Source organism: Amblyomma americanum, chromosome 10, assembly GCF_052857255.1.
Source record: "Amblyomma americanum isolate KBUSLIRL-KWMA chromosome 10, ASM5285725v1, whole genome shotgun sequence".
Taxonomy (NCBI): Eukaryota; Metazoa; Arthropoda; class Arachnida; order Ixodida; family Ixodidae; genus Amblyomma; species Amblyomma americanum.
In genome coordinates, this window is record NC_135506.1 from 83,461,795 (window position 1) to 83,605,973 (window position 144,179).

General features: G+C 45.8%; 2 protein-coding genes and 2 pseudogenes across 2 annotated transcripts; 3 read left to right on the top strand and 1 right to left on the bottom strand.

Annotated features, from left to right (window-relative positions):
• Positions 1-21,567: 21,567 nt before the first annotated feature.
• LOC144108822 (DDB1- and CUL4-associated factor 10-like) lies at positions 21,568-67,277 on the top strand. Its single transcript, XM_077642003.1, has 6 exons — positions 21,568-21,777; positions 38,488-38,601; positions 40,680-40,877; positions 44,813-44,984; positions 52,933-53,145; positions 65,860-67,277. Exons 1-6 carry the CDS (start codon positions 21,590-21,592, stop codon positions 66,592-66,594), a joined length of 1,620 nt encoding a protein of 539 aa, XP_077498129.1. The 5' UTR covers positions 21,568-21,589; the 3' UTR covers positions 66,595-67,277.
• Positions 67,278-81,062: 13,785 nt separating this feature from the next.
• Positions 81,063-82,068, bottom strand: LOC144108477 (synaptobrevin homolog YKT6-like; annotated as a pseudogene).
• A 1,054-nt stretch (positions 82,069-83,122) lies between these two features.
• On the top strand, positions 83,123-90,193 carry LOC144108478 (large ribosomal subunit protein uL24 pseudogene; annotated as a pseudogene).
• A 38,833-nt stretch (positions 90,194-129,026) lies between these two features.
• On the top strand, positions 129,027-139,402 carry LOC144108479 (sodium-dependent dopamine transporter-like). The gene is made up of 4 exons (XM_077641700.1): positions 129,027-131,294; positions 133,764-133,895; positions 136,137-136,315; positions 138,782-139,402. The coding sequence occupies exons 1-4, from the start codon at positions 131,174-131,176 to the stop codon at positions 138,980-138,982; spliced, it is 633 nt and encodes a 210-aa protein (XP_077497826.1). The 5' UTR covers positions 129,027-131,173; the 3' UTR covers positions 138,983-139,402.
• The last annotated feature ends 4,777 nt before the right edge of the window (positions 139,403-144,179 follow it).

Sequence of the window (144,179 nt, forward strand, 5' to 3'; positions counted from 1 at the left end):
TCACGAGCAGTCCGGCATTTTGGGAAGGCAGAAGGGGTGCATGTGCCGATGAACCGGGGTACAAAGCTGGACCTGGCTCCGCGGATCAGGTGTCGACTGCGTGGCAGGTGCTGCCACGAGAGACGCCGGTAGAGCTACATCCGCCAGCGTGGCAGCGGAGGCACTAACTTAGCGTCAGTGCCCAGATCAGCTGCACTCATGCATGGTTCCCTGGAGGCCTCACACGTTGAGAGGACGTCCGGAGCTTCTTCAGAAGGCTAGGATGCACTTCTCTTTAAATAGGACACGTATTTACGTGGATGGCGAAGTTTTTGTGAAGAGCGATGTGCAGGCACTTTAGCAAAGACACACTTCTTCCTTCCGACTTTAAATTTCAGGGTGGTAGAAGTTTCCTGCTCATGAACCATAATAATCCCCCTGCAGACTTTACCGTCGACTTTGGCGTGGCCGATCATCGGGATGGAGCCCTTGAATGACTTAAAGGGGTAGGGTCATCAATTTTTCACGCCATAATAAGATTGTAAGGGCTTCCTCTGTATGTAAGGTCACTTACGGCGAACTATTGGGCGCAACAAGCGCTTGATTTATATTTTAATTGAGCTCCAAAGAGTTCCTAAGTGCTCTTTCTCACAATAAAAGCCCATCGCTAGTGCTATAGGTGGTGACGTAGAGCCCTGGGAACGCTATCACTCAATAGGAGTGGCATCACGACACAGTAACGTTACGTATTATGAACGGCGACGCGCGACATCGGCGAGGCGCGGCTTCGGCGACTCAGCTGTCGGTGTGCTGATCGGCATATATGCTGTTGCTGACGCACCAACCAGCACATTATATCGGCGACTGAGCGATACCTTCACGTAGATGAGACGATGAATCTCTTCTCTGCACCTTATCCGTAATATGACTAAACGAAACGAGCGCCTACATTTCGCTTGTTATTCTGCGGCTCACCTGCAATACGAACAGGGCTAGCGAGTCCGCCGGGTACGTATGTGCAAAGTCGGCGATAGTGGAGAGCGAGTTCACAAGTTTTAGTGGATACATGTAATCATCATGCGTAGTTTTGACAGAAGTGACCTGAAATCCAGGATCGCTTACATCTTAGGACGCAAATACATCAAGCGGGATGCGTCGGTGCTAGGAGGTGTGAGCCCGTCTGTCGGTCAATGCTGCAGACGCCCGCGGCGGCAGGTACAGTTGTCGGCGTCGCTTGAGGGCAACACATTAGGCCATTTTATTTATCATAAATGGGCGCGGAACATACATTTAGACAAACCAATTTAAATTCGAGTACTGTATGGATAGGAAAAAGCAGTTAGCAGTTACAACGAGTCAGAAACATCACCCCTATGCGTTGTCAACAACCTGGCTATAAACATTCTCCAGGCTGACGCTCTCATTCTTCGGCGATTCTTGCAACGTTATCGCACTGCGCAAACAAGTAAACCCGCAACGGGGGCAAAAGAGATGAGCTTGCTTAACCTAACTGAAACGCAGCTTGCTATTCATGCCGATCAAACGAGCAATTGGTGCCTGTATACAGATGCATATATGTAAACAAAAGTAGCGCCGTGATGAGGTCGTCTTCATGTGCGCATTCCTGGAAGAGTTATGTACCACTGCGGTTAACTCTGAACCCTGTACAATTATCTCGAAGCATTCATATAGCGAATACATGGACTGTTTACTAAACCAGCTGCAGATATCGTAATCAGCAGCCACGGCATCCTGAGCAGTCTCGCAGCGTGGGTGCGCTGGCGGCGAAAACTGAAGGCAGAGACGGATATTGGTCAGTAGGAAAAGTGAGGCATCGTGTCGCTGTAATGTGACCAGGGTGAGCTACGGACCACCGACACAGACGCCCGCCAAGCATCGGCGTTGGCGTCGCAAAGCCTAATACAGTAGTAGTAGCAAGTGGTTTTTATTAAAATATTAATTTAAAGGGATTAAAGAATATTTGCTAGCCCCAGCATCTGCCATCGATACTAAAGCGCCTAAGCTGGGCCAGCGAAAATAAAGGATTGCAGGCAGAATAGAGAAATTAAATAAAAGAGGTGAGGGGACAAAAAGTATGCTGGAGCTGCCATAAAAAAAAACGTAAACCAATAAGCTCCTGCCTGTGCCACTACGTATAACAGGCTTAACCCAATGTGAGAGAAATGATGAGGCATTGCTCCTGTTAAGACTTTTGCATTGCAGAATAAAAATAAAAAAAAATAAAAAGTTTACTATCCAGCTCCACCGCTGCCACGGGAACGAGCCAGGTAACCCGCAGGTTTATTTTCCTTTTGTATTATGCATAATGCTTGGTTAACAGAACAGATGATTATGTCGGCAGTTACAATATGATGGAAAGGTTTTGACAAGCTTTCTTCTCGGTCTGATCTAACAGGTGAATTTTGTTATCTAATTGAAGTTCTGATGTAATCTTCTGATCTTGATATTCCTGGTCTTTTGGTCAGGTGTGTCGGGGGGTAGATGGGGTGGAGAATTCGAGGTCCAGTGGGATTCTGAAATGATAATAAAAGGTTTTAGTGGCCCCTCCCCCCCGGTGATTGTGTAGTGGTGAGTTCTTTTCATTATCTTTTGTGTTCTGATTTCGTGAGCTATTAATTCGTTCCCTCAACCTCTCCGCTCCGCTCCCCCCATGTCGCCGGTTCCTAGGAGCCGCCGAAGAGGGAGGATGAGAAGGAGGAAAGAAATAAAGAAGAATAAGAAAAAAAACAAAAACAAAAGAGAGACTGAGAGTGGTGATAATAATCATATTAGGAAGAATAGTATAATAGTGAATGAAGTGTCTAAACGCAAATATACCCGTATACGTTTACTAAGGTAGAGATATATACACGTGCCCATATGCATACTCGACCACGGACGCATGCCAGAAAAAAAAAGAAATAAGGGAAAATAGAGAAAAGGGAAAAGGATTAGTAGAATACCTACACATACACACAAGCACATACGTACACGTATGCATACATATATATATGCACATATATGTATCCACTCACACCGATACATACATGTACACTAGCACACATGTGCCCACAAGAATACATAAAAGAGAGAGTCGGGTTAATCATTGCAGTTGTTTGTGGGTGCTATGGGATGGCAGTATTGGTGAATTTGGGTTCCTTATATCAGTGGGTGGGCGCGTTATGGTGTAACCGGTGGTGTTGGGTTGCGTGTTGTATTTTGACATCTAACTTTTCGTACTGCATTTTAGCGAATAGTTGGGGAGATCTATTAAGCCTATTCATCGGGAATTTTGAAGTCCAACCCTCAGGGCCTGTGATTGGCGGTGTTGAAGTTAATGAGTAGGGGAGGGAATGAACGGAAATTGAATGACGAGGAATTGAATGATGGCGAAATTGGTGGTATGACAGGCAGTGTGAAGAGGGATAGCGAGTGGGTGTTCCATGGCTGTTCCTTGTCCAGAGCGGTTAGTTTGTTAGTTTTTGTGTTTTCCTGCTTTACGCACCTCCCCTCCCCCCACGTCGCCCCGTTCGAGGAGGGGGTGGAGGCGTAGTGGGATGCTGCACTGAAGCCGGCCCCTTACCAAAAGTGTTTAGATCTTGAGCTTTTTACCCATGGTATTTGATGTTCTCGAAGCCCGGGCTGGGTTTGTAGGCCCATAACCCGGGGGTCGCTATGTTGTGCGACTAAATACCACCCTCGACTTATCGGTAGTAGGTGAGGGGACAGGAAGAGAGGATAGTGCGAGAGGTAATAACGCAGAAATACAACGCTGAAATCACATTGGCATACGCGGTATAGCGATTGGGATCGGCCGAAGCGAGCCGCTTCGTTTCAGGATTCAGTGTCATTCCTCGCTCGCTTGGCTTTCTTCAGCATAACGCTGCACTGACCAAGTTTGTGGGCACATGATTTCGAAAGTCGCTGCAACGCACAGCACCTGTAGGAGTGCAGACGACGCAGCAATACGTGCGTCACAGCTTTTGGGGTCCATGTGACTGGGGGTTGCTGTACTTCCCTGATCGTGACATCGCAGCACACCCCGGCGCTGAGAAACCGAAACCAAAATCGCTCAGTGTAAATAATGCAATAAAAACTATTTACCGCACTTATATAAATTGCGCAGCGTGCATCACGCGTCCTGGGGCAGTACGCAACGTTTGAAACAGAAAATGCGCCAGCCAAAAATCTGGTGTCCCCACAACTTTAAAGGCGCTCACACAAGGCAGTAAATGATAATTGGTTTTGGGGGAAAGGAATAGCCACAGTATCTTTCTCACATCTCGGCGTACACCTTAACCGCGCCTTAAAGGAAGGGATAAAGGATGGAGTAAAAGTTGAAAGGGAGAAAATTGGCCGTGGCCTAGCTGGGCTATGCCGGGTATACGTAGCGAAAGCTAAGGCATGGCATGGTTAGCCTTGGATAACCTTGATTGCAAGTCTAGTTTAGTCTGGTTGTCTAGCTATGCTGTTGTCGCATTAAGCCCTTCACCATTTTGTCATATCAACGAATTTCTTAACAGAACTCTTTATTTTTTATTCCTGATTTCTATTTTTATTGCAATAAAAAGCATGCATTCGATCTTTAAAAAATATTTGAAGCAAACATGAAGTCATATTAGCATTTCAAGTTTATTATTTTTCACTATACAGAAAACCAACTTCCTGTCGGCAATGAGCGATTAAAATTAAAGAATGACCACAGCCAACAATTTCTTAAGTCTTTCACTGAGTTGTTGTCACCAACAGTTGATTGCTTCACCGAGGAAACTTTGGGATGGTGTGGTAAATTTCAAAACAAGCAATCACCTATAATGGTTTCGCAGCTCTTGCACCAAAACCGTGTTTCCTTCCTAATTTTCAGGCCCTTGTCTCACCACATCACACCCATATCTCCTCCTCAATCACTAGCACCAATTTTTTGACGCGGGAGTGCTCACACGGACGGCAGCTCTTTAACTTCTCACGAGCATTGCAGTTAGTTTCTTCTACTACCATTGAAATGAACTCATCATCGAGGAAACGCTGAATATAACCAAGCAAATCATCAGGCGAGCTTATAGTGAACGTCTTACCGGAAACTGCGAGAAAAGAAAACCGAAGGGATTGCGTACGGATGTTATTGACGTCGATCTTCATCCGTTGTAGCGCGCTCGCAAAGTTCGCTTCTAAGCTGCCCGAAACGCACCTCGTCCGAAACGCTGAAAGGAAGAACCTATTCCTAGAGGACGAGCTACAGTCGTCCAGAACGGTTTGGGGACGGCTTGGCAAGGACGAGCACAGCTCGTCCAAAGGGTTCAGAGGAAAGACAACACAGCTGTGCTTGCGTCGGACGCGATCTCTCTTTTTCAATCCTCTGACATGTTACCAGGCATGCGACACCGCTTGCGAAGCGAGTGGAGGCGACCGCAACGGTGAGGCACGCGGTGTGACGTCACACCAAACGGCGGCGGTGGTGGCTAGCCACACGTTGTGACGTCATGCCAGATGGCGCGGCGAGCGCGCGAAGCATAACAACCCTTGATATTGAAAGTAGCGCATTTCTGTGAACTTTGCCGCCACGCCGCGAACTCTTGCACATCCGCCTCGCCCGGCTCTCTGCTCAGCGCTTTTCTGAACGATGATTGACCCGACGGTCCGTCGCCCAGGCAACGCGCGGAAAAGGGTCCTTTTCCTGTGTTTTCTTCTTCCGTCGGCGCCATGTGCAGGCCATCTGCCTTTGCTGCGGGTCCCGCGTCGTTGACTTACACGCTGACAATTCGAACTCTACGTTTAATGCCGCGTTATGTCCGATTGCGGTGCATTTCAGTGCACAAGGCGGAGTGAAAATGGCATTGTGCGGTTCACGATTGCTTGAGGAAAAAATGACATCAGCCGAATAACAAAGGGAACTCACGAGAACGCCCTTAGGGACTTTGTTCCGTCAAAGCACACCGTCCTCGGCGAAGTCCTGTGGTACCTACCCTAATGAGCATACTTTTTCAAGATAATCAGGAAGCTGATAATATTGCTTCATTCGCTGCTCATTGTGCGTCGTTTCACATGCTCGTCTTTCCATTTGATGGCATTGCTCTGCGTGTTCGTCGTAACGTGTATGGCAGTCTTCTTCCCTTGTGTCCCAGAGCTCTAGCGTGGTAGCTTTAGCGGCGTTATACCAACGTATATCTGAGGGATGCTGCGATGGCGTAGAGGTAGAGCATCCGCCTCGCGTGAAAGAGGACCGGGGCTCGAATCCTGGTGCCGCACAATTCTGCACCGGGTTTCAAAAAAAAATCCGCGTGTTGATGGAATTGCATAACCAGGCCTGTAGTGCGGCCTGATCTCGCTGACCAGAACCGACAACGCACTCTCTCACCAGAGCAGGATTTGGCCACCCTGGTGTAGTACTTGGCCACAACCTTCTATGATCAAACCAATTAACCAATTAACCATCCAAGGCGGCGGTCAGACCTGTGAAGCAGCGGAGGGTGCTAAGAATTTCTGGCTTCGGACAGACTACCATTGGAATCTGAACCTGGCAACGTTTAACGCTAGAACTTTAGCTAGGGAGGCTAGCCTAGCAGTGCTGTTTGAGGAACTAGCGGGAATTAAATGGGATGTGATAGGGCATAGCGAAGTTAGAAGGACAGGTGAGGCGTGTACAATACTAAAGGAAGGACACATACTGTGCTATCGCAGAATAGAGGATAGACCAGAACTAGGTGTGGGATTCCTCATTAATAAGGATATAGCTGGAAACATAGAGGAGCTCTATAGTATTAAGGAGAGGGTAGCAGCTATAGCAATTAGGCTGAATTGGAGGTACAAGCTGAAAGTGGTGCAGGCCTACGCACCCACATCCAGCCATGATGACAAGACCGTTGAAAGTTTCTATGAGGACGTAGAATCGGCAATGAACAAAGTAAAATCGCAGTACACTGTACTGATGGGCGACTTCAATGCGAAGGTGGGCAAGAAGCAGGCTGACGACCACGCGGTAGGTGACTCTGGGATCGGCTCTAGAAATAGCAGGGGAGAGTTATTGGTCGAATTTGCGGTCGAATTTACGGATCATGAATAGGTCATCCGCAAACGAGAAAACAGGAAGTTGAGAAAACAGGAAGAGCCCCAATACTGAAACTAAAAATGAAATCGACTTCATACTATGCGCTGAACCTTGCATCATTCAGGATGTGGCCGTCCTCGGAAAGGTGCGTTGTAGCGACCACAGAATGGTAAGGTCTAGAATTAGCTTAAACGTGAAGAGGAAACGGAAGAAGGTTGTGAAAAGGAAGACCATTAACGAGTTAGCCGTAAGAGGGAAAGCACGGGAGTTTAGGATAGCGCTGCAAAACAGATATTCGGCTTTAACTGAGGAAGACGATCTTGATGTTCATACAATCCACAATAATCTGACATCAATAATTACGGAGAGCGCAATAGATGTAGCCGGTAGGATCGTCCGACAGGATACCGGAAAGCTATCTCAGGTGACGAAAGATCTGATTAAGAACCGCCAAATCATGAGGACGTCTAACCCTACCGACAGAATAGAACTAACAGAGCTATCAAAGTTAATAAATAAGCGCAAGGTAGCCGACATCAGGAAGTTTAATATGTAGAGAGTCGAGCATGCTCTAAAGAACGTAGGTAGCCTAAAAGCAGTGAAGAGGAAACTAGGCATAGGTAAAAACCAGATGTATGCATTAAGTGACAAGCAGGGCAATATCATAAGCAATATGGATAAGATAGTTAATGTAGCCGAAGAGTTCTACAGAGACCTGCACAGTAGCCAATGCAATCACAGCGTTAATGAGAAAGACAGCAGTGCACAGCAATGCGTCATCCCGCCAGTAACGAAAGATGAAGTAAAGAAAGCTTTAGAAGCAATGAAAAGGGGAAAAACTGATGGGGAAGATCAGGTAACAGCTGATCTGTTGAAGGATGGAGGAGACATCGTGCTAGAAAAACCAGCCACCCTGTATACGCAATGTCTTATGACCTCGACTGTACCAGAAGATTGGAAGAATGCAAACGTTATCTTAATTCATAAGAAGGGAGACGCCAAGGACTTCAAAACATTACAGGCCGATCAGCTTACTATCTATTGCCTACAACGTATTTACTAAGGTAATCTCTGATAGAGTCAAGGCAACATTAGAATTTAATCAACCAAATGATCAGACAGGCTTTCGTAAAGGATATTCCACAATAGATCATATTCACACTATCAATCAGGTGATAGAGAAATGCGCAGAATATAACCAACCTCTATATATAGCTTTCATTGATTACGAGAAAGCATTCGACTCAGTGGAAAGATCAGCAGTCATACAGGCAATGCGTGATCAGGGGGTAGAAGAGCCTTATATCAAAATACTGGAAGATATATATAGCAACTGCACAGCTACTATAGTCCTCCATAAAGTCAGCAATAAAATTCCAATAAGGAAGGGCGTCAGGCAAGGAGACACGATCTCGCCAATGCTGTTCACCGCAAGTTTACAGGAGGCATTCCGAGGCCTGAATTGGGAACAGTTGGGAATAAGAATAAATGAAGAATACCTAAATAATCGGCAATTCGCAGATGACATTGCCTTGCTGAGTCACTCAGGAGGTGATCTGCAAATCATGATCAATGAGATAGACAGGCAGAGCAAAACGATGGGTCTAAAAATTAACATGCAGAAAATCAAGATAGTGTTCAACAGCCTATCAAGGGAACAACAGTTCACAATTGGCAGCGAGAGCATAGAAGTTGTGACGGAACACGTCTACTTAGGGCAGGTAGTGACAGCTGATCCGGATCACGAGAGGGAGATAACTGGGACAAGAATGGGGTGGAGCGCATATGGCAAATTCTCGCAGTACTTGAGTGGCAGTTTACCGATTTCCCTCAAGAGGAAAGTGTACAACAGCTTTATCTTACCGGTACTCACCTATGGGTCAGAAACGTGCAGGCTAACGAAAAGAGTTCAGCTTAAGTTAAGGATAACGCAGCGAGCCATGGAAAAAAAAATGACAGGTGCAAAGTTAAGAGACCGGAAGCGGGCAGAGTGGGTGACGGAACAAACACGGGTTAATGACATAATAACGTCAGATTCTTTAACAATAACAATAACTTCAGATTCTTTAGCTCCGTATTTTATAAGAGTAATAATCGTTTCCATGATACTCACTTAGCCACGGAATCGCTCCCTGGGGACACTTCCCTCTTCTTACATCGATGGTTTGCGTCCACTGACCCGGAAATCTTCAACACGAGGGCTTAAAATGCCAAGCTGCTCTTCGCCCGTATTCACACCATGAAGAACTGACGGGTGGGGGTGGTAGAAACTTTATTGCCCAATACCGAGGGGGGCAAACCCCCTAACATGGCACGAGGCAACCCTTATGGGGCTTCCCTTACAGGGCAAGGGACAGCCATTGGAGGACGGTCCGCTTCAGGGCGTCGGTAATTATTCGGCGCTGGTCAGCAGCAGCGGAGCTGGCCAGGAGAGTCTCCCAGTATGACTCCACCGTGGTGGGAGATGGAGGGTGTGGGAAGGCAGGACATGTGAGGAGGACATGAAGGAAGTTTCCTGGTTTCCCGCAGAGCTTACAAGAAGAACAGAATTGATCGGGGTGGCGGGCATGAAGGAGATTAATGTAGGGAGCAGTTCGGGTCTGGAGTCGGTGCCAGTGGTAGGCCCGGATTAAGGTTAGGGACGAAGCCGGCGGTGCGTAAACGCGGCTGGTATCTCTGTAGTGGGCAAGAATATCTTTGAACGTAAGCAGACGCTCCCGGGATGACGGAGAAGGTCCTACTCCAGCCCGGGAAGTGAAACCTCGGGCAAGGGAGTGGACCTCCTCGTTACCCTGGAGGCCTGCGTGTGCGGGGGTCCAGATAAGGGTTACGGGGTGGGTGGGGTGCCAGAAGCGTAGAAGCCGAGCCGCGGTGCGGGATATCAGGCCTTTGGCCAAACTGGATAGGGCGGATTTTGAGTCGGAGATAATTTTGGTGGCAGAGGTGGAGGCAAGAGCGAGTGTAATGGCCGCTTCTTCTGCAATTTTCGATGAGTCTGTGGTGACGGATCATGATGCGATTAGTCGGGCCTGAGAATTAGTGACCCCGAGAACCATGTGGAAGCCCGACGAGTACACTGCCGCGTCCACGTAGGCTACCTCGGAACTGTTGCCTTAGAGCTTGTGCAGGGCTTTGGCACGGGCTGTCCTGCGTTCTGTGTCGGGCTCGGGGCGCATGTTCTTAGGGATTGGAAGGATGATGACATGGGAGCGTAGGTCTGGAGGTAGGGGAACCCCCTCGATAGGATGGGTGATCGAGGTGATGCCTAGCTGAGAGAGTAGAGTGCGGCCTGCCGCGGTACTCGACAAGCGAGTCAGCGGTGCTGTTAGGGTGGCTCCTGCCAGGCCCTCAAACGTGTTGTGGGTACCGAGGTTGAGGAGCCGGATAGTAGAGGTGCTGGGAGGTAGGCGGACTGCAACCATCGTGCAGCTCCTGAGGAGCGCGTTGATGCGGTCCCGCTCCTTCTGCTTTAGGGGGAGGTAGGGGAATGAGTACGCCGTGCGGCTCATGGTGTAAACTTGGGTGAGGCAGAGTGTGTTGCGCTCTCGCAGAGCTGCGCGATGGTTCGCCACGCGCCAAATGAGACGGGTGGCTTGTAGGGCTTGGCTCTGGAGAGTTTGAATGGCGTTGCCATGCGCGCCGTGGGAGTGAAGGACGAGGCCCAGGATGCGAATCCTGGACACCATTGGAATGGTGTGGTTTCGTAGAGTTAGTGAGATGGGAGGGTTGGCGGGGTCGTGCGGCCTGGGGCGGTAGAAGAGTTCTGATTTAGAAGGGGAGCAGGCTAGGCAGTGCGCGCGCGTGTATGAGTCGATGATGTTGAGGGCCGACTGTAGGTTTTGATCTATGTCGGCATCACTGGCTCGATTAGCCCAGATAGTGATGTCGCCAGCATAGAGGCTGAAATGTATGTCGGGTATTAGGACGAGTTTGTGGGGGAGTTGGAGAAGGGCTATATTAAAGAGGATAGGAGACAGTACAGCACCCTTAGGGGTTCTCCGTGCTTCCAGAGAGACACCGGACAGCCGGTAGTCGCCCATGGTGAGTGTGGCTGTTCGTTCGGATAGGATATCGTGGACGTAATTTTACATACGCGGGTCTACGCCCAGGTGTGGAGGCCCTCTAGTATGGCTGGGTGGGCAACGTTATCGAAAGCTTTTGTTTGGTCGACGCCGAGGATAGCCTTGTTGTCGCCCGCGGGGGTGTCAAGGATGTGGTGCTTGAGCTGTAGGAAGACGTCCTGAGTGGACAAGCCCGGGCGGATACCAAACATGGACGAACGAATAAGGTTGTTCTCCAAATACCGGCGGAGCCGGGTCTGGAGAAAGCGCTCCATGAGCTTGCCCACACACGACGTATGAAAGATAGGACGGATGTTACCGGGGAGAAGTGCTTTGCCGGATTGGGGAATAAAGACTACTTTGGCGTCTTTCGACTGAGGTAAGAGGGCGCTGCGCAGCCAGCATTCGTTGAAGTAGTCCGTTAGGCCTTTTACGGAGGGGGAATCGAGGTTGTGGAGTGCCTTGTTGTGCACTCCGTCGGGGCCAGGTACTGAGGATGCGTTGAGGCGCTGAAGTTCTGCCCTCACTACCGCCTCGGTGATCGGTTGGTCGAGAAGGTCGTTGGGGAGCATTTGTAGTCAGGGTTGTCTGCAGAGGGATATGCCGGGCAGTAGAGATCAGGAAGCTCCTCGAGAAGATTCTGCGGGGGGCCTCGAATGTGTGTATGAGCTTTATGAGGTTTTGTGTCTGGTGTGTCTTGGACTGAGTCGAATCAATGAGATAGCAGAATAGGTTCCAGGTCTGGCGAGGCTCATGTTGCCGTCCAGCATGTTACAGAGAGATTCCCAATTTTGGCGAAACAGAGTTGCATCATGCGTCTCAATCTCCTTGTTGAGCCGGGCCAGTCGGCGTCTGAGTGTTCTATTCCAGCGCAGACGCCGCCACCTCCATTCTTGACTCGCCTTCGCGCCCCATAGGTGCAGGAGATGGAAGTCCATCGCGTCTGCAGGGCAGTCCTCTGGGAGTTGGCGACTCAAGGCGCGGACGTCACGCTGGAGTTGGTCGCACCAAGTGGCTATATCTGAGATGGTGTGTAGAGTGCGGGTTGCTCGGGAGGTGCGGAACGAGTCCCACTTCGTGATGGTAGCATCACGAGAGGCTCCACGTGTTGGGCCTGCTTGTAGGAGGATCTCGATAATGTAGTGATCACTACCCAAATTCTCCTGGGTGTTACACCACGCAGCGTGAGGGAGACGGTGCGTGAAGGTGAGGTCAGGAGTAGTGTCTGCGCAGACGCTTTTCTCGGTGCGAGTAGGGGTGGTGGGGTCTGTGAGAAGAGACAAGCCGGCATGCTGAGCTGCGAGCCATACCCTACGCCCCCTGGGATGTCGGCTGTGTAGCCCCAGGCTGTGTGCGGGGTGTTGAAGTCCCCTACAATCTGAAGAGGGCATTTGTGTGCAGCTCGCTTAGCAAGCGTGAATAGTCGTTCGAAGTCGTGCCGCAGGCACTTCGGGTGGCTGTATACATTGAGGATGAAGAGAGTAGTATTCCGAGCGGACTGCGGCACGTGTTCGATGAGGAGATGACCTATTTCGGGGACGTCTAAGTGGTGGGAGATAGTAGTGAGCGCACGGCTTACTAGAAATGCAATCCGAGGGATGTAGGAGAAAAGGGGACGGTGGGCACGTAGAGGGGTAGGGTGAGGGGATTTGAGGGCTCTTGCAGAGCGAGCGTGTCGGGGCCGTCTGCCCGAGCTAAGAACTGGGGAAGCAGCCCCCGCTTGGAACCAAAGCCTCGACAGTTCCACTGCCAGATGGTTAGGCTGGTGCGTGTTCTCGCCTTCACTGAAGCTTTCGTTTGCAGTGTAGGAGTTGGAGACGGTGTGGAGCCGAGCTTTCTTTTTAGGCAGCACGGCAGCACAGGCTTTTGCGGGGCGAGTCTTTTGCTCCTTAAATCGCTCGTCAATCTGGCGAGAAAATTCGTCTAGACGGGTAGTGAGGTTCGCGAATTGATCTGTGAAGGCCTGGATTGCCGTCTGCACCGCGGCTTGAATTCTCGCCTCTATGAGTTCTTCGAAATTAGAAGGCAAGCCTGGCGCTCCCTAAGTCGGGGTTGGTGTGGTCAGGGAGGTAGTGGGTGTTGCGGCCCGCTTCTTGGCCGGCTGTTCGCGAGTAGAGAGAGGTAGTGGTGGAAGAGTGGGGAAGGAGCGGCCGGGACCGCTGGTGCCGGGGTAGGGGACTGGGCCTGCTGGCGGGCATGCAGCTGTGCCTGTAGGCGGTGGTTGGTGGTTTGGAGGGAGGCGAGCTGCGCGCGGACACGCAGCCGCTCTTCATAGAGGGGGTTGGTGGAGCCCTGGGAAACTACGCCTGGCCAGCTCACCTCTTTGGTGCTGCGGATGGGTGCCTGGTCAGGTGGTCTCGGTGGGACTGGAGGTGGTGGTGGCCTGGTTTCAGTCCAGGAGAGGGACCGGGCCTTGGGCTTGTGAGGGGTGGACGGCTGTTTTGGTGCGGCAGGCTGCAGTACCGGAAAGGACTTCGATGTGAGCTGCGGGGCCTAGGGCTTGCGGGTTGTGGAGGAGCTGGGGTGTTGGGGTGGAGCCTGACTGATGTGAGTCTGGCTGGCGTTTGCCCCGGCGGCTCGCTTCTCATCCCTCTACCTCTTTTTGACGAGGTATGGCTTGCGGAAGCGCCCCTTGTACGTTTTGTATGCCGTCAGGTGTGAGTTTCCGCACACCTTGCACTGCGGCGTGCAGAAGTGGTCCTCCGGGGTTCGAATTGGTCGTAGCCGGAGCAGCTGCGTTGCTTGGGAGCCGGGCAAACATCCACACGGTGGCCGAGTGCACCGCAGTTACGGCAGTGCTCGATCTTCTTTTTGAAGAGGTAGCACCTATAGAGTACAGAGGAGTAGTAGATGTGCTTCGGCACCCAGACTTGCTCGAAGAGGATGATGATGGACTCTGTCGAGCTCATGCGTCTAAAGTCGAGGATGGGAGGGTTCCGCTCGTGACTGAAACGGTCCTTGATGTTTTCATATGAGTGGTCAAGAGAGACCCCGTGGACCACGCCGTGGGCGCAGTCCTCCGGTGCCGCTTGGTAGGAGTATATGTCGTAGGTGGTGTTTTGATCATTATGGACTTGATGTCGAGGTAGCTTAATCTGCGCTGCGGGTCGCGAGTGTTAATGAGGATAGATGGAGGGTGTTGACGATTACGGTGTCGGGCTTGGCCTCTTGAGGTTCGAGGCGGGCTGCTTGCAGAATGGCATCGCGAAGCACAACGCCGTTCACGGTCGGAGGGTTAAGGCCGCCACGGGGATGGAGGATGATCTTGTGGTCGTCGATGGGGAGCTTGGAGTGGCGTAGGGAAGACAGTTGGGGCGGCCGGGGCCGGCGCCCAGCCGGGGCTTGAGGCAGATTCGGAGTAACGGTGTGAGGGGATTTGCGATTAGAGCTTCGCTTGTCGTGCGCTGATTGCCAGCCGTTAGTAGAGGTAAGTTCCGAGGGTGATATGTCTTCTCCCTCTACTACAATGGGCTCCATGCCGCCGTCGAGGCTCCGACGTGCCGGTGGTCCGAGCTGCGTCTCTAGCGGCATTCGGTATCGGCGACTGCTGCGCCGCGAGGCTTAGCCTCAGCGCAGCGGGGTGATGAAAAGATATGGACTTGCCTCTTAATGTGTTGGTCCAAATCGAGAAAAGTTAGTATCAGCAGGTTCCTGACGAGAAGCGGAGTTTGATGACACTAGTTTCACACGGCTGGGATCAGTAAATCCGGTCGTTAAAACAACGTTTGCAGAGCGCATGTGAAGCGCGTCCGCTCGCCTGGCCTCCGAACGCCGTTTCGAAGAAGACACCGAGCTTTTCCTGGAACGTCGTGTTTTCCAAACAGTAACCTGGTTGGCGTCAGTCATCGTTCTACTAAATTGAATTTCCCAACCAGACAGACTTCAGTCAAATGCTTTCTTTTGAATTTTTTTAATGAATTCTTCATTTCTGATCGCGCTTTACAGTGCTGAATATTTATTCACTATTGTTTGTTATCTTATTTAAATAGTGTATATATCATCACTCCCCCTATCCTTTCTTACTGTCCCCTCACCTATTTCATTTCACTTCTTTAACTGCCTGCTATCCCTTATTTCCACTTCCCCAGCTCAGGTGCCGCCACCGCAGTAATGGCAGATGCCGGGGTTAGCAAAAACCTTTTATTTTCCTTTTTTATTCTTGAATTAAACACTAAATACTACTACTACACGGGCGTCGGAAGCATTACTTTCATGCATTCGAGGGATTAGCATATATGAGTCATCAACAGAATACCATATCTATCCGCCACTTAATAAAATCTTCTGTTGGCACCAGCAGTCACCTCAAAATTTTAAGCCAAACCCTTGGCAAGGCTTGCTTCTGCAGTAGTTAATGAAGTTAACAAACAACTATGAAATAAAGTCCTCTTTCAAGCAGCCGTAAAATTTGTAATGAAGGCAGTAAAGCCGCGGCGTGTGCATCACTCCGACGAGCCAAGCTTAAAATTTACGGTGCGACACCTGCTAAAACTTCCTAACGCGCATTAAAGAAAATTTCCCGGCATTTTTGCAGCCACTCACTCACTTGTCAAATGACTTCGCTACCTAAATTACCGAATCTTTACCTCGTTCGATTGCAAACTAACAAAGTCATAAACCGTTTTTCTGCAAAAATGTAGAGCTAGGTTCAATCTACATTTAGCAGAGCGTCAGTGAGCTAAAAATATTGAATAAAAATCTCAGGCCAATAAAACTTCAATATTGAGGAGAACGGAGTGCGGTTTGATAGGACATGTTGCTCACGTTAGGGACTTTTCCTGCCCGAATCGGAAAGTGATAAATGTGGTTCGTGGCAAAGACGCATGTCGCATCAGTTTATGCGCTTGTGTTAAATATTAGAGCGTGAAAAGAAGCGCAAATTTCGGCGCGCTCATGTGTGTCAGTGAACACATCAGGCCGGCGAGCGCGCGATGGCCCGCTAAGCGTGCCGTGCGCAGCGCGCACAGCCAGCGGGCGAGGATAATCGAGGAAGAGAACGCGGGAGTGGAGGAGAGTGTCGCTACTTTAAATGTCAAGAGGCTTTAGCAAAGTGCAGTAACCGTTTCACATATATCCGTGGACACCAGAACCGCGTCGTAAAGGAAGAGAAAAAGAAAGGAGAGAAAGAAGAATGAGAAAATTCAAAATTGAAAGTTGCATTTTGAGAAAAGGCGCGGCGCTGCGCAGCGGCGGAACACCTGTGGCTCGGTGCTATTTCTGGCATATGCGCAGCTGTGATTAGGGAGTGAGAGAGAGAGAGAGAGAAATATTCGGGGCGAGGCGCGCGCTGTGACATCATGTGCCTCCGCGGAGTGCGGCAACGGCGAAATCCCAAGTTCGCGACCAGTAAAGCTTCCGATTTAAAAGAGGCGCCGCAGGCCCTTCAGAATAAATTCGACCACCTGTGAGACAGGCCTCATTTCCTTTCATCAAAACCAAGTTTATTTTTCCTTCCCTTAAGGGCGAAAGTCTGTTCTCCACTGTGAGAAGTGAGACGGACATAATGTCCTTTCTTTTAAACCTATTTTCATTTCATTTTCCTTTCCTTACAGGTGCGGTTCGGGTGCCCATCGAGATATGTGAGACAGACGTCATTTCTCATGGTTTAACCTCTACTTAAATTCAAGGTGAAATTTGAGGCTAAACTCTCTTCTGCCTGCATTCAAGGTGAAACTCGAAAAACTGGCGTAGTGAAGCTTTTCGCTTCAAAAGGCGCTCGTGTACTGTGCGGTGTCAGTGCACTTTAAAAATCCCCATGTGGTCATAATTATTGTGGAGACCTCCAAAACGGCGCCCCTTTTTTCCTTTTTTCTCTTTGTCCCTCCTTTATTCCTTCCCTTACGGCGTGATTCAGGTGTCCACCGAGATTTGAGGAAGATTCTGCGTTATTTCCTTTCCCCCAAAACCAATTTTCCTTTGCTGAAAGACAATTTTCATTTCCCTTCCCTTACGGCGCGGTTCGGAGGAACGCGGCCGCCGCGCGTCTCGACCGGATGTGCCTCATTTGGGCTCCGGCAATTATTGTCCGGATTACCGAAAAGATCAATACGACCGCGGACAATTTGCCTCTGATAGACGGATAAGATCTCGAGGCACCCGAAGATACCGCCATTTACCAGGTGAGCCAATTTTTGGGCCTTCTAGGCCCATTTTTGTCTTCACTCTGCGGGAGCTCCAGCTAGGCCTAAAGCCAAGTAGCTAGTCTTCAGCGTTCATCGCAGATGCCATGGCGGCCTTCGCTCGCTGAGGGTACGATCCCGACACGATGGCATGAACAGAAGTCGCGCAGGCGCCTTGTCTCCGCCTGAAACTCCAACTCCGACGCAGGAGATAGTAGACGAAGGTCTTTTCTCGTCGGTGGCACTTCGTAAACGCCAGCAACGCCTGAACACCTCAGCGGTCAACGGACTCTCCGTGAGTGCCGCTGTACCTGTGCATCCGAATACTGCCAGCTCCAACCTTTAGCTCTCTCAAACAGTGTTATCGAAGAAATGGCGGCCCACCGCTATGCCTCGACTCCGCAAAGAAGATTTCACGATCATCATCAAGCCCAGAGTGACGATCTCCCTGTAGATGGTCCTGCAGATCGGTGAACTTGGTGCCTTACTCACAGCGTATGTAAATGCATCATCTGTGGACATGCTTAGTATCTGGTCCATCTGGGACCAGAATATCATCGTCGCCACCACTCTAAGACATCAAATGTGCGAACGCGCTTGCTCGCGAATTTACCCTTGAAGAGTTGGAGACACCAAATATTTGGTTGGCGTGTTCTTTATTTCAAACGTTGCTTGTTGTCAAAGGACTCGTGATACACGCTGCGTAATTCATATGTGTGCGCTAAATAATTTATTATTGTATTCTTTATACTGAGCAATTTTGGTTTCGGGTTCTGAGCGCCGTGGTGTGCTACGACGTCACTATCATGGAAGAGCACCATGAAGAGCAGCAACCCTCTTCACCTAGGCCCATAAAGCAGTGGCGCACGGATGGCTGCGTTGTCTACTTTCGTACACATGTTGTGCATAGCAGCACCTGTGGAAATCAGGGCCGGTATTACGCATCGCTCTCAAAAACTCTCTCAATTTTGAGATCGTGACGTCAAAATGACGACACCGCGAGATGCCGACCGTGGAATCCGCCAATGAGGAACACGGTTGTGGTGGTTGGTAGCAGGGCTCCGCCCCGGAACCATTTATTCACACGACAGGGGACCGCAGACTAATGTTTTGCTGTTTTTGATGCAAAAACGCCGGGAATAAAACGAGTAATATTTTATTTTGCTAGGAAACTGTATTTCAAACTTAACAACACCAAGCTAAACAAGCAGCGTTTTTCATTTTTGCAATTAATTTGCTGCTCAGTCACTTTTGTTGCCGCGAAGGTGTGCTGTCAGCGGTAAAGCGTGAACAAGTTAGTCTAAAAATAAACAGAAATGCAATGAAGAAAACAAGTTGTGTTTTATTTTTGTAATAAACTGCGTTGTAAATGTAATAACACGAAGTAAAGTTCCAAGCGTTCTCATTTTTTTCCAATAAATTTGCTGTAGGGTAACTTCTTCCGCTATGAGGGCGCTCTGGCAGTGGTATCGCGTGAACATGGCAGCCTGCAAGAAAACAGCTGATTTTATGGCTAGTTCCTGTTTGTTTGCGTGCCGTCAAAAATCAACGTACTTTGCGGATGTATTTGCTAAAACTTGTGAACTCGCTCCACAATCGCGGATATCGCACAGATGGACCCGGCGGACTTGCTAGGCCTATTCCTACCGCTGAGTCGGAAAGTAAACATATGAAATGTAGTCGCTCGTTTCGCTTATTCGTATGACGGAGAAGTTGCAAACGAGAACCACTATGGTCATTAACTCATCGACAGGAAGGTTTCGCTCGGCCGCCGATATGAGGTGCCGGCTGGTGCGTCAGCAACGGCATACTTCCGGTCAGCACATCGACTTCTGAGTCGCCGCCGCAGCGCCTCGCCGATGTCGCGCGTCGCCGTTAATAGTACGTCACATTACTGTGCCGTGATGTCACTACTATTAACTTATATGGTTCCAGAGTTCTGCGACAGCAACTATAGAGCTAGCGATGGGTCTCCATCGTGAGAAAGAGCATTTAGAGACTCATTGGAGCTGAAATAAAATATATTTTTATGCGCTTGTTGCTTGTTCTCTTTTGTTCATCGATAACTGGAACTGTTACCACTGTGCTGGTACGCATAGTTTCTGCGCCGTTTGCGTTCCTGATGGCTGCCAAAGGCGCGCTGTGTATACCTGAGCAGTGGTGGGATGGTAATGTTGCATCCTCTGCTCTCGCTCCGTTCGGCGCCTTTCGAGGGCTGGCGTTCTACGTGGTTTGCTGCTGACGATTGTTCTCGCTGCGAGTGCCTTGTCAGGAAAGCTGGCTCCGCTTGGCTTGTACAGAGCTGATATTCTGTCTGCATCTGTATCTTGTACAACTGCGACAGTATCCGAGCGTCGTATTTTTGCGGTTTGTTTGCGTTTTGTTCGTTGTAGTCATTTTTGTAATGCTTAGTCACGTTCCGTCAGTTTGCATAGAGATACGGAGGATGGATTCGATGCCTCAGTATGGAAATTTGAATAATAATTCTAGACCCGAGTTCTGTGCTCAAGTAAGCCTTTAACAAAGTTATCGCGAATGTGTCTCGGGATCGATATTTCCCTACATTGGCCACAGCTGATTTGCAACTGTTTGACAACGTTTTGCAGCAACCTGTGCGTAAGGACGTGCAACTTGGAGTAACCTGTGTGGAGGGTTTGTCTCCTGGCTGTTTTCATGCGGATCTGTCTTGTATAAACGCGGCAGCGTGCTTGATATTCGTCTCATTGCCTCAAGAGGAACAGCACTTCTATTTGTTTACCTACTGTCAGGCTTGCATCAGTGTATCGCGGCACGGTTTTCGTATGAGACATTGGAAAGTGTTAATACTTCTCTGACGATCCGACGAGAAAAATTAGTTGGCCTTTAAAGCGAAAGCTTTACTGGCCGCGAAACTGCGTTTTCGCCGTGGCGATGCTCCAAGGAGGCACATGACGTCATAATGCGTGACTCGCCGCAAATATTAAAGCGACAGCGCTCCGGGCCCAGTGTCGTAGAAAAGCAGGCGTCGTCGGCGTCAGCAGCGCCGGCCGTGAGCGAAAAATGTCGCAGTATATGTCACAACTCGGTGGACAGGGAAAGGTTTTTCCTTCCCTTAAGGCGCGGTACAGGTGTACTGCGAGAACTGATATACAGGCGTCAATTCCTTTCGTTAAAACCAATTTTCATTTCACTTTCCTTTGCTTACGGCCCGGTTCGGGTGTCTACCTAGATATGTGTGACAGGCGTCCTTTCCTTAAAATGTCCAATGGGCAGCGCGTTGCGCTGAACGGGCGATGGCATTCCGTGGACCCCTTGGCAACGGTGAAACATGCTGTCGCGTCTCACTCTTAAAGACGAAGCTTGAGCGTCCTCCAAATTTTTTCTCTATCTCGCTCCTTAGTCACTACCGCTCATGCGCCACTAGTAGCACCGAGCCACAGGTATCCCGCCGCTGCGCAGCGCCGCGCCTTTCATCAAAATGCAACTTTCAATTTTCAGTTTTATCTTTTTTCTTTTTCTCGAGTTTTCTCTTTCTTCTTTTTCTCGCCCCTTTATCCCTTCGTTTAAGGCGTGGTTCGGGTGTCCACCGATAAATCTGAGACTGTTACGGTGCCATTTCCTTTCCTCAGAAACCAAACAAAACAAGTGCGCTTTCGGCTTGCATACAGTCCATTGGCGTCGACAACGTTGCAAAGGCTGTTCATTTTTACGAAAGGAAAGGCGCACGAACTCCGTGGACCAGTGGAGGCCTCAATCTCGCTTTGATGTACGTGGCGTTGGTGTGCAACTGAAAAAGCCTGCTTTGCTTGCGTTCCGCACACTGGATAGGCAGGGCGCCCTCCCTGCCACCCTTGGAGGTGGCATGCAGTTATTGGTTGATCGCGAAAGATTGATCACCAAATAAACTCTGCGGCCTAGCTATTGCTGAAGTGCCGCAGGTCAGTCACAATGCTATGAGCGCAAATGCATTCAGGCCACTATCTCTCTCTCACCAACCGCCACATGTATCAAAGCAAGAATGAGGCGTCCACGGATCGAGGGAGCTAGTTATGTGCCCTTCCTTTCCTCAAAGCCATCGCTGTCTAGAAGATTGTCAACGCCAACGCCAATGAACACAGTGAACGCCGACACCTTTAGCTTCGTATATCGTGAGATTAGCTGAGCTAATCCGCAATAATTTTTTTATTGTAGCTATTACACTGTTGATGTGTTATAAGCAGGTGCCAAGAAAGAGTATAAAAATATTTTGCAGGGAAGCAGATGAAATGCATAATGTTTGCAAAGGCCATTGTATCCCAGGCAGGGTATCAAGACATGGTTGTACTTTTTATTAGTGTTGCCAACAAATGGCTCACATGTAATATGTGCTGATGTCCTTTTCCAGAGTAAAAAAAAACTGATCAAGTATGGCACCAAAAAAACTGGACTTTTGGGGCAGGAAAGTGGATCATCAGCGTTTAGGACTACGCTCATACATTGGTGCCAATGATAACATGTTCCAGGAGCTGTACAGTGCGTTTCTGCCATCACAGAAACCTGATTTCTACCGTTCCAATCATGGAGGCATTTTCAACTTGTCTTTCGCCCCTGAAGGGTATGTCACTTTTTTTTTTACACCTGCAGCTTTTCCAAACATAGCTGGCAGAGGCTGCCTGTGTTTGTGTGCTTGTAGACACCTGTAATGATTAGAAATGTTTAATTATTACATTTTTGAATCCATTGTTCAAAATCTAGGCTTATCCCGTTGCATGTTTTCGAGATTTGCAAATGGTGACACTAGAAATGTTTTCACCGTTTATTGGTGGTGCCATCCAGCTCTTCATTATTTTGTAAGCAAGCCTGACCAGTCATTGAGCTACCACAATTATACTTCCTGACCTAAAAATTTTGTAGGAAGAGCCTGTCCAAATTTTGAACTAAGAAGCCTGATACGTTTCACCACTGGTATCGGTAATGAGTATATTTGTGGTGACTTAGTACATAGCATTATAACATTGGACATGTTAGAGATGCTTTGTGGCACTAATGGTGTTAGAGTTCAATTTCATAGTGAAACTCTATGACAGTGGACGACACCAATTACAAACCTACACCATGATAACGTACACCCACTTGCATCCAGCACATATGGCGGACACAGTGGAAAATTATTGTAGAACGTTCAGTTGGGCAAGTTGGTACAGATGCATCATTAGTAAAATAGTGCGAAAGTCGTCAGACAAGAACAAAAAGGACACGGGACAGACAGCGCTCGTCCCCTGTCCTTCTGTTTCTTGTCCGATGCTGTTCGCGCTGTTTACAAAAGATGAAAATTATTGTAGAAGAAAAGGTTTAGACGTTTCTTAATTAAAAAGTACGTGAGCTGTCGAAACTTACCATCGATGCTCTTAATGATGCACTAAAGAGGAATCTGAACTCGTATATTTACTGCGGGAACTCGGTCTACATGTCCCGAGCTTTCTTATAAAATTCCAGGTATTGCCTTGTACAGCCGATTTCCGTAGCCTAAATCGGAATAAACGTAACGGCTCCCGCTTTTTTTGAACTCAACGCTGAACGTCGGAGGGGCCATCGAATGCGTGCAGTGGTTTTCAGTTAGTACCATGGCGGCTTCGCTTTCACTTTTATTTTGTTTTTTTCGGTTTCTGTGAATAAATAATTCCAGTCGTTTACAAAATAGCCGCAAATTAGGCCCACGTCAATAAAAATACGCGTGGAATCGGCTTTATGTATCGCTCCGCCGATGGCACAGCGGCAAGCCGCCACAGGACTGACTGAAAGGGACTCCAAGCTTTGGTTGGCTCTTCTTATCTTCAGCGTTGACATAAAAAAGGCGGGAGCAGGGACTGGTGATCCAATTTAAATTAGAGAAATCGGCAACTCAAAACCATAATTTGAAGTTTTTAAGAATGCTAGGAACGTGTAGATTGAGTTCCCGTGTTAAAATGACGCGTTCAGATTCCTCCTGAGTGCACCCTTAAAGAAGTCTGTGGTCTCTTCGGTGTGTTTTAGTGAGCCATCTTTGCACCCACAAACGCCTTGCTGATCAATGTGGGAAGCGTGACACCAGACAGCACATGAAAGATAATGACACAGCTACCATATGCCTTTTTTGTGTCACTGTATGTTGCTTCATGTTATGATTTCTTTGGTACCTATCTTTTTATTGCTACTATGCCTGTTAGGTGTTGCATAAAAAAGCAACATTCGCTTTTCAACAGTTACCAGCTCTGCATGCAATACTATTCTGAACACTGGTCACTGTTTGGCGAACTATAGTTAATGTTGCGGCAGCTTTTGTTTACCAGGTGCTGCAGCATTGCCAGGAGACAAATATTTTTCACGCCCGAGTGTCGTTGTGAAGTTACTGTTTGTTTGGATTTGCGACCATGCGAGCACATACAACACTCATGGTAAAACCGCGCAGAAAACACACAAGGACGGAACAAACACGACGACACGAGCGCTGACTTTCAACTGGTGATTTATTACGCACGCGTGTACATATACTATTCCCGCCAAACACTACACAGAACAAAAATAATCACGAAACACTGCGTCATCAATGAACACATTAAATCTACCTTGCTGCAAATGCATGCTCCAAACAGGTGATTTCGTGGTTAGCCAATGATAATGAGGGCTTGCTAATGCATGCTGCACCCCCTTGTCTATATGATATGCCTCTACTAGTTCCCTTACTATCTGATCTTTATGTTTGAAGATGACGGATGTCTGATGAAGCAATGAGGCGCACGTGTGCTTAGGTTGCCTGCAGTGCAGCGCAAAATTCGAACTGGCTGCCCTGTCCAAAGAATTGTAATGCTCCCTCAGCCGTTCATTAAGACATCGCCCAGTCGGACCAACATACCACGCACCGCATGAAAGAGGGATCTTGTATACTACACCTTCGACGCACTCAACCCTCCTCTCTGCGTGTGCTGTGGTACAACCACCACCAATCGTCCTTCCTAGTAGGGACTCTCGCTTCCACTGCACAGCTCGGCAAACGTTGCTTAATTTTCTGCGAGACGAAAATACAACATCAACTAGAAATGTCCGCCCCACTTTCTTCAGACGGTGTGATAATGCATGGACATAAGGGATGACAGCAATCTTCCAGCGATTCATGACCTCATCTTCCTGAGGAGCACGCTTATGCTCCGATTTGATTTTGGCCATCAGCCTTTCGCATAACCTTCCGATATTTGCCTCAGGAAAACCAGCGTCCTTAAGCCTAGAAATATGGCCTTGCACACATTCCTCAATGATATGGACACACGACTTGTTGAGGGCGGCGCGAACATAAGACAGGGCGATGCCATCCTTTACCAGCTTAGAGTGCCCAGACTGAAAGCTGAGTAGGGGCTTGACGGAACGAGGCGAATACAGCCAGCAAACATGTCCGGGCTCAAGACTCAGCTCCACATCCAAGAATTGTATCCTACCTTGGTTAACAGTCTCCGTGGTGAAAGCAAGCCCTTGACCATTTCTGACGAATGTGTTCACGACATCTTGCGTGCATCCTTCGTTTTAAACAAAAACGAGGTAATCGTCCACGTATCTGTGTACTTTCAGTACACCGCCCGGTAACTCTCCTGCAATTGCTTTGTCAATTCCGCTAAGGAACAAGTCACTTAGCAGCGGAGCCACGCGAGACCCAATGCATATCCCGGAACGCTGTATGAACACACTGTCATCCCATGCAACAATGGTGGAACGGAGGTACATACTCAGCACTTCAAGGAAAGCATCAACAGACACACCGAAAACATTTCGGAAGCGCACTTCGTCATTGTCCTCACTTGTACATTCCCTTACAAAGCGCAGCAAACACTCATGAGGAATTGAATAGTATAAATCCTCGACGTCCACGCTGAACACATGACAGCCACCAGGATTATTGTTCTGAAGGTACTCCAAGACGACGTCAGAGTTTCGCGTTCGGAAAGGGTCTTCAAAAGCAAGGGAAGCAAGCGCCTTCTGTAAGTAGCTGGAAACAACAAGCTGCCAAGTTCCCTTCTCCGAAATTATGGACCGAAACGGATAGCCTATTTTGTGGGTTTTAACCGTAAAAAATATTTCAAGCGTGCTGCGTTCCGATTTCTTTACGGACTCGCGCAAACGGTCGAGATTGGCCTTTTTAAGAAGGGCGACGGCACGTCTCTTAACTTTTGCGGCATTCTCTTGCACTTGTCGAAAATTCGTGGAGATGGCAGCAAGCGCTTTGTCCGAGAACACACTCTCCTTCATAACAACAAAGCACCCCTCCTTGTCTGCTATCAGCGGTCTCAGGTCGTTCGCGGCCAGGTGGTTCACTAATGCGCCAAACCCTTTTTGAGCCTTACGCTTGCCAAGGGAACCTTGAACAGCTTAGAACCACTCGGAGACGCACTGCTGGCGCTGCACTTCAGGTGCCTGCCCAGCGATTGTCCTTGACAGGCCCAACTCTTCAGCTGGTAATAGCCGTGGCTCAAAACAGTATTTTGGTCCCAGCTGCAGTGTCTTGCGATTGCGTTCTTCCACAACCGCGTCATCCAAAACCACTACCCTACCGCGAGCACCGGCAGACATGCGTTCCTTGCTCGCAGACAATGAGCGGCGGACCCTGTTCCACATGAAATTAGTGTGCTGGTAGCTGTCTTGCACCAATCAGCAAAGAGTCGGCGATCACTTCGTTCACGTTCATTGCCACAACAAACATTCAACTTTTCTTTGAAAAAACGAGCTTGTCTCCACCACTCCGAGGCGAAGAAATGGCAGATCTTTCTTGAATGGCCGGGGGAAGGCCATGATGACCAGACCGTTGAAAGTTTCTATGAGGACGTAGAATCGGCAATGAATAAAGTAAAAGCGCAGTACACTGTACTGATGGGCGACCTCAATGCGAAGGTGGGCAAGAAGCAGGCTGACGACCACGCGGTAGGTGACTATGGAATAGGCTCTAGAAATAGCAGGGGAGAGTTATTAGTCGAATTCGCGGATAGAAATAATTTACGGATCATGAATACCTTCTTGCGCAAACGAGAAAACAGGAAGTGGACCTGAATGAGCCCCAATGGTGAGATTAAAAATGAAATCGACTTCATACTATGCGCTAAACCTGGCATCATTCAGGATGTGGCCGTCCTCGGAAAGGTGCGTTGCAGCGACCCTAGAATGGTATGGTCTAGAATTGGCAACGTCATCACTTCTATCATATTCGTGACGTCATCATCAGCCACCCATGACGCAAAAAAGCAATATGGCCGGTGGCCACAACCGACCAATAGGAGCGAGGCTTATTGACTCCTTTGTGACAAGTTTTTGACAATTTTCCTTATTGACAGTTACGTAATCTAGCCCCATATTCAAAAGTCTAAAATCTCAGACATTCTATCTTTTGAAGACATCCCAGTATCTATAACAGCACACAGATCCCTCGACACCATCCGTGGTGTCATCTCGGAAAACGATTTCATACGTGTAACCGAAATGAAATGCTAGAAGGTCTCAGTGACCAAAATGTCACAGATATGTACCTAATTAAAATCCACAAGCAAAACAAAAAAAAATATACACTAAAACCTAGTTCTCACATTCAGCACAAGCACATTACGCGAAACCATCGAAGTCGGATAAATTGAGGTAAATGTCTGTCACTAGATTCCGAACTTACGCAGACGCTTGAATTGTCAGAGATTCAGGCGCGGCTCACCGAGTGGCCGCGGCCGCAAAACTTGTGCGAAATGTGCTTCCAAGGACCATCATTCCGAAGAATGTGATACAGAACTAAGCTGCCCAAACTACAAAGGAGACCACGCTGTGTACTGCAGGGCGTGTCCTTCCTGGATACAAGCAAAAGAGGCAATCACCATAGAGACCAAAGAGAACACTTCTTTAAAAGAAGCGAGGAAGCGTTTCGCCCTTACAAACACATTCTCTTTCACAACAAAGCCTAATGTCGCTTATGTGGTGCGCAAGGGAGTCGCTCCACACAGCACTCCGGGACCTGCCGAGGCCACTTCCACCGAGCCTATGGCAGGGCCTTCTATGCCTCAGGCAGGGTCAGCGAAAGCTGCCTTGCTATTGCCAAAGCAGGCAGTTTCGGTCCATGGGTTTGGCATTCCGCAGGACTTACCCCTTTCGGGGGAAGCCTGAATCTGACACAACCGCGGCAACGCGGTCCTCCAGCACCTCTGGCGAGGTGATGGATATAACTTCCAGTCCGCCTGCTTGGCGGCGGCGGAACAGCCCTCTTGAACGAAAAAGAGCATTCTGACCCCCAAATATTAAACATGGCTTTTTTAGCTGAGTGGAACTCTAGAGGACTGTTGACGAATTGCAGTGGCATAACATCTATACTAAGGTCAGTGTTGCCCGTAGCTTTGTCTTCAGGAAAACAATCTTGGTCCACAACATAGAATATCCTGATACATAATAAAATTTTTAGACGCGATCGCGAGCAGACAGATAGGCTTTTGGGAGGTGTCACTATTTTCATTCAAAGCGGCGTCCCTACTCAACAAATCAACATCAAATCAAAACTTGAAGCCGCTGCGGTCAGCATCGTCAGCTATAAAACAATTACTATCTGTTCTGTATATATCCCACCACATTTTACATTAACAGTCCATGATCTGCAAGAACTCACTGATGAACTTCCAGAACCGTATTTAGTACTGGAGGATTTTAACACTCCTTTTTAAGGAGAAGCGTGCGCTGTGACCTTAACTGCCAAATAAACGAAACTTTTATCCTCACCAATAATGTATGTCGGTTAAATACGAAGAATGCCACATACTGCTCACCTACATCTGGGAAAATGACCTGTTTAAATTTGTGATTTACTTCGCCTTCTGCTTTTAACGATTTTTATGTGATGCCATTGACAACCGATATGGTAGCCATCACCTCCCTGTATTGCTCAGTTTAACATCTCCACCGGAAATAATCCCCACAAAACCGCGACGCTGGAAGCTGCATCTAGCAGACTGGGAACTTTGTAGAGTTAGAGCCTCTTTACAAAATATAGACTAAAAATGCCTCAGACTCGTTCAAATAAATGAAGAGGTCATCAATTGTATCGTAACTGCTGCAGAATAAGCTATTTCGCACTCTTCTGGAGTAGTGCGACCAAATCACAAAGGGTGGTGGACAATATAGTGAAAGGAAATGAAACAACAACAAAATAGAGCTCGAGGTAAATTTCTCAGCTATACGACACATGAAAATCTCGTAAATTTTTAAGAGGTAAGAGCTAAAGCTCGTTACGTCCACCTCTGCCGAGAGAGCGTCATGGCAGAGTTACGTTTCATCCATAAACAGTGAAATCACATGTAAAAATTGTGGGACCAGGTTCCAAAATTAAACGGCAACTTCTCATCGTTCACAATTCTTCTGCTGACATCACTTGGCACAGAAAAAAGCATAAGGAAGTAGACAGACATCTTGGGGGAACATTTCTCTGCAGTTTCTATTTCATCGCAATATACGCAGTTATTGATAAAACACAAAAATATAACCGAAAAACGAAAACCACCAATAAATGAGGGTAGAAAAGAACAATACAACAACTTAATCACTCTCAAAATACTGTCTACCGGAAATAAACTGCTTTAGGACTCAACCAATTACCCTATGAAATGCTTGCCCATCTTTCTGAGCCTGCCGTAGAAGCACTTTTAAGATTCTTTAACATAATTTAGATATCAAGGAATGTACCGGAAGCCTAGAAAAAGTTATTATTGTACCATTTCTTAAACCTAATAAACCCCCAATCTCTCCTTGCAGTCATAGACTCATAGCCGTTACGAGTTGCCTCGCCTGATCCTTTGCAAATGTACTGACTATAAGAATATATTTTGTCCTTCAATCCTGGAAACTTCTTGATATACATATATGTGTTTTTAAAAGCAATGCTCCTAAGAGATCACCTAGTCCGTCTAGAAAATACCGTCAGAGAAGCTGTTATCTACAAAAAAAAACACTGTCTTGCAGTCTTTTTTGATTTAGAAAAGCATATGATACAACCTGGTGGTTCGGTACTCTTCAGTACTTAACTGAGCTCGGCATCCGTGGCAGAATGCTTAATTCCATTAATGACTTTTTGTCTAACGATTCATTTAATATCCGCCTGGGCTCAACCCTTTCGAAGAATTTTATTGAAGAAAATGGAGTACCTCAAGGGTGTATTTTAAGCACAACTCTCTTTATGGTAAAAATAAATTCTCTTACCAAAGTAATACTGACGTCTGTTATGTATTCACTTTATGTAGTCGGCCTCCAGATAGCTTGCACATCCTCCAACATACCGAGATGCGAAAGACAAGCAAAATTAACGATAAACAAACAAAATGTCCTCATCGGCAGACAGAAATAGCTTCCGGTTTTCTACACAGCTACATTTTATTATCTTGTGTGAAACTGGAAAAACTAAGAAAAAAGTACTTTACTTAATTTTATAATTAATGCATTCAATTTCACCTAGCACTGCTCTTAGATGATAATGCCATTGTGAATATACCTTCTATTTTTACCATTTTAAAATCAGCAGGTATATTTCAGCAACTGTAAATTTTGAACCACTACCTCGCTTTATTTCAAGATACCTCTAAGCCAATTTCTCATTCCTAAAAAGAAAGCTGAGGTTTTTAGTTGATTGGTTAGGACCCTCATGAACTTTTCTCAGGCAAGGATAGCTGCTGAGGCTACCTGACCTTTTTTAAGTCTTCTACAATTATACATTTCTAAATTTCTTCTCTGTTATTACTAGACAGTAAAATCTTAGGCCATATACACCATTGATAATATTTCACATTTGTAAATATCCTACAGAAAACTTGTTCTATACCTTGAGTTTGCCGTATGATGGCCTTAGCTGCCTATGTGCCACAAATCCCAATACAACACGTTTGTAACGGATTCTCCGGGGCACTTGACTTGCAAAGATGTTGATAGAGCCTGGCGTGCTCAGTGTGTCGAATTGCGGCAGCTAAGGCGACAGTGTCAGCGCAAGATCGAAGAGCAAGATAACAGGACTATGCAGTGCGAGTGGCCAAAGTGGAAGTGAAGTGGCGGAAACGCGAAAATATGTCAACGTGAGCAGCCAAATGGAAGCAATGCGTAGAAGATGTGGAGCAGAGGCGAGCAGTTCACATCCCGCTGGTGAAAATTTGTTGCAGTACATTGTACAATCAGCAACCCCATAGAACATTCAGGCCCCATCATGACTGGTCGTTGGTGTATTGGCCTATATGTCAATGTTTGTACCTTTTTTAATTTGATTGTAATGACTTCCATCCCCTTATCAATTCGTACAAGCTGGCCAATATTCCTTGCAGCAGTAGATTATGAGGGATACGGTTCTCACGAGGTCACAAAAAATCTTCGTATTGTCTGAAATTTGTATAATGCAAAATGATAAAAATCCTTGTGCAGAAGCATGAGAGGTGCGTGCACACAGGGTTGTTTATGGCTAACAAGATATAGTCGCCGCCGTGTGCCCTTGCACACTGCTCGCGGTGTGTATGCGACAGGTGATCGCGCGTTGGAAATGTGTGGGTGGCGCTTAGTGCTTGAAGGCGCGGTTTCGGCTCGCACGTTCGTATCATCCGCAGGGGTTTCGGAGGTTGTCCGGGGCACGCGAGGTCCTACGCATTATACAGGGATGTGATCCGTCTATTGAATTTTATCATTTCATATCATCCTAAAACATTTACCAAATGTGATCATTCCAGTGAGATTTTACTGTTTTTCTTCATGAATCAAGTATTATACTGCATATTTTGAGAGATCATGCCCAGGTACCAGAATGTGTGTTTAACCGTTAACACTGTACGCCACCAGGCACCAAAAACACTTGAGATAAACCATTCAAAGAAGCAATTTTCAACCGCAAAAATTATTTGACTTGCCACTAAGCAGTGGTAATTTTCTTTGTATCTTCTTGCTGAAGTGCTCCTTATTTTGATCATTACATCCACTAACTTGCTTAGGAGTTTTTCATTTTAAACATTTTGCTCTTAACGGATGCTCCCACTGTTTGCTGCATTTCCATATGTCACTGTATATAACAATGGCTCAAGACTCTAAAATCCTCAGGTGGTAGAAATTTCCAGAGCCCTTCCCTACGGCCTTGCTCACAGCATGAGTCGCTTTGGGATGTTAAATCCCCTTAAACCACAAACCAATCACCAGTGGCTCAGAGCTGTACTTCAAGGTTGCACACGTCAGTCATATTCCATCATCATTAGTATTAGTGCTCTTTAATAATAAAATAACAAAGCAAGGAAAAGGCGTTGCTAGCGGCGGCATCTGCCATTAAAACCTGAAGCACCTGATTTGTGGCTAACGTGATAGAAATGACAGGGAGAGGAAACGAAAATTAGGAACGATAGTAGAGGCGATCATCCTTCCCTTCTTCAAAATCCGTTGCTTATTTCATAACAGGCCGCGGTTGTTAGCCTTTTTTTCAATGCTTTGTGCTTTGACTTCACAGTATGTGTTCTTGTGGATGTGTTTGTGATTCTTTCTCATTATCTTGGTCACTCGTCCTTAACTGATAGCCAAATGTGTCGCATCCTGCCGTGTATACTGGTGAAAATGCCTTGCAACTCCGAATTCACTGGCATGCTCCCTTATTAAGCAAATTAGTGCAGTTGTGAGTGGCGCACTGCCCATCTGTCATCGTACTGTCATACATCGGGATGGCATAGAGGATTTGTTTTCTTTTCTGCACTCTCTATCTTGCTCTTTTTTCGAAATTACTACTCTGTAAGGCTATTGTTATTACGCTGCAATGCCCACAAACCAACGTGCGAAGGCACTACACCAGCTTTTCTATGTTGCCGAATGTATCAATGCCTATCTCGCAGCTATTCTTGCTTTCTTTTGTTTTTTTCGTCATTCGTCCTACTTTCTTGGCTTTCTGCACCCAGTTTTGCTGGTCTTCATTAAGAGTAGTCTCATTTTGATTTCTTTGAACCCTTGTGCTTTGCTTAGCCCTTGCCTTCGTGCTCACTAACCGTCTTTTTCAGCTATGCTTGTTTTCGTTGCTTTTTCATCTTTCTTCCTACTTCCTTTCCTTTCTGTATCCAGTTTTGTTTGTCTTTATGCGGAGCAATGTAACTTTGTTTTTTTGCCCCCTTGTCTTCGTTTACTTCTTTTCTTTCTGAGCACTGCCTATCTCTTCCAGCTATTCTTGCTTTCGTTTCTTTTTTCGTCTTTCTTACTACTTCGTTTGCTTTCTGCGCCCAGTTTTGTTTGTCTTTATGCAGAGTAACCTTATTTTGTGTGCTTTTCCACCTTGTTCTTCGTTTATTTATTGCCTTTCTGCTCACTGCCTAACTCTTTCAGCTATTCTTGCTTTCGTTCCTTTTTTTCGTCTTTCTTCCTACTTCCTTTGCATTCTGCACGCAGTTTTGTTTGTCTTCAAGCAGAGGAATCTGATTTTGTTTTCTTTGCCCCCTTTCCCTTCGTCTTGTCTTTACCTTCCTGCTCACTGCTTATCTCTTACAGCTCTTCGTGCATTCGTTGCTTTTTTCGTCTTTCTTCCTACTTCCTTTGCTTTCTACAACAAGTTTTGTTTGTCTTTATGCAGAGTAATGTCATTGTGTTTTCTTTGCCCCCTTGTCTTTCGTTTTCTCCTTGCCTTCCTGCTCACTGCCTAACTCCTTCAGCTGCTCTTGCTTTCGTTCCTTTTTTCGTCTTTCTTCCATTTTCCTTGGCTTTCTGCACTCAGTTTTGTTTGTCTTTATGCAGAGGAATCTCATTTTGTTTTCTTTGCCCTTTGTCCTTCGTGTGCTGCTTGCCTTCCTCCTCACTGCCTATCTCTTTCAGCTATTTTTGCTTTCGTTTCGTTTTTTCGTCTTTCTGGCGGCTGAATTTTTTGAACGAAAAACGCTAATGCGCCCGTGTGCTGTGCAATCTCAGTGCACGTTAAGGATCCCCAGGTGGTCGAAATTATTCCGGATTCCTCAACTGCGGCACCTCTTCTACCTTCTTTTAATCCCTCCTTTATCCCTTCCCTCACGCCGCGGTTCAGGTTTTCAAAAATATTTGAAACAGATACTACGCCATTTCCTTCCCCCCCCCCAAAAAAAACCAATTATTATTATTCCTACTTCTTTTGCTGGCTGCACCCAGCTTGGTTTGTCTTTATTAAGAATAATCTCATTTTGTTTTCTTTGCCCTTGTCTTTCGTTCACTCCTTGCCTTCCTGCTCACTGGCCATCTCTTTCAGCTATTCTTGCATTCATGTCTTTTCTCGACATTCTTCCTACTTCCATTGCTTTTCGCACCCAGTTTTTGGTCTTTATGCAAAGTAATATTCTCTCTTTTTTGCTACATGTCCTTCGTTTACTCCTTGCCCCCTTGTTCTTCGTTCACCCCTTGCATTCCTCCTCACTGCCTATTGCTTTCAGCTGTTCTTGCATTCGTTCTTGATTCATATTGCAGCGAAGAAGCACACACACACAGAGAAGGAACACGCAAAAAACACGGACGAACGCTGCACTCACAACTGGTTTACTGCGAAAAGAATTCAAGCTTAAAATAGCTCACGCATCTGCGCACTACAGAAAGAAAACCAAAACAAACACGTGCCACGGAATAACATCTTATCGTATTGCCGCGAAAAGGTTGAATTCCGAAGCGTACAAAAAAACGGATGCATCACTAATGCAGCAATCTGCTTTTTCCTTTATGTGAAAGGCCTCCAGGAGTTCACGTGCCGTTTTATACTTGCTTCTGCCTAGGATTCGAACACTATCGAAACGTGGCGAACATGTCACGCATGACTGGCAGTGCGTGAGCTATTTTAAGCTTGAATTCTTTTCGCAGTAAACCAGTTGTGAGTGCAGCGTTCGTCCGTGTTTTTTGCGTGTTCCTTCTCTGTGTGTGTGTGCTTCTTCGCTGCAATATGAATCAAGAATGTTACCAACTTGCCCAAAAACGTGTTTTACTCTTGCATTCGTTCTGTTGCGTCTTTCTTACTATTTCTTTTGCTTTGTACAGCCAGTTTTGTTTATCTTTATGCAAAGTAATCTCAGTTTGTTTTCTTTTCTCCCTTTTCCTTCGTTTGCTCCTTGCCTTCTTCCTTTAATTGCTGCTCTCATTTTTGTTTGTTTTTGCACAATAATCTCATTTTGTGTCCTTTGCCCTCTTGTTCTTCTCTCGCTCTTTGCCTTCCTGCGCACTGTCTATCTCTTTCAGCTATTTTTGCTTTCGTTTTTTTCGTCTTTCTTCATAATTCCTTTGCTTGTTGCACTCAGTTTTGTTTGCCTTTATCCTGAGTAATCTCATTCTCTTTCATTTGCCCCCTTGTCTTTCGTTTACTCCTTGCCTTTCTGCTCACTGCCTATTTCATCCAGCTATTCATACTTTCGTTTGTTTTTCGTCATTCGTCCTACTTCCTGGGCTTTTTGCACCCAGTTTTGTTTGTCTTTATGAAGAGTAATCTCATTTTGTTTTCTTTTGCCGCTTGTCCACCGCTTAGTCCTTGCCTTTCTGCTCACTGCCTATCTCTTTCATCTGTTTTTGCTATCGTTTCTTTTTTCAACTTTCTTCCCACTTCCTTTGCTTTCCGCACCCATTTTTGTTTCTTTATGCAGTGTAATCATAGTTCGTGTTCTTTGCCCCCTTGTCCTTTGTTTATTCAGTGCGTTTTGCTCACTGCCTATTTCTTTCAGCTATTTTTGCTTTCGTCTTCGTAATTCTTTTGCTTGCTGCACTCAGCTTTGTTTGGTCATTATGCAGAGTAATCTCATTTTGTTTTATTCGCCCTCTTGTCCTTCATTTACTCTTTGCGTTTCTTCTCACTGGCTTTTTTCTTTCAGCTAATATTGCTTTCGTTTCGTTTTTCATCTTTCTTCGTACTTTCTTTGCTTTATGCACCCAGTATTGTTTGCCTTTATGCAGAGTAATCTTATTTTGTTTTTTTTGTTCTTGTACTTCGTTTACTCTTTGCCTTCTTGCTCACTGCTAACCCTTTAAGCTATTTTTGCTTTCGTTTCTTTTTTTCGTCTTTCTTCATAATTCCCTTGCATGCTGCAATCATTATTTTTGTCTTTATGCAGAGTAATCTTAGTGTTCTTTGCCCTCTTGTCCTTCCTTTATTAATCGCGTTTTGCTCACTGCCTATTTCTTTCAGCTATTTTTGCTTAAGTTTCTCTTTTCGTCTTAATAATTCCATGCCTTTCTGCACTCAGTTTTCTTTGTCTTTATGCAGAGTAATCTCATTTTGTTTTGTTTGCCCCTTTTACGTCGTTTACTCCTTGCCTTCCTGCTCACTGTCTATCTCTTTAGGCTATTTTTTCTTTCATTTCTTTTTTTCGTCTTTCTTCATAATTCCTTTGCTTGCTGCAACCAGTTTTGTTTGTCTTTATTCAGAGTAATGTCATTTTGTTTTCTTTGCCACCTTGTCTTTCTTTTACTCCTTGCGTTTCTGCTCACTGCCTATATATTTCAGCTATCCTGGCTTTCCTTTCTTTTTTTCGCCTTTCTTCCTACTTCTTTTGCTTTGCGCACCAAGTTTTGTTTCTCTTTATGCAGGGTAATCTCAGTTTCTCTTTTTTTCGGCCTAGTCCTTCCTTTACTGCTTGCCTTCCTGCTCACTGCCCATCTCCTTCAGTTATTCTTGCTTTCATTTTTTTCGTTTTTCTTCCTACATCGTTTGCTTTCTGCATACAGTTTTCTTTGTCTTTATGCAGAGTAATCTCATATGTTTCCTTTTCCTTCTTGTCCATCGTTTCCTCCTTGCCTTTCTGCTTACTGCTTACCTTATTCAGCTGTTCTGTTGTTGTTGTTGTTGACCTCACACAATGGCACATACCCACAAGGGGGATTGGCCATAACCAGGCGGTGACTATTTAAATGATCAGTTGCATGTGGCAAGCATGGGATGACCTACCAAAATTTGGATCAAACAGTTTCCGTAGCCGAGGTGGTTGCAGGAGGTTGGGGGGGTCATACAAACTAAAATTTAGGCAAAGAAGGGGTAGGGATTACTATAAATGGTTGTAAAAACCGAAATACAGAAGCTGATAATGGAATGGGCAGGACGAAAGTTCATGATGGTAGACGTTTCGATTCTAGGAGATAATTTTGAACGGCAGAGCAAACATTTCCATTGGTATGGCCAAGCACAGAAGCGCCAAGAGACAGAACAACCGCAGAAGACAGGCGGAAACTGAGATTCTGTATTGGAACTTCTAATAGTCGCCTCCTAATTGATGAGTAGCTACGGCAAAAAAGAAGAAAGTGCTCTATTGTTTCCGGCTCCGCACAATACGGACACATTGGGGAGATCGCGAGACCAGGCCTGTATAGGTAAAAATTTAATTGCGGCACCCGGCAACGAAGCCTCATAAAGGAAACTTCAAGATTGCGCGATCGCCAGACTGAGCTTCTCCATGGGAACAGTAGGTGCTGGAAGTCGTCCAAAGAAGTAAGCGCTGATGCGCCCAATTTGTTCATTACAGTGTACCGTCGAAAGCGTGCCGCCGTGATGTAAGCAGCTGTTGGAAGCGGGTCAACAATCGGTCCACTCAGGGCTGCCTTCGCTAAAGCATCAGCTGATTCATTTAATAGAAGACCCCTGTGCCCAGGAACCCAAAGAAATCGAATTTATGTTATGTGTGGAGGGATCAGGAATTTTAGTATCCGAAAGAGCTGCGATTCAGTGGACGCCGAGAGGGAAGTGCATAAAGATAACGAGTCCGTAATTATTATTACTGCTGATAAAGAAATTGGTACCTTGCGCAGAGCGAGAACCACTGGTAGAAACTCAACCAGATAGATAGGAGTGAAATCTTGGAGACGGAGAAAAAAATGCCAGTCAAGGGACTGGGAGTAAATACCTACACCTGCCTTTTCTGCACACACCGAGCCATCAGTCGCAATTGCAATATGTGAGCTGAAGGCCGACAAATAATCCTGCAACATACCATTTAACCATGAGAAAGGCAGTGATTTTTCATTACGTGGATAAATGTCATCGTAGATGATAGACACATTTGCAGGGATGGACCGCACCGGAACAATTTCAGGTATTCGCACGTTGAGTGGGCCCAGCAAAGATGCTGGTTTTCATTACATTTTTTTCGTCTTTCTTCCTACTTCCTTTGCTTTCTGTACTCAGTTTTTTGTTTTTATGCAAAGTAATCAGTTTTTAATTTCTTTTCTTCTTGTCCTTTCGTTATTCCTTGCCTTTCTGCTCACTGCCTATTTATTTCAGCTAGTATTGCTTTCGTTTCTTTTTTCCGTCATTCTTCCTACTTCGCTTGCTTTCTGTACCCAGTTTTTTCACATGGTTTCTTGGTGATGTAGCATTTTGACAGCATAATCATTCTTTTTCTTTTCTTTAAAGGTTTCTGGCACATAATGGTACTACTTTAATAATATTGTACCTGTAGCTTGGTTTTCATCTTTTCTGGCACCAGTCAACGTCTTGTGTGTGCCCTTCAGCCCTTGGTTTTTCATTCCACTACAGGTGTACCGTGCCAATTTTTCTTTTCTAAATGAAGTTTGATTTTAAATTACCTTTCCTGCATTTCTTCAGCACTGTTCTTTGATTTTTATTAGTCTAGGCCTGTGGTATTTCTGTAGTTGCAGGCATTTCTTCACATTTTTTTCTCTTTTGGCTATTTTGTTTTTCAGACTCAAAATGAAGTTTATAGTGCAGATGTGTGTCTGTTGCATCCATACAGTCACATCCTCATTTTAAACACGTAGACGAGTGCTGGGAAATAATTCAGAATATTCAAGCAGTCCAAAAAAGCGAACTCGTATTTTAACTCTGTGGGGTTCACAGCCGGTTCTATAAACCTGTCTGTACGGTTAAGTTGTCTGAACTTTTGGAGCCTGAAAATTTAGTTTTTGATTTTACCTGAATTAGAATATTGCGGCATTTTCAGAACATTTGGATCAAATAAAACAAATATTCTTTTCTATTTGACTTAATGATATTCTTGCTTTGGTAGTGCCAACCTTTTGGCCCTCTGTATGGGCCCTCTTAGTTTTGCTATTCAACTAGGTGACCATTGAAAACGTCTCGTCGAGTACTACTACATTGAGAAGTTTAGCAAAGCGTGCCACAATAAAGGGAAAAAATGTCCTCGTGGCATCTCACCCTTTTTACTTGACGTTGTGCATTAGGGTTTTGCACATGCCTTCTTATTATATCTGTTTTGTCGCCGTTTGCCTAACGCTGCTAGAATATCTGTTTGCATGTTTCCTTTTGTGCAGTTTAATTCGGTATGAGCCTCTGTACTGGCTGTGCACCGAAAATTCCGCATTTGTCACAGTGCTTTATTTCTGCTTTCAGTTCGATATTGGTTGCAGCTACAGAAGGCAAAAGCATCCTAATATTTGACCCGCTCAACCACAAGCTCATTAGGGAAGTCAGGCATGCACACAGTGACTGTGTCAACTATACCAGGTAGGTGTCACTCAGGGACGTGGGGTCTGAGGACCCCCCCCCCCCAGCAGTGTTCTTGTTAGACATGGGCCCTAACCACCCCCCCCGAGCGACTGCCTCGGGCCCTTCCCGGAAAAATATTTCTGGCTATGTGCCTGGTGTCACTTATATATTTGAACCCAGTTATATAATAAAATCTCATAGTAATGAAGTTTTCAGTATGTTAAGATTTTATTCACTCGGCGGATGTTTATAAAAGCTATTTCATTTTGCGTCTACGCAGTAAAGCATCTTCACTGCTCCATGCAATAATAATGTGGCACTCCGAAATAGTAATTTGCAAGTTGTCTTGAGACGTTGGCATGATAAATAACTAAAGTGACTCGAAAAATGTTTATTTTCTGATAAGTTGCAAATAGATGGGTTGCATGCGACGTCATGGGTGCTATGGTCGTGTCTGTAGCATAGCTTCAACTGTGCAGGCTAAAGCAGGTGGCGGTAAGCTGATTAGAAAAATGCGCAGGCTTTCGCCGCGCTTTGGATCTAAAACATTGCAGCCACTTTGACATCGATGCAACATATGTACACACTTGAACCCAGTTTTGACACAATCCTATGATGACCGCGGCAGTCGAATTTCGATGGAAGCAAAATTCTAGAGGCCCCTATTCTGTGCGATGTCAGTGCACGTTAATAAACCCGAGGTGGTCGAAGTTTCCGGAGGCATTCACTACGGCGTCTCTCATAGTCTGAGTCGCTTTGGGATGTTAAACTCCCATAAACCAAACCAAACGAAGCAATCTCATGAGGAATATATTCTCTGGATAAAATGCTTTTGTTACATCAGGTGGCCTTTATATGGTTCATTTAATTTCATCTCTGAATAGTAGAGAGGGTTTGCCATGCCATGCAGCTCTAATGCTTAAGATAACAGAAAGTTGGGCTTGTTGTTATCTCATATACTAAGTCATCACCATCAGCAGCAGCGGCATCAGCAGAAGGTTGACTACGCCCGCAGCACTAAAAAGGCGTCTCCCCTATCTCACCAATAAACCCCGTCCTGTGCCCGCTGCGGCCACCCTATCACCGCAAACTCCTTATTCTCATCCGCCCACCTTATTTTCGTCCACCTCCTGCTACGCTTCTCTTCTCTTGGAATCCAGTCTTACCCTTAAGGACAATCATTTATCTTACCTTTGCATTAGATTCTATGCCCAAGCCTATTTCTTCCTCTTGATATTGACTAGCATGGCTTTAACCTGTATTTGATCCCTGGTCCACACTGCCCTCTTCCTGTCGCTTAACGTTACACCTGTCAATTTTTCCATAGCTCATTGGCTCTTCTTAACTTAAGTTGCACCCTTTTCTTTAGCCTCCACGTTTCTGCCCATAGTTGAGTACCGGCAAGATACAGCTGCTCTTTACTTTTCTCTTGAGGGATATTGGTAAACTGCCTTAGAATATCTGAGAGAACCTGCCGTCATCCTTGTCTTGCGCTACTTGCAGAGGCAATAATGCCGCTTTCCGATATAGTAGCCCGCAAGGTCTCTATGTCTGAGCATATTAAAAACCTAAAAATCCCCTAAATGAGTCTAAATCGTCATAGATGCATACATAATCCTAGAATTATGGCAGTACCTTAGTGCATTATGTATTTTAAAGAGGTGCTAGTAGCGGTAATGACTGAGCTGCTATGTTTGGCGGAAAAAATAATTTTTACAACAGAACGCAATCAAAGATGATATAATTTGTTAGACTAGATAGGTGATTGCCGGCATAGTTGTGCAAGTACCGACTGCTGCAAGAGTAGTGTTCTGCATGCGACATGTCGAGACAGCTACGTTGATCGTTTTCTGTAAATTGAAATTGATCTCTATGGTCTCTCCTACCTGCGATCAATGCCTTGCCACACTTCTTCAAACTTCCTGTACTCGCAGGTGTTTTGGCGAGCACGCTTTTGCAACATGTGGTGCTCCTGTCAGTGGCATTTAGTGCTGCATTTTAACAATAATAAAAAGTCGTGCTGCCTGTGTGACTTTCCTTTTGCGAGTTTCCAATGTAATGGAGAGGCAAATGTCTCAAAGTGAAACATTTCTCAGGTTTATTGACTCCAGGACATTTGCCACATGCTCGGATGACAAGACAGTGGCATTGTGGGATGTGCGAAACTTGAAGCAGAAGATACGTTCTCTCGTTGGCCACTACGGCTCGGTCACAAACATTGAATATGCATCGGAAGAGGGGTTGCTAGTAACCTCTGGATTTGATGGAAGCATACATACCTGGGACATCAATAAGTGAGTCTGTTATGCTCTCTGCTTGCAATTTACAATGGTACTTCATTGTGATTATATTTATTCATGTAAGTTAAGGACAACCTAATGTTAAGCTTTCTTATTGTCTCGTGCAGGTGCGGTTGTGGAATTTTTATTTAGCACTTTTGTATAACAAACAGAATAGATACTACCAGTAGGTATGGAAAGAAGGCCAGGATTGCAGTTTTTTTAGACAGGCAACACTTATATCGGTACAGTAGTCTTCTTTTTACTAGAGCTGCTTAGGATGACTGTGGTTATACTTGGTAAGCACCGGGCTAAGTTGAGGTATCTGTGAGGAAGTAGTCTAGTGGTTTCATTTATGTGTCGAATAAGATAGATATCATTACTTGGGTAACAGCCACAAAAGCGGGCTTTGTGACTGACACTATGTGACTGGCCGTGTAAATTGGTACTTCAAGAGTGGCTATTGCATGTATGGCATTTTAAGGACACAGGGTAGGCTACAACAAAAAAATCATCTTTCGGCTTACCAAGAATATTCATTCACTATGACATGTTCGTATGCCCTTTAGTAGAGCCAGAACAGCTGGTGCATTGAAGCCAAGTGATGATCAGGCAAGGCTGATTTCCTCGGAGCGTGCACTTGCTCACAATTTTGGAGATAAGAAATTGTAAAAAAAGTGGGAATTTTCCTAAGGCCGGCTGTATCTTTAATAGGTGTCTGGTAAAGCACGAAAGGTGCATTGTTCGTTTCATTGAACTCTGGAACGTTTTTCTCCGCTCTTTTGTTACCTCATGCGAGACGCCCCGTTTATTTACTATTGCATGGTTAGTTTGAAAGTTTACTTTTGATTTCAGTTAGGTTGTTTTCGACCATGTATTTCTACATACTATCAGTAGCGACACCTGTCACATGTTCTGTTTGAAAGACAGTGACTCTGAATGTGCAGACCAGAGCCAAATGAGGGACAAGCATTTTTACACGATACTAGCCCGAATCAACTCTTGACACCATAATGTCCGTTTTGCAGCAGCCAACACAGAGAGGGCTTCTAAGAAAGTGTCTCCTTATGCAACTGAAAATTCCAACAAGCCGCTTAGCCATTAACCCTAGGGTGGGGGAGCACCACTGAATGCCTTCCTTGGAATGCAGATCTTAGAATTTCTTTTCGAGATGCTGTGCTCACAATCGGTGATGCAGTGCGGCTGTAGTTAACATTCTGTGATATTCGAGGTGACATCACAAGACAATTAAGATATCACTAGGGTGTTACATTATGACATGGTTGTGTGAGGGGGACCTTTATCAAAAGTGCTTCACTCATAGAGCTGCCAAACAGACAACAAAGAAGGCTAGAGAAGCAAGCTAACTAGCTAAGATGCATAAGATTACCAATGGTACAGAGTACATGGCGAGTAGCTATTAAGGCGAGCACTTTTATTGGATGATACTCGCGCGTCCGGTGTAACGCTGTCTTCCACGTATATCACGGCAACTAATCAGGATAGCATAAATCGTATAGTAGAATCAAATAGAGGGGCAAATTTGTAACCCACACGGCAAATTCTATGTCAGTAGATTTATTGGTAAATAATTAGAGCCATGTATAGCGAAAGAAACAAAGAAAACAACTAAATGCGTCGATATAGCGCGGACGTTTATACTACGACGGGAGAGGGTCACGGAACACCCGAGATCGTCCTAGAAAAATATACACTACGTAGATGCGAGCCGTTTTATTTCAGTAGGTTTGCATCTATCATTATATAGATAAAGCTGGAAAAAATTTAAGCCTGCTATCTTTCTCATTGTTTTAGAAATGAGTCAACTGTAGGGGGACCGTTATAAAAGTGCTTCACTCGGAGAGCTGTCAAACAGATCACAGACGAGGTTAGAGAAGCAAGCTGACTAGCAACGCAGACTAATATTGCCAATGGTACTGAGTACACGGCGAGTCGCTATTAAGGCGAAAGCCTTTAGTGCCTCACACTCGTGCGTCCGATGTAACGCTGTCTTTCATGAATTACGCGGCTGCTGATCAAGATAGCAGAAACGAATGGTAGCATCAGATAGAAGGCACAAAATGTAACACCCATGCCAAGCTAAATGACTGTAGATTTTTTTAGTTTAATAAATATAGTCATTTATGGCGAAACGAAAACAAAGAAATCAACCAAATGCATTGATTGAGCATGTGGATTCCAAGATGTGCATTCCAAGAAAGACATTCTTTGGTGCGTACCCCATCGGAGGCTAAATGGTTAAGTGGCTTGTTTCGAATTTTGATATTGCATATGGAGACTGTTTCTGAGAAACCATCTCTGTGCTGGCTGCTGTAGAACAGACAATATGACGGTCAAAAGATGATTCGGGCAAGTATCATGCACCATTAACAGAGAAGCTAGAGAAGAAGAGGAGAAGAAGAAGGAGAAGGCCATGGCGCCTACAACGTCGTCTAGATCGAAAGTGTGCCGCAGAATCGCAGTCGGCAAGGCTTAAGGCTTTCGCTTTGCCGCACTTTAGATTGCCAAAGTGCTCGCAAAATTTTTGTATAGATGTTGGAGTGCACATTGTTTCAGCCAAAAAATTCAAGTAAATATGATTTTGTTTTCGACCTTGAATATCTCAAAATATTATTTTTGGCAACATTTGACTCATTGCTAGAACAATGAGAAAAGATAGCATGTTTAACTTTTTTCCAGCTTTATCTATATACAGAGAGAAGCAAACCTACTGAACTAAAGCGGTACGCATCTACGTGGTGTATCTTTTTCTAGAACAGTTTTAGAAAAAACTTATGCTTTGAGAAAAATTCACAGAAAGAAATATTTCTTAGAGAATAATAGCTATAGTTCGGTTAAATCAAAAGGAAGTAGAGAATAGGCTAAAAAACAGAGTTGCTGATGAAACAGGCCCTAAATATGTCTCAAGATAAACAAGAAGCATACGGCTTACCCTGCTTCCTTAAAGAGACATTGAGGACAACTCTATCCATTTATCGGTATTATCAAAAATGTAATGCCTGGCTCGTTCTGGCTGTCTTGACATTCTGGGCAACGTATTATTCTTTTTTTCTCTGCCCACAATTATATATACCTTGAAATTTGTTCGACTGCAAAAGGCATATTTATTGTTCACAAAATTGGAGTTAAATATCTTTCCATATGTTGATTCAAACCGGTATCCTCCGTAATGAGCATGACAGGTTTCCACCGTTTTGATGTGAATAGTGATGTAGTGTAGTCTCTGGTATCTGCGCTAAAAAATCGGTGTCAATGCATGCATTTTACTTGTGAAATCGGCCTATGATGATGGCACCTCGATTTTGTTTTCAGGTCATTATTAAGCTTTTAAAAACTTTGCGAGAGTGGTCTCTTTGTGATTAGAACCCTATCAATACAGGCCAGCTCCTATTTATTCTCAGTGTGCCTTTAACCACCCCATTCCATGTTTTGCATCATATATTGAGTGTGCCGGCATAACCACATATTTTTTTTTGTTTTCTATGAGTTTTAGAGTAGGTATTAAGGAGGAAGTAGGTAGTGCATATATGGTAGGAAAGGAGCTAAGCATTAATATTTTGGGCAGTTGTCCAGTGACCTCACAGCACACTTCAAGGCCATGGCCCTAGCACAGTCTTTCAAGTTTTGTTGCTTAGGTTTCTTCGATTGCATGATACAAACTTGAAAATTTCCGTGTTTAGCGGAAACACCAATTAAATGCAACTCTGTCCCTCTGGCACTTTGAAAAATGACTGCTGTGGAGTGGGCTTATAGATTAAACTTTGGGGGCTACCAAGCAGCTCAATCTCTGATATCCCTGATCTCTATCAAGTTTGTTAATGGCTTTGCTGTCTTGTTACCTTGCCTGTTTTGGCGTTTAATTGATTTCTGGGTACTTACATCAAGCAGTAATACCTCAGTATGCATTTTTAATAGTTTTCATGGTTCAGATTTTCAGAAAATGGGGCTGAGTTCCAAAGAATCCTCTGCACAAATGAAGTGATGAAGATGCGACTATCTCCAGACAACCAGAAAATGGTGATCTCCACTAAAGTGGGCTACATGGTCGTAATTCATGACCTGGACTTGCATGCGCTGGCACATGATCTACGTGAATTTAAGGTATGTGCCCTTGAGTGAACTCTGTTTTGCTAGCACTGAATATGAGGCTCTGATTTGGTGTTTTTTTGCTACTCCTGAAAGAAACCAGGTAATGTTTTCGATTGCTTTGAATATATTCCTGAAGAAACTCAACCATAATTGAAATTTTAGAATAGCATAGCTGATATACAACACAGCCAATAGTTACCTCTTATTTGTTTGCATGGGAAGATTTTTTCTCCCACAACCACGTTTATTACTGTAACAAAATTTTGAGGTGCCCAAACATTTTGTCAATGAGTACCTTGACATAAATGGTTGGGAGTGCACTTTCTGGTCACAAAACACATAGCCTCATTTTTACTGCAGAACAATGACAATTTATCGCTTCCACTTTGTGCAGTGCATGTTCTTTGCTGCTCCATGCAAGCAGAATGCTTGTGGGTAGATTGCCAGAGGAGTCATGCTCAGCCTGAGCCAGGTACAGGTGACAAGTGCACCTAGGCAGCAGAATAAATGAAAGGGTAGGAAAAGTGAAGATATTGATTGAACAAATAAGGACCCTAACTAATGAAAAGATGTCAAATCAGACAGTTTCGGTAGCTGGCGGAGTCGGGATGTATTGTGTCTTGGGGGGGGAGGGATAATTGTGAAAAGTGATGGATAATCAAGTGTACATCACTTCGGACATCTGTATTGCATGCAACCTTTATTTTCACCTCACTTAAGTTTCGGTTGCGCCAGTGGTGGTATGATTGCTATAACATTGTAAGTGCAATTGTATTTCAGCTGCTTTCTTTGAAGATATTGGTGATGTGTGTGCTTTTGGGAAGGGGGTATATTGGTTATTGTTCAGGTATTTTCTGGGCAGGTCACATTTTCAAAGGGGTTGGCAGGAACATTGTTTCGTTTACTGAAATGTAGTAGAACCACAGTGTATTGGGGAAGTTGCGAGCACTGCAAGCAAATTTCACTATATCAGTAAACTCACCATATCAGTTGGCAGCTTCTTTTGCTTTCATGTTAATGGAATTATTTTGAATTGTGTATGTTTTGTTTTGATTAGAACAAGCCACCCACACAAGTGGTATTCACCTTCTCTGACAGTCCTGTACTATTTGTGAAAGTAATGACATTGAGAGCCAAGGCAGGCTCTGCATTTTTCGACTTCAGTCACTTTGTCAGCGTTAATTTGGTCCTTCAGCACTGGTGCCTTTTCGATCCAGGATATCCTTTCATACTTTAATATCCCTGAGCATGCCTAACCATCGCGACCTGGTCACCACATTCTACTCATTCTTCAAAACTGCATAGGTACTCAAGCTTTCACAAATCACCTTCGGCTCCTGTACCTAACTAAAATTGCTGACGCCAGTGTCGCTGGCAGGTGGGCTCTCGCTAGTGCGTCATTCTACGCAAAATGATGCGCACCAATTTCTTCATATTTTAGATTTGACTGAAAATTTTCATATTAGTTAAAACATGTCTAATAAGAAGTATAGAGGCCTTCGTTTGAGGAAGAAAAAATATTTTCTCCCAATAATATTCTCCAAAGTGCCAGAAATTGCCTTAATATTGGAAATTTAGGCAATTACTGTTCAGGAACTGTTCCTTGCTGCAAAAATTTGTCTCGGCATGTAGGCAGCTATTGAGGTGCCCTGTCATGGCCCAAAAGGTATGCTGTGCTTGTCGCAATTTTGGTTCAAAATAAAAGCGCTGAACACGAAAAACATTTTAATGTTTCCGCATTTTTATGTAAATTTTGAGTCTAAGGTTTGGCAAAGTACTTTTTCTGTAGTGTTTTCTAAAACATTATCAATAGTTTTGTTTGCATTAAAGACTTCCCTAGCGGTTTGCTTTTTTATTGCAGGGATCTCTATTTTTGCGAAAATAGCCGTATCGATGGTCAAGAAATGTCATGTGGACAACAGTTTTGACAAAAGAAAAAAGCTAATTGGTCAAACGAGTCAATTATTTTTACATATCAGAAACTTGAAAAAGTAGTTTTTGTTGATTGTGAGAAACTCTTTTTTAAAATGAGTTGCATTGGTGTGGAGACAGGGCACCTACCCTAGTGGCAACGCGGGGCGGCGTCTGCTGTGGCCGAGTGCAAGTCTTTTGATGGCATTTGGTTAGCAGACGATGCATACGAGTATACTGGTATTCGAAGAGGGCATCGTCTTCCACTTGAGTTTGAAAAGGCAGGTGCTGCTTTAGCAGCCTGGGATATCTAATTATTCCTGCAGTAAGAAGAATAACTCTCCTAAGCAGTTGGAATTTAAATGTTTCATTAATTTTCATAGCTTTTCTGGTCATAAATTAAACAATGTCTGGTGGAACGTTGTATTATGTCTTTTGGATTATATATTCAAGTAAGGAAAAATGACATTACCGTACAGGCATTTTTCCCTCTCTTTATTATGTTTGATATGTCTACAGAACGACATGCAAATACAGGGCATTCCATTTATTTAAATACAAACATATTTATTAACCATTGTGTTCACAATGCATCACAGCTTTGGAAGTTAATTCATCTGGTCAAGCGGATTCATTTGTGAAGCCTAATGTAAATCAAAAATTCTTATTTGTCTAACAGGCATGGACTGCCTTTTTAAATCCTCCGTTTTGGTCAAAACTATAGTGAATTGCAGGATGTGCCCAGTAGACCGCAAGCATTCCACCCTACCGTATTCGTTAAGATTTATTGAAATGGTGAAACCGCTTTATTGGGTTGTCTTTTCACATAATGTTCAACGCTGATGACAGCTAATAATGCAATGAGTGAGACCAGAAATAGAAGCGATGTTTTACCTGCCTGTAGCAGATGCTGGCACCACATTGATGTGAATCCGTTTAGAAATGATTTATCGGCAACAGCAAAAGTACTTTTTCAATTTTTTTATATGTGAAACTAATTACGGCATTTTCGCGATTGTATGTTGACTCGAGTGTAAGTCGACCATCCGTCCCCCATTTCATTTCTGAAAAAAGGTTGAAAAAGAATACAATGCGATAGCTCTATCCTGCGGCCTCCGCTTATCGCAAGCCGCTATCGGCTGTATAGCGAGGTAGCACCCGTGGGCACAATCCAAAGCGAAAATGTATTCCTCACCAGACCCACCGCGTTGGATCAGGGGTTACTGCGCTCGGCTACTAATCCGGAGTTCCCTGGCTCGAATCTGATTGTGGCGGCTGCGTTTTTATGGAGGCAAAACGCTAAGGCGCCCGTGTACTGTGCGATGTCAGTGCACGTTAAAGATCCTCAGGTGGTCAAACTTATTTCCGAACCCTCTACTACGGGCACCTCTTTTTTCCTTTGTTCTTTCACAACCTTCATTATCCCCTCCCTTACGGCGCGGTTCAGGTGTCCAACGATATATGAGACAAATACTCCGCCAGTTCTTTGCTCCAAAATTCAATTACAATTATTAATATTAGTCACTGGTCTACTCGTCCACACTTGCACCATCGTCCTCACTAGCGCTGCCGTCCTGATCACTGCAGCGGTTCCACAGCTGATAATTGTAACATTGTGGGGCAGTTAAATACCGCACTTCGCAAACAGCCATATAGCATCATCGCGTGGAAAGGCTGAAAATTTAGCCTCGCTGCAGCTGGCACACTAGTCTCACCCATTGCAAACAACGAAATTGCGGCCCGGCACGCAGTTGTTCGCTTCTTCGGCGTAAAGAATGACAGCCATCTTGAATGTAGCCGTGAACGAGCGTTGGTCACTTACCGTACCCAGAGCACAAATGACGAATGATTAAGTTCTACATTAAAAACTTGTGAAACGCGGCTGGTAGTAGTCGAATGCGCCAGAGCCAAAGAGAAACCGCGTGAGCGACGTCGACTTTTCTGTTCGCTACAGAGACTCCCCGGCTCCGGTTCCGGAAGGGGGGGTGCCGCCGCAATTGGAACAGCGGCCCTTCCATCAACTATCGATGCTCCGTTGAGCACCGAGTGCGCGGTTAAAATTGAACAAAAAAAACTTGTGCGACAGCTAATAAGAGTAGAGCGTGAATGCGCTATCGGGCCGTCGCCGCTTATCAGCAGACCCAATCTGCGGCCACGTGTGCGGGGGAGGAGGGACCTTGATGGAACAGGAGAGGTCTGTCTGGTTTTCGGCCAGGCATGCTACTCCAGGAAGGGGTGAAAGAAGAGAAGATTAGAGAGGATGCTGCTGAAAAAAGAGAATAGAAAAAAAGTGTGAATGGTGATATCAAGCACATACACACACGCGCACACACAGGCACGCACACACACATCAAATAATATCCACCAAACTCGTGTCTTTTGATAACGCGAAAAATGCTCTTGTCCCACTCACACCTGAAGCCGCGTCCCTCCAGGGTCCAAGGATATTCTCCAGGTGCATGGGGCTAATGTGTGGGGAGTGGGCTGGTGCCGGTTTTCTGCTTATTGACAGGCACCATCGGCCGCCTCGCGCTGTGTGGGCATGCCAGTTCTGCCCGTTGACATAGCAGCTGCTCAAGGCCAGCACCGAGAGCGATGCGACGGTGCCGCGCAGCAAAAATGCAACCACGCTGTATGTAGCATGCCTGATATCTCGTTTGTCTCGCCTTTATTTATGGTGCTATGCTTTCATTTCAATTTTACGTCCACCCCAACTTCGGATTTCAAATTTTGAAAAATAGGTCAACTACAATCATGTAGATAGGGCAGATGAGTAGAACATTTTGCTATACTTGTTTTGCTGCGCGCCATTGTGCACGTGCCGTTTCTTAGCCCTCAATGTGGCTAACTGAAATCGAGAAATTTGCACTTACCGTATCTACACGATTGTGAGGCGACATATTTTTTTTAATTTGAAAGTCCGAAATGGGGCTGACTTACAATCGAAACCAAAGCATGCCACCATAAATAAAGGACAGCCAAACGAGATATCGGGAATGCCAAAGCGTGGTTGCATTTTTGCTGCGCGGCTCCGTCGCATCTCTCTTGCTGCTGGCCTTGAACAGCTGCTATGCCAATGTGCGGAAACGGCACTCGTTCCCAAACTCCGCAAATGATGGTGGCTGCTGATAAGCAGCAAACTGGCACCTCCTCCACCTCACTTCCCCACATGTGGCTGCAGATTGCGGCTGCTGATATGCGGGAGGGGGGGAGGACTGATAACACAATCGCTTTTTACTCCTAAAGGAGAAGCTTATGTGTGGTACAGTTTTTTTTCTTTCAACTGTACACTGGGTGCACAAGGGAGTGTCAATAGTTTATAGAAGGGCCACTGTTCCAATTGCGGCGGCACCGCCACTTGGAACGGCGTCGGTGCCGGTGAGTGTCAGTAGCTGACGGTAGCGCTGACGCCGCTCATACTTAGTTTCTCTTTGGCTCTGAAGCATTTGACAGCGGGCCGCGTTGTACAAGTTTTTAATGTAGTGCTTCGCCAGTCTTCATTTGTGCTCAGAGTCCGGTAAGCACCTGGCGCTTGTTCACGGCTACTTTCCAGAAGGCTGTCATTCTTTATGACGAAGAAACGAACAGCGCGGCGGGGATCAAGTCCGACGTTCGCAACGGGTGTTGCAGCCGCAGGGAAGCAAACTTTTCAGCTTTTCCACGTTATATCGTAGTGCAGCTGTTTGAGACATGCGGGATTTTGCTGCACGACGATGGTAGAACAACGTGCTGTGGGAGTGCAGCAGCGATCACAACGGCAGCGCTAGTGAGGACGATGACCCATGTGTAGATGAGTAATACAGTGACTAATACATTTTCTATTTTGTAACGCGCTCAGGGGCAGCTCCACATTTGGCAGCTGATAACAGCTGACAATAAGCGGCGGTGGCCGTATGAGGTAGTCGCGCTCTACTGTTAAACGCCAAAGTTAAACGACCTCCAAGCTTTTTTTTCTGGCATGCGATATGTGGGCGTCCACTTACAATCGTGTTAATACTTTAATTTAAACTACAATGCGAGGGCAATTTTTATATTTAAAACAAACAATGCTGTTACAAAGTTTAGAAAAACACCGCAAAAAATTTGTGTCCCAAAATTTAGACTCAACCTTTTTTGCAAAAATTGCAAAATTCTAATTTTTTTAAATGCCATCATCAGCGGTTTATCTTTCTGCGCAGGACAGGGCATCCCAATACCTGTCTCTGTGTGGAGACAAGATTTTAAGGCGAAAACCTTACTTGCGCCATTGGGCGAAAACATGTCTGTGTGTATGTGTCACAGCACTCAATGGTGCCTCTAAAAGATTGCCTCTTTATGCAGGCGGTAAGCGCAACCAAATGCGATTTGATGTAGAAGCTGGTGAGGAAGGGAGGCACAAGCCCCGGTAGGGTACAACAATAACTGATGGGCACGTTGGTCTGACATGATTGCCAGTGAAACAGCGCAACGGCACAAGGCCAGAGGACAAGAAAGGACGATACACAGCGCTGACTAACAACAGAATGTTTATTCAGTGAGCCATGCTTATAAAGGCGCCAGGGACACATCTTGCAGAAAGAACATGAATTTTTGCACACGTGTTAGCCTTGTGTTATCAAATTCGTGCCTGGTTGGAGGGATATCTGTCACGGTTTTGTTTGTGTTTTTTCTGTTTTTTCAGTCTCCCTGGCGCCTTTATGAGCATGGCTCACTGAATAAACATTCCGTTGTTAGTCAGCGCTGTGTATCGTCCTTTCTTGTCCTCTGGCCTTGTGCCGTTCCGCTGTTTCACTGGAAAACCCGGTAGGGTGGTGACTGCGTTCATGAAGTTTGCATGGCGTCTCGGAAATGGCTACATAGATACAGGTAGTATTGTAAGCTGTGTGTATAGGTTTACATCACGCCGCATTGCGTAGAGTAGAACGTGTACAGCAGTGCTGCAGCAGCTACTTCGAACAGCCATGTAGAGGTAGAGCGTTGCCGCCTACGTGGCAATGCGATACCCTCTGCCCATCACGCCGCAACGCACGGCGACTGTGCTCACGAAGTGAGTGAGTGGGCTTTTACCTTCTCACACGTAAGCAGCCTTAAGTGCCTCTGCCGACTTTTGCGGCAAGGAACGGTTCCTCAACAATTTTATTCTAAAGATGCCCAGATTAAGGCATTTTCTGACACTTTGGAACACGACATTTCGAGGAAAAAATATTTTTCCTTCAAAAGAAGGCTTCTGCGCTCCTATTTGGACTTTTCAACCGAATCTAACATGTCATGAAATTGGCGCGTCTGCATGGAATGACTGTAGTGAGAAATTGCTTTTGGACAGTACAAAGGCATTTGTTAGATGAAAAACAGCTTTCAGAATGTGGCTGTATCATGAATGGCTTTCTAAAGGTTGACTAGGTTCTATTCGCGTTGTAATCTGAGTGTAGTGAATTATAGATTTTTTTCTAAGCTTTATTTAATTTTGAGAAAGATTAGAAACTATGGACATGGACGGGAAGCGACAGGAGGTAAAGAAAACAAATGCGAATCTACAGGTTCAGTGGGGCCGCATTTTTTGACTTCCTGTCCTCGTCCATTTCCGCAATTTCTTGCCTTTTTTGAAAAGAAACCAACTAGCCCAGAAGAACGTTCTACTAAAGTATATTTGTTTCTACACTACATCCATCTTCACTTTAATGGGAAAAATATATGCATGTCTGTGGGAATTTCATCAGGACCGTGTTATTTCTTAACTTAAATCATAACCTCACTTCTTGGCGGTTTACTATATCATGGCTCTATCGTATATGCCCTTTATGTTTACTTATGTTTATCTTATTTCTACAGAAGGGAAAAAGAAATTGCCCAAAGAAGGAATTGTAGTGTGTTGGTTCTATCTTAAAATTTTCATTTTGCTGGCAGGTTGATTTGGTTGAATGCTAGTTTTACGTAGTCTCCCAAATATAGCAAACCTTGAGAAATTGTTGAGAGCAGTAACATTGTTGCGAAGTTGCACTTGAGTGCTTAATGTGACTGTTTCATGGCACATCGTTTATCGTGGTCCTATTAATTTTCTTTTGATGTGCAGCTCCCACAGATGTACCGTTGGCGGGCCTCTGAGAAAGCAGCCTACCACATAGGAGACTGCAGTGCACATAACTTCACTTCACACCGCAACAGGGTTGAGCTCATCTTTGACTTCCCGAATGATAATGATCGGGAGATCACCTCATCCTTTGAGGTGCATCCACACGGCTGGTGTGTACTGTCTCGTAACATAAGCAAGAACGAAAACTCAGAGGTGGGTGCATTTGGGCAACCATGTGTTCGTTGCGGAGACTTGCAAGGAAAAAATCTCTGCCTTCATTTGCAGCCAGTTTACTTTAGGTGCAAAGTGTCATGTAGAGGTGATAGCTCCGACGAGTGGCTGTATTTGCAGCTAGATTCTAGCTAACAGGAAAATCTTTGTGCAGGACAACTAGCATATGGTATGTGGTGTTTAACGTCCCAAAGTACCACGTGGGTTATGAAAGGTGCCGTAACTGGGAGTTCAAGATGAATTTTGCACACCTGGAGTTCTTTAACGTGCTCTAAAATGGCAAACTGCAGGGCAAGGTACCTTCTGCATTTCCTTCACATAGAGATGTTGCCACTGCAGCCAGGATTCAATCCCACATTCTTCCACTCAGCAGCCAAACACCACACCCACTAAGCTACTGTGGTAGGCTTGCAGGGCAGTACTCTTGAATTTACAGCATGCACGGCCTCTGCAAGTAGCTTACCGTATTTACACAACTGCAAGTCGACCTATTTTCCAAAATTTGAAAATCCGAAGAGGGGGGGGGGGGGGGCTGACTTGGAATCGAAACCAACGCATCGCACCATAAATAAAGGCGAGACAAATAAGCTATCAGGCATGCTACATACAGCGTGGTTGGATTTTTGCTGCGCGGCTCTGTCGCATCGCTCTTGGTGCTGCCCTTGACAGCGGTTATGTCAATGGCCAGAACTGGCATCCCTACCCCACCCAATGTGGTCGATGGTGGCTGTCGTTAAGCAGCAAAACGGCACCAGCCCACTCCCCACACGAGGCCGCAGATTGTGTCTGCTGATAAGTGGCGGCGGCCCGATAACCCATTCGCGTTCTACTCTTAATAGGCGTCATCCAAGTTTTTTGTTTTTTCAATCGCGCACTCGGCGCTAACAGAAGAGTCGATATTTGATGGAATGGCCGCTATTTCAGCGGTGTTTCGCTTCTTTTTTGTTGTTTTTTTCAATTGTTGGAGCCTTTTTTTGATAACAAAGACCAAGAGGTGCCCCGCAAATGCTGTAACGACAGCAGCTATGAACACGACAAAGATGATCGTTGATCTGCGGTAGCATCGCCGGCGAAACGTGAATGCTTTTGACAGCGCGCATCGCTGTCCATCGTCGCGCTGCCATCGCTTTCTCCAGATTGAGCGGAACTTTGCAGTATTTGAATAGTCCTTTCCGAAAAAAGTCTGAATGTAAATACCACTTACCCTAGCATTCAGCTTGTTTGACTTCAAGCTTCGATTTTTTTTAAATGTTGGTACACCTAGCGCCATCTGTCCGATCGCATGTTCACTACTCACTCAGCGGTCATTGAAATTTGCCATGTGGCAGCGATGCATCTGGATGGCCCTCAAAATTTTTGATGGTCATTGACTCAATAGCCATTGAGATTGCTCTTGTTACAGGAGCATTAATGAGCTTTCGATCAGGATAAAAAGAAATAAATCATGTATTGATGAGCAATGTTGCAGTACACATGTCGGTTGCACCTCATACCCCTCCTACTCTCCTTTCCCTAGACTAGTCGACAGATATTTTGCGCGAAATACAAGCGTGATTTCACACGCTGCTCTTCAAAATAGATGTGAATGTGCACAGTTGGCTGCATACACCTTCTGAATGCATTGTTAGCCGTCCACGCTGCTGCCCTTCTAGTCCAAATTTTCAGCATTGTGCAGATATTTCTGAACAGTATTTCCCCGTAGCATGACACATGTTGAGTAATTTCTGCCTTCTTGGCTGTTAAATGGACCAACAACTCAAATGAAGATCACAGTTTTTTTTCACTGCAACAAAACACTAACTGCCCAAGGTGCTAGATATCGTAACCTTTCTGCATAGGAGCATTAAAAGATTTTTACCGAGAATTTTTTGATCAGTGTGTGTGTCCATGCTGGAAACCATGATCAGTGATCGCAACAGTGATTGCACGGTGGGATAAGATGATGAACTGCAAGCTAATATTGTCCCAGGAGCAAAAAAAATTGAACAGTTTTACCCTAGAATAGTGCCTAATTGAGTTTTCGCATCCAAAGTTGATATTTAACGGAGTTTTACTAGACTGTGGTTACCAGTTAAACTAAAATTCAAAACACCCTGGCACCATCTGCCATCAACAGTTCAAAGTACGTAATGGGCAATTCGATGAGAGCGCTGTTTCTTCTTGAAGAGTGCACTGGAGGTAGTGAAAAATATAATTAAATATAAAGAACACCGCTTAAACACAAAAAAAGTCCTCATGCACTCATAGGTAGTATTTTACCGAAATGTGGTCACGTGGTGAAATACACCGATAATAGAAAAGTTTAACCACAAGATGGCACTCCAGTTTGCTTTATGTTATTTTCTCTGCCAAATTGAAGTCATAAAACCTTTTTTCTTTGATAATATTGCTCGATTCTGAAACTATTGGTAAGATTAATTTCCACCATATCCTCATGCCACGCTTCAGTCACTTCTTAGCCCCTTAAATTTTTATGAAATGATGAAAATGAAGGGTGTTGAATTCAAATTACAGTTTGGAATGCACACTTTTCGAAGAGCACATCAGTTCTTGACGCAGTTCTCACCAGTAGCAATTTACTTCCATTTTCTGGGCATTAGTCTCTGCATGTTACTTGTAAATATGCTATGTGTTATGTACGAGGCTGTTTTGTCTCATCGATTTTATAATCCATGGCTCAGTCCATCAGAATTTAAGCTGTTTTGTAAGATGAAGGAATATTTGAAGGCTGCATTTTTTGCATGGGACCAAGCGATCAGCAGAGGAATGCCCCATTGGTGTAATCCGCAGCTCTTCCTGTTTTTTTGCAACGGCATGCAAATAGTGCACACCTGGTGCATATACAACATTACTGATGGGGAGTATGTTAAAAAGTGATGTACTTTTCGGAAAGCAGACGTTCTAAAGTTTCATCGCTTTACAGAAGGGTTATAGCGTAGGACGCATGACTAATTTCTATAGTATAAGGAGGGAAAACAGTCCTTGCAGGTATGTTATTTTACATGATTCTTTGAAGTTGCATTTGATGTCTTATAGAAAAGTGTACTTATTGTCACATACCAGCAATATTGAGTTTGTTCATAATTTTGCAAGATCCAGAAAGAATTAGTAACACATGCTTGCCTTGGCAAAATTTCTTGCCACTTGTGTGCACACGTAAAAAAATGTCATTTGGGTGCACCAAGACAAGTACTTTAGCAATACGGGCCTTCATTCACTTTTGTGATGTTAGAAAGTGTGCCGTGTCTTTTTAGTCTTTTTTCATCTGCCTCCAATTATCATCATGAGCCCCATCGTGGCCCTCTTTTTTCTCCTCTTCTCCTTTCTCAGTGCAGAGTAGCTGGCCAGATATTCATTTTTCCAACCAAACTCACTGCCTTTCCCGTCAATAAACTCTCTCTCTCTTGGCACTTGTTCTACCAACAAAATCAAAGCCAGAGTGCTGTTTAGGCTTAATAATGCAGAACTAATTCACTTGAACGTTAATTCTAAAGCCGTCTCTTTTTAGTAAACTCACATGAGTTGATACAATGCTGTAGAGCGTTTTAGTTTCCAAACACATTAATTAGCTCTCCAGCAGTGCTGATTTGAAATACTTCCGTTTACTTCAATCTGTGAACTCTTGCGCAGCCCTAGGACCTGATTTTTTTTGTGTAGAAAATTGAGAACCAGAACCTTTGCCTTTTTGTTGCAGTTTAACTAAATTTTTAATATACCCTCGGATAACTAATACTTAAGTCACGTTTGCCTTGTGCCATATTGCTCTGGAATGCTCTTTCCAGTAATAAAACAAATATCAGTGAATTTAAGGAGGCGGTGAGAAACAGAAGTCAGTTGTTCAGCAATTTTTTTTTATTTTCTTATATTCTGCTCCTGATTTGCATTGCTCTTTATTCTTTTACTTATGTGCATTATCAGCTGTTTATGTATTTGTTCAATGGGTACGCTGGCCATAAAGAGGGCACAGCTGCAGATTAGTCTGTCTGTGCATTGGACTGTCTAAAGAGAGGCAGTGCTGTGGACATGGCAGCAGAATAAGAAATAAAGAAGAGAGCATAACTGATCTAGTTTTTGTGTGCAGATACTAATTTAGCCTTCATGTGACATGCAGTTAGGCACATTGTGTTCCTTAAACTTGGTGACCACTTGTTTGGAGGCATCAAACAATGTGCACATGTCCTCCTAGTTGACTTATCATAGTTGTCTAGAACAACAGCCCTAAAATCTGTAATTCAATTATTGGCTGTAGGCCCCAAGTGCAATTACTGAAAAAAGAACTGGTAAAAATATGTCGTATTATTATGGTGGGAGTGAAGAGATCTGGCCTTACATTTAAAGCATCAGGCATAATATTACGAGTTAAATGCGGAATTGCTCAAACTGGCACACATACCTGATTAAAACTAAAATGATATTCTGCGGTGAAAATTTCGTGGCGGTGCGTCTTCACCACGAAACTACACATGGGTGTACAAATATCAGCTGTTGTTGAACGCATTACGATTACCTTTTAATGCGCAATACTCTACTTAATGTTTGCACTGTTTTCAGTCCAATTTTTTAAGCAGAAAAATTATGTAGCGATGGCTATTGGGCGAGGGGAACAATAGCAACCTCAACTTATTCGTTACCACGTCAGTATGCATCAATATCCGGTGATATGGGTATTCGAAGTGCAATTTCAGTGCTGCCGTGCTCGCCGAAGACTTTTTGGGCTATCTAGTGGGTAGTTTAGTAGCTCTACTTTTGTTTATTGCGCAATTTGTATTTTTCCTTCAAGGCGGCAATTTTTATAACCCTTGAAGTTGAAGTTCCAGCGTAGTTCACCGCGGGGAGGCGCCAGCCGCAGGGACAGTGCATTCTCGGATTCAGCTGCATCTGCAGCAGATGTTTTTGATGCATCAAGCAGCACTGATTCTGACGATGATATTGCAGATGAATAAACTGCAACGTAGGCATTAAACGTGGGGGCCTTTCTACCCGCAGGTTCCGTTCTGAGCTTGTCTGTCTGTTCATTCCTGAAGCCGATTTCAGTATCGCACTGATGAAAAGATCGAGATTTCCGGTTTTTGTAGTATCTCAACATCATATGGCCAAGAAATACTTCCATTGGTCCAAAAAATTGACTTCAGGCTCACTAGAAATGAAGGCACCGACCTCGGATTAATGCTGTACAATAACCAAAAGCTGCTCACGAAAGCTGGATGTTTCAAAACTGGTACTAAATTGCCTGAAACATACTTCAAAGTAGTTTTAAATAAATCAAGACAATTGTAGAGTATTTTCAGGCAGTTTACCATCAAGCCTATCGGCATGAAAAAAGCACCAGGTTGCGGCTATCTAATCCGCTCTGCTTGTTCGTCCAGGTGACGACATGGGCTCTCTTTATCGCCGCGCCGCTATTGTCATCTACCCGTGATATCAACAGGCTGCCCTGCCACTTGAACGACACGTTTGATTCCGCATGACCGCAAGACAGACTCCTTTTCATCGCCGTCTTTCCATCACATGAAAGATCCGGATCAACAGCGACATCAATGGGGCCTATATGAGGAGCAGGCGGGACCCCGGCGCCATTAGTTGGCGTGACAACAACACCAGGATAGGCTAGCAAGTCCGCTCGGCTTGTTCGTCCAGGTTACGGCAAGGGCTCTCTTCAGCGCCGCGCCACTATCGTCATCTACCCGTGATATCAGTGGACTGCCCTGCCACTTCAACGACCCGTCTGATTCCGCATGGCTGCAAGACAGGCACCTTCTCTTCGTCGTCCCTGCATCACATGAAAGGTCCGGGTCAACAGCGACCTTATATGCTGCCTATAATGAAGAGCTGGCGGGACTCCGGTGTTTTTATTGGGCGTGAGAACAGCATCAGGATGCCTGAGCTTAAAGACAGGCAGTGTCGCGATAACCCTCTATTCTGTAGCATACGTCACATGCAATCGGAGTTCTAGACTCAGAAGAAAAACTATTCAGTTTTTTTTTCATCCAGCTTGTCAGTTCCGTCCTCTGAAATTTTGATCGATAGAGCATACAGGCTCGGTGGGTTCGCATCGGAAAAGGCAGACCAGTTATTGCCAACGTTTCATCTTTCAAAGAAAAGCAGAATATACTGCTTAACAGTTCTAAGCTGAGAGATGAAAAAAATACGTTTATTGAGGATTATATTTCATCACCCGTCACGCTCGAAAAAAACTGACCGAATTTGGCAAATCCCAGCTTTTGACATTCAAGCGTCGCTTCTACAAGCTTTTCATAAAAGATAATTGCTACACCTACAATCACTCTGATCATTCCGTTCATGAATTCCCAAGCGCCTTCCCGTTACCGACCAAAAGTTCTGAGGATTCTATGATTGAACCCACAGTGCCTCCGCGCCACCGACCGAATCTGTTATCAAACAGCACTGCAGAAAGGGCAGCGTAACTAAGTCCCCGGCCAATTGTCCACTGTTTTTCTTGTTCACAAATATTCGTAGCATAGTAGCTTAATACGATATTTTTTTGTTAATGTTTGCGATGCTCACATTGTATGTCTGACTGAAGCCTGGCTATCGGCGAAGCTAAATAGCAGTGCTTACCTGTAAAAAGCGCTATAACATTTATTGGTGTTAAAAAGGGCCCAGCTTTGGCGGAGACGTGCTTGTAGCTGTTACTGATACCGTTATGTCTTTTCCGATCCACTTTGTGAACGCATTACCTTTTCCTGCTCGAAATTCGCACATGCTATAGGAAATTAATATTGGGCGTTTGCTATCGTCTGCCGTCTACCTCCCCCACCTTTAACGAACTTCTTGATGTCATCCATATGGTTTCCGTCCGTTATCAGAGCAGTACCTTTATTTTACTGGCCGATTTTATTTCCCCATCATAAAGCAGTCTAACGCGAGTTCTTATTGTGATCCTTCTTTAAGTGAATACGACATGTTCTTGAATTCGTGCAGTAATTTTAACTTCACCCAGCTTGTAATGCAAGCAACTCGAATTTCACCTACTGCGTCTAATATTCTGGATTTGGTGCTCACCCCATCGCCAGATCTTTCACAGCCCATACCATACTTGCCAGGGTTTTAGTGATCATCTACTGCTTCATTTTCTGGCTTGCGCAATTCCCCATTCAAGAAACCACAGTAAACACAATCATGGTTGCAAAAAGGTTGATTTTGATTATATTATTCGGGAACTGTCTGTTTTCTGGATGGTTACACAGCTTTCATGATCACTGCGTAAATGCTTATTGGAGCCTGTTTAGAGAAAAATTTGCTGCGCTCAATAAAAATTATGTTCCACGCTTAGTCATCACCTCTAATCAACAATCACCATGGTTCACTAAATAGTTAAGACGGCTGTCTAATAAGAAAAAAACGCATGTTCCATTCCGCGAAACATAACCAGTTCCCAAGAACGTTGGACTGCTTATCAGGCTGCGGCCCTTGAATATAAAAGTGCACTCAAGTATGCTAAAGATGTATTTCTCACAGACGCATTACCTTCATTTTTAATAAATAACCCTAGGCAATTTTGGAGCATACTTAACAAAAACGACAATTCATCCATTAGCCTCAAAGACTCCAGTGACGAGCTAATCCAATCAAATTAATGTACAAATGTCCTCAATGGTGTATTCGTTCAAGCTATTTACAAAAATAATAATAATAATTGGTTTTGGGGGAAAGGAAATGACGCAGTATCTGTCTCATATATTGTTAGACACCTGAATCTGTGTGTTGTAACCCCTGCATATACCAGTGCTGAATTTTTACCGATGGATTCTATAATCTTTAACAAAAACTTTTTCATCAAATGCTGTTGATAATATTAGTTCAAAGTTCTTGACTAAAACCAAATTATATAGCGCAATAATAATGTCTCACCTATTGAAGCAATCTCTAGAAACACCTGCATACCAGATGCCTAGAAGGTCGGTAAGGTGATTCCCTTGCACATGTCTGGTGATCAACATTACCCATCTCACTTATGGAGCACGTTATTTACTCTCACCTTGCATCATTCCTTGATTCTAATGACTTTTTTACTGGCATTCAAAAGGAATTTTGGAAGTATTCTTGTAAAACATAGCTTTTGACCTTCACGCATGATTTAAATTCACTCCTTGGGAGGGGTTCTGTTGTCGCATTCATATTCCTCGATTTTTCAAAGGCGTTTCCAAAGTCTCTCATCAACTACTTTTTCTTAAACTAAGTAAACTTAACCTTGACCCTAACGTTCTTAGGAGGCTGCATTCGTTTCTCACTAATCGTTCACAGTTATTTGCCGCTAATAACGCTTCTTCCTTCACTTCTCCCTGTGAATATGGAGCGACAGAAGGGTCTGTACAAGGGCCTCTGCTTTTTCTTATATACATCAATGACTTACCTGACAACCTATGTTAAACAATATATTTTGTTTCAGATGACTGCGTCGTATACTGCATTATTAATAGTGACTCTGAGGTAGTTCTTGTTAAATCGAATGTTAATCATGCTCTTGAATGGACTAGCGGGTGGAACATGGAAAAACTTAAAATGCAAGTATATGCGTGTTTCTCGTCGTAACACCACCTTACCTTCATATCGTCTTAATTATAGTAGCCTTGAGTCTGTCCCTTTTTATAAATATTTAGGTGTATCTATTTCCCATAATCTTTCTTGGAAAGTGCATATAGATCATGCAAGCGGCAGCGATAGCCTCATGGTGGGCCACATATGCCGTGACTTTATTCTTTCTTCTAGCCCCGTAATATTGCTACCCCAAAGTCGTTGGTTCGGACTCAACTGGAATATGCTGCATCCATCTGGCACACCTATCAAGAGACACTAATATACCATCTTGAATCTATACATAACCGTGCGGACACCTTTTCATTCTCTCGAATTATCACCGTAACTCTAGTGCTGCTGTCATGAAATCAAGCTGATCACTGCCACTGCTGTCTCAATGTAGAAATATATTCCACCTTTGTCTATTTCACAAGATTTAGTAGATAACCTCATCCGTCAGAGCAAATTTAAAACACCACCTTGCTATCTTTCAGCTCACATCAATCATCGTAATAAAGTTGGTATTCTTACATGCCAAACAAATCACTTTTACAACTCATTCATCCCGAGCACATTGGCACATTAAAGATACCTTCCCCAATTGGTCGTTGAAATATGTGACCATTCTGTGTTTAAATCTACTTCTGTTGACCTGATGGTAACATAGTACATGGAATTTTTGCGCACTGCCATTTGTTTATTCTTTTTCATCCCATCTGGGGTTATAAACAAACCTTGTTTCTTTTTTTCATTTTCACAAATTCTGTTGTTTACTTGCATCACACTACATTTGAGCAATAGTTATTTCCTGTCCGGTCGAAAAAATTTATCTTTATGCTTTTTTGCGTGCCATACTTGTCTGCTTTTATTCTTTGCTCCTAATTTTGTGCTAATAGCTATTCATTTGTTTCATTGCATTGCTGTAACCTATTCAAATGGGCGAGCCATAATTTTGTTCACATTTTCTATAATAGTGACTGCTGTTCATTTTTTATTATTGTGTCCATTGTACCCGACAGCCTTCTGTAATGCCCCCTGGCCCTGGGGGTACTGAAATGAATGAATGTATAAATGAATAAATAATAAATAAATAGGTAAATTAAACATAGATAGAACAATAACAGAAATGAAAACTTATTGGCTATATTGAATTTATTCCTTGTGCTGAAGGGGTTGTGTATGAAGTGCCGTTCACGTGCGGGAAGACCTACATAGGCCAAACAGGAAGGTGCTTAAATACCCGCCTACGAGACCACAACACTTCTCTGAAAGGAGCTCCGTCCTCAAATCTGGCTTTACATTATAGGAACTGTCCCCGGATAACCAGCCTGATTCTTCTGAAAAATCATGTACACCCATCTTTAATAAAACTAGAATCCTGTACAAACACAAAGATAAACTAACAAGAGAAATCAGTGAAGCGTTTCATATTCATAAAAACATTGACTCATGCGTGAGCACCCCCTCTGTAACAGTTCATGACTGTGAACTAATGTATCTGGATTTAAGTGATTGATTTATCACTGTGGCTTTTGGTGTTGCGCACGCGCCCGTGGTTGTCAAATGAGTATATTTTGCGTGTTTTTTCTAATAAACTTTCAGTTGTTAGTCAGCGCTGGTCCTGTCGTCTTCTTTCTTTTTCCCTCGTCTACGCGCTGTTATTCCCAGCAGTATGTACCAACTCGCTCAACTCTCCGTTTTATTGAAGGTGTATTGAACTGTTAATAAATGCTTTCAACAAGCACATTCATTATTTCTTACTTTACATACCAAACGCGGTTTGAAATAAAGCGCATATATTAAACTGCAGAGTGCCAATCTGTGCACGCTCGGACGGCAAGGAGCAGGCTTTGCCCCATTACATCGGTGACTAGTGGCCGTTAGCAGCACGGTTTACGCGTTATATCACATTAGCCAACAGCGCCACAGATGAAAAAGTGACGAGAACTGCTGGTAGCCAGGCGGTCGGTATCCGTTTTCATCTCTCAAACCTGTAGATAGTGCCCCACAATTAGTGACATGGTGTGTTGATGTATCTTTCCAGCAGCCGTCTTCTGCTCACGTCTTCTGTGCTCACAGAGAGGAAGTGGTGAAAATGGCGGTAGCTTTCGTTCTAGCCTCCCATATTTTATTCGATACCGCTGTAATACAAGGAAGCACTCATTTGGCGTTTGACCTGTCGTCGCCGCTGCTTGCCGTGGTGCTTTGCGAAGAAGCCAACGTAACTGGTGTTTTCTGCTAGGTATTTTTCGGCCTCCGCAATCCTGCAAGCGACTTCAAAACGGTTCTAATGCTTCAGAAAAGGTCTCTTTCATAATCCGCTGTTTTGCCGGTTTAAGTTTTGTTGCTCCAGCAAGGCTTCTTGTCGAAATTGCTATCACACATTTCGGATATATTGAAATTTATTGATTTTTGCCTATTTGCCATAATTAGTTGTTCTTCAGCAGAGCAAGGGACAAAGCACAAGACAAGTGCACAGACACGCCGCTCTGTGTCTGTGCTCTTGTTTTGTCCTTTTCCCCCGTGCGTTGCTGAAAAACAATGTCACGCCAATTTGTCCAAGCTTCTACAGTTTCTGCTATAATGAGATTTCACGGTGTTAACTTTATTTTTATGTTGGTACATCATCTCAAACCATGTGACAGATATATTTTGTGTGTTTCTGCCATTTTTTGCTTCTTTAGAGAGGTTTTTAGCTCAGACTGATAATGTCGTAAAATACATTTATGAAGCCATTATTTGATACATTTCGTTTTACTTTGGAATTTTTTGCTCGGAGTGAAAAATTTATATCAAGGGCACTGAAAGTGCCTTTTTTCACTGTCAGGAAAAAATTTCTACTTTAGAAATATTGTGAGCTATAATTTAAAAAATTTAGTGCCTAGTTCAAAATAAATTTGAAACAATTTGTGCGTTTGTGATTGTTTTATTATTTTTCTTCAAAAAAATAATACCTTGTTAATGCGTTTTTTTTTTATTTTTAACTTTTTGTGTGTTTGCTGATTCTTCTTGCAATATTGACAAGTATTCGTTTTGAAATAAATTTCTTCAAAAAGCACATTCTATTGCCGCCATTTTCATGAATATTGCATTTTTTACACATTGTTTGCAGGAAAAATTTCTGTCTGAGACTTATCAAAAACAATCATTTTTTTCATGGTGACTACAGTTAGTGGCACGGCATTTGTGCTTGCTGTATGCATGCAGGCACTGACTACATGTGCCAGGCGCACTGCTGGACAAGAGATGAAATTTCCTGCTACTGGGGCCACCTCGAGTTTAAGTCTCTCACTCTTGCCAGCATGCATTTACCATTGTGCCAGCTTATTTTTCGAGTACTATGAAATGGTTATGTCCACATTTGAGTAAGGCCCTTTAAAGGACCTTGGGCACCTAATTGTAGTTGCATGTCTTCGTTCAAATGATGCATTAGACATTTGAATCACTGCGTGTTATTCATGTAGTACCGCTAAATAATTAGAATTAAATTGCTTCTTCCGTGCTGTTTCGGTTTCATGAACTGAACGATGATTGTGACTGTGTAGTTTGCCTTTAGGTGACATGAGACACAAAAAAATTTGCACTATACACACTGATGTGTAGTTGTTATTCGCTACAGCACTTATAAACCAGCCTGATTCAAGAGCTGAAATTACAAAAAAACGATGCATCAGCAGTTGTATTACAGATTTCATGCCTGACGTGGCCTAAAGATCAACTACACGTAAGAGCCACAGTCTGGTTGATGAAACCGAAACAGCGTCAAGAAGAAATTGAATTATATATTATTTACCAGTGATCGGTAATTATCACAGGCAAATCATCTATTTACCGTCTATTGCGTCATTTGAAAGATGGCATGCAAGAAAAAAACTTGGTGTCTAGTCCTTTAAATGTTGTCACTGCACTTTTTCTGGAACCATTGGACAATTAAATGGGTCAGATGCGAAGCTTTCTCTCCCCAAATATAAGTCGATGGCTTTACTCATAGTTTCCCTGCGCACCTGCTAAATATGCTTTGTCCCCAACCTGCTTTACTAACAGTGCCTGTGTACTTCAGCATAAAAAAAGTTCGGGACTCTTGTTGAGGTAAACAGGTTTGCACTGTCTTGTTATATTCAACCTCATGTGAGCTTATTTCATTTCTGTTGCGCACAGTGGACCTATGTACATGACATTCAAGAACCACCAATGACCGAGGGCAACACCATTACCAGCCACAGTAATGCTCAGAGTAGCTCGTACGAGGGACAGGTCTGGCCCAGCACGGACTCTGAGCTTGACGATGAGCTGCACATCGAGGGACCACCTGAGCGGGAACCCCAGCAACCAGCGTCTGCGTCCCATTGGACTAACCCCTTGGAGCGCCTGTGGACACCATCGGTCTTCATTCATGAGGAACCCACAGAGCTTTCCGATTCCCGCATTTTCCACCTGGCGCAGGGTGGCCCCTATGGACCAGTACTGACTGAAGGGGCCGTAGAGGATGCTGTGAGGCTGCGTCCTAGTGAACCACCTTTTATGGGCCTCCAGCCATTGGGAAGGTCGGGCACATCCGAGGATGTCCGGTGCAAGGCCGCACAGCCAAGGCTGCTTCATTACACCCAGGAGCCCAATTGTGGGATGGTCTGGATCGAGCAGCTGTGCTTCAGCACCGACGGAAGACTCGTGTGCTCGCCACTACAGCGGGGGGTGCGCCTATTAGCTTTTGACGCAGACTTACGGGAACTCAGTGACTGTGTGCCCACGTTGCCTCCTCGGCCACTGGTCCCCGTGCTGACCAATGTGAGCCACTCCAACTACGTTGTGAGCACCAATTTCTCACCAACCCATTTTCTGCTGGCCTCTGGCTGCCTGAGTGGACAGGTGTGCTTCCACCAGCCTGTGTTGTGAGTTTAATGGACCATGAATGCAAAGATGCACATTTTGCCTTACTGCCCATGGAGTCCCAACAATTCATGGACTATTAGACCCAGTGTTGGAGGTGGTACATCATGAAAAAGCAACCCCAACAACTTGACAAAACGGGCAAGTTGTGTCGTCAGGCTGAAATTTGTTTCATGACCAAATGTGAATGCTAATAGGTTGAGCATTTTGGTTAGCAGAAGGCGAGGGCAAAATTCAAGAAATGGTTTTGTACTGGTGCTGGGGGAGTGAACTTCAAGTACCTTCTATAGTCCATGACATAACTGCCCGCAGTGCCAGCTGTATTTCCTAGTGCTTGATGGCTTGTAATAAGGATGGCGGTGAGTTGAAAAGTGTGCGGTGCCATCCTTGTGTTTTATGTGCTACACTGGCAAAGCAGCAAATTTAAATTGCGTTTTGGAAGTTCATGCTTTCGCATTTTGTTCGGAGGTATCACTGCAGATGCAGACAAAGGTATTTAGTGTAGTGAAACTGAGTAGGGGTCCTAGGAGACAAACATGATGTAAATTGCTTTAGGCTATTTTCATCATTACTGCCACCATTGCGGGCGCCAATTTTGCACAGCTGGAACATGCGCAAAAGTGGCATCAGCATAGTGTGCACTTTAGAGCTGCTGATTGCATGTAACTATTCTTTTTAAAACACTTCAACTGGCCATGAAGCTCTTGTATAACAAAGTTGGCTGGTGGGCTTGGTATGCCACCAACAATAACCACGCCAGTTTTGTGTTCATTTGGCGAATGGTGCACTTTACAAGTTTGGCCTACGTGGGCAAAAAGTGTATTGCACTGTTGACTTGAATTTTTGTAAAAATTTTTAGAAATAAAAACTTCTATCAGAGTGGTCCCTAACATCCAAAGGTCCTACCAAAGGGGCAGCTGGCGGGATGGCTGCCACGAAAATAATACCGGTGCCTCTCATATCTGCTAACCCGCCTTTTTCATATGGCAGCTCTGTGCATGTTTGGCTCTTCTCCTCCAGTTCCACTTGTTGAAAATGAAACCGCGTGCTCCTTCTGTGGATGCGTAGTTCATGTTAGTGGCAGGTGCATGCGACAGACGGCAGCAGCTGTCGAGCATACTCACGTGCCACTTTGCGGGTGCAGCTGGCTCCTTGTGGAGCCAGATCGCGCCTGTGTCGCCCAGGTCCGTTTATTTTCATTAAGTAGCATTCAAACGCTCGCCACTCCCCAGAGGGCGCCGTATGTAGTGAAAATTGCTTTTGAGGGACGGGAATTAACTGTAACTGTCACACTTGATTTTATCTGGCCTGCTTGCACTGACCTGCCTCAAATTTAGCAGCAGTGCACCAGAGATTTTCGAGATCTACTTTGCGCACTCGCACTGCCTCTTTTTTAAAGCTTGGCACTGTTGCAGTTTTATTAGGCTAGACCTGCTAGCACTGAGTCGGGATGGACTTGCTTAGCCCGACACTTAACCCGCTTCCGTCAGGTTTATGTAAAGGAGAATTTTTGTGCTGTACAGAAGCGCATGTACAATAAACACGCATCTATTGTCTGTACAGATTCGGCAATGCACTGGCTATCCCATGTTTAGTGTTTATTTGTCCACTTAGCTACAACAACTATCTTGTAATGGCCTGTCAACACAAGACCAAGTTGCACAATGAGTAGTGCCTGGTGTCCAGCAGGAGACACAACAGACTTGACAAAACTTGTATATATCTACACATACAAATCTACGAGCTTGAGCTTGCCTTCAGAGAATGATGCAGCGCTGATTGGTCTTGCAGGTCTGAAAAATGTACCAGGCACGTGAGCCACTTATGCTATTTAGCATGCACCTGCGCAACAATCAACACACGGTGAATGCCTACAACCTGCTACTGTTTGCACCTCTTGCTCTCCTTCTGGTGTTTGTAAGGAATATTCTTATGGCATCACCAACCTTGTTTGAGCATCATATCATTTTCAGAGAGCGCCCTCCAGACCTTGACAGACATTGGAGACTAGTGCTTGTGCCTTTTCTTACCCAGTCTGAAGTTCTGACGTCTCCACTGTTTTACAGGCAAGTGAATGCAATTTCCCATGTATGGCAACAGCCTGCTGCTTTGAGAAGCAGCAAATTGTCGTGCTTCTCATGAATGCTCCCTCCAAAATGTGTCTGGATACCGTGTTAGTTTGGCTTTCTGTGATATATATTGATTCGTCGTCACACCCCATAGTGTTCCAATGAGGTTCCTCACATTGAATCAAATGAACTTTGTGTGACCCTGTGGAAGCAAGGTCCTGCCTTGCTCCACTTAACATTTACAATTCTATCTATTCAGTGTTAGTGAGGCTTAAAGCAGGAGCGGGTGCTTGAAAGCAGCTAGAGAAGCCAAAGATAGCATAGTGCTGGTCGAAGCCATTGGCAGAGGCAGGTACAGCGTTTCAACAACCATAAAAGGCAGAGTACTAGAAGTGAGGCGTGGTGTAGTGTAGATGGATGCCCCCTACAAAAAGTTTATTACACTAAGTACCCAAAATCACTTTTATTTAGAAAGTCATCCGTTTAATGCCAACTTCTCAAGTGGAGCACAAATCGTGTTTTGCACTAAAAATAAATGTTCTTGAATCCTTTTAAAAGGCAAATTTACACTACACAGAGCAACCGTTTATTGTTCTTCTGTTTAACACTAGTCACTTAGTGCCGCCTGTATGCAATGGCACCACATTTACTGTAGATCGGGGCTAATCTGCAATGTGTTGGTCCTGAAGCATTTCAAGGTATTGGGCTACAGTAGGTTTGGGCTGGATGACAGTAGTGTGCAGCAATACCTTGTCAAGGATAGCACTGCCACAATTAACACGAAATGCATCTATCTCATTGCTTTGTCCAACTGTTCCACTTTGCGCTTCCAATGGACCACACTGTAGCTACTGCTCGCCAAGTATTTTTGCATAGTAACGACATGGCACTGAAGAGGGCTACAATTTGTACTTTGTGTCTGGCTTTTTTTCTTTCAATACCTAGGCAGCCCAGAAAAAGGCGTTGTTGAAGTACAGTACATTTTAGTGGGCACTCTCGGGAAACTCCGAGGCCGGATGGGATGAGGTCTGGGACTTGTTCCAACGAGGCCTCGCTTTGCTAGCAGGGAGCAGGGCGTCGCGCCAAAATGTCTGCACGCGACGTGTTTCCGATTCTGAAAAGAGCTGCCACCCCTATTACAATCACGCCTTTATACTTAGTGCTGCGGGCCGGACACATTTTTCTTATTTCTCTCCTCTAGTCCTAATGTAATCTACGTCATCATCACACATATTGTTGGTGCTAAATGGCGATGCGGACATGACAATGTCTGTTGCTGCTAGTATCGCAGCAACGCTGGTGCCCTCTCTTGTTCAGTAAGGTACCCAGACAGGAGGACACTGCAGGGAAAGGAACCCTAAGGAGTCTGAGCAGGGTGAGTCACCGCAGCACGACTAGCGGAACAGTCAGACTATGAGCCGTGCTGGTAAAATATCACTCGCGAACATCTGTACATATTGCTCTCCAAACAGTTGCCCAAATGCCGATGTGCAAACAGTTTGCGCCAAGCATAAACAATGCTGTTATTGTCAGTTACAACTTAAGAATGTGAGAGAAGCAATAACTTTGCAGAGTTAAAATTGTCATTTGGGCTTGCCATTTATTAAACGGCTTGGAACTGTAGCCACTCATATCAAAAATGCAAACCTAGAGCAACGTTATAATGTGAACGTTGAAGTTGCACAAGACCTAGCTCTCTTATGAATGCAAGTCGTTTGTAATGGAAAGGAAAATATGGCCTTTATAGAATTTCGACACAGAAAAAGCAAAGCAACTCTTTACTTGCAAGAGCCACACACACGCTTTAATTCCTGTACCTAAATGACATAAACCATTTTCAATGCAACAAAATGCTTTTTGCATTAGTATCAAATATTCCTACTGCCATGAGGGCAGCATGCATTCACAGCTCCGCTTCTCACACTTCCCTGTTGCTGCGGGCACACCTTGAATGTGCTTCAACTTTGACTGTGGATTTTGGCATCCACAGGTGCCTTGGCCTCCATTCCAAGGCACCTCGCCAAAACGCACACGTGCGTTCTGGCAAGATGGGAGACCGGAGCCTATTGTGGAAGAAATGTACATGTTTGCTGGCAAAGCACGGGAGAACCAAGAGCGTCGAGAAGGAAGTTTTTGACACCGAACCAAAAACTATGAAGTGTTGCCTGATATGATAACTTTGTACTCTGTGTACTTAGACCATCTAACCATAACCAGTAGTTCCAATGCAATTAAAAACCATGCTAACCACGTAGAATACTAGGAACCAGTTTTCACATTCTTTAATCTCAGTTCATTACAAAACATGGATTATGCACCACCTGCTGCAGGAAACCAGTCCAAGGAAGAAAAAAGAAAGCGAGACTATGAAATGTGTGTCAAATTCAGTGTATCAGTAAGATTGATGTTGAATCAGTAGGATATATATCAATACTTTCTTTCAGCAGGCAAGCCTGGCACTGAGCGTCCTGATGTTGTGAAATACACACCACACCGAGAAGTGCACTGGAAGCTACACAAGACTGCATTCGAGTCCTTATGAAGAGAAAACGCCTTTATCAGGACAGGAAAAAGGAGCTCTGTTGGGCATTCGTTGGCCAGTCTCTTATTGCTTGACCTCAGCATTTAAGGTCTTTCTACAGGATTGCAAAAAAAGCTATGATAGCTTTTACATAAAACATAATTATGGTAAACCTTGCATTACAGCATACACTGCGTACATTTCACTTGCCAGCTATTGATAGACTGAAAATTGTACAGCGGGTAGCCAAGCTAAAACAAGTCGCATCTAAGAAATCTCGTGCATCTTAAATCACACATTACTGGCATCTTGGGCCACAGGGTTTCAGCAAGGCAATGTATGCAGACTTTCAAACAGTTATCTGGGCTCTTATTAGGATGAACAGCCACAAACTTTGTAAGATGGCGGATAACACTGCAGATCAGAACTAATGCAAATATGTAGCTTTCAGATTGTATCAAGCTAATTTATATAGGTAGCAAGGTTCTTTTCATTTTCAGAAAAATGGGCTACAACATTTGCCTAGAATGTGCACACTAATTCCCTTTGAGAGGTGCAGTAGCCAAACAATTTTCCGGACTGCGATAGCTCAGACTGGTGATATATCAGACTTTATTGATGAACTGACATGCATCTCATAGTTAATGTACAGCTGAAAGCTCGATTTTAGCTTTTACCAAACATAGATGCGAGCAAACGATGCAGTCTTAAACAGATGAGTATTAGCCGTCGTCACTGCCATTACAGTAAAGTCGCACGGCCGGGATTACACATTGGGGCGCTTGACACCACCAATGGCGAAGGAAGCGATGGCACCGAAGTAGCCCGCTTTTGAACTTGCTTATATAGGTTTCCTGTTTGTATGCAAGGAGTTGGTAACTTGCGTTGCACTGCATGCCAGCTGCATAAACCGAAGAAATCCTTTCATTTATATATTTTTTTTCAGATACCTTCATATCCCACAAGGCATTGTTGAGGGGAGTGGTACACACAAATAAATAACTGTTACAGGAGACAACGCATACAGTGTAAAAAGTTTTTAAAAATACCGGAAAATATACATATTTCAAAAATTTGAAACATGAAGTGAGTTAAACATGACACAATTAACAAGAAACGCTCAATCACTCAAAAGAAAGCGATACAAATTGGAAAACGCCACCATTAGTACAAATATATTTGCAGGAACACCGGGGGAAAATATACAAGAATTCGCATGATTACGAGGCAAAAGAAATGAAACCACAGCTACAGTAAGCAATATTATGTTGACAACTTCTTAAATTCATTAAACTCATTGGAAAGTGCAATATCCCCTGGTAAGTGGTTCCAGTTCAACGATGCTTTTGGAATGAATGCATTCATGCAGGATTTTTTACGGCAGTGTGGAACGCCAATTTTGCATGGGTGATATAAGCGGGATGAAACATATGTTGGTGGCGTGAGTAATGTATCTTAAGGGTAGAATTCTTGTGGTAAATTTAAAAAAAACAGACTCAGGCGTGATATTTTTCTGTGCGAGGAACGGGGGTTAGTGACAATGTGTTTGTCATTTCTGTGACGCTGGACGAACGATCACAGTTACGGAAGATGAAACGTGCTGCTCTGTTCTGTACGGCTTCTATGGCGTCGATAAGAGAGTTAGTGAAAGGGTCCCATACTCAGTTAGCATATTCTAATTTGGAGCGAACAAGCGATTGGTAAAGAAGATGTTTAGCAGGTGTCGGGGAGAAGGAAAAAATTCGTTTTAGATATTCAAGCATTCTGTTACGGACGCGATGATAGAAGTGATATGTGCTTTCTTTTCATTTCATTCATTTCACTATTTCTCTAAAGGCCCCATGACTGGGGTATTACATAAGGGGTGGGAACTGAATAAAAAAAAAGCATCCATACAATTGTACATAATTTTTTACATTTTCAATGAAGTTGAATGAACAGGTCCTGGTGGCAATGTCGCCTGGAAGGCCGTTCCAGTCAGCAGCTGTGCGGAAAAGGAAGGAATTGGCGGAGGTGGAAGTGCCTGAGAGTGGACGGGCCGCATGAAAATGACTGGTGCGGAGTGAAATGCGTGCTGGGGGAGGGAGAATATAAGGAGTGGTGCGCATAGGGCTATTGAAGATTTTATGAAATAAACAGGCTGTAAGTGCGACGACGGAATGATGAGGGCGGTAAACGGGATACCGTTTTCAAGGCAGAAACGCTTATGTCTTAAGCATAGGATGCGTGAATAAACCTGGCCGCGTGAGTTTGCACGAACTCAAGAGAATTATTGAGATAAGCTTGATGGGGATTCCAGACTGGTGATGCGAATTCCAAGTTTGACCTAAGGAACGATTTATATGCTAGTGACTTCACATGTTGACGAGCGTGATGAAGATGTCGCTTTAAGAATCCTCACGTTCTGGTAGCAGATGATATTGTGTTAGTGGACATGCAAACTCCAGGAAAGATCACTAGAAAGTGATAGCCTAAATACTCGTAGCACTTGTGGGGACCTGCCCTGCAGCCCCCTTAGTTTGCTTTCCCGCGAAGCACCGTGCAGCGGCGGTCTTACCTCGAGGCTGAGCGGATTCTCTTGTGAGTTATATTAACTGGCAAGAGAGGGCGCCAGCATCGCTGCGCGGAGACTGCCAAAGCCAGCGCGCGGGAGAGGGTCTTGGGCTGGGATAATCTCCGCGAGCAAACGCGTCGCTCGCGGCTCCGCTCTTCGCCGGCGGGGCGAAGAAGCGACGGGGAGACAGGCTCCCGTACTCGTCCCGTCCGGCCTGCGGAGTTTATATCCTTTGCCCTAGTGCGGGCGAACATTCGCTCGGAACCTTGCTGGTGAGTCGGACGACCTTGATTCATTAGCGTACCTTTGTTGCTAGCTGGCGTTACTGTTTCTGTAGCAATAAATGCCTGTTTGTGTCAGCCAGTGTGTCGTTCCTTTCTTCCCTGAGTGCAAGGCCCGCCGTGGTCGGCGAGCGCTCGGTAGCGTACGCGATCACGGGGTGGGGTCCGGGAGGCTTTGAACCTTGTCAGCCGCGATTGAGTGGAGAGAACATACTTATCTCCCCAATTCAACCCCTCATCTGGCAGCCCAACGTGGGGCCTGCTCTTGGAACATTGGACGACTGTCGGTTCGGTTCGAGGAACGCTCTTTGTCCGGACTTGACAAGTGCTAGGCCTAGAGTGAATTTTGATCGCTAGGACCTGCGGCATGCTTTCTTGAGTGCGAGGTGTATTGCGCTGCAGCATGTTTGAAATTTCGACATGCTCAGCACATTTTTTCCTGGAGTTTCTTCGTGAGAATCACTTGGTCCGCATCGAGGGAGCGCGAGGCCTAGCGCCCGCAGAGTTGCCGAGCCCGAAGCGAGTGAGTACGGAAACCGCGTGGGTGGTCCGAGTTTCTGTATATATTTTCTCTATCTCTTTTTCGACTCTGGGAGTCGCGGCTCCGGGAGCCGGGTGGCCTGGGGCCACGGGTGCCGCTACGAGCTCGCTAGTATTGCAGCTCGGCACCGGGCGCTCCGACACCGTCCGATACGGTGGGCGCCGAAAGCTCAGAAGCTGCTTTGTGCAGTGAGCGGGGTAGGACCACCCCACAAAGCTGACGTCTCCTCGCGGCTGCGCGCACATAACCCGTTTCGGGTCTTTGTTGTGGTCACGGACGTTGTCGGAGTGGTCGTTAGGCCTGAGGCTTTTCAGAGCTGCCTGCACCACGTTAAAAGAGACGCGACCACCGGACCGTGTCGTTGAGAGGGGGCGCACTTTGCTGCCCGCCCATTTTTTTGTTTGTTTGTAACCTCGCACGAACTGAGCAGTCTCGTTCAACTCAACAAAGGGCTTTGTTCACTCGAACTTTGCGTTTGCACATCCGCCGACACGTTTTGCTAGCGAGTTAGGCATTGTGCCACGAGGCCCTTGCGGATGCCGTTTCCCCTCCCGTGACCTACGTTAAAGGCACGCCGAGAGCGTTTCGGCAATTTTGCAGATCTGGTGGAGCCACCCAGGCTTGCTGTCCGGTGCACATCGTCTCGCTGCTGCCTGCTGCGACGGAGCGGCCTGTATCCTGTTCGCCGCATCCATCCGGGGCAGCTGTGGCGAGACCAGTCATCAGTCACCTCCGGCTGCTGCTGCCCTGGCGACTACTGCAGGATCCTGGCCTGCAGTTTTCCCACCGGCCTTCAATTCGCAGGCCTGCGGACCCGGTAGTCCGCGGGCCATGCGAGTCGTCCCAGCGGAGACCTTCACGCCGCCTTCGGAATACCGCGGAAGTCTGCGTGGACGCTGTCGGCGTGACCTCCGCTGCAAGAAGTGCCTCAAGAATATGAAGACCAGGAGACTCCTCCACAGCATGTACTTTCAGGCGCGTGGGTTTACTTAAGGTTGGGGGGATGTGGGGACCTGCCCTGCAGCCCCCTGAGTTTGCTTTCCCGCGAGGCACCGTGCAGTGGCGGTCTTACCTCGAGTTCAGAAGAGCAAGGTTCCGGGCTAGTTGGTAATGCATTTAAGGGAAGAAACAGCGCAATGAAACACGGACACACGAAGAACGGACACACACGAGCGCTGACTCAGCGCTCGTGTGTGTCCGTTCTTCGTGTGTCCGTGTTTCATTGCGCTGTTTCTTCCCTTAAACTTCCCTTACCTCGAGGCTGAGCTGATTCCCTTGTGAGTTACATTAACTGGCAAGAGAGGTCACCAGCATCGCTGCGCGGAGACTGCCAAAGCCAGCGCGCGGGAGAGGGTCTTCGGCTGGGATAATTGCCGCGAGCGGACGCGTCGCACGAGGCTCAGCTCTTCGCCGGCGGGGCGAAGAAGCGACGGGGAGACAGGCTCCTGTACTCGTCCCGTCCGGCCTGCGGAGTTTATATCTCTTGCCCTAGCGCGGGCGAACATTCGCTCGGAACCTTGCTGGTGAGTCGGACGACCTCGATTCATTAGCGTGCCTTGTTGCTAGCTGGCGTTATTGTTGCTGTAGCAATAAATGCCTGTTTGTGTCATCCAGTGTGTCGTTCCTTTGTTCCCCCACAGCAAGGCCCGCCGTGGTCGGCGAGCGCTCGGTAGCGTACGCGATCACGGGGTGGGGTTCAAGCGGCTTTGAACCGTGTCAGCTGCGATTGAGTGGGGAGAACGTACTTATCTCCCCAATTCAAACCCCACAGACTTAACTGGTTCATGGACACATCAAAGATTACGCAGGAACGAATAAGAGGATTATGAGGGCGGTGGAGAGATAAAGCTTGCACTTATGAGGGTTGAGTTCTATTAGCCATTGGTTACAAAAGTTCTGGACAGCATTAAGATCACTTTGAAGAGATGCCTCGTAAGCAGGTTTAGTAACTGCACGAAAAATTACACAGTCGTCAACACGCGTATATTGGAGGTGACTTGCGATGGAAAATCATTAGCGTATAATAGGAAAAGTAGCGGGCGGAGTACAGATCCCCGAGGAACACCTGACATTACCGGAAGAGAATGAGAGTTCTTATTGTTAACAGAAACAAATTGGGAGCGATTAGATAGGATGGCTTCAAGCCACTTCATTATGTAGGGGTGCAAATTTAACCTGGAAAGTTTTGTCAGTAAGCGTTACTGGGGTACTTTATCAAATATCATTTGTAAAATTTATTAGCTGTGTTTCACAAAAAAAAACACTTTCTAAAACCATGCTGGGCACGAGTGAAAAAGGATTATGACTCAAAAAAGTTCGCTAGGCATGACAAGATGACATGTTCCATTATCTTGCTAAGAATGCAGGTAAGTAATAGTGGCCGATAGGTGAGGGATAGGTGCTTGTCGCCTAATTTATGAAGTGGAACCACCTTAAACAATTCCCAGTCGTCTGGGAGGTCACAACCTTTAAGGAATAGCTCAAATATTTTCGATATTATGATGGAAGATTATGTTTTAGTGTTTTTTTTTAAATTTTAGTGCTGATATTATTGGGACCACATGATGAGGATAACTTTAAACGATCTATGGTACTTATTATTCTTTCAAAGTCAAAACTAACGGGATCCATTGGAAGTTTGATATTGGAAGTATAGTCTGGTAGTGATGCGCTAAAAGGGACAGAAAATGCATTGGGAAATGGGTAAATAAGTACATTAGCACTGTCACTGTTAAGGATGGGATTTGACTGAGAATCCAGCAGAGAGATTGACGGCGTATCTGAACCATTAACAACGTTCCAGAATTTTTTAGTATTAGTTAAAAGAAAAGATGGCAGTGCGACAGTAAATAAATGTTATTTGGCATCTTTTAACATTTTTTATAAGTAATAACCTCGGCTCTTAGCGCTGACCAATGTTCTGATTTTCCCGATGACCTCGCCCTACGTATAACTGCTGTTTTTTGTTTCCAAGGCGTTTTAAGGAACGAGTGAAACATGATACCTACCAGTAGTCGTGGTGATTTTGCGAGGAGCGTGCAATTCAAATAATTCATGCAGTTTTTTTTAAACATGCACCAGTTGTCGTGAACAGACCGTTCGGCACATCCCAGGACGAAATCGTCGAGAAAAAAGTGGAGACCATCATTAATTGAAGAAAAAATTGCTTTAGCATAATTGCAAGTGGTTTTCGTTTTATTTGGCGTTTTATTCAACGGTAAATTCAACGTGATGTGCAGTAAACAAAGATCCCTCAGCCTGGAAAGTATTTTTTCTCGGAAACAAAATCTGGGGCGCTCGTTAGCAAAAGGTCTAATACGTTAGAAATGGTAGCTGTCGTCCTTTTCGGCTGTGTGACTATTTGCGTTAGCGAGAAGTAGGAGCAGAGGGATTTTTTTGCTTTGGTTTCACAACCGGTGGGCATAGAGTGAGTGAGGTGAAAAAATGCGAGTGCTCGCAAACACTTGAATGTCTTGGTGATATGATCTTTATCTGGCTGTCCTGCAATCGAGAACTCCTGAAAGCAGGCCGGTACTGTCGACGCCGCTGGGGTCACACGGAGACCCATGCACTTTGCACTGTCTATTCACCGTGCCACTGCAATGCTGCCGATACATTGCCTAGAATATAATGACTAATGTGCTGAGTGCGGGCGCCGGATTGGTAACGAATGCAATGACTGCCTAAGGAGGCCCCTGCAGGTTGCGTGCTCAGCGCTGAACAGTCACCAGACTGTTCAGCGCTGAACAGTCTGGTGACTGTGCAAATATTTAAGGACTGCTTAGGTATAAAATACAGATAAGTCTCATAAAAACATAATTTTTCAATGCTACACGCACCCGGCTTGAGCAGTCAAGCAGTGGGATCTGCGTCACATGCTGCATTCAAGGCGGTGAGCATATGCACAATGTAGGATGTGTGATTTAGGGCAGTTTGATGTATTCGTTCATTGAGTGATTGATTGATTGGGTTTTTGTGCGCAAAACCAATGTCATGCTTTTTCTTTAGCCAGACTGCAGTGATTAATTCTGGGTCAACTTCTACCGCTGGTTATTTTAATGTAAGGAATGCGGGTCTTTTCATCAACACTCGGGACACTCAATCTGCGAGGATTACGCATAGATTATCAGCTACTGTCGGTTCCAATTTAATATGCTTATGTTTGCTCTGGGTTCCAATGCTTGCATTCTACTTCCTTGTTTTTTCACTTTTTTTCCTGCGATTACAACAAATTTATATTATTTGTGATAACAATACTAATCCTTCCTACCATAATACCCTCATAACGATTGCCTGGGGAAGAGTAAGAGGGGGTAATCTGAATGAACATATTAAGAGAGAGACTACTTGCAGTGGAGTAGCTTTGGCAGTATGCGTCGCTCTCACTCCTCTTTCATCTGTATTTTATGTACTTTGGAAAAGGAAATTTTAACAAATAAATCCTAAAACTATTAATAACAAAGTTCTGTTCTTATACTCAAGGCATGCACTGAAGCTTCGCAAGTGCAGTGTTCAAAACATTTTTGAACGAAGCTAAGCTTCCCCCAAATATCTCATTCCTGTTAAACATGAACTAAAGCCATAACGAATTACCTTCCATGCTTACTAAAAGGGCGTCATTACTGTTAGGTGGCTCGATCTGGCACCACTCATTCATAACTGGGTTAACATTCACTGCCATAATCGGTAGCCAATTAAACACTCCAATTCGCGCATGGTTTGCTTTACAAGGTACCTAAATGTTCTGCCAGGGCAAGTGGGGTTTCTTTTTTTTTTGCTACATAGCCCGAAACATAGTATAGCAGGACCGTCCCTAGTTTTGTGTACCTAACATGTAAACTATTAGAAAAAGCTGTTCAGGTACTGCTCTATACTCGCATCCGTCATCGACGTAAATCGTCTACTGAATCTAGAAAGATTTTTGTCCTGCTTAAGTAGCTTGCACTGAACAAAGCTTGCAATACACATTGTGAACCGTTGTCTCCTTTCGGTGAATTATGTATAATTTTTACTCGTTATGGAATGGTGACACACGGCAGAAGCATGTCTTGATGCAAACGAAATTATTTTGGTATCTTTAACTCGGAACTAATCATGTTAAGAAAAACACCGCTGCAATTAATTTTGACTGCTACTGCTTGCATTTTAGGAGCTGATGATGCTTGAGTAGTGGAGTAGGGTGGTTGGCTCACGCCAAAGATCAATGTAAAACAGCACAGAGAGCAATAATGTGGAGTGATGGGACAAGGAGCAGCCTGTTTGTCTCTTCACTCTGTATCATTCCTGCGCTCCTTTACATTTACCATGTGTGGAACCTTCACCAACATGGCACCGAGTAGGTGCACAAGATGCAAAATGGCAGGCAGGTTGTGGGAAACAGCCACCATGAATGGCAAGCCTGAAGGTGAGAGGCGAGCGATTGCGGTGAATCCGGCGACTGACAATGGATGGACGGCGCCTGCTTAGTCGACATCCGCTAGGGGCTTTGCCGTTGTTTATCCTATTGCTCAAATCTCCTAACATGCAGCACCCTCTGTCGACGGCGCCAGCCTCTCGCACGACAGAGGGCAGGCACTCAGCACACTAATCAGTATACTCCATGCAATATAGTGCTGTGGAATGTGCCGTAGAAGAAGAAATTCAAATATAAATTACTTAGCGGTCTTGAATACCATGAGGTGCCTCCATGTATACCAATTCCTAACGCATCAAAAGAATAAAACATGCAAGCAAACATTTTGTGTTTATAGTGCTTGAAGCACCGCTACATAAGTTCTGATGCTGCAAAGTCACCACCAATTTTATTCAATAGATGGACCCACTCTGCATTCTGAAAGTATTATATACAGTAGGGGGAGGGATAAAACTAAAGTTCATAAACAAGACGAAAAACACAGATTGTGCACAATGTGTAAAAATTCAAAGAATGCTTGTACATCAATTTACACAAATAGTCTAGAGCCGTCAATACAACAAACGCTAGTGAGCATGGATCTTTAACCATGGTAACAAATATGCAGCATATGGCAAGCGGGCCTGTGGCACTGCAGTGAGCGGTAGGTATATGAATTTAATTGATAAATAATAATATGCATGTAAGATGGTGAGGCTCTTGTAATGTAAAAATTGCACTCGCTATCTTGTAAAACGTCTTTGTCTGCATGCTCAGATCCTCAGATTTTGCCACAAGGTCATACTGACCCCTCCGCGGTGGCTCAGTGGTTAGTGCGCTCGGCTACTGATCTGGAGATCCCGGGTTCAAACCCGACCGCGGCGGCTGCGTTTTTATGGAGGCTAAACGCTAATACGCTCGTGTGCTGTGCGATGTCAGTGCACGTTAAAAATTCCCACATGGTCGAAATTATTTCGAAGCCCTCCACTACAAGCCCCTCTTTCTTCCTTAGTTCTTTCACACCCTGTTTTATTCCTTCTTTTACGGCGCGGTTCAGTTGTCCAGCGTTATATGAGACAGATACTGCGCTATTTCCATTCCGCAAGAAACCGAATTTTATATCACAAGGCCGTCCAATTCCTCGCCGCGCTCCAGGACAGCTTCCATGGTATCAGGCTGCATAAATAAATTGTGACGCGCTCACTGTCACTCTACAATAACATGGTGCAGGCACGTACGTAAGAAGATTATTTTAATTTCATTGAAGTCGGCTTGGACTGTGGTCATTTCATATGCTTCTTCGGGCTCCAACGAAAAATAAGAAGGGGGGTGGCAAAAAACAGGCATGTGAGGCATAGTGCTTGCAAGCATAACGAAAAGATGGAGTTCTAAAACTGTAGCACTCTTCACCTGGTACTTAGCCAGATATGCCTCTGGTCCTTGACACTGGCATGCACTAAAGCAGAAGCACACCCTATTAGACAGGAGAACGAAAACTTCGCAAATGGCTTTACCTCTCAACTAGTGAAGACCATGCATGCGACGGAACTTTCGAGGCAAAGTCCTCCAGCACCTGGAATGGGAACAAACAAACCGAAAGCGTGATTTGCGCTGGGGCACTAGAAAAGCTGGCAATTACCTTGTCGTTCAAAGTGTGCGCGATTCGGCCTGGGTACTAATGGTCAGAGACAACACCGGCTAAACAGTCGCTGCGAACGTAGGCGTAGCACATGCATTCTGCACAAGAGACGGAATACCGATAAAACCATCCTCTAGCGATGGACTGTCAGGCCTACCATTTTCCCACACCGAAGACCGAGTCGCTGCTGAGCTTCACGACACCAATATCTGACTGAAAAAGTTGAGGATTTCCGCAACACTGCAACAGATGAAGGTAAACTGTTAGCTCTAGCCAGCGAATGCAAAAAAAAAACATTAATTAAGATCCATAACACCGAGAAACATCTGCGCCCTATTCGGACACATCTGTCTTTATCAGCCCGACGCATACCCACCTCGATTGCTGAAAGTAACTAAACAACGACACTTCGTGCGTGCTTTTTAATACGACGCTTTTTGCTGGATGCTTGCGGAGGACGGCTATGTCAAATAACTTCACCATTCTCGCTTTTCTCTCGAGTTCTTTTCTCTAGAAAAAGAAGAGACACCATTTTGAGCTTGTGAAAAGGAAACTCGGGAAGCTTCCACTTCACGTTTTACTGCTGCTACTGATAACATCTGCCATTGATAACGTTTCATACCTATTTATAAAGAAGGCTAAGCAATAGGCGACCTAGCCTAGTCGTTCACGGACACAACATACATTGTACACGCAAGGCTATTCACCTATTGCCGCAGCAGCCTACTCACAGCAAAGAAGTTCCGAGACCAATGGACGTGGTATGCCACAAAGCCGAAGTGGCTTATGCCGCAGAACCCATTTTCCTCGCTAATAATGGCATAAACAAAAATTATGTTTATTTGAAAATATAATATTCTTTTGCTGCTTTTAAAACTTCACTTAATCAACAATATTGCAATGAACAACTTTTTTTATGCCACAATCATATGATGTTCTCACCCTTCGAACGTGAGTACGTTAGTGCCTCTCTTTCCATTTGGTGAAAGGCATAAGTGAGCACTGTTGTGCTGTGACTCCTTAAAATCTTGATGAATCCTTAAAATGTCTTGGAAGTTTTCTGGTTTTAACGTTGTCTGCGTATTTTGTAGTCCTTTCTTGACATCTGCTCTGTGATTTATTGAAGTTACTTTTCAAAATCAATTTTCGTTGCTTATTTGAGGCCGGCCCTGTTTTGCGGTGTGTACCACGGCCGGGTTCTGATGTTCTTCTCTGATCTCTCAGCGTTTCTTTTCCTAACAGTGCCTTTTGCGTGTACAGTGCAATTTTATAAACTGCGCTGTGCATACGTTTGTGGCATGTTTTCTGCCCGTTATTACTTTCGTTAATATGTCGTCGCTTCTCACTATATGGTCACCATGGCCTCTGGCACGAAGCGCCCCTGTGTTGTAGAATATTTGAAGATTTTTTAACAAAAGGGTATTGCATTTTTTTACTATTTTTAGAGGTCTTGAAAGATCACTTGTCTAAGCTCCATCGTTTGGTGTCCACTTCTGGGAGAAGGAACAGGAAAAGGCACTTCAGTGCTCCATCGCACATTTGACGGAAGATCATGAGCTCACCGTTGTCGAAGGAGCTTCGGCAGAAGTATGACGTCCGCAGCATGCCCATCAGAAAAGACGACGAAGTTCAGGTAAATAAGCGTGCCTGAGTGGTTTCTGTTACCACGTGCAATCTAATTGACGTGCGTGACTGCGCCTCTGAGAGCGTTAGCTTTGGCACGAGAATACCCCTGTTGTAAACAGGTGTATTTCGTGTGCTGTTTGAGGCCACCTTATTTGCATGATTGTATATTTTGCTATATAAGGGTGTAACTGGATTATTCGGGCTAAAAAACTTTGAACACGAAATGTGCAGTAGTCCCCTATACAGAGGGGTAGTCATGCATGCCAGTTTTATGGGATCCGTCGTTTGTTGTGCATAGTCTGGTTCCCTTCTCCGACATTAATCCCCCTTCTCTTTATTGTGTAGCGCCAGTGAATACTTCTCAGGGTACCGTCTTGACTGACCTTTGGCTGAAGCCTATACTCATTCAATGCATCGGCAAGTCCATGAGAGAGTGGACGCATCGTTGAAGTGATGTTGACCAAGTAGTCTGTTTGCAGACTGGCCGCAGATAATTGGCGGCTTTGTTCATCAGTCGGTGTTGGCCTAAGTTGTGGTACAGGTATTGATGAAGTCGGCTAGTTAAGGGTGGTGGTGCATGTGGTATTTGTCTGCTTCAACCGCAATGCAAGATCTAAGTTTGATCTAATGTCCAGCTTGACTTCATGCTGCGAAAGTTGCGACCTCCTATTTCATGTATTAGTTTAAACACGCTTTAACAAAGCAATATAATGTGTCTTATTCTATCGAGTTCGTAGATACTTTTGTGCAGGTTGTTTGGATGGCTTCGTTCTAAGTAATGCTTTGATTAAATGAAGAAGAGAAAAGCTGATGTGTCTAGATGAGGCATGTGCGGTTGATATCTTTTGCTATCAGTTATGCTGTAATCAATATGTTAGCAAGCACCATAGTTGCAGTTGCCTAGTAACATGGTACATGCCGTTGTGGTTTTGACTGGAATGGAAATTTACTGACCACAAGATTAGCAGACGCTGTCTGCATGAGTGTGCGAAGTGCAGTACTCAAGGCATTGACATCGTCTGCTTTTGGTTGTGTGGCTGCCTTGATGCCCTGCCTAAAGGATATCTTTCAGAATATTTGCATGCCCTCTACAATATAGAGCATACGAAGAGGATCGGAGGATATTGCTCTTTATCTATATGAGAAAGAATTTGTGCAAAGGACGCTAGAGAGTAGCCTAGAAAGCTTTCCAGTGAATTCAAAATTTCTACTGGGTCAGAGTTATCCACATCCAGACTTGTCAATTTATCCTCGAGCAGGTGTACAAATGGGACAAGTACATTATTGCAAGAGAATGCTTGGTTTTACCCTTTCCACAGCAGCTTTACACTTGATAAAGATTGTTGTGAATAAGGGGTCTCAGGTTCATCCAGATTAAAGGGAACTCCCTCTCCTTTTCTAAAAAGTGCAATTGAGGGTGGCTAACTCATCTTCCCTCATGCTTACACCTTCTGTTGGCTGAGCAGAAAAAACTGAGCAAGAGTTTGTGGTTGCAAAAACTTTCCTGTAAGTCAGCTTTCCTGCCATTCAGAAAGCTTGGTGCATGCTCAGGTACTAGAAAAAGACCCATTGCATCCAGGCTGCGGTGAACTGCATTTTGTGTGCATTCTTTATGCGACCATGCCCAGCTTAACACATGCTTCATGCTGAGAGGTAGACCTGGTATTGTGCTGCTGGCACATCAAAAATTTTTTTGAATGACATTTCGATAAAAAATGCTTTTGAAGCATTACTTATGAAGCATATGAAGTAGCGTTTGGAATCCTGAGCACTTTTAATCTTGCTTTAGTGAAATTGTAAGTTTTGTAGCTTCCTGCATCTGTATGCTGTGGTGAAGAGCCCCAAGCGAGAAGAGCGATAAAAGAAAGTGTAGCTATTAATAAGAGTAACATGAGCTGCCTAATGATACCTGGCTACAGTTCCTCTTGACTGAAAGGCTAGCTGCATGTAGAGCGGTTGCAGCATGAGATGATTCCATCAAGGACAATGCAACGAGCTATGGAAAGCGAAGTGGCAGGGGTAATGTTAGAAATGGAGACCAGTTTAAAATATTTGTCTTAAGATAATGATATTTTTGCGAAAATGGGGGACATGGATAGGACAAGTAATATGGAGAACAGATAGCCAGTGGTTCGTTATGTTAGCGCAGTGTATTCCAAGAACTGACAAGAGATGGCAGACACATGGGAAGAGGAGGTCAGTAAGTATGTGGGTATTCGGTAGTGAAGGCGGTGTAGGATGACTTATTTGAGACCATTTGGAGGTGTTTTATTGTCTGGCAGCTCTGGTGAAGAGGAAGTCTGTTATCCATGCAGAACCTCTTGTAATCCTATAAATGCAACATTGGGGAAGGTGAGGCTGGGACCAGGCAGTAATGGCTATAGTGAGCAAATTTGTCTTTAAGAACATTGATTCATGTTAGTCCAGTGCTTTTGTTAAGTCATTGGCCTGCCAATTAACAACAGTGCTGTCCTTGCATGTGAATAGTGTACAGGTGAACCTGGCTATATTAAGTTTTTGTCTGCATTTAATGGTCATAACATTTACATAAAAATTGCATGCAAAAATATAGCTTTTTTTTCGTGTTTTTTGGACTCTCATTTCGTGTAACATTATATACTATGTCGTGCCATGGCCCTACAAGTGGCACTTTTAAGGTTTGCTCACGCGTTCACTTTCCTTGCGAAGATGCTGCAAACTGCTTCTAGATGGGAACTGATTGCGGGTAGCCGTCTGCCTGGTGCACCTGTTTTCAGCACAAAACTCTTATACTCTGAATCAAGTATTTGATGCACTGCTCTTTATGGGGTGAAGCGAACCTTGCTCACCAAAGGCTTGTGGGCGCTCTCGCCTGGCACACTTTGGTGCCAAAGTCGCTGCAGCAACAAACTTAAGGGGCTCACTGGTCATTGGGACCGAAACATGGCCCAGAAATGGGTCTTTTGGAAACGGCATTTTTCAAAATTACAGATATTATTCTGTCAAGTTTACCAACTTTTTTTTTCTTCTGATTTGTATCATATTGTGGCCTGAATTGTGCGCAATGAGGCAAAAATAGACATTCAAATTTTGGGCCCCTGGGTACTTTGTTAAATTAATATCTCAGCATCTAAGACAGATAGTAATTTTTGCCAAGGAAACCTGAAGGTGCAATATTTGCAATGTTCAAAGCAGAATTTTGAAATCTTGCCTCAATTCTTTTATTTTGCAGAGAATTGATGCATAATAGGCACACCGTGAATACTGATATTTCAAGTGCTGTAAATCAACCAATAAGGACTAAATGAAAAAAAACTGCTTTTAACATTGCACTTATGTAGCCATGCGCACAATAAATAAAATAAAAGATGAATAAATTGTGATACAAACTGCTTCTAGATGGAAAGTGGTTCTGGGTAGCCCTCTGCCTGGTGTACCTGTTTTCAGCACGACAACACTCATACTCTGAGTCAAGTATTTGGTGCACTGCTCTTCATGGGGTGAAGCGAACCTAGCTCACAAAAGGCACCGGCAAAAATGTAACTGCATTCACAACATGCACAGGAATCAAGCACTATGCGACAAAATTGCTGTGTTCAAAAATTTTAGTGAAGCTGTTTAAAAGAATGGATGATTCCATATTGCTGATGTTGCTGGATGGCAATGTCTTCTACTCGTTTATTGCCATTACCAGCGGTGACTAATATTTGTGTGCGAGTTCAAATTGGTTGGACTTTATGTGATGATTCAGTTGAGTTGAGATCAGTGACTAATTAAAACTGATTATCTTAGCTCGCAAAAGCAAGCTCGCAAAAGAAAAAGCAAATTAAGATTTGAAATTGTCATAAAAACTGAACAAGGTTGGTGCATTTTCGTTAGGGTTGGGCAACAAAATGATAGTTCGCAAGACAGTCCGCTGCGTTTTTGATACGCAGCAGGCAATACTTTGTTTCATACCATAGCAGGCTGCATTTGGAGGTACTGCATCTGCGAAACCATGTTACTCCGTCGCACCTCATTCGTTCTTTTCGAAACTTGTGTGAGTGTTGGGGCGAAAGCAAAGATTGGTATAAAAAGAAGTGGCAGCATTCAAAATCACAGTCGAAGATATGAAGTGCTCAGTTTTCGAGCCCTCTGACGATATTCTTCACTTAGTGTGAATATTTAGTGAATATAGTTATTTGCCGTTTCAGGTGCGTATCATACTGTCTTATGTATTTCTCGAAGTCTAGATGAGTTGCAGGACGAAAATGTGGCAAGTGGTAAAAGAAGTCCAGGAGGTTGCCAATCATGGTATTTGAAATTTGTCGCAACGAAATATGCCTGTGTTCACTTTGGTTGAATCGCAAATTACGTTTTGGATGCCGACTTCGCTTGCATGAAAAGGTGCGCTAGCTCTGGCAGCTTTGTCTGCTGTGTATGCAATGGAGTATAAGTATTCCACCATCCAGTAACTGGGCTGCACGTCGCGGCATGTAGTGCACTGCAAGCATGGGGGCACTGTATTCATGATTTCAGCTCGCATATAATGTACTGGCATGTTTTATGTATCCACAAATCTCGCTATTTAATCCGCGTTGAGTATGAAATCTCTGGCCTGGAGTGTATTGAATTAGGTCACTCACTTAGTGATGTCTTGTTGCACGGTTTGAATGACTCGGAAGAGTGGGTGCCCCATGGTTACTGCAGGGCATCGGAGCGGATCATGCTTGAATTCACAAATATGACTCAATATACACGCCACTTCCACTCCGTTGGGGGGCGAAAATGGCCACTCCTCCACTCGTGGAGGCGTGTCAGTTGAGATTAAAAAATGCCACTCAACGTTTCCTGTGATGCCCTCTTTGTCAAACCTCTCCATTGGGACCTCCTCGAGTAAGTGTGAATCGAGTCTGGGGATGAGATTAAGGTGATAGGTTGGCCTGACAACTGCATGCCCCGAATGTAACACACGCATTTGTCACGTCAAGTCTACTGAACATCCTTCACACCCGAACATTACATTCAAAGCCTAGTGACACGTTTTGCGGGCTGCATAAATGAAGCAGCAGTGAAAAAAGACGAAAAATGCTTTCGTGCCAAAAGTATTTTAAATATTTTCTTCGAATCAAAAAGCCGATACTCGCACATGGCTAAAAGCAGAGGATGATGAGAGACAGAATCTGCATTCTTTCTCCTCCGGTTGGCTTTGCGAAAGGAGGGTGTGTTTACGTTTACCCGAGGTGGTTGAAATTAATCGGGGTCCTTTGGATACAATCTGTCTCATAGCGCACAGTGGTTTCCTACATCAAAATTGTTGCAAAAATTTCTCAACTAATTATTCTATTTGGTTACGTTATTCCTGTGTTTTTCTTATAGCTTGGTGTATGGGAATATTGGGCTCACTTTCATATTGCTTCTACGATACGGTCCACTGTTAAAGCAATATGTTAAAACTAGTTCCACTGTTAAAGGCAACATGTGACCGCAAAGCACTTTCGCGAAAATCAGCGGCGTAGGGTGCAGTACGCATGACCAGCCCTCTTTTCACACATGCGCCTGGTCCCACGCATTCTCGGCGGCACCGTTTTGTGAAGCACGCAGGCCAAGTGATTGCATGTTTCCTTTAACAACTGATGGTTTTTTATGGTTTTGATGGGGTTTAACGTCCCAAAGTGACTTAGGCTATGAGGGACGCCGTAATAAAGGGCACTGGAAATTTCAACCACCTGGGGTTCTTTAACGTGCACTGACATCGCACAGTACACGGGCCACTAGAATGTCGCCTCCATCGAAATTCGACTGCTGCGGCCCATATTCAACCCGCGCCTTTCCTGCCAGCAGCCGAGCGCCGTAACCACTCAGCCACCGCTGCGGCTAACAGTTGATGGCACTGTACGTGTACAGCCATTGGCAACCTTACTTATAGGAAGTATTCACAGACATCAAAGCAGCCGCCATTTTGTTGTTTGTGAAGTGCTGCGAAAGGCCTCGAGTGTCTGAGATTATCCCTTCTTGCTTCTGCCGGCACTATCCAAGCTGTAACCTGGACAACAAAATGACGCCAGTTACGTCACAAGAATACCTCCTATATTCCGTCTCATACATCACGTGCAACGCTAGTAAAGGTAGTGGTCTTGTTTGTGTTGCCTACATCTACGATCAAAAAGTACTGTGTTTCTTGTGGTGGGCGTAAAATATTACTTTGCCTGCAGGACTATTAATGACAATTTGTCATGAGCTTGATTAATTTCGATCATCTTGCTGATGATACACTGCCACTTTTTGTTCTTTGTACCAATTGGTCACAAAATAAGCACAGTGTAACGCACCTTCCTTTATTTTTTTATGTGGGCTACTTCCTTGCTTTTCACAGTGTTTCACCTGAGGTATGAAACAGATTATAATGTTTCGTTGGTGTTTTGAGTAGAAAGCGAAATGTAGTTCAAGTAAACATACTCAGTGCATGCGCTTGAGTGCATCTACTTTAGACATACAACAGAAATGGACACGAGCACTGCGGTCCTGACAGCAGCTGCCCTGAAGTTTGGCTTTTTGCTCTGCCTTTTCCAAGAGAGGTGTAGACCAGTAGGCTTGTGTCTTATAGCTGTGTTACGTTTCAGAAGGGCATGAAATGTGTAAATTGCAGCAGTTTTAGCTGATAGAAGGGGAATGCATGTTGTTGGTGCTTTATAATTGAGCACATGAGCATAGCAATAATTTCGAATGGTATCCCATGCAGGTGGTGTGTGGCCATAATAACAGCCAGCAGGAGGGCAAGGTCGTGCAGGTGTACCCTAAGAAGTATGTTATCTACATTGAGCGGATCCAGCGTGAGAAGGCCAACGGTGCATCGGTCTACGTGGGCATCCATCCCTGCAATGTTGTGATCGTCAAGCTCAAGATGGACAAGGATCGCAATACAATCCTCGAGCGACGTGCACGTAGCCGCCAGGTCAAGGAAAAGGGCAAGGGAAAGCACATCGAGGAGAGTGTCGCCATGGAGACGAAAAGTGTTAATTGACCTCACTTTAATAAATGGCTTGGCCAGTCGTCAGTGGTCTTATGTCAAGTCTTGCTTAAAACTAAATGGCCTTTAGAGCAGTCTTGCGATCTTTGCAAAAGTCTGATTCAAGGCAACTTAAGTACTGTATATACTCGTGTAACGACCGCATCCCCCGAATTGGCAGCTGTTAAAATAAAAATTAAAGTTATATCAAGAGGATTATTGCGGCGGCAGAGTATGCGCAAGTATCATACGTTCCCATGGATGGAGCTGCCGTTGACGGGTTCAGCCTGTGCGAACAGGTGGTGTGATTCAGTCCATCAATCAGCGCATGAGTAGCCATATCGCTCTACACTCACACCCTCTGTTCTCCATTTTGCCAACTGTTGCCTCTCTGTCTTCCCACCCAGGGTTGTTTTGCACAACTTTTTCACCTTCCAACTGATTTTTCGATAAGACGAGCAGATTGCTTGCAACATCAACGTTATAGTGCTAACGCATTAAAAAAATCAGCCAGAATTGAGTTAATTGTGTTATCTTTTTCCCGTGCAGCTTGTTTCTCTGGGCGCTAACAGATGACGGCGAAACGCAAAAGGCGTTCATATTCTGTTAAATGTTTGCGCACGTCGTGTGGCGCAGATTAATCTAGGGCATCAAACACGGCAAGGGCATCAAACACGGCAAGAATTATACCATATAGTTAACCGGACGCGGAACATTCCGGTTAACGCAATGGTCGTGCATTCGCAGATGTTGCCTGCCTTATCCGATCAACGGTAACTATGCGTTATAATTAGGGCTCTTCATTTTCGGGTTTTACCTTTTGCTGAATTGGGGCCGGGGGCGAGTAAAAATCTTTCAATATTTTTTAGTTCAAATTTCGGTACAAATCACTTGTTCAGCAAAAATGTTCCAGAATTTTGCAGCAAAAGACAATTTTGCATCAAGCGCTCGTTCTTCTCCCGGACTCAAAATGCCCTATTTCTGATTCAATATTTCACAAACGTTGAAATGGCTGGTTATCCAGAGACTTTGCTAAATAAATTTTTTTTCATCTTTTGGAATTATTTCGATGCATCGACTGTCGATTTCTTACGCAGCGCTTTGTGCACATACGAGACCTGCCTGCCTCGTACACTGCAAAAACTGTCAAACATCAAAAAGGTTATTTTAAACAGGCAAGAGCCCTGGAGCAGGATGTCGTTACCGTGGATAGCACTTGATACATGATGCCAAAAAAATGCGTGGTCAGTACTAGTGTTTTGTCTTTTCTCTTTTAAAAGTTACTTTTGGGATATATCCTCAAATTAAGCTACGCCAGGAATAAAATGTGTGTAATATCTCCGGTTGAACAAACACTTCGCTGAAATAATTGCGCAGGATATAAACTAATTTTCATGTGGTGTCTCCAGCTATCTCAAGGAAAACAGGTTCTTCATGTACTTTTATACAGGGTGTTCAACCTAAGGCTTTACGCATGTGTTAAGAATAGGCTGTTTAATTAGAAGAGCACTTTTTCAGCATAGTGTTGATAGCGCTGTAGTATATCAAAAAATACGCAAGACATGCTACCTATAAGGCTGGGTAATTAATATTGAATGGTTAATTACAACATCTTAATGGTAGGGCACTAAATTATTTGGGCTTCACGCGTCTGTATAATTAAGGATTCTAATTAAGGATTCTAATATCTTTATTATTAGTTAACCAGCCTGCTAGCACGTCTTAGCTGCATTCTGATGTATTGCACTGCTGACAATGCTACGCTGGAAAAAGCGCTCTTTATTAAAAAGCCCATTTTTAAAAATAGTGTTGTCTTGGGTGAAACACCCTGTATATACAGCCAAGCCTGCTTAGTGCGGCTGTACATATAATGAACGCTCGTTTATTAAGAACGGGTGCGGTGCTACCGTCAAATTATGCGTTAGGCAACTAATATCAACAAGGGACATCGTCTCGGATACAACGAACTAGTTTGGTCGTACCACTCGGTAACAGCGAACAAGGAGGCACCGTACTTCCTCCCGAGGTCGAAGAGGTCCCGCTTCCAGCAAGCGCGGAAATCGAAGAGCGCCTCTCAACCCTTGCAACACCGCTCCGGAAAGAACATGCCGACCCAAAAGTGCAATAAAAGTCCGGCATTGAAGCAGCATGTAACCGCCGACCAAGCTCGTGCCGATGGACTACGAAGCCAACCATTGCCTGCGTGTTCGCCGGCTGGGCAAATCATCCCTAGTGGAAGAGGCGCGATGGGCGCGATGCAGAGGCATGGTCGAAAGAGAAGCTGCAGCCAGTGGTTGTGGATCAACTAACAGCAGTGATGTGAAAAGTTTGAATGCCTTGCTGGCCAGGCTGGTCACGTGGTATGCGTAGCCTGTCCAGTCGGCTGCATCTTTTGCGCTGCTGCCACGATCACTACTGTACTTTCGTCGCTGCATGAGCCTAGGTACGATCGATAGAGCTCGAATATGCACGTGACCAAACGCGCCCTGATTTGTGGCAAGACTTCGTTGATGCATATATCTGATCAGCTGTCACCTCAGATATCGATGACTGTTCCTGTGAACCGCAAACTTGTAGAGCCGCGTGCTCTGACGAAGCCGTTGAAAGCCAAGTACGAGCACATCCCTACCACCAGGATTTTAATTTTTGTCTTCGGTTGGCAACCAGCTTCCGTGTAAGCTTCACCCACGATTAGTTATATATCGTCCCTAAAGCTGATAGCCGCAAGAGTGTCGGTGAGGAGAAATTAGCACCCTGGAGAGCCTGGAAAAAGCAGCGGTAGGCTCTGTTTTGCAGAAGTACACGCAAATGACGCAGTTTTGTACGAAATGAACGTCACTTTTGGCGGAATCAGTATTTTTGGCCGTTATACAGAGAGTCGGGTTACTACGATCATAGGATTTAACGAACGGATTCCCCGTTACCGTCAAGTTCGTTGTAAGTGGGCTCGAACCCGTATATTAACAAGCAACTCATTCTCTTGCCCTTGTGTGTCTCTAGCAAATATATTTTCGGGGAGAAACCGGGCTTAGCCCGATTTTTAAGAAATATGATCGCGATCTAAGAATGGGGTAAAATCGGGTTTAACCCAAAATCAAAATGCTGTATACATATTTAGACGTGTCTAGCATACCGGAGACGTATCTGCGGCTGCGCAGGAGGCGTCCTTTCTTGTGTGCTAGATGCTTGCACCAGTAAGGACAGAAATTTGTGGGAACGCTTCCCTGCTTCACAATAACCAGGATGGAGTGCACCCACACTCGCGGCGTGCTTCCCTGCAACAATGCGCCGCCCTTGCCAATGTGCTCCGCTGGCATGGTGTGGCTAGGGCATAGCGTGCTTCGTAGCAAATCTGCTTTGAATCCAGTCACTCTTTAGTATAAATGGTTTAACCTTGTTGACAGTTTGCCATCACACAACCATACATTGAAATAAAGGCACGGTTTATTTGCGCAGTGCGAACCGAGTGGAAACACATTCCAGGCGTGGGCCAGCTCGCACCGATGACTCCACCTTATTTTTTGTTATGAATAAGTTTAAATGTCATGAAATCTACCAATACAGGCATCTGCCAGCCTGACGTGCTCGTGTTTAATGCATTATCTCTCAAGAAGTATTCGCCGTGGTCGCGCTAATTTGTCACTAAAAATCTTGTAGACGTATAAACGGAGTACGCGTAATCAAGGCTCTGCTGTGGGGAAAAATTGACGGGAAAATGCTGGTCCCGTTTAAGGGCTGCTCCCTGCAAAAATTAAAAGAAAAGTTTGGCCCTTACACGAGTGCATGCAGTAAATTTTGTGAGGTTCTCAAGATATGACCGTGCGCTTGGCCGAATTTTATTTGCGGTTTGAATGCACAGCGAGTCATATATCGAAACCTTCTTTAGATATGTTCTTCGCAATACTGACCAGAATTTTAATCAATGTAGTTATGAGGACTCAGCTGCACTCACACTTGTATCGTTGCAAAAAAGGATTCCAGTGAGTGAACTGCCTTGGAAGAGTAGTTTGGTTGCGTTTAGCATGTTTATTTACTTGTGCAAATTTTGAAAAAAAAAGAGCTTCTTATTGTATCTCTCGGTGAGATGAATGCAGGGTTCCTGTTTTAGAGCGAAAGGTCTGCCTCACAACCAAAGCTGCAAAAGCCGGTCCATCGCTGAAGCCTTGCTCTTCGCCTTGAATAAATAAAATAATGCCGCGACAGGGATTCCAACCCTTGACGGCCAGTGCACAAGAGTACTGTGATATCGTCGTAGCAGAGCTTGCCTCGTGTTAAACTTAAACTGTAAACCACTCCTGTGCAGTGCATTGCACATCGCCGTCAGCGTCAACTTTACTCTGCGTAGCGAACAGATCAGGTCCGCGTAAGCTAGATCAGAGCTAAACCACAGTCTAATATCGTCGCCAGACGTGTCGACGACCGAGCAAAGCAAACCCATTAGCAAGTCGGGCTAACCACATGCTTTCGCATGTCTACTTAGTTTAACTGTGTTGAAACCCTACCATGTTTTTTGCATGAAGAGAACGTAATCTTGCGTTGACTGCAGATGTGTTAGCAGTGCTTGCAGTCACGTTTCGTTTCCAAGGCCTAGTAATGCTTTTTAAAATTTCTAGGATTTTTTGCATTATTATTGCAAATTGATGTGGCTAAGCACTAACAATAAGGGTGTAAATTAGAGATTACCGCCATGCTAAGTGCGGTATGGCTGCAAGTGGTCAAAGAACAAATCTTGATAGGACGTTCGAGCTTCGAACGTCAATCCCGGCTGAAGCGACGTACTGTTATGACTTGGTGATTCGAGCCGTCCCAGTACATGTGTTCAGCGGTGCTCCCTGCCCTTGAGTTGTAAAAAAACAGTCGAGCCAAGTTAATCGGACTCGGATATTTCGCGTCATCGCCTATGTCGAACACATAGATTATCCTCTTGAATATTCTGTGTAAAAGTATAGGAAAGTCGCGCAGTATATCGCAGTGTACAGGGTGTTTCACCTGAGATTTTGCACAATTTTTAAAAATAGGCTTTTAGAGATTGAAGAGCCCTTTTTTCGCCATAACACTGTCAGCGGTGTAGTACACGGGAATACAGATAAGATGTGCTAACTAGCTTGCTGGTTAACTAATATTGAATAGGAACTATTACCGTTAGGCTCATTAATTGTTGAGAGGGGTGTTGCCCACCGTAAGTAATGCCGATATCAGTTTTTAGAATTTCTAAAACGCGGTTACTCTCGGCGCTGTCGCCAAACAAATTTTGGCCAAAATACATGCGCTTTCGAGAAGCTTGAAGGCAAAGCAACCTCTCCAGTGCACGTAACTCGTCGAAGTGGCCAAAAATCGTTGTGCACAGCGCCAGCGGTAACGGCATTTTCGAAATTTTAAAACTGATAGGGGCATTGCTTACTGTGGGCTACACGAAATCAGTATTTAGGGCGCCCAAGAAAAATAGTTTAAAAGTTAACTATGCAATATTTGTTACACAGCCTTCTAGTTAGCACATCTTAGCTGTATTCTTATGCATACTAAATCGCTGACATTGCTATGCCGGAAAAAGCGCCCTTCGAACTGAAAAAAAGCCCTATTTTTTAAAATTTGTGAAATTTTACGTGAAACACATTGTATAGCGTAGCAGCGGGCGGCGAAAGTTAGGCGGGCGGATGAGATTAAGGAGTTTGCGAGGATTCGGAGGCCGCAGTTGGCGAAGGACAGGGTTAATTGGAGGGACATGGGAGATGCCTTTGCCCTGCAGTGGGCGTAGTCAGGCTGATGACGATGACGACGAAGATGATATCGAACTGTAATTTCCTTCCGATCGTTCGGGATATCGAGCGCCGTGCCGCGCCCCTGCAATGTGGCTCTGGACACCTGCTGGCACCTCTAGCGCTGTGAAACTCCGCACCTAAGTGAATGTGGGGAGTTCTTGAGTGTGGCCTTTGCTACAGCAGGCACTATCGTACGGTGAAGGCAACACAACTAAAGCCTAGCGCTGGCACTCGCCTGGCGTGCTTCGCTGCCGAAGGTGTTGCGGGAACCACCCGTACCTCAATTTTAATGAGCAATTATTCTATTTTTATTGTTCTGTAGCAGGACATCCTATGATAGGCAGGGGCTAGTTGCAAAGCAGCGTCCGCTGGCTGTTCGAGGCGAACCAGGTTAGGCCTAGCAACGCTTAGCGAGCAGTCCGCTGCCAGCACACTGCAAGAGGTATCTAGCGTTAATGCAATCAATTCTTGCTTCTCTGTCACAGATAAGCTTACTTACTGCAAATTTAACTCGAAAGATTTAAGGCTTCTATTCTGCAGAAAATCTAGTGTAATCGTCGGCGTTGTCAGCGAAAAATCCCCGAGAAGCGACCTATATAGGTGGGCTACCAAGGTGACGTGACCTTCTGGCGTCATCATAACCTGCCCACCGGATTGTGAGCACATTTACTACTATGGCAGGTCGTGGTTGAATTACTTATTGGTGGCGAGATGTTGCCCAGGAGGAGCAACCTGGGTCTCATAAGGCCCTCCGGTGGCAGAACCTGCCATCGCAGGGCATGCAGTGACGCATCGCTTAACCGCTGTACCACTGCGCCAGCATATGTGCTATGATGACTCCCAAGGATCTATGGATGTAAAGTAGAGAATGATCGATTCCACATACATGGGCATTACCCCATGAGCGCTATTGCGTCATACCCTTAAGGCGGAGCTTAAGTGTGCCCTCCAGTTTACAGCGCGCAGATTGCGCCAACGTTTGTCGGTTCAAAGCGTCCCTCCGTGATTTTGAGGTTGCCCGGGAATAGCAACCTCAAAATCACGGAGGGAATAGCAACCTCGGTATCACAACCCCCACCGGTGGCAGCACCTGCCATCACAGGGCAGTGGCGCATTCCTTAAACACCGACCACTGTGCCAGGAGTGTTACGAGGATTCCAGGGATCTATGAATGTAGAGAATATTTCTGCCATAACCCGCCCACTAAGATTTATGGCTGCTGTAAACGCCTCCCACCCTTTATAAAGACCCGGTACACAAGAAGTATTTAGATGAAAAAAAGGGATGTGGTGAAAGTGATATCCAATTCCGCAAAAATGGTCATTAACTCATTAATGCTGCCGCGTGATACTCTTAAGGTTGAGCTTTAAGCCCCATTTCAGAGACGCAGCAACATGAAATTCACTCACTCCATGTGACCATAGCTTGTGCTTCTGTTGACGACCTGTCAAAGCTTTTTGCGATTACCGTTGAACAACCATTTCCGAGGAGCACATTCTATAAAATGGTAAACGCTCAGATACCAAAATCTCTGCAGAGGGATTATATCTTGTTTTTTGGCCATTACTTTCAGCTTATGCTGAACTGCTTAGATACAATGCAAATTGATTATTGTAGAAACCGTGAAGAGACGCTGAGGACGCATTGAAGTTGGCCTGAATTAATCGATTGGACGTACACCACGTTCTAAACACTAAGGAGCCACTCTGAACGAAAACGAAGCTTTTGTGGGGTAGAAAAAACAAAAAAAAACGGAATATACGCGTCAACATGAGCGGTCAATTCAACACGTCAACGGCGTGCGTCTACACCAATTTTTGTGGGTGCATCCTAGAGGTTAGACTACATCAAGACGGTGGAAACCCGTCCGAGAAGATACGGAGTCATTTACTTTCTCCAGAAACCAAATTTAACCTGATAGCGTTAAGGAGCTCGTGTCGCAGAAAAGCCGTTGTCGTCGGCGTCAGCGGCATTGGTTGTTGGCGAAAAAAAAGGGCCTGCACTGTCTCGAAGACGTTGAAGTAATAAGCGTTAGCTTTATTGGCCATGCATCAAACGAGTCTTTCCGCATCCAGTGGGGCCAGTGAAGAAAACCCTGAGCTGTTCGGAAAAGTAACAACTTTTCCACTTAGGAGTGCGATCGACGCCTAGAGCCACCTATAGGGGAAATTACGATGCACGTCTACCCATTGTAGAGTTACATTCCCTAAGGATGCGTCTGGAATGGAGTTTACTTCGTTTGAGGGGTCAAGTTGGGCCTAGAATTCGGCTTGCGATTCGATATGGTAACACTTCAATCAGTAATTGTATGCACACATTTTTTACCTATTATCTATTTGTGGTTGTATTTATATATCAACACTCATAGGGTTTTTTTGACAACCAAATTAGGTACGCATCTCTCCCCGGATGGGTGCCCCTTGTCGGAGTATATATAGCTGAACGAATATGTAAATTGTAGTTGGCGCTACATGTTTCACTGCAAGATATGCTGTTTTCTAGTTGCTATCACATATGGCGCTGTGATCTCAGGTGACAGCGTACCCTACGAAATCTCGAAACCTGAAGAGTAGTTGCTGCCCCAATTGGCGGCGTGATCTCAGGGTGGTAGCAGACTCCACGAAATGGCGAACATGATGAGTAAGAACAAAGGGTCTTAAAAGGCGCATCTCGGTGGACACCTGAACCGCGCCATAAGGTAAAGGAATTTTTCTTCTTTTACGGCGTGGTACGGGTGTCCGGCGAGATATGTGAGACAGGCGTCTTTTCCTTAAATTGTCCAACAGGCCACGCGCCGCGCCGAACGGGCGATGGCGTTCCGTGTTCTCCTTGGCAACGCTGCAAAACGCTGTCGCGCCTCACTCCTAAAGACGAAGCTTAAGCATCTTTCAAACTTTTTTTACACAGCGGAGATTCAAACGCTTGCAACAGACGTCAGCGGGTATTAATGCGTGTCACAGGTGTGGTATGCCAATTAGAGACGTGAGGCGCCCGCGCAGCGGCGCTTTGAGGCGCCTAACCTGCCATGGTTGAGCACTGTCGTGGTTGAGGCGCAACGGTCTCGTGCAGGAACCTCACCTATGGACGCTGTGCATAAGCAACATCCACCGGTTGGCGTCTCTGCGACGGCGAAGAGGGTTCATATTTAGGACGTCCTTTACCGCGTTTTTGCCTTGCAGCGTTCAAAGCGAGCAAAGAACAGCTCGGCGCCATTGGGAAACAGGCATGCCAGGACTTCGAAGTTGGTTTGGTTTTGGTTTATGCGGCGTTGACATCCCAAAGCGACTCGGCCTATGAGGAACGCCGTAGTGAAGGGCTCTGAAAATTTCGACACCCTTGTGTTTTTTAACGTGCTCTGACATCGCACACTTCGGGCGTCTACAATTTCATGTCGCATTTCGATGGAGGCGAAATTCTATAGGCCTGCTCGCGCTGGACATATAAAGCTTAGATGGGAGGTGCGTGAATATCCCAAGGTTCTATCACGCAAAGGTGCTGCAATAAAATCCATTCAGCATTCACAAACACAAGAAAAAACAAGCAATGTAACAAAACAGCTAGCGCTCACATTGTTCGCTTCAGGGCAGAGCACTCGTTTTAATTTGTAATAAAATAATAATTTAAAAAATTTCCTTCCGCGTAATCTAGCGAGGAAATCTGCCTAGTTGCCTTAAACGCAGACTGCACAACAGAAACGCGCCTTTTTCGCTCTCCGCAGAAAGCTTAGGAATCGCATTTTGGTGCGGCTGATCTGCAACAACCCACGATAAGCTTTTGTTCAGAGCACGACTCAGGTGGAGCTGTTCACCTACGCTCCAAGAAAAAATGAGATGTGCGGTGGAGTAATAATGATAATATTAATTGATTTTTGGGGCAGGAAATTGCGCGCTATCTGTCTCATATATCGGCGGACACCTGAACCGCGCCATAGGGAAGAGATAAAGGAGGGAGTGAAAGAAGGAAGCAAGAAAGGGATGCCGTACTGGAGGGCTCCGGAATAATTTCGACTACCTGGGGATCTTTAACTTGTCCTGACACCGCACAGCACACAGGTGCCTTAGCGTTTTGCCTCTATAAAAACGCAGCGGCCGCGGTCGCGTTTGAACAAGGAAACTCCAGATCAGTAGCCGAGCGTGCGCGGTGGAGCCAGCGCGCAATTATATGCATGGTGTCCTGCAAAGCAGTTATACAGTTGCGGCTTCTTGTAGCCGTGAGCAGTACTAATGAACTAACGCATAGAAAGAAGTAGTAGAATAGGTGCAGACTTACTATTTGTTGTCGTTTGAGGGCAATGTTCCTCGAGGTTTAAGAAGCGCTTCTTCAAGTGCACCGAGAAAGCGCGCCATTATTCTTCTGTTGAGTACGTAGGCTTGCGCTCTAATGTTTTCAGTGTTCATGTCAAACAGGAAAAATGGCAAGCAATCCATAGACGAAGCGAAACATCACGATACACTGCACCACCTCGTCGTTCAAAAAATATTACTTATAGCCCACGATCAGCCCTCGCGCTGACTTATTGGCGTCACTGTTGACTGACAGCAGCAGCTCCTTTGTCACGCTAGTCGTGAAGCGTTGCAGCACACGCCGTGGTGGTGGTAGTGGTTTTTATTAAAATAATAGTAAAAAGGTAAAAAAGAAGGAAAACAATTTTCCTAGCCCCGGCGTCTGCAATCGATACTGAAGCACCTGAGCTGGGGCAGCGCAAATAAAGGATAACAAGCAGAATGGAGAAATGAAATGAAAGAGCTGAGGGCACACGAAGGGAGGATGGGGGAGAAGTAATATACGGCTCACCTCAGCCGTCGTGGCGAAGTGGTAGCGTCTCCACCTCAAACGCTGCGCAAGCGGTGAATGTCGGATTTCCAGGCGAACGGTGATTCCTCGTCGAGCTGCTTAGCCCCGAAACGCTTCGCCCGCGAGAAAGAGGCATTGGCTTGCGAGAGGATTGAACGCTACTTAGACGATTCTCTAAGTGTTGGGGGGAAGGGGAAGGAACTAGAACCCGGGGACAGCTTTCTGTTGCTAAGCGATGGAATTTGGTTCGAACGCAGCCGCTGCAGTCGGGTTCGAACCCAATCGCGAAGGTCCCATGTGGTCGAAATTATTCCGGAGCCCTTCATTACGGACATGAAGCTCAGGTGCTTCATGTCGATGGCAGATGCCGGAAAGGACAAATCTTTTCTTTCCTTTTTACCGTTATTTTAATAAAAAAACCACTACCACCACCTGGTGCTGGAAATTATTTCCGGGGCCCTCCACTACGGCACCTCTTTGTTCCTTTTTTTCTTTCACTCCCTCCTTTATCCCTTCCCTTACGGCGCGGCGCAGGTGTCCAACGATGTATGAGACAGATACTGCGCCATTTGCTTTCTCCAAAAAAGTGGTGGTGGTAGTGGTTTTATTAAAAGTAATAGTAAAAAGGAAGGAAAAGATTTTTGCTAGCCCCGGCATCTTCCATCGATACTGAAGCACCTGAGCTGGGGCAGCGGAAATAAAGGATAGCAGGCAGAAGGAGAAATGAAATGAAAGAGGTGAGGGGACAGGAATAGAGGATAGGGGAAGAAGTAATATGTACAAACTATTTACTCAATAATTAATGTGTCCAGGTTGTGCGCGGGATTAATTCATTTTAGAGGAATTAAATCACACACGCGCACAGCACTGTGTTGGTTACAACTGGAGTGGGGCGTCCACTTATTAATCGTTCAAGGTAGAACTCGCGGAGCGTTGGGTCACTGCGTGTAACTACCTGACGGATAACAGACGGGACGTGAAGCCCGTGTGTTCTAGGAATGCACAGAGGCTCACCAAAGTTCGCTCACGAGTGCGCGCACTGCCCTGCGGCCACAATAGCGTCTTGATGGAGTCTGGTAGTATGCCCTGCGCCCTATAGGCCGGTGGTGGTGAAAACATTTATTACGGATGAATAGGAGGTATGTTTGGATCAGCCCGTAAGGCACCGATCCGTACAAGCACTAGGTGGAGGTCCCTAGTATGGGACCCCAGTGGCGGTTGCCGCCGCCCGGGCGCGCCCGACTAAGGCTTGTTGGGCCTGTAAGTCGTGGCAGCCGAGCAGGGTCGCCTCCCAGTCCTCCCGGGTTGGGTTGGGGATGGGGGGAATAGCGGGGTTGGAGGGTGGGGCCCAAACCATGTGATAGGTGTCAGAGGACACTGCACTACAGTGTGGGCAGCTGCCACTAAAGGAGGGGTCAAAATGTTTTAGCGCTGCCGGGCACAGCAATGTATTGGCGAGAAGGCGGAGAAGGAGCCGATCATCCGCCTTCTTCAGGCCTTTACATGGACTAGGGTAAAGGCGATTACAATTTTGATAATATGTTGTAATATCTTTGAATGTATAGACCGGATTAAAATCGGGTTCTTGATCGGATGGGGAGGAGAAAACAGCCCGGTGAGAGAGCGCGCGGGCGGCTGCGTCTGCTGCCTCGTTTCCTGCCAACCCCTGATGAGCAGGGGCCCATATGAGGTAACGGTGTGCGGGGTCCGTATCCCGTATGCAATTTTGGTATATTCGATAGGCTAGGAAGGGAGTGCAGCCTTGTTCGACGTTCCGACAGGCCCCTCGCGAGTCGGTGATTATGTATTTTGAATTAGAATGTGACGCTGCGAGAGCAATCGCGACCTCTTCTGCTTGTGTTACACTGCGGGCTCTGAAAGTTAGGCCGTTAACTGTGTTGCGGTTGTGAACTACCGCGGCCGTGTACCATCCCCCGTGGTGAGGGTCGGAGGCGTCCACGTAGTAGACACCTGTTTTGTTGCCATAATATCGGGCTAGCGCTTCCGCTCGTGCCAGGCGCCGACCATTATGGTCTTCGTGTGACATGTTTGCTGGAAGAGGCCGCACGTGGAGGGCACGTCTCCACAGTTCCGGGATGCGAAACCTGTCTTCCATTGGAGGCGTGTGTTGGATATGGAGTCGAGCAAGAAGGCGGCGACCCGACTCTGTTAGCGACAGGCGCGTGCACTGGTTTGTAAGGTGCGCCTCCCGGAGCTCCCGGAAAGTGTTCACCACCCCAAGAGCCATAAGCCGGATGTTTGAAGTAGTGGTGGGGAGGTCAAGGGGCACGTTTAACAATTTTGCGAAGGATGACCTCAAGGGCGTCCTCCTCTTGTTTTCGTAGGTGGAGATAAGGAGTCGAATAGAGAATTCGACTAGTTACGAAGGCGTTTGCCAGCCGCAAGGCATCCTTACTTCGTAACCCTCCGCGTTTGTTGGAAACCCGGCGGACCATGCGGCCCACCTGGTCCCCCACCTTACGGAGGTTGGCCAATGTAATGTCTGGCCGCCTGTGTTTGTGGATGTAGAGTCCGAGTACCCGTATCTCATCACTTTCGCGTATGGGACCGCTCTCAAGAGAGAGAGATATTTTAGTTGTGCACTTCTGTGAGGGGCGGACGTGCACAAATTCCGATTTTTGAGGGGAACATTGAAGACCGCAGCGGCGGGCGTAGCGGTCTACTATCGTCGCCGCTGTTTGCAGGCTGGTTTCAATGTCTCCTGTGCTGCCCTGTGTGGCCCACAGAGTGATGTCATCGGCGTACAGGGCGTGCTGCACGCCGGCGACACCACTCAGCTGGGCCGGCAGGTGCATCATGGCCAGATTAAAGAGCAGCGGGGAACGTACCGCGCCTTGAGGGGTTCCCCGCGTGCCGAGTAGGTAAGGACCATGGTCTTTATCTTGAATTCGAATGTAGGATTGACGATCCATTAAAAATTGTTTTATGTATTGGAATGTGTTGAGGCAACAGTCGATGTGACTTAGGTTAGTGAGTATGATCTCATGTGTTACATTGTCAAATGCCCCTTTAAGATCCAGGGCGAGTACTACCCGGTCATTATGGGGGCATTCGAGGGGGTCAAGGACTTCCCGATTGAGTTGCAGGAGGACATCCTGTGCGGATCTGTGTGGGCGGAATCCGAACATGGTGCTCGCAAAGACTTGTTTGTGTTCAAGATATGTAGATAACCGATCCCGCACCATCGTCTCCATTAGTTTGCCCACACATGAGGTGAGAGAGATGGGGCGGAGGTTATCTGTGTCAATTGGTTTGCCAGCTTTAGGAATAAAAGTCACCAAAGCCGTTTTCCATTCGATTGGCAGAGGGGTGTCCCCGCGCCAAATCGCATTGACGTATTCTAGGAGGGACTGGTATGCCAAGTCGGGCAGGTCAAAAGCTTGACGGTGACCTTATCCCGTCCTGGCGCAGTGCCCCGTTTCATTTTGGCGAGAGCCGCCCGCAGATCATGGAGCTGGAAAGGTTGATCCACCTCCGTGTTCTCTCTGCCTGCATAAGAGTACGCAGATCCACGGGGGTCTTGGGCTGTACACAGATACTGGTCCCGAAGTTTCTGTGCCAGTTGAGTCGTGTTGCCAGGAAAATGGTGCATGGCTCGCTGCAAATGTTTTTGTGTTTCGGTTCGTGTTTGGGTTGGGTCGAGTAGGGCTCGAAAGAGACGCCAAGTGTTTCGGCTGGACATTTGTCGCGCGGCCGTGTTGCATCTATCTACCCAGTTGGAGTCGGCGAGTTGGGCCGCGTACTCTGCCGCTTTCTGGGTAAGCTCGGCAATTCGAGCTTTAAGCTTTCTGTTGTGTTTCTGGCGTCGCCAACGGCGGACGAGGCTGCGACGGACTTCCCAGAGGTGTAGAAGGTGGTTATCCACGTCCGTGACCGCCTCTGAGAGCTGGATGTATGTTTCATGCGAGGAAAGGTGTGCCAGCAGCTGTTGGGACCATGCTGTGTAGCCTTGCGCGGAAATGGGTGTATTATCAAGTGAGTTAAAATTTTGCCTGAATTTCGTCCAATCTGGGATATGGGCTTGTGTTCTGGGACGCTTGAGGGGGCGTGTGCGTAGTGTAGTGTTAATGATGCAGTGGTCGCTACCGAGGGTCTCCTCGGTGTTTAGCCAGTCTGCGTGTTGTATGTTGCGAGTGAAGGTTAAGTCCGGACACGTATCCCGTGTCACGGAATTTCCTAGCCGTGTTGGGTGGACAGGGTCCGTGTGGAGGGTGAGGCCCAACGTGGACGCAAGCTCCGCCAGCTTACGCCCGCGTGACTCCTCCTTGCGATACCCCCATTGCTGACTGGGAGCGTTAAAGTCGCCCACAATAAGCAGGGGATCGCGGCCCGCTACTCTTAGCGCGCGGCTAAAGAGGTCCGCATAAGTCACTCGCTTTAGTTTGGGAGAGCAGTACACGTTGAGTATATGCAACGGTGGGTCCCTGCGGCGGACTGGTAGGAGGGTCACCATTACATAAGAGTACTCTAGTGGGAGGTCGAGATCCACTAGATTTGCTTAGTCTTTGTGGACAAGAAGACAAGACGCGGGATCCTGTTGGAACGTCGTGTAAATTGAAATTGTGGCGCCCAGGCCTGGCTCTTGGAGGGCAACCACGGCTGGTAAGGACTCGAAATTTTCAAGGTAGAGGCGGAAATTGGCCCGCTTAGTGCGGTCCTTAAAGCCTCTACAGTTCCACTGTGTTATTGAAGTTGACATGGCCGAATTGGAGATGGCGGAATTCCTTTGATTAAGGTGTCTCGCCATGATTTAAAATTCTTGGTGGGGAGGAGGAGGGATTGGCTGCCTCAGAGTCAGCTACTTGCGCCATCAAGGGGGTGATGACGGAAGGAGCGGGGCAGTTGTCCTCATTGTCCGAATCAATAATCAGACGGGTGAATTTTGAAGGGCGGGATACGTCCCTAATGGGTCCCGTCCGACGGAGGAGGCGGGGGTTGTCCGAGATGTGTTTTGAAACCACCGCGGGGACGGCAGATTTCACCTTTGTCAAGATCTGGTCCATGGCGGTCTCGATCATATATCGCAATTAGATGTTAAGCGCTCCTCCATCGCAGAGATGGCTGTCACGAGGGCAGGCGAGATCTCCGCGTCGCTCTCCATTGCGTCCGAGTTCTGCGGGCTTGGTGCGGCGGACGCCAATTTTGATTCTAAATTTTGAATTTTGTTGAGCAAAAGCTCATTCTGTGCCCGGAGCACGTCTATCTGTTTTTTGTATTCCGCGTCGAGTGCGGAGACGGTTACGGGGGAGGGTGAGGGATGGGAGGAAGAGGAGGCGATCTCAGCCCGGCTGCTCACCTGTTTGTGGTGTTGAGGCGCTGATGCCCGGGCGTCGGCAGCGCCAATTGTCTTGAGAGCCGGGAAGTGGCCAGTGTCTCTGCCGCTGGGCGGTGGAGGCGCCGTCTTCTTCCCGGGCGCTGGTTTCACCGACGGTGAAGAAGGTGACGATGTCTTGTGGTCGGTGCCGTGAGCACCACGCGGCGTTCCGCCACCGGCACCTGGTTTTGAATGACTTGGCTGCTTGCCAGGTCGCTGGTTTTTTGGCACCTCTGGGCGCTTAGTCTTGGGGCCATGCACCTTGAGCTGCCGGAATTTTCCCGTGCAGTCGCGGGAGTTGGTAGCGTGGGCTTGCTCACAGACTGCACAGGACAGACTGCATTCATGCTGCGCCTTGACTCCATCGACGGTCGGCGCCGTTTGGCCACACAGGCCGCACTTTTCATCCGGGCAGGGGCAGGTGTCTGCTCGGTGGCCCACAGGGCCGCACCGCACGCAGGCCGGAATGGTTATCTTGTATGGACGCACAAGGGTCACCTCAGAGTTTTAATGCACATATCGCGGCACCACTTTTCCCACGAAGGTGAGCGACGCGACGTCGGATTTGCCAAGCTTGCGGATATCGGCAAGCTCTCCAGCACGCCACTGGATCTTGTTTTGGAGGGACTCACTGGTCTCGTGCTTGGCCACGGTGATGACGCCGCGGCACACGTCTCCAGTGAGTTTCAACTGGCCGTACATGGAGAGCTGGCCCTTCGGTGATGTTAGTTGAAAATCCCGCAGAAGCTTGTCCGCGACGTGCGGCTCTCTGGTGCCTGCGACGATCAGGTTTTGCTACCATGTGGGGAGCAGGCTGAGGGATGCTGCGGCCTTGGCGCCCAGGTAGTCCGCGAACGCTGCTCCCAGCTCGCCATGTTGGTAGACATGTTGGTAGACGCGGCAGTGGCTTTGGTTCCCAAGAGGGTCCGGTCTTAGACTGGGCCCCTCCGTGAAGCGCTGCAGCGCGCGCAGCAGCGCTGTGCCGAGTTGAGCGGCCTGCCGACGTGGCGTCCGCTTTCTTGGAGGCGGCGTCCCGCTTGCGGGAGCGGCGTTCCACTAGTTTGAAGAGCCTGGGGTTCTCGATGGGCGCAGAATCCGGACTCTCAGGCGTTGGAGCTGAAGGAACCTCGGACCAGGCCATGGCGTCCGGGTCGTAGCCGCGTTGTACTTTTTGGGCAGCCATCTTGACACGGGTGGGCGACTCACTCACGGCCGAGCGTCGGCGTAGGCGTTAGGCCTAGCGCCGTCGCCACGAAACGCAAGTGAGGATCGGCCCTAAAATGCGTAAATGTTGCCCCAACTGTGTGTGTGTGGTGTCCACAGGTAGCTGTCGACTTCGCGAACACAGACGCGGCTGTGTTGACGGGGTTCCGGCTGAGGAACCGTGGCTCCAGCCAAAAGTTGGTGGAGACGATGCGCTGTATGTCCACTCGCTTCGCGCGCTCACAGCGCCACCCCCTATAGGCCGCGAGCATATCGCGACGAGCATCGGCGAACGCGGTACAGTGAAGGAGCAGGTGTTCTAGTGTTTCCACGGCACCGCATCTGTCACACACATCACTCGTCGCGATTCCGTGACGCACCCGTCGTTCCCCGGGCCACACGCAGCCAATGCGTGCGCGGAGGATCATTGCACGTTGTGACCGTGTAATTGCGCGACATCCGGTGACACTGTCGATGCGCTCACCTCCCGCGATGCGTGGGTCGGGGTACTGCTTTCGGAGATGGTCGTGGATGGCCGCACGCATGTCCTGCAGCGCAAGGGGCAGATCGCTGGCAGGTAGTTGGTGTGCAGCGGTCGCGAGGTCGTCAGCTTCTTCGTTGCCTGCGATGCCGCAGTGACCGGGCACCCACTGTGCACGCACGGCACAACCTCTCTGCGCGAGGCACTCGATGCGCAAGCGAATTTCCCGCACTAGTGGGGTACCGCGGCCGTTAGATTGCAGGCGGCTGAGGGCGGCACGGGAGTCACACAGCAGAGCACTCCTTGGCGGCGGAGGGCCGAGGGTGAGCAGCAGGTCCAGCCCGAGCCGGATCCCCATCAACTCCGCCGTGGTGGAGGAGCCCAGGAAGGCTGCGTGTTGCTGGCTGTGCAGTTGCAGGGCGGGGATGGTGGCCGCCGCAGCAAGGGAGCAGCTGTCGCGGGCCACTGAGCCGTCGGTGTACACGAGGAGATGGTCCTGGAGCTCCTCGTGTATGATGGCTCTGGCCATCTGCTGCACAGCACAGAAGGGTGGGCTCCGCTTTCCCGCAATGCCGACGATCTCTCGCTGTACCTCAGAGGCAGCAGGAAAGGGTGCGGAGGAGCCGTAGGGGAGGGTGGGCCTTGTGTCAATTGCTCATACTCGAGCAGCGCCGCGCCCATTCGTGAGCGCGGGTGTGAGCGCATACGCTGCGGCAGCGAGCCGCCGTCCGGTGCGCGGTGAAGCCGGTCGATGTGGTTCAGTGCCCTGCGCGTGCTTGGAGCTCAAGTGGCCACGCTCCTGCCTCGGCCAACGTTGCGGCGCACTGCGCGTTTTTGGGCAGGCCTAGGCACACGCGCAGGGACTTGCGGTGCTGGAGTTCGAGTTTCTACCAGCACGGCTTGCGCGCCGTGACGAGCCACAGCGCAAAGAGCACCGCCCCCAAAGCTGCGGCATTGTATAGCCGCAGCGCGGCTTGCTGGAAGATGCCCTGGCCTTGAGCGGTGAGCATGTGCACGGCGGCGGTGATCCTCTTCATCTGCAGACAGGCCTTGGTCGCCGCGGTGCGGAAGGAAAGGCGCCAGTCGATGTCCAGGCCAAGGTACCGCACGGATTTACCCCAAGGAATCGGGGTCCCGTCCAGTCACAGTAGCGCAAGGTGCGCGCGCGAGCGAGAAACGCAGGCCATGGCCACCGATTTGTCCGCGCTCAGCGACAGACCAAGGCCGCGCAAGCTGGCGTCGATTGCGGTCAGGGCTCCCTGAAGGCACCCCCGCACGCGGAAAGCCTCGCCGGGTGGTCTCCGGCACCACAGAGCTATGTCGTCTGCATATATGGCAATGTACACGTGGTGTCGGCCGCTCGTGGGGAGGGAGGCCGGCACCATTGACATGGCCACATTAAACAGAAATGGTGATAAGACAGAGCCCTGCGGCACGCCCATCTCCACTGGGCGAGGCTTGGAGAGCTTACCCCCTACTCGTACGCGCATGGTGCGCCCGCTCAGGAAGCCATGAACGTATCGCAAAAGGCGCCCGCTCACACCAGCCCCCTCAAGCACCAATTATGACTATTTGGTACCACCTGCCTCACTCTGCGACCGCCGGTTGGGCCGCCACGGCCCTTCGAAGGTCGCTTTTCATTACAGTTTCGACGAGAAAAGAACGTCGGTACGAATCCCTCACACATATCAGGCTTGAAGACGACTAACAAATTTGTGTGCAGAATTGCGCCAATTTCCTTGACATCCTTCTAAACCTTATGCGCGAAACGGGTGAGTAACAATTTTGGCACTAACGGCGACCCTAAGGGGCACCAGAGAGAGAGAGAGGAGCACTAGCATCGGGGGTGAACCGGTGACTGCTGGGAGGCTCGGCGGTGCGGCTGCTCAGACTTCCCGCGTAGCTGTGTCAGTTTGTCTAATGTCACGTGTATGTGACGTCACGGTCCGGCAGTTGCAAGGCTGGAGCCGAGTTTGCTAGCTCGTGCTAGGAAAGTAAAGCTTTCTTCTTAAAAATACCATATGCTCATTGGTTTCTTATATATAACAAGCGTCTCATTTTACTTCCTTTGCTTAATTGCTTATCGAGGGCGTCAGTTTTGGCAGCCTTGATGCTATAGGATGTATGTATACCTGATAAATCTGACAGAAGCCAAGGAGAATAGAGGATTTTTCTTTAATGTGGGGTCTCGATCAATGCCTAGTGAATATTTTATCGCTTACAGGTAAGAGGCTAAAAAAGCAGAAGGCAAACAACCACATGCTGCCGGCGAAAACAGAACCCACGACCTCCAAATTACGCGTCCGGTGCTCTACCAACTGAGCTATGGCAATGGCTGTCACACCGTTTTCTTTCGGGGGTATTTAAGTTTACGTGTGACCTATCCTTGAGAGTGTTCATCAGCGCTTCCTTCGTACGAAATTAGCAGCCGTAGTACGTTATGTATTACCGTTGATGTGACGTGGGAAGTCATAGAACGGTGGGAGCGGAAGCTATGCGAGGACCCTCTTATGCATCCTATGGCATCAAGGCTGCCAGATCCGAGGCCCTCGTTAAGAAATTAAGCAGACAAGGGAAGTGGTGACTGCTGCTGCAGGTGATGAAGGTGCGAGCCACTTTGGCCGTGACGCCACCTTTAGCAGGTACCGAGGTTGTCCGACACTGGGGCTTCGCCCGCGATGGGCGCAGCGGGGTTTACGGAGCCTTTACCAAGCGAACCCCCCTAATGAAAGCCGGGCGCCAGGCCGGGGGGCGCTTGTACCCATTTTTACCTGTGGGTGTCCGGCGGTGGGTTTCGAACCGACCACCTCCCGCAGCCGAGCCGGGCGCCCAACCTACTAGGCCACGGCTGCGGTAAAAAATGGCCACAAATGGGCTTCTATCCCACGAGGCGGATTTAGCGTTGTTGACGGCGGAACTTATCGCTGATCCATCAGAGCAACTGTGGTCAAAGCCCTTTTCCCAAGCATCTCACCCAGAAGAGCCGAGCACCAGGCCGGGGGAAATCTTGTACCCATTAAAAACCAGTGGGTACCCGCCGGCACCGGGGATATAAGTAGCGAAGGTACTTTTCAATGCCTGAGCTTGCTGAGGATAGTGTATGTTTAGCATTGAGAGACATCGGGTATACACATATTTTAGTCATTTCTTGACAGAGAAGAAGACGGCCCGATAATCTTTGGAGCAGCATGCAGCGGTCTCAAATTTGTCGATATAGTATTTCGATTTGGCAGAGCCTCATTAGTATAAAAGCTCTATAGTAGTTCCCCATTGTGTAGTCTAAACGTCAGGGTCCCAAGCTAAATTAAATTTAAACTTTTCTTTCCAACGCTGACTAAGAGAGTCCTGTTTTGTATTCCAATCATCCCAATGTCATACACAACGGTGAAGCCGTGCCGTAGGCTAGTATACACACGGCAGCCGCATCAATCGTCTGCTTGACAGATGTTTCCGGTGCCACGAAGATTCCTTAGATAATAATGCCGCTTTCCAGAAGCCGAACACAGCAGGCTTCACCATTGATTCACCGCAATCGAAGAGAGATATCTGACAGCGATGACACATTGTTTCACATACACACAGACTGGAGTCCAGCGTTCTTCTTTGGTTAAACCCAACTGCCAGGTGATAACCTCAGGATCAGAAGAGTTAATCTTCTCTTGTCTGTACCCTCGTTTAGCAACGGCTGGACACCCCTTCTCTGCATGCATGTCAAACGTTGTGATAGAGACGCCCACTACATCTCTGCCTTTTATACCCAACCGTGCACATCCGACGCGAGGTTCGAGTGATAGAGCGGCATGCGGCGATGCGGCAACGAATGCGGCGCACCTGTGGGGTCTTTCTGGTTACCATGGTATCGGTGCATGTGCACAACTGCTCATTCGCGTGACGTAACGCTCGGCTATGAAGGTGGAGCGGGCGCGCGGCCGTGGCGACGGCGAAGCGCACGCCGCACTTTGCTCTTCTTCGGTTGCCATGATAAGGGCGCATGCGCAAAACTTGCCTCTCCCATGCACAGTGAAATGCTCGATTGTTAGCCTTGTGTAGCTCTCGCTACAAAACATAAATAACCGCGAAAGCAGCAGATTAGACAGCCGTCATTGTAGTTCAATTGGTAGAGCACCGGACACCATAATCGGAGGTGGTTTGTTCGGATCTCATTGGCAGGATGGTTACAACAGAAGATTACAGAGGTTAGTACAAAATAACCTCTGTCATCTGCCTTCTAAAGAGGCAGCGTGGAATAGCGAGGAGCGTCATCAAGAAATCTCGCCAAACCTCCCTTGCCAAAATGTTCGATTGGTGCAAACGGAAAAACGCCGATGATGGCTTGTTTGCCTGTAAAGTACAGCTAGCGGGAAGAAGTTGTTTGCTGCTCCCGAAAAAAAAGTATAAAAAGTGCTCGTGGACAAAGAAGTGCAGAGCAGCAGCTCCACCTCTTTAGAAGTCGAAAAATGCGTTGAAACACAGATCGAAACGAAATTGTCTCCCCTTTTAGGCTCCCTTTGATACCTGCGCATTAGGCTCGCAAAAATTATATTCAGCCCTGGCAGTTCTTTATTGTAAAAAGCAGCCGTTGCAATAATTATATAACCCTAGCAACAAACAGCATGTTGTGAACTTGTAATAAGGTAATAATTACTCATTGGCATCCACCCAAGCAGAGCCATATGGCCCTTAAATATTTAACCAACATGTAAGCTTCTGCCAGAGCAAAAATGGAGAACTTGTGACTCATTCATGCTTGCGCTCGTTGCTTCACGATTATGAGATGTGAATCCCAGTAGAGCCTACTATTGCGTAACGAGTTTAGGGATAAGCTCCAACTTATCTGACTAGTATGAATTCGGTTCGTACCCTAGTGACCTAAACAATACCTGTTTTATATATCAAAGTTAAGAACCACGCCCGCGCCTAGCAGATTTTTTCAGTTAAATTAAAAGCTGCAAGAACATTCTTTTTATCCAAACAGAAGCTTCATACAAACACGATGAGCTCGCTTGAGTCCGGGAAGAAGTGCTTTCGGAATAAATATTCGTGCTCCGAACAGATATCTGAAGCAGAGTCCTTTAACCTTCTAGGCATGCCACAACATTAAAACAACATCCGCACACACGACATAGTCGATGGGCAGTCAAAATCTTCAGGTAGTATTACAATAAAAACTCGGACACGCGATGGAGGAAAAGAAGCGCCAGGACAGGCTGCGCAGGCAACAAGAGGCAAGATGACTTACTTATTTTGACCTCAGGTAACGTAGTACATTACAAAGGGGAGGGTCAAAAAAAACAAATAATACAAAACAGAAGGCCAATCGTTAGAATGTTGAACTAATATTACAAAACACAGAACGTAAATAACGAAAACGCTTGAAGGGAAGATGAAGATGTAAACACAAAAATAATGCATACAAATAATAATGGGATAATAAGGATGTTATCAGGAATACCAAGAAATTCCGCGTAACCTAGATGGCGAAGTGGAGAAGAAAAAATGGGAACAAAAGAATCAGTCCAGAGTTCGAAACAGCAAAACTTGAAAGAAGGCTCTATTATATTTAAACAGGGAGAACCCTTCTATACAAGGATAAATCAGGTTGCCTTATAACCAGACATTAGAGAAGTCAGTATGAACACGGAGGTAAAGCTATACCTTTAGATCCAGATATCAAAAAGGACATGATGATCCTCCGTGATAAAGTTTCCAAAGTTAAAACAGAAGAAAAATGGGAGATGACATTTAGGCTCCGCCTTACGCTCATGACGCGATATTGTTGATGGGTTAATGCCCATATACGCAGAATTGGTCACTGTTTACATAACGGTCATAAGTGTCTGGGAGTCATAATACTGCTCCTCGCGCAGTCGTACAGAGGTTAAGCGATGCTCCACTGCCCTGCGATGGCAGCTGCAGCCATAGGTGGAGCTTGAGCGACAAAGGTAACTCTAAGCGGGCAACCTCTCGCGCCCAGTCATTTATTTACATGCCACCTGCCACGGGGCGCAGTGAGCTCACAATGCGGTGAGCAGGTTGTGATGACGCCACAAGGTTACGTGACCTAGGTGGCCCACCGACTCGTAGTGTTGATTCTCTGCAGGTGTTCGCGGACTTTTGGACTTTTCGCTCACAGTCAAGGACGCCGACAACAACCCCGTATTTTATGCGTCAGGAGCTCCTCACGCTGTCGCGTTAAAATACAACGCAGATAACGCTACCGATAATTTTCTTAGGTAAGGTGTCCAGTCGCCACCGCCCCAAAAAGAAGGGGATGCCAATAGCTATCTTCCTAGCTGCCTATGTATATAAGTTCGTTATGCCTAGTGGCATACGCCGGGTCATCTTGCTTTTCCACCTTTTCGGGTCTCCAAAGATACTTTTTGCGTATTAATCTTTCTGTCAATCTTTCCGTCCGTCTGTCCCTCTGCCTATTTAAGTATGTATGTATGTATGTATGTATGTATGTATGTATGTATGTATGTATGTATGTATGCATGCATGCATGCATGCGTGTATGTATGTATGTATGTATGTATATATGCGTAAGTACGTACGTATGTATGTATGTACATACCTACGTATGTGTGTATGTATGTATGCATGTATGTATATAGAGCTTAGGATTTGGTGGTTACCGTCCGCTAGCTATGAGGAACTCCATAGTAGAGGGCTGCGAATGATTTCGACCATGCCTGCCTGCCTGCCTGTCTGCCTGTCTGCCTGTCTGTCTGTCAGTCTCTCACTCTCTCTATGTATCTATATATCTATTACTCTGTCTCTCTGTCTGCCCTCTGTGTCTGTTTATTTCGGTTCATCAAGTACTTTTCTCCTCTCGGCATGCTGCTCCGAACCTGATCAAGCAGACATGCCCACAAGGCGCACTTAGCAGTTCTCACTGCTTTTCAACTCAGAACGACCACAGTAAATTATAACGAAATTTTGTTATTCACGTCATTTATTGCAGTGTGCTGATAACTCTGCTACTTAAATTAAGTGTGAAAAAATACGTTGTTGACAACTTAATTTCTAACTCAAATACGATTAACTTCGTCGCCACTTCTCAAAAAGCTCCATCTTTGCGGAAAAATTATGACTTGTGTTTCAATGGCGCCTGAGCCCCATTGTGATCGCGGCGCACCTCGTCACTGTTCCAGACAATCGTTGCTGTTGCTGCCTTTGTGACATAGCACATATACACCATGGTGGATAGGCCAGAGTTTAGTGAGGAGGGCCAAAAGAAGAGGATAATCCGGTGGCAAGCTAATGGTAGTGCTTTGGGTAGTATATGAGAATATTCAAAGAGCAAAGAAAAAAATGGACCGAAGAAGGAAGGAAGGCCTCAGACGTTTCTGGCACATACCCACTACGGGAGAGTGGTAAAGACACATCAGAGACAGTACTGAACGTATCGGCTTCTCCTTCTTTGTTAAAGAGCTTTCTCTGTCTTTGGAAATGGCATATCACGAGCTGTTTCGGAAAAGGAAGAAGCGAACAAGGCCTCCAAGATGGCTAGCCAAAGCAGGCCAACGCTCCAAGTCAAGATCACGTCAGGTCGCTTGGAGGCATCTAAGTTTGGGAAGCACCGCGCCAGGCGGAGCTCTTCAGTTCCAGCAGTTTCCTCGACGCCGTGTAAGCAGCTGAAGCCGCGTTCCCCCAACGCCGACGATGTCCGTGCAACAACAGACAGGCAGCAGCGGCTTGTTTCAACCCGGAACAATGACGTGCACGAAGCGCCTTTGCGGCGCGCCTTGCCGCCGTTCCAGACAACCAGTGAGCGCAGGCTCCTCCGCGTACCCATCTCCCTGCCCGTGCGCATACTGGAGAATGACGCAAGGTCCGCTGGCGGCGGGTTGCCGGCTGAACCGGTAGAGCTAACACGGCGCTCAAAAGCACTAACGACGGGATTCAGCGAGGCGGCGGCTTTAATACAACCCAGGAGATCCACTGAGGGGAAGACCATAAACCTGAGAGAAATCATCCTCCTGCCGCCACAACCCACCTCCGCCATTGTCGCCTTCACTAGTCCTAAACAAGGTGGCGGGATATCTCCACAACGCTCCCCTGGTGAAAATCCCGCAGCCGCGCCGATGGTTGTGGTTGGTTCGCGCCGACCCCAAGCCGCTGGTGCACAGTCACCGCAACTTCCTCTCCGCAGCGGAAATTCTGGTGCAACGTCACCGTCCATGGCCACCTACCAACAGCCTCAAAAAAGTGGGGCGCAGTCACCGCGCAGCCCTTTCTGCGGCTCTCCACCACGATGTTTGGCTGCGGCGAAGACAACTATAGGCATCTCTCCTCAGCCCCTAGAGAACAGCGCGCCTTCACCGCGTAGCCCTTTCTGCGGCTCTCCGCCAAGAAGTTTGGCTGCGATGAAGACAACTATGGGCACCTCTCCTCAGCCCCTAAAGAACAGCGCGCCTTCACCGCGTAGCCCTTTCCGCGGGTCTCCACCACGAAGTTTGGCTGCGGCGAAGACAACTATAGGCATCTCTCCTCAGCCCCTAAAGAACAGCGCGCCTTCACCGCGTAGCCCTTTCCGCGGGTCTCCACCACGAAGTTTGGCTGCGCCGCCGGTGACTACAGGCACGTCCCACCGGCCCCAAAAGGAGGGCGCGCAGTCACCGCGTGGCCCATTCCTCCGCCCTCCGCAGGGGAACTTTGGTGCAGCGACGGCGGCAGTCGTCGACTCCAATCTTCCTCAAAATTATGGCACGCAACCACTGCGTAGCCCTTTCCGTGGTTCTCCGCAGCATTTTGGCGGCGGAAATCTGGCTCCAGCGACAACAGCGGTTGTCGGCCCCCTCCTGCCAGAAATGCACCGCATGGAGCCAGGGTTTCACTATCAAAGATGGGAAGAGTCAAAGTACGCCTCCACCTCGGAAGTGGAAGAAAGCCAAAGCAGCTCCACCAAATCTTCGATCGTGAAAGTAGTTCATGTTGTCAAAGTTCAAGATCCGAAACAGAAAACAGTGGCTGACGCGTTCTTGGACGCTTTGCCACTGTTTCTTTTGCTGATAGTTCTCTGCTTCCTCTGCATTTGGGCGATCCACGCGCTAAGATCACGCAAACCTTCCAGCCACTCGCCCCATCTCAGGCCGGCTCACGTGCGACAAAACGGCGTCGGAGTATCCTGGACCATCTCTTCAGAAGACGGGCTCGCCGCGCGCCTTCCCAAGGCTCACAAGAGGCTCCCCGCCATTGGCTATCACGAATAATTCGCTCGAGAAGGTGTCGTCTCGGGAACTCTGTCGGTGCAAGACTCAAGTGACAGCGTATCTACTGACGTCTCCGACGGTATACACAACCCCAGTATGAATGCTGATCCCAGCGATCTCAGGTGGCTATTCTGCTCCGTTCTGTTTGCTCGTTCCTCCTGTGCATAAACATAGTGATACCCGATTCGTTGTGTTCTCACTCCTTAAATTACCCATCATTGTGGGTTGTTTGTCTACCTTTACCTATGGCGTATCTGTCGTGCCCACTGTTTTTTTATTATAGCCAGTGATTAAATCTTATTACCATTATTCTCATTTTGTTCTATTCTTAATGAAGCGGATGCGAGACACAAGAAATTAAATATATGTTTAATTTATTGTGATGCTGCGATACTTTATGATAGTTTTTAATGCGCCGGATTTATTACCATTTTACTGCGATAGGGATGTGAATTTTTGCAACAAAGACACAACCGGAACGGTCTCTCAGTTGTCGCTCGCTGGCCACATTGGTGCCTTCGTTGATTAAGAGGCGTAACTTGTTTTATGCCCACATTTCCTTCATTGGCCGCCTGTTTGATGATTAGCCAGCCTACACAGTATATCCATTGATGCCAAAACACGCAGTACGTAGGTCCAAGTAACAGACGACTCTAGCAAGCCTAATAGATACTCGTTAGCATAGCAGTAACGGAGCTACGGAAAGGAAGCAAACGAAGAGGCCCAGTACTGCAGCTTGCAGCTTACTGCGGGAGACCAGAATGACACATCGCTTCATCGATTCTCTTCGTGCTCTAACTATCGGCGCCGGTGGCTCTCGCGCATTGCGAATCTCTCGGATCGGGAAGAAAGCGATGGTGGTAATGATTGTCGATTCTCTTCAGTTCTTGCGGCACGGTCTCTTCTTTCCTGGCATCTGCTATCTTCGTTTGAGGGTGGTAAGATATGAAACTCCTTGCAAATTGAGTTATATTTGCAAGCTGCGTTAACTGACATGATTGGCACGTCAACAACATGAAACACGCCAGGAAAAGGTAAACAACGCATGAGCGCTGACTGGGAATTCAATATTAAGAAATAATGCGCCGAACAAATGAAAACTTCTCACATCTTTTTGAAGGGGTCAGAATACTAGAAATTCTAGAAAGATAACATTAACACTACTCTTAAATGATATTCCGCCACAATTACGTGAATTTCTTCTCATGCAGCACACTTGAAGGCCTACTGACGCAATGCTCGCACAACTTTGCGAGGTAACTGAGCACGGAGCTTGTAGACAGCGCGCGTCTCGCAGTCTTAGCAGCTCCAGTTCACTTTACACTCTCGGCAGTTCTGAACCAATTTTGACCTGTAGTCAATTTCTTAGACCTCTGGTACTCGCGCAAGCGCATATTCTTAGACCGGCCACATGGGCACACGAACAACCTGTTGCGCAGTACTGCAATGATGCAGGAATGAGCGACGCCGTGCTTAAAGTTGGGTTGGGCTCGTTACGAAAGCGTCCCTCTGCGAGGTAGCTGCAGCCACTCACTTGACACTGAAACTTTGTGCACTCCGAGCGTCAACCTCGTAGGATAGTTTTGTTCGCAGTATAGCAGGGATGATAAGCACCGAGCTGGGCTCCTCATCATTCCTATGGCAGCGTCTTGCGGCAGCGTCCACTAGTAAGTCACTGCTGAATTGGTCAAATGCTTCATGCCCTATCATCTACTCACATAGAAGTTAACACTGTAGACACGCACACGTCGTAATCAAAATGAGCCTGGTCATTAATCAAGCAGCGGCCATTGAAATATAACGGGCAAAAATACTGAAATTGTCAAATATTCGGTGCCGATGTCAATAATAAGCTCCAGAAGGTGAGACCAGTTTTTGAAGCTAGATCTCAAGTGCCTTTGATGCACCTTTCATCTGGTTTGCTCCGAGTTTGGTTGTTGATTATCCCAAGCAGCACAGGTAATTGGCCCAACATTGGAACCGTATTGGCAAAGGCCATCCCTACAAAGGACCAGGATGTAAACATCCTGTTGCAATATGGGCTAATTACCTGTGCTGCTCGGGATATGAGTTAAATCCTGAAGTAAAAATGATGCAAACATTGCACTCTAGAGGATTAGTATTAAGAAAATGAATGATTGATTTTACAAATATATCTCGCATCGCCTTGTCAGCTCCCAACATGAGGTATGTACCGACCTTTATGAAGTGTCTGTCTGTCTGTCCGTCTGTCCGTCTGTCCGTCTGTCCGTCCGTCTGTCCGTCCGTCCGTCCGTCCGTCCGTCCGTCCGTCCGTCCGTTGTTGCTAGGAAGAAAGAAAAGGAAAGTGCACAGGCCTGCTCACTGGCTCTAGCCGAGCCACAATAGTGATTGTGCGTGTATATCTTCTATAGAAAACTGATTCTCACTACATTCTTCGCTCACCATACCAAAGAAATAATTTGTGCATGTTTTCTTTGATATGCGGTAATTTATTGCAAGGAAATATTTTCGACTCTACTACAGGTTCTGAAACATACAAGTGCTGTCATGGTGTGTTCTGAAAGTAAACGCCCATCAGCTTCACATGTAAGCATACACATGCATCATTCTTTCTTGGGTTTTCCGGAAACTAACTACAGCCGATCCCTTTTTGCACAACAGACACTTTTAGTTAATCCCACGCATTCTTAACGTTTCCAGTGCCCTGTGGGTGACAGTGTTCTATTTGTGCAATAACCGCTGATTAAATGACCGATGTCATTGTTTGTTGCTATTTTATTACCTCATTTTTCAGCTCTTAAACATACCTTATGATGTGTCTACTAATAAACCCGAATAAGTTCTCTATTCTATGTGTCTGCTCTACGAAATGCACTATATTTGATACAAAGTCATTTTAGTATTCATACCGAGCCGCGCGTGCCATTCCTTACCAGCTATGCACTGAATTTTAAGTCACTCAGGCTCAGCAACGGGTTTAATGAAACGGGTTTCGAAAGTTTTTTACAGTAAACAATACATTTGATTGGATGTTTCTTTCTGCATGCCATAGGGACGCAGTGTGCATGATAATGCGTCTTCATTTGACATACTTCTACTAGAGATCATTGATTTTGCACAATTGTACCTCATTAGTTTACGCCTTCATAGAATTAGTAGGCAACGCGAGCAAGTGTGGCAATGTGAAATTGACAGCCTGCCTAACCTCTGTACGGCCAGAATACACCAGCCTTATATGGGACCCCCATAAAAAACATGAAATTGAAAGAATCCAGAGGACAGCAGCAAGGTTTATCCTTTCCAAATACAAAACAGCGGATTCAGTGAGAGCTATGCTAGCTACGCTGAACTTACCAAAACTATCTCGGCGGAGAATGATGGCCAAGTTACACTTTCTTCATTCGATTGATACGAATTTTCTGAATTTTAGTGTTGAACGTTACATTCAGAAAAGGTCATCACGCTCAGTCAGACAGAGCCACCTCAACCAATACATGCCCCTAACTTCGAGAACAGACATATTTAAAGGTTCTTTTTTTTCCAGGCACGACACTAAAATGGAAGTCATTGCCCCAGGAGATTATTCAGTTAGATTCTGCTGCCCAGTCTCAAAAGGCAATATTGAATTATCTTGTAAAAAATGTTGAAATTTAGCCACCGATTCAACGATATTCAGGTTTATTTGCCTGTATTAGAATACTTGTTCATACTACAATTTAACATCCTTGTTTTCTCACCGCTGTGCTAACTCTCTATTCACAAATGTCACTGATGCCTTATATAGTGATTTATTATGTATGGTGTACAGTGCGTGTATTATCTTCTTGCCCCCCTAGTGTACGTGTATGATGTGTGAGTGCATGCTGTAACCATAAAAATCATCCACCCTTTAACGGCCCCACAGCCAACAGTATCAATAAATAAATGTTCAAGTTGTCCAGAATCATAAAATGGTACAATAAATAAAAAACTCACATAAAATATGGAAGCCGTGCAGCAAAAGGCACAATTATGCGTTATTTTGTGCTCCACATTGGAGCTTACAACCAATGAAAGACTCCCAATCACACACACAGGCAGTGTCGATAAACCTAACAATTTGCTGTTATGTATCCTCATAGTCTTTGAAACAGTACTGGAGCCAGGCTTGATGCCTTGCGCCTTTACTCCGAACTGAATTACACATCATTATTGGTTTTATTTTTACTGAACAATATTCCCACTACCAGCACAGGATTGTTATAATGAGCTTGTACTGACAAGGAATTTCACTATTTTTTATGCGTAGCGCACTCACATAGACGCTATGAATAGAATATTCTTACTTTAAAGCATAAAAGGAAACATTAGTTTTCACTTCAAACAGCTATGTCCAAACACGTCAAGTGACCCTCTCTTTGTCTGCAGCAAGAATCACAGTAATGTATCAAAGATGTCAATCTGCTCTACCACCAGAGTAATTTAATAAGAAAGTATATTGCTCACACCAAGTACCAATTTGCTTGTATTGATGAAAAATGGCACTCACGTCTTATGACACTCATCTCAACCACTCCAATCACCACATCTCAACAATCACAATAATTATAGCAAAACATTGTTGCCTTCATTTATCCACCGTTTCAAAATCGCTTCAAAAACTCCACCAGCAGCTTTCATACAATACTGGTGACCATATAAAAAAAGAGAAACCTGAAGAGAGTGATCTACAGAGTCGCTCCAGAATATCTTTGTTCACGCGAATGTTTTGCTAGCTAAAAAGAACCAACATCAAATAATTTGGATGAAATGACGGAATATCTTAATGTAATGTGATATTGTGGTGGTGATACTGTGATGGGCTTTCATATAGTTCCATGAAGCTTTTCTGACAGCATAATTTTGAAGCTATGAAAGCGAGTCCACCAGATACATTATGTGGCGAACATGAAGTTGTAGAAAATGTTTCAGAATATCCACTCACTCTGCTGGCGTTTCATTGTACGCTGTGCGGATGAAACTCACAGGAGGAATGTGTCCCTAACTTTATAGCTTGAGAATTACCTTTGGAAACAGCCACTTTCAAGTGAGAATGCTGAACATTTTACTTTCTAGTGAAATTCTGATAAGACTCGTCCCTTGTGAAATGCCAATAATCTAGTCTTTGAATGCCAGGAATTGTGTTCCGTCGTAGTGCGCACTAACACTGCAAAGACAATTATCACTACAAAAAACAAAGCGGCGTCTTTTAAATGGCATGAAAGCGAGTTGTGTCACCTGCCTGCCATTGCAGTGCTCGATAAGTTTTTCAAAAATTTGCAGCTTCATTGAGCACTCTATCCCAAAGCAAATCATTGCCCCTTATAGCGCTTGCTTGATAAACGAACATTGCTATCAGAAAAGAGCCCAAAGAGGGAACAGATAAAAATGATGTCCGTCTTACAAGCCTCTAGATCTTAGTTTTGTATGAAATGAACACATTTCTTAGCTGCTAAAGCAACAACAGCTAGGGAACAGACATGTTTGGTTCTCAGGTTTCAGGAATAATTGATATATGCCTGAAAGGAATTCTTATGAAACGTATTTGAACAGACTACACATGTATTGCGGCAACTCAAGTGAGGGGCCCTTTTGATATCTGAGCCACTGTGAAGGTTCGGTCTCACTAACTTGATTTGCTTCCTGCCACTGTGTGTACCATAGTTTTCATGCGCATGCCTCTGGACGTCTTCTTCCAGCTCTCAGTACGAACTCTTCAGGTTAATTCATAGCTCCAGCGAACCAGCTGTGCATGGGTGGTAGGCCTTTTCAGCTGCACTGGAAAAGAAACAATCAAAACAGCAAACATTTATAGCTCTCTATGAAAGAGCACTAGGGTTCGTTTAAAGTGCTTAATTTATGAGGACGCTGAACTCATCTTTAGGGTGGAATGCGGTAGCATGAAATTTCACATCTGTATAGGAAGAGCCTGCTACTTAAATCCTTGTACAACCGTTTTATCGACACTGAAAACAAGAACTCAGAAAACAAACGAGCAGCTTGGATACGAAATAACCCTCATGCATTTATTCCCACAAACACGAACGATCAGAAAAATTAGAAGACACAATGAGGCTCGGTAAATCATGAACAAAATTGGCTTGCAGAATGCACGCACTATTTGGCGTGCATTGCCCCAGAAAAACATGAAATGTGAAAATATCTGTGGAACTTCGTACAGGTGGACTAAATCAAAGCCCCCAGCATTTACAGACCATAAAATGTTTACGCGCCTCATTGATTTAAAACTATAATCCTAGAGAAAAGCACTGAAAACTGTGGATAATAAATCTTGTGGATTGAGTAATCTGACTACATAATAAATTTCACCGCTGGGAAACAGATCACTTCCAGCTGCCCAGCCGAAACCGCGAGACCATGAGGAACACTGAGTGCAGCACTGAAGAGTTCGCACGTGGTCTTTTCAGTAATGTGCACTATGGTTATAGGCACGTAAAGGGACGTCTGTATTTACTTGTCTGGCCAACGTGTCCATTGCATACCAGCATACTCCGCAGGTGTCGTTCCGCCACCTGCGCCATCACAGCAGCCTAACACCCCTGGCGCTAAACTTCCAGTCGCTGGCCACTGCATTACAGTAGTATACCACCGCCGTAGCCGAACACCCCCCCCCCTCCTCCTCCTTACAAGCTTTGCCATTCAAAGCACGTAAGTAGCCATTTGAGCACTGCATAATATTTCGGTCCTGCATTGTTGCACTTTAAGAACCGCGACACAAAAAGTAAAACAACACCTACTACGAATGCGCAAACTGCCCACCAACAGTTATTCTGGGTGACATTTTTATACAGGCATTCCGAGCAGAAACAAAATTTCAAAAGCACGCAGTTAAGAGGACATCTCCTTGATGCTGTCCGAAAGCGCAATAATTTTTGTTAATTTTCCTATGCAAATTTTATCTTGTCTGAAAGCCATAAGTAACGGGTCACTCACACATGGCTCTTCTTTTCCCTATTACAAACAGAAAGCTTCCCACAAATCTCTGATTAGCGTATCTGTCTATTTCCGGCGATTAGCGATTCCCGTATTACTCGATACACAATTTACAAAAAACGGCGGCAGTTAGCATAATGAAGCGACACAACAGGGAACAAAAGAAAGGAAAAAAATAGATGAGTGCTTAACGGTGCACTCGCGCCTTTTACTCCAGTCGCTAGCACTTTCATGCCGCTCCCGAAATTGTCAGCATGAACTCTGCAACTAACATGGATCGGAAAAACCAAGCGAACGCCGTAGTGAATTTCCACCTTGCTTAGGCCATGCGCCATTCTGTACACATAGAGCACGACGCCGACCTTTTAACGCTATCATTCAGCAGATTTTGAGCCTCCTTGATTCTGTTAGCCTGCGTAGAGACGCTGTGTTGCATGAAATGACTGCGAGGTTTCATGACGCCTGCCTTAAGACGGGACGTTCCGAAAACATTCTCGATTATTTATGAGTGCCCAGAGGAGTAGACCCGCAGTACTAGTCAAAGAGAGCTTGGGATGACTGGTGGCTGTAGGTCGAGTAAATGTGATCGTGGTGAATGGTCAACGACAAAAACAGAAATTTACGTGCCTCTTTAGATGTTTTAATGGCGATATTCAGGCCTCAGCTGCTTTCTTTGAAAGTCTCCAATATGTCACGGGTGCTCCGTTTTATTTCAGAATTTATAGAAGACACAAGATAGACATCGAAAATCTTGCAAATTTTTGAACTAGCCCTACCGAATTACACTGAAAGTGTCTGTCTGCTTCGGACTGGAAAATATTGCTCAGAACGGGTGCCACGTAGGAACCTATGCAAACACTAGTGCGTTGAAAGAAGTTCCCAATCCACCCGATGGCTGTTGATATCAGGTAGAAAGACAAAATTGTCATGAAGGATTCTACTGAAACATCGCACCTGGCTATAAATACAATTTCATCATTATAACTTTTTACACACAGCTTCTGGATCTGGAACACTGCAGGTCACTGTCCCATCCAGCCCTAAGTTGCGTGCCAGATTATGAATAGGACTTTTACTCTAAGCCTTGCAATGCTATGGATACAGGTTCTTTTCGCAAATTTCCTCCTTCCATAAACCATGAGTGACACATGCTAACTGCGTTCCTTTTTTCCTTCGACTACGGCTTCCTGGGCGGAGCCTGCTTGTTTCATGTTTACGCGACAGCGTAAGGAGCTCGTTTTGCTCAAAACACGGCGTCGCCCTTCTTCCGGCCTCAGGGGGAAAAAATCCCAGAAATCCTGAAATAATACCATAGAAAAAGAAAATAGCCAGCGACGTGTTTCGAACCCATGCCCTCTGGGTGCCAGGAGAGCCAGAAAGACGTGGAACACGAAGCGTCGTTGGTTCAAGAGTGTTAGAGGGGCACCTAGTGAACACGTTGTGCTGCGCATGACTGTTACGTGCATTATGCTAGCGCAACTTCGACGTTTCTGACAAACATGAATTGCTTTGATTTCAGCCTCACGGCTGCGCTGAGGTGGATAGTAATGTGCAATTACTTCATACCTGCAACCTAGCAATGAAGATCTAAAAGTACGCATGGACATTGCCTAAACAATAGCACCTGCACACGCGTATCCGGTATGATTTTACTCTTGAAAGCGAACACACCTTCTTCAGACGAACAGGAATATCACTGTCGTCACCAACATCTTTAGCGCTCGCCGAAGAAGAGGAGGACCACTTGGCCAATCCCCCATCTTGGGTATGAGCCATGCTTACTAAGTAGAAGAAGAAGAATGCGTTAAGCGATCTGACCGCGAAGAAGAAGAAGAAGAAGACGGACGTGCTGACGTGTTCTTGCTGGCCGCTGCTGTTTGCTGCATCTACTGGTGGTTCCGGCTTGTTCATCCTTGGTGAGCCGTTCTATGTTTGGGGGTTTTGGTCAAGGCGTAGTTTAAGACGCAGTTCATGTGAACCTGAGAGTGCGTTTTGCTGAGAGATGTCGTTGACCTCCCCAGGTGGAGGGTCGGCAGCTTGGTTTGCCAGCTTGCCAGCCCAAAGCCTGCCACTTGAGTCCTTTCACAAAAATGGCATTGATGCAGTTCCCGTGGCTATCGCCCCAATCGGTGAGGGTGTGATCAAAATGAAAACCCCCTAACTAATTCAACAGGAGCTAAGATCGTTGACTGCCCAATACCTGCAGATCTCTGAGGTGCGTCCATTTGGCCGTCGAGGAATTGTGTGCAAGTCCTCGGACATCGCTTGTGTTGCAGACACTCTTTAAGTGCAAAAATTTCAGCTCGCTGCCGGTGAAAGCATTCATTCCCGAAAAGCTTGCATGTGTCAAGGGTATCGTAAGAGGTGTCGACCCAGCATCATCCCCGCAAGAAATTCTACAGGAATTTCAGGATGCAGGCATTGGGGTCCTTTCAGTCTACCGCTGCAGTAGAGAGGTAAACGGCTCGCGTGTTGCTACTGAGTCTGTAATAACAACTTTTGCTGGCTCTTCCTGCCCTGCTGAACTAAAAATCTGGCTGATTGTATACCGTGTGGACCCTCTAGAACCCCGCCCTCTTCAATGCACCAACTGTTGGCGGTTCGGACATAGTGGCAAAGCATGCAATTCGGAGACCCGCTGCCGTTTATGTGGAAAAGGTCATTCTGCTGATCACTGCACCTCAGAGCAGCCTCATTGTTGCCTCTGCAGCAACGGTCACTCAGCTGATGACGCCAACTGCGCAAAACGTAGTGAAGAGCGTAGCTTGTTGGACATTATCAAAGAGAAGCGGTGCTCAAGAGCCGATGCTTACGCTGTTCTTAACAAGAAAAAAGATTCATATGCTAATCGTGTGCGCGCTTCTGTTGGGGACATTTTGTCCAACTTGACTGCCTCAATTGTGACCACAGTCGAAAAAGCTCTTATTAATGTGGTTGAGCGAATGCTAAACACTTTCTCTGAGGCGCTGGCTCAGTTTGTTGTAGTTCAGTCTGCGTCACCATCAACACCCGTCCTGGCAGCAACGTCTGCATCTGTTTCAGCTTCTGCAGCTAGTGCTAGAAGCTCTACATCACCTTCTGATGCTCCCCAGGTCCCACCTAACATCTCTGTTCCTAGCAGTGAATGTCGCAGTGACATCTGCAGAACAGATGTCGAAATGTCCTGCCCTACGCAGAAGCGCCGTGCTACCTCATCACCATCTAATTCTAGTTCCCCACAGATGAAAGTTAAAAAAGGACCACCCAAACTTCATCCCCATGTTGATATCCTTAAAGAGGCGGTTTCGGCCTCTTCAATTGGTCAATAATCATGGCAGGTATCAAAGTGTTACAATAGAATTGCCGTTCAGTCTTGTCTTCTCTTCCAGATCTAGACATGCTTATTCACAGGCATAAGCCTGATATTGTACTTTTACAAGAAACGTGGTTATCACCGTATAAATCATTTTCAATGAGAAACTTTCCAGTTTTCCGGTCAGATCGAAATGTTGGCAGGGGAGGTGGCTTGGTAACCATGCTATCTCGAAATTTATGTCGTCAGGCATCTATCTCTAAGAAAATTGTTCTCCCTGACTGTGAGCTTTTAGCGATCAAAATTTCATTTCCGCATTGTGCTGATATTACAATTGCTAATGTCTATTATCCTTTAGGTGTACACAGGACAGACTGTTTAGACAGCTTGGTGACTGGCACAAACAGTGCAGTCATCGCAGGAGATTTTATTTCTGACCATAGTGACTGGGGAAGTCGTACTGATTCCTGCGGCCAGCTTCTCTGGTCGTGGCTGTCTGCAAATGCTGTACGCTGCTGCAATTCTAGAGAAATAACCTTTATGCGAAGGGTTGCTCGCTCAGCCATTGACTTAACATTATCAGCAGGTAGGCTAGATTTGACTGATTGGTCGACAGAGGATTCGGGTACGTCTAGTGATCACTTTCCTATAACTTTCACTATCCGGTTATCTCCTCTTAAAGCTAGTTGCGTAACCCATACATTTGTCCACCACAAAATTTATAAAAATCAGATGTCCGCCTCACTTGCCTCTATAGTTAATACAAGCCGGGATAACAGAGCTCAGCAGACGGTTTCATTTTTGCAAAATGCAATAGACCACTCAATATTCGCTGTGCCCGCAGCAGCCTCTACTAAACAGCCGTCTCCTTGGTGGACAGAAGAATGTGAGAAGGCCTATCGTCGCAGAAAAGCAGCCTGGAAGAGGCTGTCCTGCAACCAGAGTCCGGCTAATTGGTTAAGTTACAAATTCTTCTCTGCATATTTCAAAAGAACACTTGCAAAAGCCAAGGAGGAGTACAACCAAAATTTAAACACATATCTTTCAAATCCTCGTCATCGGAAAGCCCTGTATAGATTCATGGAACGTAACAAGAGTTCTGTCGTCCCTCTTCTCACTAGTTCAACAGTGTTATCACCACAAAAGGCTCAGGAGAGCCTGGAGTGTATTGCTAAGGGATTGGCGTTACGCTTCCAGACGCAGAGCAACGTCCCTTTGTGCACAATTTCACCCTCTTCAGATTATACCGAGGTTGACGCATCAGAGCTCCTCTCAGTCCTGGCAATGTTGCATCCTGCAGCTCCTGGACCAGATGGTGTCACTGTTGGTACGATTAAAATTTTAGCCCAGGAGTTTACAAGCGCCCTCTTAGATATGGTCAATGCTTCTCTGGAAAATGCATGGATTCCAAGCATTTGGAAGACGGCGAAAATTATTTTATTAATGAAAGATGTAGAAAAAGGATACGTCTTAGATAATATTCGGCCAATTGCGCTGACTTCAAATTTAGTCAAATTAATAGACAGAATAGTGCACAGTCGCCTCACAAAACATGTTCATGACATCAACGGTCTCAGCTCAGCCCAGATTGGCTTTCGTAGTGGATGCTCTATATGGTCCGCGCATGTGGATCTAGAGAGCAGAATCCGGCTCTCGCTATGCAGAAGAGAATTTTCAGCTTTGGTCACTCTTGATGTAGCAAAGGCCTATGACAGTGTAGAGCATACTATTTTACTTAACCGACTTGCTCAGTTACATCCTCCAACCTACAATTATGCGTGGATATCTGAATTTCTGAAGGACAGATTCTTTTACTGCGCCGAGGGAACCCTATGTTCAAATACATATTATCAATCAAGAGGTGTGCCGCAAGGATCGGTGCTATCCCCTCTGCTTTTTAATATTTTGGTCAGTGGCATCCCCATTCTTCCTGATATAACAGTTTTTGTGTATGCAGATGACATAGCTTTTTTCGCCTCGGCCAGAGATATCCACTCCCTTTACCACATTCTGCAGGGATATTTGGATGCTCTTGGAGTATGGTTGCAGGGTATTAATTTATCCCTGAATGTAGAAAAATGCGGAGTTTTGGTATTTCCTCCAGACAGGCCTTTGCACATTTCATTAGTCCATCGCTCTCTCCAGATTCCACAATTGGAATCCGTAAAATATCTGGGTGTTACTTATCACCGAGCATTAGGTTGGAGCCTTCATATAAAGAACAATGCGTTTAAAGGAGAACGCGCTCTAGGCCGGCTGACAAGAATCGCCAATAAAAAGTTTGGGATGCGCCGCGACACGTTATTGTTACTATACAAAGCCTACGTAAGACGTATACTTGAATTTGGTTGCATTCTGTTCTCTGGTAGCGCAAGCTACAAGATTCAACCCTTAATCTTACTGCAAAGGCGCGCTCTCCGCCTCTGCCTTGGTCTCCCAAAATCAGTTTCAAACGCCCTGCTTTATCTGGAAGCCCGTATTCCTCATCTAACTTCCCGTTTTCAAATACTCACGGTGCGAACTTTCCTCAGGTCGATGGAGCCAATGACTGATGTCAGTACTCCTATTTTTGTGTCTCAGCCGGCCTTCTTCTTTTCTCATCATTGGCCACGGTATCAAATGCCACAAATTATGTTAACGCAGAACCTTTTAACACCGATTGGTGTTGATCTCAGTTCTTTGCAGTGGGTTGATGACACGCCGGCATAGTGGAATTCCATTTCGACCACATCTTCCCATCTCATGCGAAACACATGCCGCAAACATTTTAAACGGTATTCTCTAGGATCACATAGAGAAATACCCCCATCATACGGTGCTTGCTACCGATGCCTCCGTCAACTGCCAAAAAGCTGCAGTTGGCATCTTTTCGCAGGATTTGGCATGGAGCTATTCCGTCCGCATCCCAGATTATATTCCTATCTTCTTTGCGGAAATTTTGGCTCTTGGTATGGCCCTTCACAAAATTCCATGCCATGTGTCTCATGTTATTATTCTCGCTGATTGTCAGTGTTAGTCTCCCTTGACACTTCACAAGATTTTTTTATCCGTATCCTGCGATTTTTGTCCCATGCACTTTGAAGGTGGTCCTTTTGTCTGGGTCCCTGGCCATGCAGGTATTCATTCAAATGAGGTGGCTGATTACTTAGCAAGGTCGGCTCTTGACGGGTCAGTGACACATCCCGTCCCGAATTTCAGCCTGCTGGCGATTTCTAGGTTTCAGCGGTTCCTGCATATATCAGCCAGGTTACGAGATCCCTTACTAAATACCACAGAATATCAGCACTTAGCATATAATTGGAACGTCCGTTCGTGTAATTCCAGGCTGTGTGAGGTAACAATGTCGCGGTTGCGGTGCAGGATTCCAAGCTTGAATTTATATCTATGCAGGTGTGGGTTGACACCGACGAACCTATGTGACGCATGTGGGAAAGTTGAATCTTTAGGCCATTTTCTACTCTACTGCCCAAAGTTCGCACTTCAGAGAAAGATTTACCTGGAGGTCCCTCTCTCCAGGTTAGGGCTCCCTTTATCTTTGCCAGTATTATTATCGTTTGGTGCGAACGCCAAGGGATTTGCATTGGGTTCTATTCGTGGGTTTCTCCACGATTACATATTTGCAACTGGTAGGTAGATGTGCTAATTCTTTTAAAGTTCTACGAGCTCTTCTTTTTCACAAAAAATGCTGTCTGTTATTTAACTGTCAATTTAGTTCTCTTGTTTTTATTCATTGATTTTTCAAAATTCACGATTGGTGCTACATTTTTGTCATCATCTTCCATGGAAACTTTTGTTTATTCAACTACACCTTGGCCAATCCCCCCGCGTTGGTATGTGCCATATACCTGGGGTGAAGAAGAAGAAGAAGAAGAAGACCGCGCAGAAGGCTCCTGTCAAGCTCTGGCTCGTATTAAGGACCATTAACGACCGCTCCGACGAAGTCTGCTTGCTGAGCGCACGGCATGGCCCGGCAGCGAGAGACGTGGTCCAGCAAAGCGCAGCAGTACGCAGCCCTGGCTGCCATCTCCGTGAACCTGCGGAGCCTGCTCTGGTGCCCGCTGCTGGTGCTGCGGTACGGGATCGGTGAGTCCTGGAACGAGGCGCTGCCATTGCGCAGGCGACGATGTTGTGGTGTGATGTTGCCCAGCCACGCGCCAAAGTGCTGGACTGTAAGTAAACAAGCTATTTTTTTAGCGAGAGCTACACTACGCTACCCAGTCGAACATTTATCCGTGAGCCTTGGAGGCTGATAGTGCGCATGCGTGAAACCAGAGAGGAGCAGAAGGTTCGCGGCGCACGACGTCAGAGTTCGCCGTCGCCGCCGCGCGAGGAGCCGCGCCGGCCGGACTACGCCCGCCGGCGCCGCGTTTGAATGCGCATAAGCGGCAACCGGCGAAGGGCAGCTGGTGCGCAGCGCATCACGTCAGAGCTCGGCCGCCGCCGCGGCCGCGCGTGGGGTAGCGTGAATAAACTGCGTATGTGCGGCTGTATGTATAAAAGCTGAGGTGATACGACTCGGTGTATCACACTCGCTTCGTGTGGGTGACGAAAAGGCGATTCCAGCCGTCGCTATGCCGTAGTATTGACAGGAGAAGATAAATTTTTCGGATGCAGAAATCCTCGCCTGGCACTTTGCCGCTCTGCAGAGAAAGTATGAACATCGGATGGCTAAACGAGCGGTAGAGACGCCTGCACAAAAAGAAGAACGTCTTGCCAAACGGAGACGCCAAGAGGCGGAGCGTAACAAGCAGCGCATAGCACCTTGTGCATCTGAGAGAAACCAACCAGCCTAAATGCTGTGTTGGAAGCACCGAGACAACTGCGTGTTGCATTACCGATCATGGGGCAGTGTTTATCTCTGTCAAAACAATTAAATACATAAATAATGTGTTTCGCCAAAGACTTCTTCCTTGACTATCATTGTTGTCAGAACAAGCTCGACAACATGCTTAACCAGGGGGGAACTGCAGCTCGTGCTACGTCATTAATGTAACTGCCACCTGTCATGGTGAGCAGTTTGCTCAATATCCTGTTGAAGGTCGTGATTACGACGCAAGGTCACGTGCCCTAAGTGGCTCACAGTTTTTGTGGAGCACAGGGCCTTTAACGCCTCCTCGTTAATTTTCGTTTTTTTGTATGGAGTTTATTTCATTTTAGTTTGCATTCTGAGATTCTCTGTGGCCCAAAACACCCTTTAAATATCTCGCTGCAAATCGATTGCCTTGCCTGCTTTGTTTTCACCAACGATTACTAAGCCGGAAATTATTTGCCAATTCCCATGGGTGTGTGTTCTTTTAAGTTGCATTCTGAGACGTGTTTGATTAAATATCTTGCCATGTGATGCTTGCTTCTAGGCTTGTGTGCTCGAGTGCGCTAGTGGGATGTACCGACAGTACAGTCACATGATCATAGGCAGCCAATGAGGGAAACTGCAGCTAAATTTGGCGCATTAGTCGGGTATTAACAGTACCCTGACTGTTCTATGTAAACGCGTCCGCAAGAGAGTGCGATCTCGTAGACAACACTCACACTCTCATATATACATCTTTCATGTTTCTTTCGGTATGGCGCCTATCGCAAGCACTACCATATAAGTGCACAGATGCCGGGATTTTTTCTCGAAATCCTTTCACATGAAACGATCCTGTGAGACCAATGCCGATGTCTCACCAGCTCTCTGCCCTCTTTACGCGATGTAATATATTGTCCATATACGGGATAGGCACAACCTTAATTTTATTTTCTTTGGTGCCTTCTTTTTGGGAATTAGGCAACACTTAAAACTTCTAAGGCCGCCGCGGTGCCTGTGTGGTTATGGCGCTTGGATGCTGACCTTGACGACGCGGGCTCAATACCGGCCGCGGCAGTCAAATTTCGATGGAGGCGAAATTATAGAGGCCCGTGTACTGTGCGATGTCAGTGCACGTTAAGAACCCCAGGTGGTTGAAATTTCCGGAGCCCTTCACTACGGCGTCCCTCATAGCCTGAGTTGCTTTGGGGCGTTAATCCCCCATAAAGCAAAACTTTAAACGCCTTTGAGCTACGGAAATAAGGGGCTGTGAAGTGAAGGCGATGTTCTGTAATGTCTACTTCGGTGCACATCAGGTCAAATAAATAAAGTGGCGAGATAATTTCTGCAAGCCGTGGGTGAAGCAGCGCACGACTAACCAATTTCAACAGCTTCGAGTGCCCACAGCAAAACACTGAGTAGCATTTACCCCACTCGCTTAATAATTCAATCCCGTGCAAGTCTTCCTTACGTACTGCATGAGGTTGGTGTAAATTTAGCATCATTGGGAGCTTGCGTGAGCCCCTCAAGAAACAGCTGTTTGGTTACATCAGAGGCCGTTTCGTAATAGATAACCAATTATTTACGTACCTAAACTTCTACTCTCTACATATGTGTGTTAACTTCTTTTCGCTTCCTCGTGTTCGTCCTCCTGCTTTCTTTGTCCGTGCAATCATATTTTTGTCACAGAAAAGCAACTTGGAACTTAGTTCCGTGCTTCTCATCTAGAGTCCTGGGAAATCATGAGCACGTGGCCTGCGCAGAGACGTTCATCGTGAGCTACATGACCGCGATTGCGTTCATCTGCTACCCTGTGCTGTACGTGGAGTCCGTTGTCTCCCAGTTCACCAAAAGCGGGAACCGGGGCATCTTCAACTGCTGCCCGCTGTTCCGAGGTGAGTGCGCGCTTCCGTTGCCAAGGAAATCGCAAGCCAGGTGGTCATTACGCAGCCCTATCTTTTGTTGACTTAAGAAATTTCAAATCCAAGAGCACTCCCGCACTTTCAAACATCTTTCCACATTTTTTTTGTGAGGACCAATGTACATGTTGCTTCTGGAACAAGAATAAGAAACGTATGTCAAGTTACTTGATCATTTCATGTTAACAGAGTTTCTATTTCGTGTTACAGATTTTGCGTGAGGACAGTTTATTAGATTGCAGTTGGAAGCGGCGGCGTCCTAATCGCCAACGGCTTGCTTTGGTTTCCGTGCTAATGAATTTAAATCAAAGCTTGCGTGCAACGACTCTCATATCGGTCTAAAATTGCAAATCACACTCTTTTGTGTCTCATTTTTATGCTATACTTCACTTGCTTACTTTCGTGTGTAGTTAGGCTCAGGTCGGTGAAGCAGGTCCGCCCATAGCAGCGCGGCGCGGCAGCTGAACAAACCTACTCTCTGTCTGAGGGCCAGAGTGGCGTAGTGGGGTTCCCACAACAGCGTAGTGTTCCTGTATAAATATGCTACCACCGCATAAAACACTTGAACGAAGTATGACGTTGGAGTTTGCCGCATTGAGGATTAGCAGTGAACGAAGCATTCACGTTGCTGCCACTTTAAAGGCGATGATCTGAGAGGCATGCTTATTAGAGGAGGCACTGCTACGTGCGATCGTTCGGCAACTGAGCAGGAGGGAGCTTCTTGGCGTCATGCTACGTGCGGTTACTTATTAGTTGCCGGCGGATGCAGCAAAGAGGCAAATGCAGTTAACATAAGTGTTGATTCCGCCGAATTTCTGTTGCATTAAAGCACTGGCCAAAAATGACAGACTAACATAAATCAATGGCCGATATTTTTTCTCTTTATATGCCCATGTAATACGTCCCTTATGAATCATGTTTTGCATATCAAAAATAATTTTTGAACAAATTAACTCTACAACAGAGACCATACGCGATGGCCACAAAGTCGATTGTTTAGTTCTTCACTGCACAGGTCTCGCGGTATTTTATGCAGAAAACCGTGAACTACTGTACCGCTTCGCACCACTTATTTCCGTAATTTTTAATAAACAGTAAAAAAATCGTCCACAAGAATTTTTTTATCTCTCCTACTGTAAACATGCGGTCGCCACGTCGAGTTTGGGCCCGCGAAATATTGCTCATCGGCAGAGCGCCACAAGGGCTGAGCAGCCACAGAGGGTAATGCAAAAGACAGAAACCTTCCGTTCACAAACATTACAGATATCAAGTTGCGAAACACGCTAGATATGCATATCCGAATAGTGACTGTCTTGCCCCTGCCAAACATTTGATAATTCAAAGTTGATACATTGTTACTGAGAATTGTAATGCCCGGATGCTTTATGTGCAGTTGGCGGCTAAGCTATGAATTTCCAGCCAAGAAGGGGCATCATGGGGGTGGTAGTTTTCCTGAAATAGAGTAATAAATCCTCATTAAAAGCTAGCACCACTTCACGAACTGTAGGTTTTTCTAGAGCGGGCTCCATAAAAAAATTCTTTAGACTTCTTAGAGGGCCATCAGGTGGTTCACAGGTTTCCTAGTGTCAATTTTAGGAGGGGCGAGCCACTAAACTTCAAAACCATAAAGAAGTGTCCCCGATGAATCATGTTTTTTTTTGAAGACTCCGAAACGAGAATTCCAGAAAGCAATTCTACGAAACAAATTCATCAACTCCGTTTACACAAAAGGTTTGATTTTGTTTAGTGCTCTCATCGCTTTCTTTTCTGGCGTTCAGGAATTCAGGGGACCGGAAAACATTTAAAGCCTCACGGCGGTCCTCTTTTTTCCTGAAGGAACTTCTCACACTAGAGCTCTGAGCAAAAGGGGCTTGAAAATTTGACATTGAAGAAATTAAATGGCGCGGTAATTGTCCGACAACTCGGTGGACACGCGAACCGCGCTGTAAAGGAAGGGATAAAGGAGAGAGTGAAAGAAGAAAGAGGTGCCTTAGTGCACGACTCAGAAAAAATTTCGACCACTTATGGATCTTTGACGTGCACTGACATCGCACAGCATACGGGCGGCTTTGAGTTCTGATCTTGTGGAACTCGAGGGGATAATGCGCGCAATGTCAACACAGGCTACATTCCCTTCCCTGCCGACACTTGCGTGCACTCAGCTGCTCCTCGGGAAAAGACCGCGCCTAGCTTGCCATCTTCCGTGCTCCTTCTCAGGACTGAGGTACTCGATGGCCTGCTTTGCGGTGATGGCCAACCTGCCGCAGTACGCCGTTGTGTCGCACGCCTTCATCTACCTGCTGCGCTGGGTCGAGAGCTCTGCCCCCTGGACCAGCTGCGAGCAGGCCACGTGGGCGGCGGACATCGGAAGCTGTTACGCGCCCTCTGCCGCCTACGTGAGTGACATCTGGCGTCCGTTGACGCTGCTCCGCCAGTTATCCACAGCTGCACGCGCTTGCTGAGAAAGCCGAGAAACTTGGAGGTCATCACTGACATACACACAGTTAACCTTGAACCGAAATCAAGTAACAGAAGTTGAAAAGTTTTAATGTGTGGCACTCTGGCCATAGTAACTGAACAGCGCTACTTTAGCGCCTTCTTGTTCCGAGGTACTTTTACGGGCATGGACCAACAGATTTTTGGATACGTTTTTCGAGATGTGCAAGCACTCGCCCAGCCCAGCTACGTTAGGCTTAAGCTGGCGACGAGGGCAAAGGCGGTGGCGAGGGCCAGGGAGATCCTGGAATCAGGATGACCGACCACTGAAGCTCCAAATCTATCTCTCCACCATCTCCTAAGCCCTTACTCTTCTCTTCCGAAATAAATGTTTTTGCTGCTGGTATTACTAGTAAACAGAAAGCAGGGATATCTCTCTGCCCGCGAGGTTATAAAATGTGCACCTTAATTCTTTGGTGATGCTCTAGGCCGAATTCTTTGGGGAGTATTATCACAAAGTCTTCAGTTTGACGGAGGCATAGGAATAGTGCATACGCCCCCAAAGCCATACACTGCATTCATTGCGCAAGTCATTGCAATTGCAGACTCCAAATTACAGTGATACATTCGAAACATAAATATGGCGGAGCGGAGAAGCAAACCGAGAAAAATCGATTATTTTTAATGCTGTACAGTACCCTTAAACACATAAACTGGCGCCCACGCTGCAGGGCGCCACAGAGGACAAGGGAGAGGATTTTGCCGTAAATAGGAATCCCGCCCACCACTGTCGGTATCGGTAATAACAATTCCATCTCCGAACAGAACTGATGACTCACTCCTGACCCCGTCTGCTTTTCATTCCTGTTAGAAGACGTCTATAGCGGGAGAATGCTTGACACCCCTCTGCCTCACCGCCGTACAAATTCTGCCTTTTGCCAGCTTCCAAGCGCGTAGTCCATCTCGTCCTGTAGGCACCGGGTACAAACCTTTACATTGTGGTCGATGTGCAGCACGGAGCCATGTTAGCTCGGTGCATGAATCTTGGCACTGTCAGTGACTGCTGGCTCCGCGCCCTGTCACTTCCGTGCATAAACTGCGCTGTTGAGAATAATGTGCTGCATAGTGCCCTGTCCGCACCGCGCATGAATTGCGCCATTTTAGGGTCTTGCCGATGCGTTCAGTCCAGCGCTGGTAGAGAGTGCGGGAGTTACCATTAAGCCGCGTCGTGGGGGTTGAGTTCTCTAAGGTTTTATTGTGTTGTGTACCCCGAAAGGCTGTTTCATGAACGTGCGCATATTGTGGATGAAATTGACACTTTAAGGCAGCAGTAAAGGGTTGGATGTTCGATTCATTATGACCCACAGGTGGATCACTATCTTACACCAATATTCTGCTTACTTGATCGTCATCATAAATAAAATATAGGAGGTGGCCGAAGCAAAACGGTATGAATGAAGTTGATTACTAAGTGACGTTTTTAGTCGTCCTGGGGGAGGGAGTTTAGAAGCGGAGGTGCGTATTTCGCGGCGGAATCCACCTTTTTCGCGCAACAACAGCTCATACAAATTCAAAACCTTGTCTGCCCGGCATGTCCTTGCTGGTTGAAATCCCCTATGGGAAAGTGGCGTTGACGGCGGCGCCACTGTTGCATCCAGACTTTGATAACTCTAGGGCGAACAGGGAGCCAAGTCAGGAGAGAAGATTATCATGTTTTTTTAAGAGGGGCGCAGCTGGCACAGGAAGGGCTAGAGGTCAGCAGAACAGTCCTGCCTCTTTCAATGGACGGCTTAAATGAGTATAGACAACTAAATTTTGGATGCATGTTTTATTCTTTGTATTGAGGCGTGAGGCATTATTACACACGTATTGATATGTGGTATCCACCTACGACAGCTAAACAATTTATTATCGAAGTTCTTTGTCATGCTGTTTCTTTCCGTTTCAACAGCTGAACGATGACTTTGACGTCAATGAAAGGTTATATATCACGTGAAGCATGAAAAACTGCAATATAATCGACGCTTCTGCATTCACTGTCATCCCGGCTCTTGAGGAAGGCTGGCTTCAGCGCTGCAAGTGAATTTAAAACAATAAATCAGCGGTTAAATCTGATATTTTTCATGTCACACGTCACCAAAATCCTCTCTTTGACGTCAAAACCATCGTTTTGCTGTTGAAACCGCAAGAGCGTTAGAAAAAAATCGGTTATAAATTATTTAGCGGTCGTAGGCAAACACTGCAACGTGGTTCACGCATAGCAGTGTCTTCCGCATCACTATAGAGAACCAAAAGTGCCACCAAAATTAAGTGCCTATACTGCTTTAACATGACTATGATGACGCAATGAAGTAGGGATTAAAGAATGGCCTGCTCCGTGCGCTGCCACTGAAACTCTCAGTTGTGTTGGGCACAACCCCCTGCAGACGCCATGCGACACGGTGGCCACGGTGCTGGCTCGGCGCTTCTCCGGCCACGGTGTCCAGGACGGCTACCCGCTCATCTACCGCGGCCGTGTCACCATCGTACCCATCGACGAGTTCAACAACGCGTCGGCCAACTGCGTGCCGGGCACCGAGTCAGCCCTCGCCGGCTTCTACAAGTGCGTGCGCAGCGTCGCCCACTAGACGAGGACCCAAGCAGCACAAGTTATCGACCCAATATTCCCAATATATTGCCAAAGGCCGGTTCTATATTGGTCCAGATTGAAACCATTCATTTCCAATATTGTTCTGAATACCTGTGCTTGAAAGGGAACGTTGCGCGTTTGGATAGCAGCAGCAGAGGGATGGACAGTTGTGCCCTGTTTGATACCTCTCACCAAAGTCTGTGTTCAGCCTTTACTGTAGCGGAATTAGCTATTAAAGGCTCCGTCAAGATCTTCCGGCCACATGATTTTGCTCTTCAGCAATGCTGGGGGGAGGTTATGGTGACCCTAAAGTTCTAACTTTGTGCCCCAAGTTGAAGATGCCCTTTTCATCAAGTTTTAAAATATTTTGGCCTTGATTTCTCCACGGGAGCAGGGTGGGGGGCGGCTTGAAGATATACTAGCGCCCAAATGTACATCCTGTGGACTTAAGGGTTTCGACGGAGGCTTTGCATTGGTTCGAACTGACCGTCACTGTCACGAAATGGCATCAGCGTCAAATAGCGCAAAATAAAGGGAACGCCACCTAAAAAGCTGGAAAAACTATAGCTGCCAACTTTTCTTTCGCGTGCACTTGCGCCTGTTTCTGAACTAGTCGACCTCAGCCTGGCGAACCTCCACACCGAATATTCACATGCGTTGTTGCTATTCGTCGCTTATATTTTAACGACTTCACGGAAGTTTTCGCTGCTCAGATTTTCTGGAGACTTATTTTGTGACAGTAACTGCATTTGGAATGTTTTGTAATCCCGTTACATTTGTTCCTTCTCTTCCTCTTCACTTCACGGTATGGCGCTTTTAATAGACTTCACTAGTTTAATTTGTGATATTTTCCCTATCGTCTATAACCCGCGTTACCTTAGCGTAGAGCGCTTGAGCGGCGCACTGCCTTGCCAACCGAGAAGCATCCTGGACAACATGGTAGTTCTGCATGCAACGCTTGGGTGACAGTAGAGCTACATAGACCTGCAAGACAGGTGGTCACGAAGACTTCTCTTGGCAGCCACCAGGAAAATGTTCAATATGGGTTTTTATTGTGTGATGCACTGGGGTCGAGCGGCGTACAAAAGTGCCCGTCCACTGTTCTCTGATTATATTAAGGACTATTGGTATAATTTCTTTATTTTTATTCATTCAATTATTTACATGATACTACCTGCGTTTATGGTAGGCTTTGACCGAAGTACACAGTGGGACAAAAAGTACAGCAAGTAAAAGCACCGTGTCCCACAATTAGATGAATGAAAGAATAAGCATTTTGAAATATAGGCTGTGTGCTCCTTGGAAAAAGAAGCCCTTAATCTAGATCGTAACGTGAGTAACTGCAGATGCGTACTTAAATTTTATGCAAAGAACCAGCACGCATGTTGTGTACTTATTTTTATACTCCATTTTTTTATGTGTGAGCCCAATGGAAACAGTTAATTATTGTACTACTTTCTAATGAGGTGGTGGTTCCAGTTTTGCTGTTTAATGACACCGTATGCATAAACCCCATGAAAGAGGAAACAAAGGACCCAAGCCAATTAAACTTGACGGCTTATGCTACCAAGGTGAGAGAGAAACTTGGTAGTAACAATGCAGGCATAGTGCGGTAAAGGCGCTCATTTTATGTGACTGCTCTGGGATAAATTTTTTATCTTGTTTGTTCATTTCTATACCTAGTTCCTAGAGCTTATGGGGACATATTATATACTGCCTGAGGTCTGCTGCTTTTGCCTATAGGACAAATAAATTACCTGAAGGAACTGTCTGCCAGTACAACAGCATGGACCATTTATCTAACTTTTGTTCCATAGTGTTCGAAGTTCTGGTAGCAAAGCGATCTGATTCAAGGTCATATTTAGGTATTTTGGCACGTTCTTTATTCTCCTGGACTGAACTGTGCTGCTCTGTGCAAGTGCAGGCTGTTAAAGGTTTTTAAATGTCGCCTGACCGGTTGGGCTTGTGACATTTGTGAGCCAGATGTGCAGCTGGCACAGTCGCTGCCTCAACCAGGAGTGGATTGTCACTGAAGTACTACCTACTAAGTTAGGCTCACAACTGAAACCGTCACATCGGTAACTTTTAAAAGGTTTCGTATCTATAGCATGCCAAGCTTATTTAATAAAAAGAAATTGAAGATTACGAATAATGAAACAAAATAAAGATATCCAAGATTGACATTCCTCTAAAAATGTAGAGAATAAACATTTGTACAGATATTAGAAAAAGGAAAGTTGAAATGCGCGCCTGAAACTAATCAAAGCAATTAACGGATAATCACGATAAATAATGCTGACGTGAGTTCGGCGCTTATGCATTTTAGTTCAGGCTAATTGTGGAAGATAGCTAAGGCAGTTTCATTTTCAATAAAATCGGAGTCTAATTTCTCGTAGCTAACTTCAGTATGCGTGAATTAAAAATTATGGGGAATAAAAATACCAATCACAGATAGTTTAAAGCAGCGCGCTAAATGTAAAACCAAGTTTAACAGTTCTCACAGGCACCCAAAATAACTAATCTTCGTGTTTTTAGAAGCGGAAAAGGCAATTAGTGTTAGAAACAGTGCAAATACAAATTGAGATGCACATGCCCTCACAGAAAAGAAACATAGTAAAAACACTCTTAAAAAAGTATGTATTTGCAGGCCTCTGATCTATGTAATGTTTCTGAGAACAAAAATACAGCTTCAATATGAACTGATGATGTAGAAAGGTAAATATGATTGTACGAAACAACAGGCACACACGGGCACTGCGTCTCAGAGGAACTGATAAAAAGTGGCTGGATCCTTAACTCGAGGACCGAGTCAATCTGGCATTGCCGTTACTGCAGGCATTGCAAGAAAAGGAAAACCACATGGCAAGAGGGAATTCTGTGAGAGTACGGGTATTGTGCTTGAAGGAAAGGCAAGGAATTAATTTTCAATTTATCACAGAGTGAAAATTAATGCAAAAACAAAACTTCCCATGGCATCTGAGCAACTGGAAGGACTTGTGATTTGATGAAAAATTGACTAGCTGAATTCCTGAAGACCTGTGAGCATGCCCATTTTACAATTGAAAGCACATAGGTCTATCAATTCCGTCGTCATTTCGAGTTATTCATGTTTATTTAGTGCACAACATGTATAAATGCCAGGAACTCCGCCAAGTTTGAGCATGAAAAGACGACTGACAAACTGTAAAGAAAGACTGAGCTGATGTTTCCAGGAAGCTGTGCGAACTAAATGCAAAAAGACTGACTGAATAGCCTACAGTAGCGGAGAACACAGGGAAAATGCGGTGACAATTTATAGCGTAAAAACCGTTATCGGTTTCTTATTCGTCTTTCGTCTTTCTACAGTGTCACATAACGCATGTACAGCCTTTGTAAGAAGTTTATAAGCCAAAATCTTGCTTCTCTGTCTGGAAGTGCATGGCTTGAAGTTAGAGTAATTCTCTTCCTGACCAACTCGAAAGTTAGGGCGTCTAAGCGCGCTTTAGGGCCCTATTACATGGCTTAGGTGTTGGAGCCTTCAGCTGTTTACGATTCACAAAGGCTATACATCAGATTAATCACGAATTCTTGATATAGTCTTTCTTTTAATGCAATTTAGCCAACTGCTTAATGTAACATGTTAACTTCATGATAATGAAAGAATAGCTCTTGTTCCATTTGCTTTGTTCGGAGCTATACTATACAACTAGATATATACACTTCTTCACGTAGCTGTGGTTCAGTTCGGCCGGACAAAGCAGTTCAATAAAAATCAATAAAGCACGAGGGGACATAGGTGTTTTTCTCTCGAAAAATACCAGCTGCCTGGCTAGCAGAGAACTAATATTTGTTTTTACCCGCAAATACGTGTCATGGAAAGAATTGTCCATGACGGTGAACCATGTACAGACCGCTTTTTCTGGAAGATTGAATGGTTTTTAATAAATTTATGATTTGAAGACCATTGCAGAATGGCTTATATTAAGCCAGACCTATCAAAGCGGCTAAAAAAGCATTGAAGAGAGATTGTCTTCATTAGGGTCTTTCACATGGAACACTCGGAATGCTGTGAGGAGAATGCGCTCCTTAAGCGAAGGGGTTTTTGATGAACAGGAATGAAGAGGAAAGCTGCGCCTTGATTTGTGAGGAGACATGGTGTAAGAATTAGCTGGAATTCTGAAAATAAAAAAAAACATTGAGAAATCTAACACTCGTAACAGAGAAAATAAAAACTGTTATAGGATAATGTCTTGCATATTACCTGGCTGTTCTATCCTAAGGACGGATTTCTCTGAGCGAAAGATTTTACTTAAACGAACAATCTCAACACAACTTTTCCAGAGAACAAAGCATAAGAAATGCATGGTTCAAACGTGGTGATAAGGAAGTGACTGGTACTTAATGATAAATTCTACTAGGAGATTGCACTTCCAAACACCAACGCTTTGTGTATGTTCCGCTTCACTGCCCACTACTATGTGCTGAAGCAAAGTATGCACGAGCTTTGACTAACAAATTTTGTTCATTTCTTTCGTGACTCGTTATTATGGATGATTCGCTAGATGGACTGTTTTGATCAGAGGCCGAAATGTTCACACAAAAAGGCACAACTGTACACAAATTTAACCTCTCATAGCCAAGATCACAAGTAATGGATCTACACATCTGTCGAAAAAATGAGGAAATGCAGCAATCGCTCCCCAACAATTAAGTGAAAATCCTTCCGCTGTAAAGACCACATGGACCAAGAACACATTTTTATGCTTAAATCTCCATAAAGAAGATAAAGCTGCCCTTGTACCATATCTAAGAAACCGGTATAGAGTGATATAAGCAAAAACCCTAAGTACATTTTGGGCCAATTGACTGGGTCGAAAGACAAGGAAATGGGAGACTCAAGAACATAAGTTTTGAAATTCGACCTGGCCCTGAATTACACCTTGCTTATTGCTCATACGAAGCTTCATAAGAATAGTTTCCTGGAAATTGATATTTGATGCACTTTAATCGTTGAATTTACATGCAAACAGGCAGCCTAACGCTAGGCGCCTGCTTAGAAGCAATGTATTCATAAGCTGTTTAAAAAAATCTACAAACTAGGTTGCAATCTGCATGAAGTACAAGGTTCATCTAGCAATCACTAACTCACTGAAACAAAGAGCCATTCCCTCTGAAGTTTTGCAAAGAAATGAACAAACTCCAGATAGGAATTTTTT

Coding starts and splice junctions, on each gene's coding strand:
- LOC144108479 (XM_077641700.1), top strand. CDS start 131,174: ATGGCCCGGCAGCGAGAGACGTGGTCCAGCAAAGCGCAGCAGTACGCA. Junction 133,896..136,136: donor CTGCTGCCCGCTGTTCCGAG/GTGAGTGCGCGC, acceptor GCTCCTTCTCAG/GACTGAGGTACTCGATGGCC. Junction 136,316..138,781: donor ACGCGCCCTCTGCCGCCTAC/GTGAGTGACATC, acceptor AACCCCCTGCAG/ACGCCATGCGACACGGTGGC.
- LOC144108822 (XM_077642003.1), top strand. CDS start 21,590: ATGGCACCAAAAAAACTGGACTTTTGGGGCAGGAAAGTGGATCATCAG. Junction 40,878..44,812: donor CATACCTGGGACATCAATAA/GTGAGTCTGTTA, acceptor TTCATGGTTCAG/ATTTTCAGAAAATGGGGCTG. Junction 53,146..65,859: donor GCAAGAACGAAAACTCAGAG/GTGGGTGCATTT, acceptor TGTTGCGCACAG/TGGACCTATGTACATGACAT.